Source organism: Meriones unguiculatus, chromosome 8, assembly GCF_030254825.1.
Source record: "Meriones unguiculatus strain TT.TT164.6M chromosome 8, Bangor_MerUng_6.1, whole genome shotgun sequence".
Classification (NCBI taxonomy): Eukaryota; Metazoa; Chordata; class Mammalia; order Rodentia; family Muridae; genus Meriones; species Meriones unguiculatus.
Window position 1 is genome coordinate 119,526 of NC_083356.1, and position 122,605 is coordinate 242,130.

Genomic DNA, 122,605 nt, shown 5'->3' on the forward strand with positions numbered 1-122,605 from the left:
CAGTGTCTAGTTTGAATGTCTTACTACGTCATCTTATACAATGTTTTAAGAATTCCTGAGAATCCTGCCACCCCTGTAGCTGTTTAAGTGAAAACTGCTTCCTCACTTAACTGCTGAATAGCATTGGGCCCGAAGTCGAGAAGGGGTGTTTGCTCTTCTCCCACTGCTGCTTTAAACCACACCTTCCTCCTTCAAAGTCTCTCTTCCACGAAGTCTGGACCACAGCTTCTCCATCTGCTAATGATCTCGGTGCTAGTCTTCTTTCCTTTGTTCATGTCATTCTGACAGCCTTCACCATTTGTGCAGAAGACTTTTCCAATCCCAGGCTGCTTGAGTGTTATACCTGTGCTGTGGCCATAACCTTCAGAACTTTAAATTCAAAGATCTTTTATTTTGTCCACAGACTCATGCCCTTCCATCACCTTTACTCTAAGAGTCAAGCCACAATGAGTCTGACCTGGTCCTGACCTCCAATTCACTTACCTTGCCATTTTTCCCATATAGCTGATAACTATATTTCCCCATCTTCCTTGCAGCTTACTGTTGCCATGTAACTAGGTGTTACACTATAGAAGATGAGCATATTATTAGGACAATCTAATGAATGTAAAATATTCCCTGTCAGCTCATGTGTTTAAATAGTTGGTTCCCAGATGGTAGTGCTGTTTTGAAAGATTTGCAGAGCTTTTAAGAAGTGGATCCTTTATAATCCACTTACCAAAGCTGAATCAAGACCAGGTAAATCAATTAAATAGTCCTATATCCCCTAAGGAATAGAAGAGGTCATCAAAAGTCTTCCATCCAAAAAAAGCCCAGGACCTGATGGTTTCAGCGCAGAATTCTACCAGACCTTCAAAGAAGAGCTAACTCCAATTCTCTCCAAACTATTCCACAAAATAGAAACAGAAGGAACACTACCAAGCTCATTCCATGAAGCCACAGTCACCTTGATACCTAAACCTCACAAAGACCCAACAAAAAAAGAGAACTTCAGACCTATCTCTCTTATGAACATTGATGCAAAAATACTCAATAAAATACTTGCAAATCGAATCCAAGAACACATCAAAGATATCATCCACCACGACCAAGTAGGCTTCATCTCAGGCATGCAAGGGTGGTTCAACATACGGAAACCCATCAACGTAATCCATCACATAAACAAACTGAAGGAGAAAAACCACGTGATCATCTCCTTAGATGCTGAAAAAGCATTTGACAAAGTCCAACACCCATTCTTGTGTAAAGTCTTGGAGAGATCAGGGATACAAGGCACATACCTAAACATAGTAAAGGCAATATACAGCAAGCCTATAGCCAACATCAAACTAAATGGAGAGAAACTTAAATCAATCCCACTGAAATCAGGGACAAGACAAGGCTGCCCACTCTCTCCATATCTCTTCAACATAGTTCTGGAAGTCCTTGCTAGAGCAATAAGACAATTGAAGGAAATCAAGGGGATACAAATCGGAAAGGAAGAAGTCAAAGTATCACTATTTGCAGATGATATGATAGTATACTTAAGTGACCCCAAAAATTCTACCAGGGAACTTCTACGGTTGATAAACACCTTCAGCAAAATGGCTGGATACAAAATTAACTCAAAAAAAAAAAAAAGAGTTGCCCTCCTGTATACAAAAGACAAAAGGGCCGAGAAAGAAATTAGAGAAACAGCACCCTTCACAATAGCCACAAAAGACATAAAGTACCTTGGTGTGACCCTAACCAAGCAAGTCAAAGACTTGTATGAAAAAAATTTCAAGTCTCTGAAGAAAGAATTAGAAGAAGATATCAGAAGATGGAAAGATCTCCCATGCTCATGGCTTGGCAGGATTAACATAGTAAAAATGGCTACCTTACCAAAAGCAATCTATGGATTCAATGCAATTCCCATCAAAATACCAACACAATTCTTTACAGGCCTTGAAAGAAAAATTCTCAACTTCATATGGAATAACAAGAAACCAGAATTGCTAAAACAATCCTCTACAATAAAAGATCTTCTGGAAGTATCTCCATCCCTGATCTCAAGCTGTACTATATAGAGCAACAGTAATAAAAACTGCATGGTACTGGCATAGAAACAGAATGGTGGATCAATGGAATTGAACAGAGGACCCAGAAATAAACCCACACACTTATGGACACCTGATCTTTAACAAAGATGCCAAAACCATACAATGGAAAAAAGATAGCATCTTCAACAAATGGTGCTGGTCTAACTGGATGTCTACATGTAGAAAAATGCAAATAGATCCATACTTATCACCCGGCACAAAACTAGAAATTTTGCTATCTTTCTTTATGTCTGCTTTCACCAAAGTAGAGAACCTTATTCCTTTCTCACCACTAGTGAGCTAGTGGACACTCAAAGTCTCTTTTTAATCCTTGCTTGCTGGGAAAGGATCAGCTGATTCATCATCCATCCATTTACTTATTCATTTCATTTAAGAATTCAATTAATGGGCCCAGGGAGGCCTGCAGAGACAGATACTCCAAGGACCATGCATGGAGAGGACCTAGATCCCATTGGCTGCTCAATTTCCAAGTGGGTTCCCTAGTAAGGAGTACAGGGGCTGTCTCTGACATGAACTCAATGGCTGGCTCTTTGATCACCTTCCCTGGGAGATGCAGCCTTGCCAGGCCACAGAGGAAGGCAATGCAGCCAGTCCAGATGAGACCTGATAGGCTAGGGTCAGATAGAAGAGGAGGAGGTTCTCCCCTATCAGGGAACTAGGGAAAGGGCATAGGGGAAGAAGTGGGAGGGTGGGTGGCACAGGGAGGAGATAAAGGAGGGGGCTGCAGTGGGGATACAAAGGGAATAAATTATAATAAATAAATATGTAAATAAAATTAAATTAAAAAAAGAATTCCATTAGAATTAATCCACTGAACTCCATCTGTGTCATATAACCACTATTCACTACAGAAAAAGTAGTGAGTAGGAATAATAAGTTAGTTACCAGGTTCCATGGAACAAAGATATCTATGTGGAAAGAAGTATACAAACTAGTAGACAAATATACAAATGAGATGACTTCAAAGCATAGCAAGTTCAGTGGTGTTAGATAAGCATGCAATGACAAAGCAACAGGTGAGTCGGTGAAGAATAAGGTAGCCAGGGAGGCTTTCTTCAAGAGCATAGAATTTGAGCTGAGGCCTGAAAGATGAGAGGGAAACAGCTATGCAAACAACAGCAAGATTGTTTCAGAGGGCAGCTATGCTCACCATCATACCATCAACATCACTTATGGGGCTGAAGAGAATCTTAATCGCTTAGCAATTAAGAGCATTGGTAGCTCTTCCATAGGATCTGAGTTCAAATCCCAGCACCCACATGGTAGTTCACAACTATCTGTAACTCTAGTCCCAGGGTATTCAATGCCCTCTTCTGGCCTCCAAGGGTACTGAACGCACGTGGTACACAGGCATACACATATATATGTCAGGGAACACCCATACACATATAGTAAAAACTAATTAAAAAAGAATTACATGGACAGGAGACTTGAGCTGAAAAGATGCTGATGTGTCCAAGGATCACAAAGAATGCTGTAATGGGCAGAACATATTTCTAAGAAGAGAGGAAACAGAGGAGGCTGAAGGACAGACCATGCTTGACAAAGAGTTTACATTTTATCTGAACTGCAAGTGGACACCACTTTTTTAATCAGCAACCTGGCCAATTAAATATATATATGAGCTTATATGTACTTTGAAAAGATTGCTTGTCTAATATTGACTGGAGGATGGATTAGAATAGAAAAAGTGGAAGTACAGGTGTTAGGTTAGGTAAGAAACACTGGTTTGGAACTGGGGGACAGGCAGAAATCATGGTTGATTCCTCAGTGTGTAGCCTGGGATGGAGTGGTGATACTTAGTAAAATAGGAAGATGAGGTGCACAGGATATGAAGTTCAGATGTAGTAGTGAAGTCATGACACCATAGCATACGACTAGAAGTTAAACAGGGGTGGCTCAGAAGAAAATGACACTGGGAAGGACTGGGAAGGCCTCTTTACTCCATTTCTGGCTTCTGAAGGGTTAGAGGAAGGGTTAAGGCTTCTGTCTTTCTCCTTCCACCTTCCTTACTGCATTTCATTTTCCTCATCTCCCAAAACTTTTTCATTCTACTTCCCTCTTATTCTCACATTCTTCTTCCCCAAAATTCATTCTAAAGGGAGAGGGAGAGGGGCAGGGGGAGGGGGAGGGGAGGGGGAGAGGGAGGGGAGGGGAGGGGAGGGAAGGGAAGGGAAGGGAAGGGAAGGGAAGGGAAGGGAAGGGAAGGGAAGGGAAGGGAAGGGAAGGGAAGGGAAGGGAATTTGTTCTCCTTTGCAAACTTAGGCAGTTTCTCCAGCTGTGTTTTCAGACCTTCTATTTATTTTTTACTCTGTCACAGCAGTCACTGCTACAATTCTCATTGTCTCTTCTCAGGGTTCCCTCCCCAGACTGGCTTCACCAGGGCTACAAGGGCAGCTTCCACCTCTGCACCCCTCACAATATGTGTTATTAGTAAGTGGCAGTCAGTGTTAGACATGGACTGATTCACTTTAATACTTCAAGTGGAAGAAATGTGGTTAGACTCAGAAATCCAGGAAGCAATACCAGGGAATCTGCTGAGACTCCAAAAGAGTTGATTCCCAACCCACCCCTGGGGGCACTTAGTCTGCTGAGACTGGATAAAACAATATAATTCCCCCACTCAACAACAGGGAAATCATTCCTGGCACTGGAAATCTAGCCAGTTACCCAGAGCTAGGGAAGTTGTGGCTTTTAGAGGAGAACCTACAGCCATCACTTTATTAAACCAGCATAATTTATAATTACATTTTAATTATATATCTTTATACCATGGAACAAGTATAGTTTTCATCCCTCATCAGTGAAACTTCTCTCTACAATAGACCATTATAGAAAATCACAACTGATCAAAATGCAGAGTGTGGAGCCAAGCCATAACTGATACAACACATCTCCTACACCTGAGATTCAGGGGACATTTTGGAAAGGAGGGGACACAGAAAGATTGTAGGAGCCTGAGGAATGAAAATTTGCTTTGAGACTGTGTCTCCCTAAAATGTCAGGGAAGCTACACTCATGAAGTCTCACTGACATGGGTGTCTAAACAAGACCTGAACAAGGATGACACCAATAGACAAGCTAACAAGGAAAAGGGAAAGCTCCCAAGACTTCAGCCTTATACAAAGATCTACAGGTAACTAAGGAATACTGATAGTGAAAGAAATAGTCTTCCCTAGGGAAGAGTACACCAATTGGTTATCCAAGACAAATGGTCAGCTCTAAAAACATATACATACAGGTAACATTATAAAGACTGAGAAGAATGTATTTATGTAATTACTACATATATTTATAAAATACATGTATATATATGTATATATGTAATAACAATTTTTTTAAAGACCATGAATTTAAATGATAGCAAGGGGGTACATGGGAGGCACTGGAGGAAGAAAAGGGAAGAGGAAATTATATAATTATAGTCACAGAAAATTAATTATTTTTTAAACATATAATTCAAATGATTTCTATGAAGGAAACTGGATTTGAAACAAGATATGCTGTCCTCTGCCACTCCATCTCTGGGCTGTTTTTCTCTTTGTCAGAGGGTTGCTAGTATAGACTTTGAACCTGACAGCCCTCTCCCCAGACATGATGGGATCAACCTTGGGTGCTTTGTAAAATTAAATTTTCAACTCATCACGGTATTAGGCAGACTTTGTATAACTGTAACAAAATGCTTGTCAGAAATAATTTAAGGGATTTTTCCCCGGTATGGTTTCAAAGGCCTCATTGCTTCTGGGCCTTCACTGATGCAGAGCACATTAGCAGGGACATATGGGCAGAAAACAGAGGGAAGCTGTAATAGATGGGGCCAGAGCAAAATGTAGCTCCCAAGGGCATGTCACAAGGACCTACCCTGACCAGGCTCCGCCTTCCAAGCTTCATCACATCCCAAGAATACATTCATATATTTTAGACTTGTTTATTTTTATTTTATGTGTATAGGTATTCACCTGCATGTATGTCTGTACACCACACACATGCCTTAAACCCACAGAGACCAGAAGACAGCAGCACATCCCTTGGAACTGAAGTTACAGATGGCAGTATGCTGCTATTTGGATGCTGGGAATCAAATCCAGGTCCTCTACAAGAACAACAGTTTCTCTTAACTGCTGAGCCACCTCTCTACAGCCTCTATACACATTTTAAACACATCAGTAGATCAAACCATTGATTAATTCAGAGACTCCTTACAGACACATCCTGACGTGTTCACAACCCAGGAAAGTGACAATCAAGATCAGTTATCACAGGCAGCAAAGTGCTATAGGTGAGATGTCAAAGAAAGGGGCCAAATCACTTGGAGAGTTAAAAGGAATTCAGAAACCTAGTCACAGGCACCTTGGCCAGATCAAGACCATTGAGGTAGAGGCCATCACAGCAAGAGGAGAGGAGCATTTGTGAGGAAGAAAGAATAGCATTCCCAGCCCCATCCCTTTCCTCACCTCTCACCCTAAATCTCATGGGATAGTGGTACCCATTTTTCCCCAGAGCTAACTAAGCAAGTGGCCTCTGGGAGGGGCATGTTCAGGAGTCTGGGCTCCTGAAAGAGGAACTGTTCATAGGTCTGTCTCAGGCCCACTGCAATAGGGCTGCCTCAAGGGATCCTGTCCACTGAAGCATCTTTTTTAAGACCTGAGACCTAGCCCAACCCCACCAGGGTCCTAAGCACTTCTGGGGACAGGAGACAGATCCATAGTCACGAGCCTCCTGGGCCATCCTGAGCACAGCCACAGTATCTAGGATGGCTGTCCACATACTGGCCAGCCCCTATCCTGTCAGGCCTTCTCACTGGCTGCTACAGGCTGAAAATGCATGTTTCCCTAGAACCTCAGAAAGAGAACTAAGTTGCTGATGCTGTCATTGGTCAAGAGTGCCCATGTGAAATTGCCTTGGATTTGGGATGGCTTACATCCCTATAAGAGGTCACAGAGAGACACACAAGATAGAAGCCACATGAAGATAGTTGCAGTAATTGAAGTTGTGCTGTCACAAGCCAATAAACACCTGGAAGAAGCTGGAAAAGATAGGAGGCGCTTCTGCCCAGCACCAAGTTCTGACACATTTACCTAAAACCTCCAGACTCCAGAACTGAGGATGACTTCCCACTGTTGTAAGCCCCACTAGTAGTTGTACTTTGTCACACATTCTCTAGGAAACTGTGAAACCAGGCTCCTCCACCCACAGCAGTGATGGCTGGCTCACCCTGGAAAAAAGAATGCAGAGCTGGGCTGCCCCTCAGAGCTATCTGACAAGCTATAACTTTCAAATGACCCCTCCTACAGTCAACCTCCCCTGCTGAGAGCCCCAGGAGGAAAGCTGGCATCTGCTCTCCTAGCCACCTGTAACAACACACCAGAACCTGGGGGGGGGACGCTTGGTCTCCCCACTCCTGGTAACCTGCCCTTATCCTGTCCTATGGCTAGAGAATTTTCCATCTTCCCACCTCCAAGTCAAAGTCATTAGATTTAATCATTAACAGAGTGTGTGTTAATTAGTAGGACAGGATGATCACCCATGCTGATGAGGACACAGCTGGACTCTAAGAATGGCTGATCTGGCAAGCATGGGGAGAAGCAGGACCTGACTGAAAATAGGCAGGAATGTTCTCCAGGCACCCTCCCTCTGAATTCTGAAGGCATCCAGAGCCCCTTCCTCTATTCTGCTTTGGCAAGCACTAAAGGAGAAAACATTTGCAAGCATGTAACGGATGTAACCCATTTTGGGATTACATCAACCCAATCCTCTATAACTCAGGATTGCCTGTTAAGCCAGTTTAAAGGCTGAGGAAACTGAGCATTTAAGAAGCTAAAGAATTTGTCTAAGGTCACAGACACTACAGGATGGAACTATCATTTGAGCCCAGGTAGACCTTAAAGCTGAAGGGGCCTAAGTGTGGGAAAAGCACAGTGGCTATGAGAAACCCAAGGTCATACTGATCTCTCTCTCTCTCCCCCCCCCCCCATCTGTCTCCTGCTGTCCTGGGAGTTACAGCACCTTGTCCCTCTGCTTCCGTGACGCTCCAGACTACTAGTATAAGCCACCCATCCTCAGCTGGCGCTGAGGAGCTGGCACTGAGGAGCTGGCACTGAGGAGCTGGCACTGAGGCTGAAAGAGGTCTAGAGTCAGACCCTGGATCTGCTTTGAACTCCTCTGTACCCGCAGCACTTAGCATAGTGCCTGGATGTGTAAATGTTTGGATCAATTCAACCGGTAAGAGGGTTATGGTTAGAAGCTACCGTGGGATGGTCTTCTGCTAAATACCCTCTGGGCACCCATGTATTTCAAAAGGTCATCTAGACCATGATCTGCCATTGGCCTCTAACTTGATGCAGCCACAGCTTGCGCTGGCAGTCAGCCCCTAAATCAAGTGCTTCTGGTCCCGTTTTGAATGGCTGTTCCTAAATCTCTTCTACCTCAACCAGTGGCCACCATGGTTGGTGGGACAGTAAAGCACTTTGGAAGCATGCCAGACCCATTCCAAAGAGCACCAGCTACACAGCTGCCACCAGTCCCTGGCGGAATTGTAGTGTGTGGCTTTTTCACGGGCAAAACAGGCCTTCACAAGCTCCCTTTCCAGCTCATCATAGAGACCGCGCACCTATGCCAATGGGGCTTTTGGGCCTTCAACAGGTTCTAGAAATATCTACACTGGAGAGGCCTTCTAGACAGGCTTTGGAAGCTTGCAGAATCAGTCCTGGAAACAATACCCACTACTCTCTCCAGCCTCCCTGCTTCACAGGACTAGATCCCTAAGAACTTTGGAATTTTTTTTGAAAGAGCAAAAACACTCCATAGGTCAGCAGCCACAGTGAGGATATTCAGAGTATATGCCACAAGCTCTGAAGTGGTTCCAAAAGATGTTCTAGAAAGGCTTAAGAAATGGCAGCACCTAGGATGAGCATGCAGCTTCCCAAAGAACCATGCAAATGGGCTTAAAAAGCAGCTACTAGCCTTTACTCTGCAGACTCTGCAAGCAAGTATGTACAAACAACTGTGTGGACAAGCACGTCAGCACCATGGACTCCACACCCAGGAGTACACTCTGCTACCTGACCAGGCCAGGGTGTCTGGAAGCTGGAGGCAAGGTCCTCTCTGCTGTCACCTTAGACCTATGACTTCCTGGTTGTGGCTTGCTCACCTTGGACTCTCCATAGAACATTAAAACAGAGACATCTGCAGCCTTCCTTGACTCCCACTGGGTAGCAGGGTGATCCCAGAGCCACCCAGGCTATTAGTAGCAGAGGGAGGTTTTGAACCTTACCTCCCAAATCCCAGCCTAGGTGGGATTTCTCTACAGCACCCTGGTTGCCTACCCTCCAGCTTAATTGTGGGATTGGTGAAATTTAACACTGAGGTTAATGGAGCAAGAAGGGTAGATCAGCAAAAACAAGGTGCAGTCCATTAACCTGGAAGGTAACACAGGCAGCAGGGATGCTATTAGGTATTGACATCGCCAAGTTTCATCCCTATAACCTTAAATAGTCATAAGCCAGAAGTATGCCCTGGAGTAGCTATGACTCTGCCACCTGGGAAGCAGCAGGGGCGGGCGCTCCCCACATAGACACATGTGAGCGGGGAAATGGACAGACTCACTCTTCCTCAGCTTGGAGCCCTCTCCAGGCAGGTGCAGGCCCTCTGCACCTTCCCAGCCCTTTGTGTGCAATCCTCTCTGCTTCCCACGTGCCTAGCAAGTGCTCACAGCTACTCACTCAGCTCGGGGCACAAATAAAGGTTTGCATACACCTTCACAGTCACCACTCCACTTGGTCTGCAGAGGCTGTGCTGTGATTCACTCCATCTCCCTCCTGCCAATCAGCCCTTCGTCCTTATAGTGGTCAAAAAGCTCGATCTTCCCTCTGGCTCTCTTCTCTGACCACCACTTCCCCTGAGCCTCTGTACTCCACCACCCCTGCTCCCCAGCTGCTCCCAGCACCCCTCTTCTCATCTCTCCCCACCTAGCCTGGAGCTTTTGGAACAAGAATCTGAAGTCAGAATCTAGGGGTTGAGAAGGGAACACTGAGGACAGGCAAGGCCCCTGAGGACTAAAATTTGAGAGAAAGAAACATGGAAGAAATCTAAACAAACTGGACTACCCCATGAGAGTGGAACCTCATAAGAGCCCAAATAGAGAAACTGGCACTCTGGAATTCTGCACAGAAACAAGCCAGGAATGAACCCTCACCCCCTACATTAGATGTCGCCTGCCTCCATGCCAGGCCCCTTACTCCATGGTTCCACAGCTCTGAGACATGGGGGTTCTGGCACTGCAAAAGAGATGAGGGCTGAGCTCCAGAGCCGGGTGTGGGGATTGTGCCTTCAGGTCATCCAGTGTAGGCTGAGAGGACAGACAACGGCCCTCTTTAGAGGACCCAATGCCCTTAAATGTATTTATCGGAGGAAGAAGCAAAGAGAAAAGAAAACAGTGGCCTGGCCCTAAGGAACCCTGTGCCCTATCTCCCAGGGTTTGTGGCTTCATCATATCTTCCTGCATTCCCCCCTATCAAGTGGGTTACAGACATCGCGCTCCAGGGACCCTGAACACTTGCCCCACTACCCAAACAGAGCAAAAGGCTTTAAGAGGGGCAGGGAGAAGAGAAGCATTCTCAGAGTCCCATTACTACAACTAACAACAGCAAATGGATGCCCAGTGGCCAGAACCTTCAGAGCTGCTGAGTGGCTGCAACCTGGCCTTGCCCTGGAGAAAGCTGAGCCTGCCTGCTGTGTAAAGAGATCCCTAGGGAAGGAAGGGGGGTGAGGGGGGCTATTTTTGGAGGGTAGAGGGGAAGGGGCCATGGAAAGCAGACCAGAGGATCCAAGGCTGAGGCTTAAAGCTGCCCCCTTGAGTGGGGGATGATCAAGGTCCTTTCTGGGTTCAGTTTAAGAGTATAAAGAAACTGACCTCCTGGCCTTGCCAGGCACCTCCTCCAGCACTGCAGGCTTTCTCCAGCTCTAGCTCAGCCCCTGGTGCCTCCTAAATTCATCAGGGCCCCTCCCCAGCGCCCAGCATCCACCTCCCTCTGTCCGGTGACAGCACTCCAGCTCCTATGAATACCCTGTGGCTCTCACTGGTTAGTATTGGCTGGTATGTTAATCCTGTATCAACCCAGTAAGTTCTTCTAGTAGTCTAACTTCCATGTCTACAGTCACAGCAGAGCATTTTCATTGTTCTGCCAACAGTGGAAGTGAACACTAGCCATCTGTAAAGAGGCCACTTTGCCAGAGCGGCATCTTCATCCCCCAACACATCCCTGCAATCCCCTTGCAGCCTTTCACCTACTTTGCAGCCCCACAATGTAGCAAGCAGAAAGTGAAATCTAATTCACAAGCAGTGTTGGGTTTCACCCCCATGGTTCCTTTTTGACCCTAAATGGCCCTCTCTCCCCAAGCCTAGAGACCTTCTGAGGCCATCCCTTTCCTCTCCGTTCTTGGAGTGCTCCCTAGAGCCAAAGCCTGCACCTGCTCTTTAAATTTTCACCTCCACTCTAGTATTTGCTTCAAGGGAAAGTTCTTTCCTAGTCTAACCTTAATCCCCCATGCTGTATACCTAAATTTCCTTTCCATATTTTTCCTTTGTGAAATCTCCTTTAGATCACAAATAATCTCTACAATGTACCTCTTAGGCTGCGCCCAGCCCCTAAAATCTGCCCCCAGCTTGGAGAAGCCCATTTCCACACCCACCCCCTGCCCAGAATCTAGGATACCGGGACGATTGTCTAGGACAGCGACCCGCCCGAGCCTGGCTAGCTAGCCCAAGGTGCGGCGACCCGCACAGCTTCCAGCGCAGCTACTACGGGGTTAAGGCTCAGGACTTGGGGAGGAGGGGGCCGGGAGGGGCGGTGACGAGCCAATCCGCAACACAGTTCGGGAGCAGAGCGGGGTGCCGAGCCGGGAGCTGCGAGCCGAGAGCCGGGCTGGGGCCCGGGCCGGAGCGCAGCGGAGAGGAAGCGCGCCCGCCCCAGCCCGAGTACCGCCGTTGTTGCCGCCGCCGCCAGGCCCGGAGCCATGGAGCCCGACAACAGCCCACGGAAGATCCAGTTTACGGTCCCGCTGCTGGAGCCGCACCTGGACCCAGAGGCGGCTGAGCAGGTACAAGCAGGGCGGGGCAGCCGGACTCGGCGAAGGAATAGGTAACGGGCGGTGACTCCCGAATCCCTGCCTCGCCCACTAACCCGGCACAGCACCTCTTCCGGGACGCATCAGCCCAGTTTATGGGGGTCTCCATCCCCACTCCCATCGGCCGAACCACGGTGTCTCCCCTTCACCGGTCCCGGTGCCGGGTATCTCCGGAGCGTCGGTCACTCCCTGCCTAGTCCTTGGGACACGACCCCTCCCCCGCTGGCGACCTAACATCCCCTCACACTCAGTCAACCCTCAGAGTTTCTCGGCTAGGTGGCGGCGCTGAGCTAAAGGGTACCGCCGGGAGGGAGCACAGGGCGTGGGGCTGGGGGGCGAGTGAGAAGAAACAGCTCTCCTCCCCTCCAAGAGTCATCCGCGCCTGGGCTCATCAACCCAAAGGAATGACGGCAGCTATGGAGAAGCTCTGGGGCGAGCGAGGGCGGGGGTCTGCAAGCTGCTGTTCCCTTCTGCAAATCGGAGCACGTGGGCCCTGTGTCTACTCCTACCCTTTGGAGTAGGGAGTGGGGGTGGAATGCGGGGCGTAGCTCGGCGGACTGGAGCGTCTAGGGCTGGGGTCCAAGCTTAGCCCGGAGCAAGCCACCAGGAGAGCTTGGCTCACGGGGTGGGAGTGCAGGGCCCTGGCCCAGCCTCCTGGCCTGGCCTATTTTTAGCTCCGAGCAGCTTGGCAGAAGGCAGTGTGTGAGTGAGCAGTGTGTGTCAGCGTCAGTGAGCGTATGGAAGGGCTACTATCTGCGGCACCCCCAGGCCATGTGGTGACCAACTCCTCCCCAAGAGCATCCAGCTCTCTCCAGGCCAAGGCTCCTGCCCCAAGCCACTCACTGTTAAGCTCACCATCTGAAAGGCTCATACCTCTGGGAATGGACAGGAGGGAGGTTTCCAGGTTGCTCAAGCAACAGAATTGGGTGCGGATGAAAAAGGACTCAGCAGGTGTGCTCTTTGAAACTTCTGCTTCTCAGATCCAGGGAGGGGACCCTGGCCTCCTTCTCTACCGGGGGACTAAGGGGCATCGCCAGAGCTGTAAGGTGTGGCTGAAGAGGGTGTGTTGAGATGTCACACACCTGAGAAGGGGAGAATGAGAAGTGTTTCTATGGGCTCAAGGAATATGCCTATGCCCAGAGATAGGAGATTGGCTAAGATGACTTTCAACTCAAGAAAGGAGGCCCAGGAGGGGGGACTGTAGGAGCCAGAGGTTCTGAGAGCTTCTTCCCACTGGCAGACAGGACCTGACACCTGCTTCTGTTTGGTCTTGAAGGGGGAAGGGAGGAAGGCAGGCCAGCTGGCCCAGAGAGCACATATGGGGGCACATGGCAGTGTGAGGGAGCCAAAGTGGGCAAAGAGCTGGGACTCTGCCTGCTGTTTTTTAGCTCTTCAGAAATCTGTCTTTTGGGCTTGAAAGTTTGCCGCCTCCCCCGTCCCCAAGGCCTTCCTGCTGTCTTACTAAGTGTAGAGGCAAAAGCTCCAAGCATAGCAGGGGCTCCTACCCCCAACCTTCACGGAATGGTGGTAGGGGTGGGGTGAAGAAAGAGTGGAAAGCCAAGTGTACAGCAGAGTGAGGAATGGGGCTGACCTCCACCACAACCTTCATGTGTCCTTGAGAACTAAAAGAGGTTAGGGCGAAAACAGGAAAGAGACCTCTTTGTTGGGACCCAGGGAGTCTGGCTTTCCTTCCTCCTGCCAATATCACAGTTCTCAAGGACTCAGGGTGCTTCAAATCCCTGTCCAGCCTCAGAGCCCTGCTGACTTTTTGGTCATGGGTTTCTTGGGCTCCCAATACAGGTGCTATGTCAAGCCACTAATCCTCCTTCCACCCAGTCTCAGTCACTTCCACTCCTCTCTAGTGACTACCCCCATATCCACCACTACCACAGCCCCACCCAGACAGAAGGAAAGGGGTCAGACTCTAGCAAGAAGGTGGTCCCACTCCCACGTATATGAAGCATCTTGTACCAGAAATAGACAGAAACAATCCACATTTAGTATTTATACACACACACACCCACAAACACATCTGGCTCTACTGGGACCTTAAAATGTCACTAAAAACAGATGCCACTGATTTCCCCTGAAGAAAGAAGTCACTCGTAGCCCCATTCCATACATGCTGTTTCTTTCTTTGGAAAGAGACCCTCTCTGGCTCAAACAGTCCCCCCTACTATTCCCACTTTCTAGACATCTTATAACCTCCAGCCACCACTACCAGGGGTACCAAGGGACAGATGTGAGTAGATCTAAATCTGGTCATTTGGGTCCTCAGTGGACCCTGCTTCCTCAGGGATGTTAGCTGTACATCCCCATAGTTGAGAGAGCTGCAGGAGCTCCACCCCTGTGTTGCCACTCTCTTTCAAACCTTCCCCAGAAAGGGAAAAACTACACACCCCAAGAGTCTGTGGAATTCAGCAACAATCAACTTAAGAAACAGCAAGACAAAAAAAAAAAAAAAAAAACAGCAGCAGAAGGGGGTTCAGTTGGAACTCTAGCCACCAATCAGCTTTATATGCTAATTTCTCCTGGAGCTGGTCAGGGTTCTACCCAGGACCTTCCTCATGTCATAGTCACTACTGGGACCACTTCCCCTATTCTCTGACCAATTAAAAAGCCAGTATGTCCAAGGCTAGTGAAACCTGCAAGTATTGAGGGGCTGTGGTGGCCAGGGGAGAAGTGCACTCAACCCTTCATGGCAGGTGAGCCTGAGAGAGGCCTTCTGCAGATAGATATGAGCCCACAAAAGGTTAAGATGTCTGCTTAGCGGGTAGACTGGAGGCTGAGGGAAAGCCCTCTGGCCTCTCATGTTATTTCTGACCATTGATCCAGGATGGACAGGAGGACAAAGGCCACAAATCGATGCACAGAATGGACAGAGATTCTGAGGAGAGCTGGATAGGACAAGGGCAGAGTGAGGAGGCAGTGCAGGGAAGGGAACATGTAGATGGCTGAGGTGGTTTCTTGTGTCCCCAAGAACAGCTCATCCCAGAAGAAGGAAATGGGCCAAAAGTACTCCAGAGTGATGAGACACTTTTTGAGGAATGTGCAAAATCAAACTGGGTTGTGTTCCTGGTGAACTTGACCTCTTCTTCCTCATCCCCTAACCCAGATTCGGAGGCGCCGCCCCACCCCTGCCACACTTGTGCTGACCAGTGACCAGTCATCCCCAGGTAACCCAAAGGACAAGTGCCTGAGAAAGGGGTCCCTGTAAGAGGGGATGGGTGCTAGAGAGGAAGGGTAAACCTCAGTTGTAAAGATCCCCCCATGCTGGCTCAGTAAGATTTATCTTGCTTTTAGAAAGATGTAGCTGTGCTAGGAAGGGAGAGGACAACCTGATTCCTAAGCGCCCCAGAAACTGGATGGTCAACTTAGTTCAGGTTGCTGTGACAACAGCCTTGTAGCAACTGAGATGTTAATACCCCCACTCACTCCCAAATGCAATGACAGCTGTGAGGGGGAGAGACCGCCTCCATCGTCAGTGCCCCGAGGGTAAGGTTAGAACCAGCTCAGAGAGCAGCTGCGACTCTGCTCACTGGAGTCCCCACCAAGGTCTTGGAGAATGTCAGAGGAGCTTGCTAGGAGAGAAGGGACCAGATGCCCAAATCTCCAGCTTCCCCCCAACCTCCATAAGGACGCACACCTGTGGGCCCTGACTAGCACAAGTTTACTATTCTCTCAGGGAGCCCTGCTCTTGCCTGGGAGCAAAAGAAAAACAGGAAGGAAAAAGAGACATGGATGCTACCAAGGAGAAAAAAGAGCAGAAGGACCACAAATCTGCCTTCACAGACCTCAAGGATGAGGCCAGGATACAGGCTTAGGCTGGTCACAAGATCCAAGTCTTGACAAGGTCAAGCAGCAGTACAGGGACCCAGAGAGAAAGGCTCCTGGGACAGCTCAGGGCAGAGGTGACCACAGAGTCCCTTCTTAAGAACTCAGGTCTTTGGGAGCCCCCTGGGTTACCTGCTCTTACCACTGTTTTCCCCCCTATTTTCCCCAGAGATAGATGAAGACCGGATCCCCAACCCACTTCTCAAGGTGAGCTGGCCCCTCCTACTCAGCCCAGCCTTCAAAAGCCAACCCCTGGTCCTCCAGATCTGGGGTGTGGCTAAATGAGAGAGAGAGCACCCATTTACTATATAGGTTCCGAGTTAGCTCTGCAGAACCCAAAGCAAAAACCTTGTTCCCCACCTGTAGGGCTTTGATGCCCTCTTCCATGCACTTCTAAAAGGTGTGTGGGATGCCCTACCTGCCACTCACACAGTCTCCCTTCTCAGCCTGGTGGGAAAAGCTAAGAAACAAGAATCTCACTCCTGAAACCCACCTGCCCCAATCTCTAATCCAAAAGCATGCCAAGGCAGAGGAGGAGGGTGGGAAGGACTGGCATCCATCCAGGCTCTGTGTCCTTCACAGTCCACTTTGTCAATGTCTCCACGGCAGCGGAAGAAGATGACAAGAACCACACCCACCATGAAAGGTTTGGCACCCCTTCCCAATTTCCCCTCTGCCTGAAGCTGGCTGGGGGGAGGGAGGGGTTAGATCTAGTAACCCTTTACAGGGAGTGCCCTTGAGAGGTCACTGGATCTGTGTTTGAATGAAGCTATTGCTATGTGAAGGAGGCTCCTGTAGCCTTGGTGAAACTGATCCACAAACCAAGCCTGAATGCCACCTCCTCACTATGGCAGATAAATAGCACACGTGACCTCATCAGCACAGCACACAGAAGGTACTATATTCCCTGAGTCCAGACTGAGGCTTCTCTCCTGCCCCTAGGGAGACAACAGGTCCTGGTACATTAATTAGGAGTGTCTTCTGTACTTAAATGTTCTTCCCCTCTACTACTTGCCTTTAAAATGGCATTTATTCTCCTTCTTTCATCTCTCTTTATTGACTAGCAAATGTTTCTCCCTGTTCAGAGCTCAGTGTGTGGAAAATCCAAGCACCCAGCAACATGCACAGACCCTTTGGTGGGGCTACTGATTTGAAAGACCTCCCCCAAGGGAGATTTTAGGCAGCTCTATCCAATGTTTCCTTCCTTTCTCTATGCCCCCAGAGCTCCAGACGATGGTTGAGCATCACCTAGGGCAACAGAAGCAAGGAGAGGAACCTGAGGGAGCCTCTGAGAGCACAGGGAACCAGGAGTCCTGCCCACCTGGGATCCCAGACATAGGCTCAGCATCAAGGCCAGATACCTCTGGGAAAGCACAAAGTATGTACAAGCCTGGGAAGGCACCACAACACAGTTCCCTAGCCTTGCAGGAAGACAGCTTCACCCACTGGGGTAAGGGAAGGAACCGCAGTCTGGGAGAGATGGAACAGCAGCCAAAAGCCCATCAAGGACATGTATTCTACACGTCACATGTTTGAATCACATGTCTTACTTTTAGCCCCCAGAAATCCTGTTGTGACTGGAAAAGGAGGGAAAACCCACCTCACTTGGAACAGTACTCTACCCTGCAACAGAGCCAGGGCTAGAGTCCTGCCTCCACCACTGGCCACTTTACCAGCAGAGCTGGTGTCTTGTTTCACTGGGGTTGCCTTGGAGTCTTCCACTGAGCATGGCTCAACACCTGACACATACAAAGGCTGCAATACAGAAACTGTAGTGCTGGTGGTATTAGTCCACAGCCATGGTCCCTTCTCCCACATGTATTCCAGGATTCAGACCATTTCCAATTGTGTGAAAGTGATACGCACAGACTGCGTGTTACCTAACACCCAGCAAAGCATCTTGTAATCACATTCTTTTTCTACAGTCCAGTGAGCAGTCACACTAGGTGGGATAAGGAACAGTTAGCCTTGTCAGTTCTTATCACGCTTAGCCTCACTTGAGTTTATACTCAATTTTTTTTTAACTTTTAGAAGATTTTGGAGATTTTGTTTTGTTTTATTTTTATTTTCAATCTCTGGTTACAGGGAAAAAATAGTGAAGCTATCATAGTAACAGAGAAACCCCAGATGGCAAGGTAGATCTGCTCCCAATGGGTCTTGGGCCCCTTCTCAGCAGCTGTGCACCTTTATAAAGGCTGGCTCTTCCTCCACCACCCGCTCTCCCTCCCCAGAGCCTGCAGAATCCACCCCCAAGACTCAGGAGCAGTGTGGTGTGGAGCCCAGTACAGAGGACCCCTCAGCCCACATGCCACCACTGGATTCCCATGGAGCCAGCTTGGTAAGCCCCGTGGGCTGGGCTTTGGGGCCTTTAGGAGAGCAGGCTGTAGGGGCTAGTATTTGGAATCAAAAGTGTAGACAAAGGAGCAGCTTTATTTAGTCACTGAAAAGTTAGCCTCTGTGCGGAGGCCACACATCTCCTCTGACAAAGAGAGTGGGGAGTAAGTGACTGCGGGAAGGATCAGATTGAGTTTGTTGTATACACATTCTGGAACAGGTGATGGAAGTAGGCTATAGATTTAATTTTATTTTTGTAATAAAGGGCAGTTGGAACCAAAGTATTGTGGGCTGAGAGCAGAGATACTCCCTAACCCCTACCTAAAAGAGAGGATGCTCAGACTGAGATCCATAGCAGGACTGCCTCAGAAGGTAGATAGCTGAGCTGACTAAAAAGGATGAGCCTGTGGTCCTTCAGTCACCTTCCCTTTCCTCCCCCGCAACAGGTCTGACAGGAGTTGGCACCCTGGGAGAGCCACTGCAGTGTGGAACCTCATGGACACTGGATGTTTCTTAATCTCTTGTTTTTAAAAGTGATAAATTTGGTGTTAGGTCCTTGGTGCTTTTCTTCTTTCCAGCCTGGGGATCCCTTCCTTCCTCAGCTCCTGTCTGCACTCCACAGCCCCCACCCTCAGGACCAACTAGGGGAGGAAATAGGAAACAGATAGAAACCTAGCCTCTACTTGCATAAAGAGAAATGGAAGTCATGTCAGGGTTTTCCTTTCTTGCTGTGGAAAGCTCTGCCCTCATTGCAGGGCTGCAGGGCTGCAGGGCTGCAGGGCTGCAGACTCTGGGAGACTGCCGCTGGAAAACAGATTCCCAGACCAGCAAAGACTTGCTGTAGCGCCATCTGCTGGAAATGGTTGGGAAGTGTACCTTGTCCCTAGACCCCTGAGAATGGCAGTACTTGGAATTGTCTGGCCTCCAAATGTGCAGCCACTGTTCCTTGTTCTATTCTGATACAAAGATTGTCAAAGAGCACAGTGGCTAGAAATTCAAAGGACCACCTCACCCCTTTTCCTACCTGCTGAGGTCAGGGCAAAACTAACACTATGCACGAACAGAAATGGTCTCTGATCCTAGCCGGGCTTCTCCTGCTGTTGATTCTGATTAACCCAAAGAATTAAAGAGAGGGAGAGAAGGCAAGATTCTTTCACCCCCTTTGTTGCAGCAGTGCACAGCCAAAAAGAGGATAGCCTGGGCAGTGAAGGGCTATATGCCCCCCAGATAGGTTTCCCCTGGGTTGCCCTCCAACGCTCAGGGAGAATACCACAGCAGAGTTCTATCTAACTTAGCAGATCACTATAAAGACATGTGAGAGGACTTCTACCTCATGAACACCACACACATCCAGCCAGTCTCCCTTCTTTATTGATCTCTGCCTACAGCAGGGGCCTGGAAGACCAAGAGCATGGGGGAGTTACATGCGGTTCAGAGTGGCAGGTCTAATGACCATGGAGGTGGACTTCACAAGAACAGGGCCCACTGTACAAATGCACGACTGGTATTTACAAGAAAGGAGGAGGCAGTCACCTGGACTCAGCCTCATCTGGGGCGAGGTGGGGCAAGGAGCCTGAGGACAGGAAAAGGCTCTGCCTGGCTGTACTTGCTCTGAGTGCTCCAGGTTACAACAGCCCTGAACCCCTTCCCATCTACCTTGCACCCACCAGGGTCCCATGGGAAGGGCATCTCTTCATAGGCCAATTCTGGGAGAAGGGAAGCAGGAAGGCCCTGCTCTGTGAGAACATGGGTTGCTGGGTAACAATCTCACCCTGCTTGCACTGGGGCTAGCTGTACTCTCCTTCCTTTGCTTATAAGATAATCCTGAAGGAAGACCTCAAAACATTTACAGACATTGGTCGGATGAGAGCCTCCTAATCCCCAGGGACAGGAAAGGAGGCAAAGGGCCAGAGACTCAGCTAGGGCAAGTAACAAGTCCCTCAAACCCAGACCAGCCCCAAGTTCTTGAGGACCCCAGGAAAGGCTTCCTTCAGACAATCCCAATGGCTTCTCTCCTCTCCCAGCCACTGCCTGGGCACAGAAGAGGGAGTTTAAAAGGGAGTGGGGTTGAAGAAGCACAAGTGTGGGGGCAAGAGGATGTCCCCGGCCTCATCCTAGAAAGGTACCTGAAGGGACACCTACCCTTCCCATGCAAGGCTTTGAAAGCTGCCAGCTTCCTATGCTATTCTGGCCTTTTCCTGGGGAAGAGAAGGAAAAACCCAGACCTGCCAGCTAAGATCTGGGGTGGGGGGTTGAGGAACCCCCAAAATGTATTGCTTAGAAACTTGGAGGCAAGAAAGATGGGGAGGGCCCAGGGGGCTGGCATCTCTGACCCTCCCCTCTAAGCTGTAGGAAGCCCACAGGAAGCTCACCTCCCAAGTAGCCACCTGGCCAGGCAAGGGGTGGACACAGTGACCCCTGGGGCCTGTGGTTCCCAAGGCTTGTGCCCCAGTGAGTGTTGGGTGGAGAGGGGCACTTCCCCCACCCCACCAGCTCCAACATTTGGCTCTTAGGTGGGCTGTCTCTCCCATGACCAAAACAATCCCTTGGAGCAGATGGGGGAACCAGTCCTGATGGATAGTGCTAATGACATCGAAGACTTTGGGCTCAGTGAGGACCTAGGGAAAGAAGGAGACACTTCAGTGCTCTGTTCTAGAACTCTATCTCTAGCCACCTTCCTTCTCCAGATTCCATCCAGTCCTCCCTTGGTCCCTAGTTGGGTGCTAATGTCTTTCAGAAGACAAAATGGCAGTCAATGGTATGAGCTGGGCTAAAATAGATGTCATATTAATTCACCTGCTTACACTAAGCCTTGTGCCCAGACTGGTACCTGTTCTCTAATCTCAAAAGGCTGGCACATGTGTCACCCTGCCTGGGATGTTCTGTCCTTTCTTCCTTCAAGGAAAGACTGCGGAACCAAAGAAAATGGCAGAGGTCCCCTGCTTCCCACCCATAGTCTTATGCCTCCAATTCTCTGCGTTAGTGCCTGGAAAGAGAAGAACCTCATGCCCAGCAGAGCCCAGGGATGAGGCACCTGAAGCCAAGCTGGCTTGGCTACCCTCCTGCTTTCCAACTCACCTGGCCAGCCCCCAGTTCCCTAATCCAGATTTCCATTCTGGTTGTGCTCATCTTCTGCAGGGGAGGGTGGGGCCTCTTCCTCACAGGGGGACAGTTCATCGATGGACATCTGGTTGGTGATGCCTACAGAGGGTTCCAAGGATGCTGATGTTAGACTATGAGGTAGTTTCTCCAGAACCAAGATGTATGTGAAGAAAATAAGAGGACTGAAACTCATCTACCACCTTCCTCCAAACTGAGCTACTTACACCCATTCCACATGAAAAACTCATAGGCCCTGCTCACAGTATTGTCAGAGCCACCAAGCTACCCAGATCTCCAGGGGCACTATTTGGAGACAGCCACAGTGTAAGAGGAGTCCCACCACATGCACAGGGTCCCAGGACTTAGAATACTGTGGCTGTCCCTATCCTCTCTCCAGCTCTCATTCTAGAACATCCCATGCCATTCAACTAGTCAGCCTTTCCTGTGGCCTCCTATTTTAGCCTGACTGGCTCCATTCCCAGCTCTAGGAGTCAAAGAGTTTCCTGGGGCTTAACAAAAAGGGGACTGCTATTGCTCCACCAGCCAGCTCTAGAATGTTCACACACACATGCATACATAACAGCACCTACCACTAGCTGCTCGTTCCTTCCACTTCTGTTTGTTCTCTTGAATGTACTTGGTCCAGGTGGAGCGGAAACTGACCACATCAGGGTTGGGGTCTCCTACATCCACATCCAAAGAAGGCTGGCGCCACTGGAAGCTAGAAACAAGACCCCATACACACACCCAATTCCAGACGTAAGACCCAGCCCTCTTCAGAACCTAATTCTTAGCCCTCAGCATAGAGAAGATGAAAGAGAAGGAAGAAGCTGAGGGGCTGGAATCCTCCTCTTTTCCCTCTTCTAGATACCCCAAATCCTTGTCTCTCTTCCCACAGTTGCACCCCTCCCTCTCCACACTTTGTCTCCTCAAAGGAAGAAAATACTATAGGGGGCTGGAGAGGTGGCTCAGCAGTTAAGAGCGCTGGCTGTTCTTCCAGAGGTCCTGAGTTCAATTTCCAGCAACCACATGGTAGTTCACAACCATCTATACTGGGATCTAATGCTCTATTCTGTCATGCACATGTACATGCAGATAAAGCTCTCATATTCATAAGTAAATACATATTTTTTAAATGTAGGAAGCCTAGGTGTAAGCCACACCCTTTTGTGGCACACAGAGGGGCTCTCAGACCTGAAACAGCCCACCTCCCTCCCACCTCCTTCTAGGCTTTGCCTCTTCTTGTGAGGGAATTCTCTCTGCATCCAATGAACCAGGACACATGGTTTCCCCAGCCAGTCACCTGGGCTGACTTTTAGACTTGGAATCATCGTCTGACAAGGGCTGGACACTCTTCTCTGCCACATCAGTCAGCACAGAGAAAGTAGGCTCCACAATGAAGTCAATGAAACCTGCAGGAAGTGGTCAATCAGCAAAGATGTCTCACTTGGAGGGCTAGGCAGAGATGAGAGGGAGCATGGCTGTGAGCCTCAGCTGAAAGTAACAAAGCCTAGAGAAGCGAATTGGCACCAGAGCTTTTCCACTGGGGACAACCTGGAGAGGATCTCTTTGTGAGCCCAAAGAAGTCCTTCTAATATGTCACAGACCCCCATATCCAGCCCATCATCCTTGCCTCAGCAACAAGAGCAGTTTAGGCACTTGGAGGTTTGGAACAAGCCTGGCCAGACCCAGACATCTCCCTTCCTCTCCTCCTCATACTCACCTATCTGGGACTGGGCCACCAATGTGGAGGTGCGATCACAGAGTGGAGAGAAAGGCAGGCCCAGCTCTGCCTCCTTGTCACCCTGGGAAAAGAGGATGGACGCCTCAGGAAGGCTGGGAAGATGAGTGGCTACAATGGGAGAAAAGGATGCTGCCCCTTTGACCTGGAAATGAGGGGTGTGTAGAAACAACCAGTTCTGCCGATAGAGACTTGACCTCACAGGCTTAGGATCAATTCGGGAGTGAAAGGTAGATAGAGCGGAAGCTTGCAGAGAAGGGGGTAGGAAGGCTCCACTGACAAAGTTACCTGGCGGAAGAACTCTTCCATTAGGGCCTTGGTCCAGCGGCTGTGAACTGACCACTGCTTGGTTGGGTGGCTGATGTCAGCAGCATGAAGCAGAAGAGATAGAGCCTTGGATTTGTCAATCCTGGTTAGGGCAAGTATTAAAGAAAGAGAAACTGATCCTCTAGCAAAAGGAAACCTTGGCCATTCTGCCAGTCACACACACACAACCCTTTCCACGTAACTAAACGGTCTACACATACGCATACTCATCTGTATGTATAGATGTAGAAGCACAGATAAGTAGCTGAGAACCCAAGCTTTTAGAATCAATGGACATAAATTTGACTGTCTCTTATATCTCTACCACCCATTAGATGTATGATACTAAGCAAGTTACTGAAAATGTTGTAATTCATTTTCTTCAAGCCAAAAGTAAAAATAATAATCCTACCACATACTGAGTTGTTCTGCGAATTAAATGACTTATAACAAGTATTTCAAAGCGTCTATCACACAATGTGTACCCAGTGATGTTATTTACATGATTCTTGCTATTAACCCACCCCAACAGTGTTCCATGGTGACCCTACAGTCTGTATCCAGACACCACACACACAGGTCAACACAAACCTCCCAAACACCAAGTCCATTCTCGCTTATGCACACTTATCCATTCCCAACCCCTTCTAAACAGCATTCAACAGCATTATAACACTTGTTCTGTCTTCATTTTGTTCTTTTTTAACCTCACACAAGTCTCCCAGTGGCCTTTTAGAATAGGAGGTAGTATAGAGGGAGACACTTCACTGTAAGCATTTCAGACAGGGACACATGTCCAGAAAGATCGAATGTACTTCCCAACATTCCAGAGAAATCCTGTCCTGCAGTAACAATAAAGGCCCCCATCAGACCTGTTAGATACAAATCAAAGGCCACATTCACAAATAACGCAAAGACTCACCCACACACTCAGATGAGTGCCTGGAGCCAGGAGAGTCTCTGAACCCAGGTAAGAACCACTGCCCAGTGTACTTTGACTTATAAGGCCCTCTGTCTGGCCTGGCCTGCCCTACACCCCTCCATGTGCTACCTTTCCAGCTGCTGCAGGGCTGTCTTCATGGACTTCACTTGCTGAAAATGGCAGGACATGTCTGTGGCCAACACCATTTCAATGACCAGGGCCCGCAGCTCTCTAAGTGAACAAACAGAAAAGAGTTCAGTCTTCTCAGCACTGGTAGGACTAAGGGATATGGGGAAAAGGCGCCTGGAATGAGGGTTTCAGGGATGCCACATGCTGGCCTGTGCTCACACAAACTCATCCTTGGTGAGATTGATAAAAATGTTCATCTCATCATCCTGCATCAGACGAAAAACAGAGCTGATGTGGTGATTCTCCAGCACCGAGCGATCATTGTACAAGATGGCACATTCTGACCTGTGAAAATGTATGTCATGCCCAGCCCCCTATAAAGGGCTCCATTGGCAACCTTGGCCCCTCCTGCTCCTGTCATGCCCCACTGCTCACTTGGTCTGGATGTGGAAGCTGTTGGTTGTGCCTGTGTGCTCATAGTCATGGATGGCTGCAGCAAAGATGATGGCCAAGATCTCAATTTCTGACAGGCAGTGCTAGGGGAAGAAGAAGATTAACTTGAGTCAACTCTGCCAGTCACTCCCAGACACCTTCCTCACAACTATGGCACTCTACCCATCATCAAAGCTAGCCACGTGTTTCAACTCTCAGAATGGTGAGGGAGCTTCCTCTGTTCCCACCAGTCATATGCCCACTATACCCCATCATGTGTCCCCAGCATTGCCCAGGAAGTGTTGGTACACGTGGAAATTCTCTGGAGGAAGTTAATGCAACTTGATTCTGAAGGTGTTAGAATGGCAGGAAGCAAAGGACACTGAAAAAGCAGCCAGAGCTTCCTACTTCTGAATTCATAGGCCCTGAACAGCAGGAACATGGCCATGCACCTACCACCATGCCTGTGCGGAGCAGGAAGCAATGTACAGTCTGGGTCACATCGGCTGCATGAATCTGGTTGTGGTAAGGGTTCTTATATTTCCCATAGCCTGTCTCCAAGGCTTCCAGAAAACTCATCAGAAATACAGTGGGAATCTGCAGGAGAAATGGAGACATCACGGACCTACAGAAGTGATGAGACAATACCAGCATTCTTTACAAGGTAGTCAGATGTCATGATGCTCACCTGTAATCCCAGCACTTGCCTGAGGCAAAAGATTTCCAAGCTCCAGGCTAGGATGTGCTATATAGGGAGACCTTCTCCACTCCACTTCACCCATCAACCCTCCCAAAAAGAATTGGGTGTATACCAGAGAACTAGCACTGGCTCTGCTAGGTCAGCTGCTAGATTGAATTCAGGCTCTGTACCATCTGCAGCCTTTGTGACTTTGAGTAATACACATGCCTCCCTGTGCCTTTCTAATTGCAAAATAAAGATACTGCTACCAACCTAGGATTTAATGAGAAAAAATACAAGGCAGTTAGTAAATACTCTCTGAAGAGTATCTATAATTATTATTATGTCTCTGAAGATTTCTAAGAAAAGGAAAAAAAAAAGCCTCCCACCTACCTTCCAAACACCTGCATCATCCCCAAATCTAATACCATAGAGAAGGACTCAGAAACAAACAAACAAACCAAAAAAAAAAAAAAAAAGAGTAAGATGAGCTGCAGGACACCCTTGCAGCAGTTATAGAGAACTGCTCCTCTTGGAAGCACTCCCTGACCACCTCCACTCCACATATGCCAATGGGCAGCTCACCAGGCCCACAGCATTTACACAGATGTGCACACGCCCCAAGAGCCATGGCTCTATCCAGGCACCCTCAATTCTGTCCTTGACTGTCTTTGTCCTTGGGGTATCTCTGCCTCCTTCAAGAAGCTCAAGGCTCCTAGAGGACAAGGCTAGTCTTCACCTGAGGCCAGGAAGGGATCCAGGGCTCAGGACTTGGGGGAGGCATGTGCAGATGAACTTCAGAGTTACAATGGACACATAAGTCATGCCACTAGTCAGACCCAAGCATTCCCCTGCCACTACTCCTGGAGGGCTGTGCCCCAAATTCAGGAAATTTTAAAAGACTGTTTCCATGACAACTGCCCTTGCTTTTGCGTTGCCATGGTGTCCCTAGAGAAAAAGAGCGGGGGGGGGGGCAGGAAGGGAAGAGACCATGGAGCTTGGGAAGGAAGCCTGACCAGGACTCAGTGGAGATACCTCTCTCTAACTATCGTTAAGCAGTCAGGCAGGCTAGCTGAAGTCAACTCGGTGCAGCCGCTCTTGGGCCCCCCTAAGCCCAGTCCTTTCACATAGAGAGGGAGTTTGGAAGAAGCTGGTGTCTGTACCTCTGAGAACCACATAGCAAAACAGGAACTGAGAAAGAAACCCTGCAATTCTTAGACTGAGGAGAGGAGGCTGGAGTAGTCGAGGAAAGTTTAGGGGCCATGCCTCATGAAGGCCCAGAAGAGAACCTAGCTGAGCAGCTCAGGACCCGGGACTTTCAAAGGAGGAAGAGTCAAGGGTCAGGAAGAGGCTGCATGGACGTTACAGTGAAGTAAGACAGGGCCACGAGGACAGCCCCACCTTTACTACTCAGCCCATGCCCTTCCAGGTCTGCTACTTTGCCTTCAACATCTATTGCCACCTCGGGTGCCACTCCATCCCTAGGGCCACTTGTCAACCCCTCATACTTCTCTTCCAGAGGTGGGTTCTGTGTTTGTTCCTGGCTCAATTCCCTCCCAGTGCTGCTCCCTCCAGATTCATGGTCTGGAGCAGCCTTCTGTCCAGGTTTTCTTCCTCTCTGCCAAGCACACAGGCCTTCCTAGGTCTGCCCAGAGCTAGTTCCCTTCAGAAAATCCCCAGCACAGACCAGAGCTGGAAAAAGTAGTCAAGTGTGCACTGACTCCTCCTTTCCCCCAGAGAACAAATAGAGAGATTCTAATCCCAAATGACGACAACACTGGGCTCTATACCTCCAGAGTCCACAGACAAGTGCAGAAGGGGAGGCAGATAGCAGATAGCTTGAAGGGATAGGCTGGGAAGGAAAGGGAGGAACATCCCAAGATGCTCACAGGCTGGGACCTCAGGAAGCAGTGGAGGCAAAGCTGGATTACAGCAGTTTCGGGAAAGGCAAGAATGGGGTGGGCAAGGGTTCATCCCTGACACTGGAACAGGATGAGGGAGCTATGGAGTCTACTCATTGGCAATCTTTTAGAACTGGACAGTGAGGAGTGGAGGGGCCCTGCGTGGAAGTAGAGGTAGGATGCTGCCCAACCTTGAAGCGACTGATGAGGCTATGCCGAGTCAGCAATTCGAAAACAATGGTCCTCAGTGCGTGGTCATCAGCTGCCCGATTCAAGGAAAAGACATCAAAGCACCAGAGGTCCAGGTTCTGTGGAGAAGCAACAGACTAGGTAGGAAGCTCCCTTCCAAATCTTCCCTGCCATGGCAAGATCAGTTGGACTTCTAGGCATACTTCCCAATGAAGAATGAAAGCAAAGGTGGTTAAGTGGGTCTCTTTCAACCCAGGTATCTCTCAGCACCAGAGAGACAAGAAGACATGCATTTGTCTCGTGGCTGGCAAAAAGTTGTCCAGAAGAACATGGAAATAGTAATTAAAAGGGAAATAAACATCACACCACAAACAGATTCTAGAAGTCCCAATGGTTATTTCAAACCCCAACCTTTTCCTCTTTCCCAAAAACCCACGGGTCACCTTGAGACAGTTGTGGACTGCAGTAGAATACGTGGGGCCCACAGAGGTATACGTTCTCCGAAACATCCTAAGAAAGAACAGAGAAATCAAGAACACAGTCTAGGGAGCAACAATTTGGCCAATTGGGCTGTAGGGCTAAGTCTCAGGGTAGGTAGGGTCATAAAAGATCAGGCTGGCTGGGACAGAGGGTACAACAGAAGCAAAGGAGGTTGAGTATGGGCAAACCTCACCGCTCCACGAAGATCCCAGCCTGCACAGCATGCACGATGCTGCGGAACTTGGGTTTTTCTTCTGCCCTGCGACCTTTGGCTCGAGTCTGCTGGGTGAAGGTGGAGGCCAGCCAGTCCCGCACCTCTGAAGGCACAGCATCTGAACGAAGCTCCCGAAGCTCATCCTCAGTGTCCAGGATTTGCCTGTGGAAAGTCACAGCTAGAGACCATACACCTAGTCACGCCCACTTAGCGACTCTTTCCCTGGAGCTTCACCTTTGCTTTGTTTTATCACAGCTCTTGTGTCTATCTTCCTATAGAACATCTCTAAAAGTGAAACACTCATTGTATGAGGCATGAGATCACTATGGACATGGCTTAGCAAACAATGAAACACCACCTGCCAGGGATGCTCTAGGATAACACAGTCCATCAGAAATAAACTTCAAGGTTCACATATAAAATTTAATTTTTTTTCCAGATGTGGTAGAGGCAAAAGGACCCAGAGTTCAAGGCTAACCTTAGCTACATAGCAATGTCAATGCCAACCTGGGTTACATGAGGCCTTGTCTCAAACAAATAAAATAAAATAATTTTTTAATTATGCTAGTAGCTACATTAAAATGGTAAAATAAAACTGTCAAGGGGCTTGAGAGATGGCTCCATGTTTAAAAACACTTGCTATTCTTTCAGAGGAATAGGGTTCAGTTCCCAGAACTCACATCAGGAGTATACAACTGCCTGTCACACTAGTTCCAGAAGATCTCACACCCTCTCTGGCTTCCACATTGGCATCAAGCATGCATGTGGTATACATACATACATACATGCAGGCCCTCACACAGACAAGCAAAATTAAAATAAATAAATCATTTTAAAATTAAAGAAAAGAATGTCTTGAAAACTGGTGCAATGTTTAATGATAAGTTTTATTTAAGCTAATTCCTTTCTAAAATATTATTTCAAGAAAAAATCAACATTTAATAAGTAAATGACATTTTGTGTTATTTTTTTGTGTTAATTTACAGACACATTTCAATTCATCCTTGCACATTATAAGTACTCAGTAGCCAAATGGAATCAGAGTCATCCTCCCCCCTGGCCAACACAGGTCTAGAGAGGTATTCCATGTGGGCAAGGTTAGGACTAGATGGTCTCTAGGAGCCCTTGTATCCCTGAAGCCATCACTGTTTTTCCTTTTGTCTTTCCCAGTACTGGGGATCAGGCCAGGGTGTCAGGGGCGTGAGGCAGTCACTCCACCACTGAGCTCCACCCCAGACCTTTCCAGGCAGTCTATCTCTACATCCCTCCACCCTTTATCTCTGCCCCATCCTTTGTCTGTCCCTGTCACAAACCCTCATTCCAGCTCTGCCCTCCTCCCTCTCTGGAGCTCTGCCTATCTAACATCTTCCTTCTCTGTCTGCATGCCTCTCTCACCGTGTCTCATCAATGTAGACAGCTTCCAGCAGGGAAGCTGTGTATTCCAGGTTTTTCTTCAGCTCCTCGATGTTAACCTCCCCATTCTCCAACTGCTTCACCATGTAGCGCAGCCTGCAGATGTGAGTACAGAGGTCCTGCTTAGACACTATGGCTCATTCAAGGGGTTCTCCAATAGGGGGCACTTCCCAGAAATACCTCCAATCTTCTGAGATGTTAATAGTTCTAACATTAATGACAACAGCAGTCAGTTTTTTTCACACCAGCTATGGCTTCTGCCTATAGTAAGTTAATATCCCCCACAGTTTTAGCCTAGGCAGATAGCAGCCTCAGGAGTGATGTTCCTGCTTCACAGTCTCAATACTTCCCCAAGAGAAAGGCTTTGGGATCAACACCAATCCAAACAGTCCCCAGAATCCTTTCATTGTCTTGGTTAAGACAGGGAGGGAGACATGTCCACAGCTCCTCAACCCCGGCAAGGATGGCAAAGGCACAGAACAAAGACTTTCGCCTGGCCTCACTCCACACAGGCAGAGCTAATGGATTATGATTCCAGAATCCATCAACCAGAACAAAGCAAGTTAACCCCTGGCTGCCCAGGCTCATGTCCCAGATAACTTCTGGCAGAGTCACTATGCCCATGCCCTGTCTCTGGCCCAGACAAAAATTTACCCTTGCAAAATAGTGGGGTGAATCCAGGTTCTCATTCACCTGATACCTTCCCCCAAGGGGACAGTCTTTCACACTTTGCAGCTTTGAATCTGGGGGTCACTAACTGAGAGGTTTCTTGAAAGCCTAGCAAAAGCAGCTCAGAGTTGCAAATAAAACTCTGGCTCTATACAGTAATTTTGAAGAAAGCAACTCACCACCATCCCAACACTCCCCATCACCATACCCAGGCTCTCCCATCCAGGTGGGGTGAGATAGTAGCTAAGATAGTTTCTCACTGAGAGAGATTTCAAAACCCAAGGTCACTCTGTGATTCAGGGAGGAGAAGAGAATGAGTCAGGAACTAGAGGCTGAAATTAGCATCAATTCCCAGAGATGCTGGGGAGGAAGAACAATGGTATTCCTGAACAAAATCAGCTCTAGAATCTTGGGGTCTCAGCAACTTTGGAATAGGGGTGCTCAAAATAGCCAGCCCCAGGAAGTCTCACCTCAGAGCCCAGCAGTCATGGCCCACATGTCTGAGAGTAAATGGGGCAGAAGGGAAAGGGGCCAATCTGGGGGTAGGGAGTTAGAGGGAGGAGCCACATGCCTCATGAGTGGGTACCTCATCATGTGGAAACAGTCAGTTGTCTGACAAGGAGAGTAGGTTTAGGAAAGCTCAGCCCACTCCTGCTTCACAAAGGAAGAGGAACAGAAAAGGGACTAGAGATATTGGAAGGCTTTCCCAGCCAAATAAGCAAGAAAGGGATCTGCCAGGATATCACAGAACAAAAAGATGGACTCTTTGAGCCTAGACAGGGGTTCCCTCTACTTAGTCCTGATAACAGAGGGCTTTGGAATAAGCACACACAAAACAGAAAGAAAGGCCTCTTCTACTGCCCGTGATTAACTTCTCCTCATAGTCCTGCCCTTACCCTAATCTGCTACTTCACTGAGCCACCCTTTTTATTTTTTTATTTTAATTTTTATTAATTATACTTTATTCACTTTGTATCCCCTCATAACTTCCCCCTCCTAATTCCACCTTCCCTCCCCCTTCTCCATGCATGCCCCTCCCCAAGTCCACTGATAGGGGAGGTCTTCTTCTCCTTCCTTCTGATCCTAGTCTATCAGATCTCATCAGGAGTGGCTACATTGTCTTCTTCTGCGGCCTGGTAAAGGCTGCTCCCCACTCAGGGGGAGGTGATCAAAGAGCAGGCCAATCAGTTCATGTCAGAGACAGTCCCTGTTCCCATTATTATGGAACCCACTTGGACACTGAACTGCCATGGGCTACATCTGTGCAGGGGTTCTAGGTTACCCCATGCATGGTACTTGGTTGGAGTATGAGTCTCTGGAAAGACCCCTGTGTTCAAATTTTTTTGTTTTGTTGCTCTCCTTGTGGAGCTGTTGTCGCCTCCAGATCTTACTATTTTTAACGAGGTCTCCAGAAATCAATGCCCACCATTGTCTTTCCCAACCAACCTAGAGGAAAACAAGTGCTGCCTCTCAAGTGAACAGCCACACCCACGGCCTTACATTTGCATTTATTTGCATAACTGCTAAGAATGCAGCCAGTTCTGCACTTTGAAAGTGTTTTCTCCTATTTTATCTTATTTTATCATCACAATGGGCCAATGGCAAGGAAGGTGGAAAAATAATTCCAAACCACATTTCCAAAGCATAAACCCAACTCCTTGACATTTTTACCACTCTGTATAGTCTTTGAGGCTGAAATCCTAGGTTCAAAGCTCACTTCCTGAGATGCACCCATTGTGCAAGTCACTAATTTTTAATCAATATGTATTAAAATGTGCCATGGAAATAAAAACGTGCCATGAACAGACTAGAGAGATGGCTCAGCATTTGAGTGCATGGTACTCTTCTAGAGGACCTGAGTTCAATTCCTAGCAACCCTGTTCCTCTAGCTCCAGGGGATCTAACACCCTCTGCTGGCCTCCACAGTCACCCACACATATGTGCTATACACTTGTCATGCACAAAAACATACACACATACACATAAAAATAAAATATATATATTTTAAAAGCAGTCTTAGCCAGACAGTGATAGTGCACTCCTTAACTTCCAGCACTCAGGAGGCAGAGACAGGTGGATCTCTGAGTTCAAGGGGTATATAGAGTAAGTTCTAAGACAGCCAGAGCTACAAAAAAAAAAAAAAGCCTGTCTCAACTACCCTTCAAGGAGAAAGAGAGACAGAGAGAATAAATAAAAGTGCTTTGGAGACTGCAGATACTAGCATCTCCTTGGATCATAATTTTAAACTGATAAATTATAACCCTCACAGCACATTTGCTAAACCAGAGGAAGGAATGCCTTTTTAAAATTTATTACTTGTGTGTGTGTGTGTGTGTGTAGATGTAGGTGTGCCATGGCACTTGTGTGGAGGGTAGAGGGAATTTGTGTATTCCATTCTCTCCTTTGACCTTCAGAAGAGTTCTGGGGATTGAACTCAGGTCATGAGGTTTGCTTCAGAAGCTCTTTACTCCCTGAGCCATCTCCCTGTCCTAGAAACATGGCTCTTTAATGAATACCCTAAGTGATTCATAAACACTCAGCTTTTTACTCTAGAGCCTCAGTTTCTTCAGCTGTAAAACGGTGAAGCACTCCCACAAAGCTATTAAGAAAACTAAAGGAAATAAAATATGCAACAAGCCTGACACAGACAAGAGGTCCCCACAACCCAAATAGGAATTAACTGCCAGCATCACTGGCTCCCATTCTGCCCCCACCACAGTCCTTCAAACCCAGCAAGCACCTGCCTGTTCAATCCCAGACCAGGAAAAGAAACTCAGTTAAAATGGAGATGACAGAAAATGGTAGTGACTGGTGTCTCTCCTATATAATTTTAAATCTCATTTGAATCTCACAAGCATCTTAGGGAAGAAGAAAGTGCCTTTGTCCAAAGTCACAGGACTTGTTACTCTCAGGTTGGCAAGGCCAACTCACACTAAAATTAAGGAGACCACCCTATCTCCCTACACATTGATGGTGTTTGGGCAACACAAGTCTGACAGTGTAATCCGCTTAAGAGACATAGGGCATTGCACCCTTGCCTCAGAGTCCCACCGTGAGTGCTCTGTTGCCCAGAACTGTCAGTGAATTCAAAGGACATGGCAACCATCAATGTGGTACAAACATGCCTGGTTTTCCTGGTTCTCTATACTCAGAGCACACAGCATGTGCTCAATAAAAGCTTATCAAGTAGAGGAGACATGGAAAGACTAATCAGGTGAACGGCCACCTGCCAGAGCCTATGAAATGACACACATAGCCAGGCTTCTGAAAGACTAGTGGTGAGCCCTAGGACAAGAAAGAAGCCTTATGCTGACTTTAAACAACCATTCAAGTTCCATCTTCTCTGGCTAGATCTCGCCCAGGAACTTCCTTGGAAGTCTGAATGAAACACAATCCAGACAGCAGAAAGAGGCAAGAAAGGAAAGAGAAAAGACTGAAGAATAAATTTGATAAACAAGGAATTCAAGAAAAGGAGCTGGACTCGGGCAGCTGAGGGGATCCTGGTGCTGAATTGCAGCCAATTAAAGTCAAAGAAATGAACCACATGTGGGTTCTTGTGCACACACACACACACACACTGTAAGCAGCAAGGCCTCTTTTATCTCAAAGTCCTTCAGAGTGAAGACCCCTATGCCTCCCTAGCTACAGAAAGTCCTTTTCTTCCCCCTCTTCTAGTCCATCCCTCTGTTTCAGACCTGAGAGAACCTGGCCCATGAAAAGCACTTTCCTGGAAAACAAGAAGTTCAACACTGTCCAGCTCTTATCAAACCTCCAAGAAAACTGAAGTTTCCCAGAATTCCTTCTACTCCCATCCATACCCATTTCAGCATCACACTCCTTCCTTCACTTTTAGTGCCCTCCAATCTTGACCCTTGGCAAGTCCCAGTCTCCCCTGGCTCTATGTGGAAGAGAAGACTCTGAAAATAATAACACTAACACACAGAAGACCGCAGCCCCCACCAGGCCATTTCTATGGATCACAATATGAAAGGCCATCTGGGGATTTCCAAAGCTGTCTGCCTCTACTTCCAGTATGAACACTACCACAAAGATCTCTGTAGGTAGGGGGCTTAGAAAAAGATGGCCTCAACCCAGAGAACTAGGAGAAAAAGAAGATAAAGAAACAAATGGAGTATAGTAGGTCAGTGGTAAAGCTCTTGCCCTCCAGCACTGGGGGTTAAAAAAACAAAACAAACAAACAAACAAACAAAAAAAAAAAAAAACAGTCCTGGTATGGTAGTTCATACCTGTAATCTCAGCACTTGGGAAGTAGAAACAGAAAGAGTTTAAAGCCAGTCTGGGCTACAGAGGGGAGAGAAAGAGATGAGGGCTGGTGGGGGTGAGGGGTCAGTACAGGCATATGAGGTCTTAAGGATAACAGGGATCATGAAGGAAAGAGAGAAGGAAACCATGTGAAAATACCTATCATAGTTAAGCAGAAATAGCAAAGAAATACAGAAATAGAAGAATTCACAAACAAGCTGTCCTCTCTTTGGCCTCCCCTCTCCTCTTGGCCGCCTCCTCCTGCCCCCCTCTCCCTTCCTCATTCCCTCTCCTCCTGGCTTCCTCTCCTCTTTCCTCCCCTCTCCTCCTGCCCTCTTCTCTTTCCCCTCTTCTTTCTTCTACTCCCTTCTCCTTCTGCCTTTTTTCTCCTCCCCAATCCCTGGCACCTACCTGAGGATGGGGCCCTGGAGATGACCCCTATGAACAGGAGCAGGATTTGCCATGGAAATCAAAGTTCCCTACTTCAAAGTATCAAAACGCTGACCCCAGGGCCCAAGGGCTCCCTACTGCAGACCAACTCCCTCTTGAACCCCCCAACTTCCTCTTCCAGGTCCCAGCAGAACTGAGCAAATAACCAGAGAGCTCTTTTGGACAGGGAACTGGGAAAGCCTAACTAGAGGGGTGATGAGACAGACCTAGCCCACAGGAACTGGGTGAGAGGCCGCGGGAAAAGTTTCACGTCTGAATCAGCCAGAAAACAAGAATCTGCTGTCAGAAGAGTCCCAGAAAGGCCAGAAATAGCACAGGCCAGCCCCTTGTTCTAAGGAGGTGGGGCTCTTCTTTGGGAAAAGGGATTAGCAGGCAATGTCCAGAGACAGGGACAGGGAACCATCCTGAATCTGTCACAAAGAACTCTATGGTAGGAGTGGAAAGGGCCCGGCCAGACACCAGAGGGGCTAAGCAGATCCACTTCTGCAAATCTGGGCTTCTCCTAGGGTCATTCTCCCAGGAGCCTTGGCCCACTTGAGACAATCCACAAGGCAGGACAATGAGCTCCTACAAAATTATTAGCATTTGGGAAGGTGCTTGCAGAAACTAGAGGCCAGAGAAAGCTCACAGGTAGAGAAGTACACAACACCACTCCACAGTGAATAAAAAGTCTGGGACACTTGTTCAAAGAGAATGGAGGGTGATGGGCGGGGACTGGCAGAAAACAAACAAACAAAAACACGAGACTGGCCAAATTACTTCTAGCCCTGATCTTCTCACTTTACTTATGGGAACTGGAGAAAACCGTGAATTAACCAGAATAAGGTCTACACAGCTCAGAAGTGGAGGAGAGATGATAGAGCCCAGGAAGGGCGAAATGAGGCTTCCAGGAGAGCTTGAGGACAAAAACCCCTCTTCCACCTCCGGGCGCCCTGCAGGAAAGGGCCCGGCCTCTGCATCGCCAAGTGGACTGCGCACAAAGCCCCAGCAGCTTCCGGATTGGCTGCAAGATGACATCACCAATACAAGCGCATTGGGGCCACTATTGGCCCACTGGGGATGGGGCGGAGCTAAGGAGGAGGTACCAGGGTTGAAGCAAAAAAGTATCCTCAGATCTAGGGTCGCTCAGTGGGAGGCGTGGAATGAAATGTGGCTGAAGTAAGAGAATAGAAAAGGAGCAGACCCAGAACTTGAGTGTTGTGAAGGGACGTCTTTTTCCTCCTTCCTTACCGCTCAGAAGCAGAGAAATTAAAATACTGTCACTGTGCCAAGCCCTTAAAGGAATATAAACAAACGAAGTTTAGCGACCTGCTGTTTCTCAGCAGCTCTGAGCGCTGGGACAAGTGAAAGAGACAAGTGACAGGATTAAAGACCCTCGGATGGCTCTCTAGAGGACTAGTGGCCAAGAAGGGGGAGGCAGGAGGCCCACCCTCTGTGCCCCACCGTCTTCACCCTACCTACCATGGCCACCAGCTGCTCAGTGCTCCCAGAAAGGATTAGACCCCGTATCAGGGTCGCAGGCCAAGCCATTTGGCTTGTTTTTCATGCTGACTACGAAGGATGGTGAGAGAGGAGGCAGGTGACAGCCAGCTGCACTCAGTCCCAAACAGCAGCATCCTCCAAGCTGTGTTTGCTTCCCTTCCTGCAAGTGCCCTGCTCTGCTAATCTCAGCTCTCCCACTGAGAGGTAGACATTAATTTAAACTGGAAATCCTTGAAAAAGACAAGTCATTCTTCTGCTCTCTTGCCCAACAGCACCAAAGGTGGCTGGACAGATACTGCTCACCGCACACCGTATGGTGTGTCTCCTATTTCGATCTACTATAGACAGTCCTAGTAAGGACAGATTCAGGGGCAACCCACCGCCCCTTTCCTGGAAGGGTTCATACATTTGTCCACACCCTGTATTCTCCCTCTGACTGAGCTATGTTACCTAGAAAGGATGGAGATATGAAGACCCCACAAGAAGTCCAACGTCAATTTCCCTTCAGCTCTTAAGTCCCTTCGGATATTTTAATATATTAATGTTTATGTTAACATAAAAAGTTACAGGTTTCATTATGGCAATTCCATAATCTATGTCATTATGCTTTGTTTTTATTTTGTTTTTTGGATGGTTGACTGGGATTATTTTGTTGTTTTTGCTGCTGTTGGGGTTTTATTAGGTTTTCTTTTGTTGTGGTTGTTTGTTTGTTTGTTTGAGACAGGGTCTCTCTCTGATAGCCCTAGAACTCATGATGTAGAGCTGGCTGGCCTTGAATTCACAAGGATTCATCTTCCTTTGCCTTCCAAGTGCTAGGATTAAACATGTGTGCTCTCACACGTGGCTTTATGCTTTGTTCTTATTCACCCCTCTCCTCAAATGCCCTCTCCCACCCTTCCTAACCCCTTCTTGCTGGGCACTCTTCCCCTCCAAATTGTCTCTCCATTTGCTTTCATGTCACATGCATTTCATCGCTTTCTTCCCCTCCCTCCTTTAAGGTCTCTTCTTACCCTCTTACACTGCCCATTTCTACTTTCATTAACCCTTGAATTTGGAGGTAGAAAAAGCTCAAGGACATGGCCTCCCTGTCCTGTCCACACCCAACTTTCTTCACCCTGTACTAAGGACTAATCATTGGCATAGAGGACAAAAGTGGAAGGAGAGGAGTGGGAACAGGGGTAGTGTTGGGAAAGAGATTATCTAGCTGATCTCAAAGTTTCAAAATCTCAGAAACTGGAAAGAAACAAGGAAATCAGCTAAGTCTCATTTTAAAACGACTTGAGTAAAACTCAGGAGAATTTGCCTTGATTTTCTCACTGTGTAGAACCATGGGGAAATCTCTCTGAGTTCTGGTTTCTATGCTTAAATCTAGTAAATAGCACCTGCTTCCCAGAAGTCTAGCAAGGACCTGAGGAGAGTGTTATGAGAGCACTTTGAACTATACAGTAGCACATCCATGCAGAAGATTATTGCTTTAGTCCAATCCTTTTGTTAGTTTCCAAATATTTATTGAGAGACTTTCATAAAGAAAGTTCCAATGCCCACTAGTACCCAGGACCCAATTTTCTCACACAGTCTTCAAATGGAACCTGAGCTATGTGTGAAAAAGCTCCAATCGCTCTAACCATCTAGGGCTTTTCTCTCCTCTGTAGGAGCTGGGAGGCAGCCGAAGCAGAGCCAGGGACCACACAGAGTATGGAGCTGCAGAACCCAAGAGCAGCCAGAACTTTGCCTCATGCTCTGCTCACACCCTGGCTCCCATTGCTATCTGAGCAGCACTCTTCCTGGCAGCTGGCTGGGCAGAGTGGCGGGGGTGGCTCCAGGGATAAAAATAGCCCCCCCCCCCTAGTTGCAGAACTCGGATGCCATTCTGGAAGATGGCAGACATCAGATTGGCATAGTAGTCATGGAAGCCACGGGAGATCTTTAGGCACTGGACAGAGAAGGGGGTGGGGGAAGGGGCAGAGGTATGTCAATATTCTTCCATCCTGGTAGGTGGTACTGTTGGTGAGGTAGACAGAAGTCCAAAAGAGCGAAAGATGAGATAAAAGTGTAGAAGGTCCTGAAAGGCAAATAGAGAAAGAAAGAAATTTGGGGGGTGCTCCAGGAGACGGCCAGGAGAAATACCAAGCCAAGAGTGAAGAAGTCTGCTTCTACCTCACCTGTGTATAAGTGCAGCTCCCAGTCCCCCAACTAGAAGCCATTCTAACTGGCATTCCTAGCAACAGCACAATACAATTCAGACTGTGCTGTGGAAATAATTTAAGTAGTTTGAGCCTTAGATCAGAATAATAAGAACTCAGGTGTCCAAGTGCCTGGCCCAATACTGCACACAAATATATCACCTCTCCCTCAGACTTCAGCCCTTAAGAAAGAGAGTAATTGGGAAAGGTTGGCACTAACATATGGTGAAGGCAGATGGGAGAGAAGGTGCCAGAACCCCATCTAAAAGAATGCTCTCCAGCTCTTGTCCATTGATCCCTCTCTGCACTGTGGAGTTCTGCTTACTAACCACCTCCACAAACCACCCCACTAGTCCACTAAACCACATCCCAGCAGACGTCCTGTTTCCAGGGCCCTGACCAAATGTTTAAAGCAATCTAAGATGGGTAAGAGCTGGCAGTTTGACAGGGATGACTGCAGGCACGTGGGGCAGCATAGAGCTGGGGCGGCAGGATTGCAGTATGGTCCCAGTCTCATCCCTACCAACTAGTTCTGGGCATCAGTTGCTTCCTCTGTAGCTTTGTGTAGCTCTTGCATTCAGAGCCCAGCATTGGAGACACTGAGGAAGAAGGGTATCTGGGCCTTGATTTCTAGATCTAAAGTTCTTCCTATCTGACTAACTCACTGCTTCCCCCAAATCAGCATTTACCAGGTCTTAAAGGAAGATGATAGCATCTTTTTTTTTAAATCATAGAATGGCCACTTTCTAGGTCTGTGAATTTCCCAGGAAGTTCTCCTGGATATCTACCCTCAATACATTCTGCAGCAATCAAAACAACAGCCAACTCTGTTGACATTTCAAAGGCAAGCAGAGGAGATGTGTTACACATCTTCCACATTGGAATTCCTAAAGCTCCAGCTTGGTGCAGAGATTCTCCAGGCTATGAAACTTGGCAAGTGTGCTCACTCAGCCCAGGCTGAAGGGAGTTTCCAAATAAGATGGACATAGAGAACAGAACTAGGGAGAAGATGCCAGGCTAGATGTCGGATGGCTGATAAACAAGGGCACAGGAAGCTGAGGATGTGAAAGGAAAGAAAAAACTTCCTAGGCCCCAGATCCTGTCTGTTAAAAGTTCCCCAGGCACCTGAACCAGAAGCTCTACACCTTTCTCAACCTAAACAATGCCAATACCAGCTGGCAGCCTCATGGCCCACTGCAGCCACCATAATTATTTGCTGATCTGACTTCTCACCTGACCTGAGAGACCAGCTCAGCAAAGAGCAACACTAAAATACTCCTGACTCTTCTCTCAGCCTGATTCCCAAATATCCCTGGATATACCTTGGCCTTCCTCTCTGTCAAACTCCAACACAGTCCCCTCTGGGGATTGCTAAGGTCCTCCATTCTGAAGCAGAATCCTAAGCTGATGTTTTCTTCCCACCACAGATAGAGGAGGAGCTGCAGGTGAGAGTGCAAAAACCACTGCAACAACAGGGTGGGTAGCTGACAAACACCTCTGGGGAGGGCCTGCCGTGAATGCTTAGCAACCACCTTTCTTCTAAACCCAGTACAGGAACTCCTCTCCCTGTCCATCCCATCTCAGCCCCTCTAAGAACTCCCTCCCAGCATTCTTGGACTAGCTGTCTTCTCCCCTTAGGGGACAACCTCTGTATCTAACAACTTTCAGCCTCCCCAGTGTCTCACCTCCACTCCACCTACTGCCCTCATCTTATGCCTCTTTCTCTGAAGCTGTTCTGAAGAGAATTGGAAAATAGCTGCTCGACGTTGACACCTGAGAAAACCAGCCCCTAAGACTCAAAGGCAGTTACTTGCCTTCTTCCCTAGAGGGGCTAAGAGGGCGAGGTCTCTAGTCAGGCAAAAGAGGGGCCTGCAGAGAGCAGGGTGAGGTCTCTAATCAGGCAAAAGAGGGGCCTGCAGAGAGCAGGAGTGAGGTCCCTAGTCAGGCAAAAGAGGGGCCTGCAGAGAGCAGGCGTGAGGCTGAGCTCTGAAGAGGGCTCCAAAGGGCACCTTGCAGCCAACTTACCCTACTGTCACCTCAGCAACACCTAGATGGTAGAAGCTCTCAGCCAGGAATGAGAGGTATTAGGAAGATAAAGGCAAGAAAGGGTAAGTAAAGCAACAGGGACAGAGAGGGACACAGAAAAAGGAAGAAAAATGAATATAAGAAAGATGGCAAACCCAAGAAGGATGGGGCTAATGAGGAAAAGGGAGAGATTATGGGAAGGGTCAAGGGAAAGAAAGGGAGAGAACAGCGGCCTTAGAGATTTCCTCAACCATTCCTTTGCAGTCTCAACAACAGGCAAGACCTCTTGAAAGGGTTCGGTGGAGGCTGGCTAGTTGGTCCTTTTGTTATAGAGACAGAGTCTCGTGTATCCCAAGTTGGTCATAAACTCTCCCGAGTGCTTAGATTATGGGTATGCACAACAACACCTGCTTTCAAGGTTTTCTTGTCCTCCATTTTAATCTGAGAGAGAATGAAAGGGAAAAGGTCTAGAGAGGTCCAGGCTTTTCTCTGACTGAATCTCACCTGGCCTTCCAGGCCTATTGTATGCCCAACCCCTTCACCTTCCTCTGGGCAAAAAAAAAAACGACAGGTGCAACCTCATATGTAGAACCATCTTGCCTCCCCAACCTGCCTCCTGGAGCTCTTGGGCAAGCATAATAGTACCAGGGTTCCAAAGGATTTATAGAGTCCTTCTAAAATAAGAAGTAGAGGAAATACAAAAATTAAAGTAACATAGAGAGGTAAGACATGGAGTGGAAAAGGGAGACTATGAAAACCAGGGAGAAGTTCCCTGGGCCATAGCTGAGAACGAAGAAGAGCTGACCCAGGTGTGAGAAAAATGCACTCAGGGTTCTCTTTTCTCCGCAGGTCCAGGTAGCTGAGAGACATGATCTGCTTGATGATATTACACCAGGCCAAGTATTTAGGATGAATACAAAGGGGGGTTCCCCAACATAGAGAACCCCATGGAGTAGGGGCTGCTTCTCATGCCCTCAGCATTGCTCAGAACTACAATTGTTCCATCTTTGTCTAGTCCAGTCATTAGGACTACGTAATAAAGAGTCCTGTTCTCTTTTTACAGTAACCCACAACCTTCACTGTGTAGCCCACTTCCAGCCCCATTAGCCTCTAATTAACTGCACTCAGACATGTCCTCACCCTCACACGTAATAATTCATCAGCAAGACTCTTCTAAATCATGCCCCAAATACTGGGTTCCAGCTTACTTGATAATTCATGTTCCTGTCTCCTGAAACTTTATCTTTTTCTCTCATCCAGTCATTAGTCCCCCATTCATTCCTTCACAAAGCAAGCTTCCCCATGCTAAAAGATCTCCAGATTTTATCATTTGAAGCCACTTTCATATGGATAATATCAAAAAATCAGAGATGCTGAGAGACCGTATGAGTTCAAGATCACATGGCACAAAATTGGCAGAGGGAGAATTTGGGCCTAAACACATCTCCTGATACTCTCTGTCCTGCCATGAGCAAGCTCCGTGATTCCTCCAGCACATGTTCTAAACTAGGCGTGTGGGGAGCTCTTTCTTTTATCGGAATTTGAGTTGGCCTGTATCTGGGTCTTTCCCCAGCTTACTGCAGGAATTCCCTCCCTCTATATCCCAGATGCTACACAGTTCTCATTCATGCAGTTCTGTAAAGGAAATAGAGATGGTAAATGTCTGGTGAGAAAGGGGCTATAAAAACCAAGGAGAAGAGAATCCCTGGGCCACAGCTAGAAATGAAGGGGAGAAGGCTTGTTCAGAGAAGATAGGAAAAAATAACAACAAAAACAAACAAACAAACAAAAAAAAAAAGCAAAAACTCCCACTGAGGTCTGAGAGGCCTGCTGCTCCTGTTCTCCAGAAGTATAAGGAGCCACAGTTCGTCCTTCAGTCTTCACAGCAGCTCCACAGCTATGTGCAGAAAATGGGTAAATGACATCAGGATTTTCAATGCCAGTAAGAGCAACATAAGATTACTAGATGGGGTATATAAAACATTCGAACCAACAGTAAAATTAATCAGTAAGAATCTGGCCCAGTCCCAGCTTCCTCTTGCTGTCTTCTGGATCTCCTCAAGGATTACCAAGATATTTGAATGTGTCACAAATACATATAAAAGATCACATATACCTCATATCACACTACCAGCATGCTCATTCATCCCATAGATGCATATAGAACCACTTGAGGCAATCAGGTAAGAGCATACCTTCTAGCATATTAACTGTCAAACACACCATTCATAACCATAAAAAAAGACACACCACCGTGGAGCTGTGCTTCCAACATGCGTCACCCTCTACCTAGACTTATGGGTATATATGTCTGGCATTCACAGTTTCAGTCTCTCATTCACACACAGCCTTTGTGTCTTCTCTGTTACTCATTCAGTTCCTGGCTCTATCCTAGGGTCCCACACCTCAGCACGCAGCAAGCATACCATCTCCCTTTCTTCTGCCTCCATTTCCTGCACACCCCTCTCTCCTGTGTGGAGGTATGCACGCATTAAAGAGTCAGAGACAGAACTAGATCCCATGACTTTACATACACATATTCATTCGTTTCTTTCTTCATTCCCTTATAATAATATTTCTTGAAAGCCTGTGTTGTATAAGGTACCACATGAGACTCTGATGAAATAAAGATAAGCAAAAATCACTTCAAATGGGTTCTTGTTCTAGACTCAGCTGTTATGACCTTGAACCCAAGAATGAAGCAGGGGAGAAACAAGAAAAGAAGATTGTGCCTATACTATCCCACACACAAGAGGAATAGCTACCTAGAAAATTTAAAGTTCTGAAAGAAACTAGGGCAGAGATGAAGTTGATGCTTGTACGCCCTGGGAGACAGAACTCACATCTGTGTTTCCATTTGTGCTTAACCCCCAAAAGAAAGACCCAGAAACCTAGAGTGGCAGAATTTCCCCTCCTGTAATAGTGTAGGCAGATGAGAAAAGGCGAGCCTCCCCGGTTCTTCAGGAGCACAGGAAGCATGTTTACTTCATCCAACATTACAACCCCAACTCCCAGTATGCTGCCCGGTATGATAGACACCCACACTGTTCATGAATGAATGAATGAATGAATGAGCCAAGGCAGCAAACCAATCAGGGTTTTTCTTGATTCAAAAAAAAAAAAAAAAAAAAAAAGACCCTGAGAATTCCTTCTACATCCAGTATCTCTTCCTCCATTCCCCAATGTCCTCTGGTCTTAGATAAGGGTGGACAGCCAAGTCAAATCACCAGCTGGAGATGTTGAAATCAACATGACCAGCTCCTCATTTTTAGGCTGTATTTCTCAGCTTCTTTTTTTAGGAATCTCCTGAGTTAGAAAATTTTTCCTGCTAGCCAGAAGTAAAACCCCACTGTTGGAGACTTCCTACCCATATAGCCCATATTCTCAGCTGGTCCTAGTGTGAGAAATGGTATTGCTGGATGTTCTTTTCAACAAGAAACTCCCTGAACAATTTCATTAGTGGAGGCTTTGCGTCCAGAGGCAAAAGCACCCTAAGAGTCTGTACGCCCTAGATTAGAACTTTAAAGGGAGGGGGAGGAGGAGGAGTTGTGTTTGGGAACCAAGATACATAAAGAGACAGATATGTAGAAATCCCATCTGTTTTCATTTCCATTTAGTGCCTAGTCCTGAGACAGTCATGTCTATCTCCCTGTTTCCAGACTAAGCAAACTCTTTTACTCTCTCACCCATGAGAAAGAGGGAATTTCCATTTCAGGGAATTCCTCTCTTCTCACTCCTTTAGAAACAATGACTAGAGGGCTGGCAAACTCCTCCCACCCAGAAAGAAAGAAAATGAAAGCCTGAAATCCTTCTTCAGGTTGTCAAAGCCTTCTTAATATTCAAACCAAACCCAATCCAAAAAGCCATCAACCTGGGTTCTACCTTTAACTCTTTCTCTGCTTCGAGAAAATGAGACTGAGAATCCACTTGGGGGTGGTGAATAATCAGCTAGCTAGCATTCCTTAGGACCAGCTTTCTGAAGTCAGATAGACCAAAGTCATCTAGTCAGTGACATCACTGATTATTGCCCACCATTTAAGGCCATCTCAACTAAGACGCTGTGCAAACCTCTACTGCTTGCTCTCTCCAGAGTTTAGCACCAAATTAAAGAGGGAAATGGCCATTCATTTTCAGAAAGATGTTTGTTTGGCTAGAAAAGTGTGGAGGGTGATGAAAATGGGGAAACCCATTCTACTACATGGCCCTGCTCCCTGGAATGAGAGCCAGGTGAATGCATGATCAACCACTAGTGCCATCCCGAGACACTGGAATTCTGTCTGTAGCCCTGATACCTCTTTCCTCTCAGCCATTTCTTCACTTGCACTCTCCTCAGCTTAGCTATCATTGGCAGAGCATCCATCTCTATCTACCAAGACCCACTCAGCAAAAATCAACTCAATCTGGTTTTCCATTTCTTCATCCTAGAATTCATTCCAAGGCTGTGCTTCATAGAATCCAGCAAATTGCGTTGGCCAGAGGCAGCAAAGGAGGGGACAAAGGAGCACATCTGGATTCCAAGCCTTGTTGTCCACTGTGCCTCATTCTTCCTAAGGCCTCTGTATATCAGCCTCACCTGCCCAATCTAAAGCTGTCAATTCCTCAGCATTGGTAAATAAAGAACAACACAAGGCATCTGTCTGTCTCCTACCTCCATCCTTCCCTTGATCACAACACAGAAAGAGAAGGCTCAGTGCTTACTGCTGAGGGAACCGGAGAAGAACAGGGGTCAGGCATGGTTACCATTTTGTTTCCTATCTTTCCCCTCTTTTCTTAGGAATCTCTCAGGGAGATGTACTTCTTCTCTTATCTTTTGATTAAGAACCAACAGACTGCAGAGATTATGCCCAGTGGCGCCTTCCTGGGAGGTAAACATGGCTTGTCTCTGACCCAATCCTGTTCTGCTTTGAAGGGCAGAAAGAAAACTTCCTTTTCTCCCTCAGAACGATGCATGAAACACCTGAGTGTTTCCTCCCCTTTTCATTACTCTCATGTGCTCTGGTCCCACAGTAAGGAATGAAGCCTACATGTGCTTGGAGATCCTGGGAGATCCTCTATAAATAAAAAGGCTTCGATTAAACCAATTATGTTGTTCCTGCCAATCAATCTTCTTCACTACAACACCCTCCTCTACCTGCCAGGTGAAGGTTCATCCACTCCTCCAAATTCCAGGTGGACACCAAAGCAGATGGTCCCCTCAAGAACAGGGCACCCTCATCCTGCTCCCTGTAGGATGCGGGAGGCAGAACTACTGGTCCCAAAGAAAATACATAGAACCCACAGGTTGGCACAAGTATCTCCATGCACTAGATCTGCAAGCACTCTTCACACCTTTATGACCCATGAACACTCGTGCACATGCATGTGATGTGTCTCCATCTGTACAACCTGAATGCACATGGATATGTGTGAGTCAGCCTGGCACCTCCTGAATGCTGCCTGTCCGCAGCCCTGTCGCACGGCGCATACTGTGTGCTGCTTCTTCGTGCTGCTGCGTGTGTCACCCTGACACAAAAGCACAAGCTTTGCAACTCCTAAATCCACTCTAACCAACAGGCTTGTTCTGCAGATGCCTCGCATATGTGGCCTGGACACGGGTGTCAGGACCATGTTTCCTCACACCTGCCAACATGTGTGCCCAATAAAATCTATCTGCCCAGCTTGCAGATACACACACACACACACACACAAAATCATACACGCACACACGCGCGTGCACACACACTCAAACAGAGTCCAGGCTCCCCCCTTTCCACATTCCTCTGCCAGAGACTCACAGAGACCGTAGCTTAATCCACATCTTCTTGCTGGGGGCTGACTTCAGCTCCAGAGGTGACGGGCAATCCGACTCCAGCATCTCTGGAGGACTGCGGGGGGACAGCTCCATGCTCAGCCACTGTCTGGGGAATAGAAGAAGAGAGCCCCTCTGCTCAGCTTCGGGCCCTAGCCGAGAGACCCTCGACCCTCATCCTAGCTAGACCCTTCCCACCTGCGGCTGGCGTGGACCAGCCAGGCTAGTGTAACGGGGCTCGGCCCAAGCTAGCAAGGTTGCAGTTCCTGCGGCTGCTCCTCTCGCGCTGCCGGGCCAAGCTCTGGGCTCCAGCTTCCAGCTCTCCGCGCCGCCACCGCCGCCGCCGCTGCCGCCGCCGCCGCCGCCGCCGCCGCCGCCGCGCGCTGCCACAGCCGCCCCCTCGCCTCTCTTCCTCCGCGGGCCAGGGCCCCCTCCCTCCTCCCCCCTCCCTGCTCCTCCGCCCGCCGGTCTAGCGCGAGGCGCAGCCAGCCACTCCTCCCCCTCGCCCAGGAGTGCAGGGGAGCCGAGGGGTGCACACACTCAGGAGCGCCCAAGGGCGAGCGCGCGCCCCGGCGCCCCGCACGAGTGGCTGCTGCGTGTACCTTGCGCGCGGGGGGGCGGGGAGGGAGGGTAGTGCGTGTTGACAGCACGCGCGGGCGACCCGCAGGACTTCGTGAGGATGGTGGGGTGGTTCCTCCTGGGTGTGTTTGGAGTTTCTGTGGATGCGCACTTGTGGTCCCAAGATTCCACGCGTGGCTAGTTGCCCGCGTGTCCTCTGTGGTTCTTATCGCTCCCTGGGGCACCCAGACGTGGATGGAGTGAAGCCGCAAGCCTCAGAACCTAACTAGGCCAAATCCCACACGCACTCCTGTCTTTGAAATGAAAAGTTCTGGTGGGTCTGAGTGATGCTGGCATCCCACAGCTGGTTTCAGCTCCCATAGTGGGGTCTTCCAGATCTACCTCTGTCGCCCTATTCATGGTGTCTCCAGCAACCCGCCCGGAGGGAATTTCTTCTACCTGTTTTAAAGCTTTGCAGAGCAAGCAGCCACCATGCCTTCCTTAACTACCCAGTAACTACACAGAACCAGGAAATAAAGCCTGATAGCTAGCTTGGCCTGCAGGCCTGTAGCCTATCCAGCTCGTTTCATTTTATTCTGCCTTCAGAGGAAGAAATTTAAGGGCTGAAGGCTCAGTGCAGGACAGCCTCTCTGCTGAATAAACATTTTGTGAAACAAGCAGATGGAATTCAAACTCAAGACTGTGTGCCAGGGCAAAACCTATTCCAGCCAACCGTGTGACATCATGGGAACCAGTTCTATTTCTTTGTTCTCTGAATGCACACCTACTTTGTGTGGCACTGTAGAAACTCACGCAATCTGCAAATAGAAATAGAGTCATTGACTGCTGGTTTTCTAACAGACCACTAATCCAGGGTTCCTGAATGAGAATTTTCACTTTAAGAATTCTGGAGTTTGGAAGGAGGGGTGATCGGGAGAAGATATGTATTCTAAACTATAGAGTGTAGGCTCCTCTTTTCTCAGTCAAAGAAGAAAAAAGGAACAGAAGTGCTAGACTCCTATTGTAAAAGAACTGCCAACTCAGGTCAGGGCTTCTTTCTGCATCTGAGAAGCAGCCACCACCAGGAAGTTCAAAGGCAGAAGGCTAAAGCAGAGCTGAAGATAGAGCCAAAAGTGACAATCATCTTGGGCCCTTGCCCTCTGTCAATCTAACTTCAGCACACATCCCTGTATCCTCCTCTCCAGAGGAACAGTCACAGCCAATAGACCTCCACATCTGAGAGCCTATCGCTCTTGCACAATACAGTTTACAAAATTTATGAACCATCTCCTTTATCAACTGAAAAAGGGATTGGCTAAAAACTACAGAAGAGTTAACTATGAATTAGGATTAGAGTTAAAAAGCTTTAACTCAAAATTTTCATTAGAACTAAGGTGTTTCCGATATAGACACTGTTCAACTAGAAGAGTTGAAAGGGGAAGGGTTCCAGGGCATACTTTCAACATTTCTTGTCAACACAATGGCATGCCCAGCATTCCTAAGCTGCCAACTTCTAACCCTTAAAAAAAGGAGGGGGAGATTTCTAGAACTAACCACTTCCCTTTCCATTTAATAAGAAAAGTGCCCAGAAAAAATAATACAGTCCCACAGAGTTACCCTCAAAGTCAAAGCTGAATCTCCCAACCTTCTTTCATGTTCTTTAGTCACGAGTTCTGGTGTTCAGCTTCACCTCCATTCCTCTAGCAAAAAAGCAGTGATTCTCTCTGTCTTTTCTGCCTCTCCTCCCTTCCTAGACCTTTCCTAGGCTCTTTCTGCCCAGCCTCATTCCCCTTCTTCCTGTTCAGCTTCTGCTAAACAGCCCTGCCCTTACCCCTTGGAAAGTCTGCCTCCTCACACACGGTGCCCCACAATCCCTTCCAACAAGCTCACAGTTTGATAAAGACCAAAAGTGATGCTTTGGCAGCAGGTGACGGATGGATGTGATCTGCCTCCTACAGGAATGCTATTTAAAAAGACAGCCCCACAATCCTCTCTTCCCAAAGTGACAAGAGAAAAGACTGCTCTTCAGTCTCTACCATGCTGCAAACTCAGCTCAAGTTAACTTCTGACTTCCCCAACCTGCAACCTGACCTGCAGTTCCAGCTTCCTATTCAGGTGGGAGGGAGAATTCTTGACAACTCACTGAGGTGTGGGGGCTGAGGGGGACTCATCTTCACCTCCTTTGATGACAGGTACTTGGGAGAAGCAAGAGACCTTGTGGGGAGGAGGGCTGAAAGAACATTCTTCCCCCAACAACGTGAGCACATTTCAGCCATGTGCCAGCAGCATCGTCTAAAAGTCTAACTTTGAGAGAGAAGATTTAACTAACTAATCCAGGCAGTAGAGTCTTAGACTAAGAAAGTTGGTCCTTAGCTGAGACCAGCCTTGCTTCAGGATCTCAATCCACATTTGTTTCCTCCTTGTAAAGTGACAGCGGGAACCGCTACTTTCCTTGGCCAGACCTCAGGCTGTACCTTGAGGCTGCCGTCTTTACCTGCCTTCTGGATAGAACAACATAGCAGAAGAGGCAGCATCCCTGCTGCCCAAACCAAAGACAACACCTAAGCAAGCATCCCCCTCCAGGCCTGGTGGGAGGAATAGTTCCATCTCACTACTGCAAGGAAGTTAGTGGAGATTTAATAAAAAAGCTGCACTAATAAAAATACTGAGGCTAGAAACAACTCTCCCTGCAAGTCAGAGTAACTGGGGTCAGCATCCCTCCTGAAAATCACTCTTTAGTTCTTTTGGGACCTAAGTTAAACAAACTGAGGGGCCTCAGGACAACAATCCATAGGTGATTGTGTCCTGGGCTGTAAGAAGTCCGAGATCCTCCTCACTGAAAAGCAAACACCTGAAATGCTGACGCCTCCTGTTTTTTCCATGCACCCTTCCCTCTAGTCATTCACCTTTCGTTCCTGCTGATAAACATAGCTGCATCCTCACCTCTCCTCTTTGTTGCTTCTACAGTTTTTTGGGTTCTATAGAGGCAGTCTGTCAGGCAGAAAGTCCAGCACCAAGCATCAGACTTGGATTCCAATTCCAATCCATCACATGACCTGATTCATTAAGTCATTTATTGTTGCTGGATGTTTCCTGACCTGTAATATGGAAGCCTTCACTGCCTACTTTGCAAAATTGTTCTAAGTATAGAAAAATGATTTGAAAAGCTATAGGTAGTAGATAAATGTGTGAGCATAATTACACATCTGTGAAGAGAGATTATGTCAAAATGCAAAATTTTAGAACTGGAAAACAAATCTGTTGATGTGGGAGTGGGTAGGTTGCAAGAAGGAAATGGAGGTGGTTACAAAATCTGTGTGGTAATAGAGTTAGCTACTCTGTGCCTTGACTGTCACAGAGAAATAAACCTGCACGTGATAGGGCTGCATGTACATATGAAGAACCCAGTGTAAGTAAAACTGGAACACCTGAATTAGATCAGTGAGTTATACTAATTCCCCATACTCTGGTTGTGGCTATGAATTGTGACACTGTGTGAGGGTAAACTGGATCTTTCCGTATTATTTCTTACAAGTACATGTAGAGCAAGTACCTCGTTTTTTTTTAATTAACAAAAGAACATTAATTCTACCTCCATTGCCTACCTCTCTAGCTATCCTCTGGGAGGTTCTTTGTAAATGATTCTCCATGCAGATGGAGAAGGGGAGCTCTATGATCCCTCAAGCAGAAGAACAAAGTGGAGATACAACAGTATAGGGTCAGCAGGGTACAATGATATAAACCTAGAATCCCACCATTTGCGAGGCTGTTGCAGGAGAATTGTGAATTTGAGGCTAGCCTGAACTACATAACAAGAGAAAAGAAAGGAGGTGTCATTCGTCAGACCCCTTGAGCCTTTCTCTCCTTATCAGTTTGTCTGACACTGAATCACCCCTTTCCACATAATAAAAAGTAAGAAGTAAGGACAATGAGCAGAAGCATGAAACAAGTGTCTCTATGGCATCTACCCTATAGAGCAGAGAGTTCTTACTAACCAAAATGTGTGTTGATTATGGGTGTCAAGTGAAGGAAGTATTGACTAAGAAATAAAAAAGCAAACATTCATAAACAATCCCAAAACAGCTATCAAATTGGTTTAATGAAGCTGGATGGTTTTGTTGAAAGCCAACAACAATTACTTTCTTTTCATAGTGGAAGTATGGACATGACCCTAATTAATCAACTGACTAATTATATTTTCCCATTCCAACTATTCTAGACCTGTGACACATATGATCTGCTATGCCAGCCCTCCCTGGCAATGACTGTGTGAGTGAAGGGTGGAGCTACTGTTTTCTGTCATGGAGTTACTAAACCTAGTTAGTGCTATATTAAATGCCCCAGGCTCTGTGACACTTGAAATTCTAATTACTGCAGAAAAAGGACTAAGTTGAAACAGCTTGTACTCCCTCAAGGATCCCTACTCTTGGGCCCTAATGAGGCTTGTGAAAATTAAGATCTACAAGAGAAGCCCTTTCCTGGAGCAACAGCTGTGCTCAGGATGACAAGGGGATTTGGGGTTAAGTTAGTCCTACTCATTAGAAGGTAGAGTACCCCCAAATAGTGTAGGAGGGAAAACCCGTCAGGTGATCTGGATTGCCCCTCTCTGTTCTGGATTGTGGAGACACAATGGCACAAAGCGGACAAGGTAAGAACAGGGGAGATACACTCTTTACCCACAGCAGACAGGAGAGTAAGCTGGCATAAACCTTCTGGAGGACACGTTCTCCTTGCCCCGGTGGGGAAGGCAGTCAAGCAAGGGTAGAAGAGCCCTTGGAAGAGAAGTGGGTCCCTGTGCTGCTCTGCTGCAGCAGAACAGGCTGGACGTTTGCTGAACACATTTGGAAGAGGAAGAGAGGAGATAATCATCCTAATGAATGTGCAGGAGACAATAGCAGCTCCGGCGGGAGGATTATAAGCTCATTATGGTTTAATACGATGATTGATCATCTCTGCCCGCCAGCATTATCCTAGAATAGTGATGAAGGTCGGAGAGACCTGTGCCTGTCAAAGCTCAAACTGGAGTCACCACAAGATACACAAGATGCTTACAGGTCACTGTTTTGTTTGTTTGTTTTCATGGTTAAGAATTTATACATGTGGTTCCACACACCTTTATCTATAATTTTTTTTCATGGGCCCAGCCTGTCCAACATCTCCATGACCCCTCAGCCGTGGATATTCCTCCATATGCCTTCCAGCTGCGGGACCTGACCTGTCTTTCCCTTGGGCACCCTCCCACTCTTCTCCCCTTTTGAAGAAATGGCTTCAGCTTTCACTGTGGTATGGCTCTTGGCACCTCCAAAAAGCCCTTCAGTGGGAACTGGATGGCAGACGGTTCAGGTAGAAGGCCCGGGAAACCTCCCGATAGGCATTGCGTAGCAGGACATAAGGAAAACAGGACTCCAACATGTCCAGAGTCAGGAAGGGTGACTCCTCCACCACCTGAAACAGATAGCCAAGAAGGTGAGAACTCCCAGAAGGCATCTGTGATGTTTTTTCCTCATAAAGGTCCTAGGCCCTTTGCAGCTCTGAGAGTTCAAAGTTCTGGTTCACTCTTTCCCATCTCCCTCCCTTGATTCGGCCCCCAAAAGCAATGTGTTCTCCTGAGCTCCATTTCAATGGCCTGTCTCCACTACAGGTACAATATGAAGGGCACAGAAACAAATGGCAAGGAAAAAGAAAAACAAACAAACCATTTTTCTAGAATCAGGACAGCTCCTTCTCTCCTGTTCTGGATACTAAATCACATGTGGACAGCACAGGCATGAGTAAAGATGGATTATAGTGGTCATTCATCTCAAACCAGAGAAACAATCTTTTTACAGCCAGAGAAACAATCATCACTGCAAGCTAAGAGGAAGGACCTAAAACCACAGGGGTCCTCTTATTCTAGGCTTCCTCCCAGTATAAGAGGAGAGGCTTCTCCCTCTCCCAGCACAGTACCTGGGGAGCAGTAGGATGCTACATAAAGGACACAGCATGATTAATTAGTTTAATTAGAGGCTTTCATGCTGTGGCAATTCCAGCAGTCCCCATAGCTAAACAGAAGATAGACTGGATGCCTAGATAAAATTAAGGGTAAAAGTAAGGGTGTGATAATGGGCAGAGAGGCCATATGCCCAAAACGGCAGCACAACCTGCCAGTTGAGCTAGGTTTCCATCTGGGCAGGAGAGACAGGGTGTATTTCCTAGTATCTTCTTCACTCAAGAAATCATGAGCCCGGGCTGGAGAGATGGCTCAGAGATTAAGAACACTGGTTGTTCTTCCGAAAGTCCTAAGTTCAATTCCCAACAACCACATGGTGGCTCTTGACCATCTATAGTGAGATCTGGTGCCCTCTTCTGGTATGCAGGCAGAATGCTGTATAATAAATAAATCTTTAAAAAAGAATGAAAAAGAAATCATGAGTCTAAGCCCATGCTCCAGAGAGGACCCCCCCCCTTCTCTGGCAATTCACACAGTAGACCCTCCCCAGTATATCTAGTATTTCAAGTTCTGCAGATATACTAAGGAAAGAGAATCTATCATGTCTAGTGTCCTGTGTTTCGCCAAAATTCCTTCAAGTTTTACATTGGTAAGATTTTGCTATTTGCAAACACACAAAGAACATACAATGGCCTCAAAAGAGCAGCAACACAGCCTGAAGGAAAGAAGATCCGCTGTCAAAACCACAGCCCCAGTCAGATGTGGTGACTCATACTTGCCATCCTAACACTCAAGGCTGAGGTAGAGCATGAGATTGAGGCCAGCATGGGCCACATACTGAATATCAGGCTAGCCAGGGCTATATAGCAAAACTTTGTCTAAAAACAAACAAACAAAAACCCATCAAAAACTCTGAAGTCCCAAGCCAAAGTCCAGTAACAAGAGTTCCTTGCTTACTGAAATTTCCAACCCTCAGCCAACATATGGGAGCAGGTGCAGAGAAATGAGTGACAGCTTCAAAAAGGAGCCACTAGCCCATGACTTCCTATTCCCCTCCAGGAGACTAACAGGAGTCTGTGGCACTGGAAACAGTCCTAAAGTGGAGGCCCAGAGATTGGGTTCTAGTCCCAAGTCCCATATATTTTGGATCTCAGTCTGCTCTTCCACCATTTTTCTATCAACTTTTAAGTCTCAAATAATGCCCAGGATCTAATGTGGCTCTGACATCAAAGTTCTTGATTCTGAAGTGCCATCTCTTTCCCCAGGAAAACCATGCCAGGAACAGGCTGTCAACCCTGGGCTGGACAGTAAGAATGCAAAGACCCTAGGGACAGAAGTGCTGGCCAGATTGTGGGATTACACAAATAGCCTTTTAACTCGGAACACAGTGCCTTCCTTCCAATCATCTCCAATTTCTCTGTGGAAACATTTGCATTTAAATTGCTTTGCAGCAGCTAGTCTGTCCAGTCTTCACTTCAGCAAAATGTGTCTGGTCCTGGCTCTACCCCTGCCAGTGCTACCCAGGGCAGGAATCTCCCCACCTTTTGGAGCAGGCATGGAGGTGGGTATCACAACAGAGGAGATGGGGCCAAAAGGCAATTCATAACACAGTCACCTCCCACCTCCCAAAAGAAATAGAGGCATGCTTAAGTCATCCAGAAACTAACATGAGCAGCAAGCATATAGTGCTCCATTTATTGAGCACTTAATGTCTACAATGCACTTTCTCAAATATCTCCTGATTCTAATCAACCCATCATGAGGATCATTACCCACTGTGCAGATAATGTATCATGCTGTTGCTGGGCATGAAGACATACAACTGTAATCCCAGCACTCAGAAGCGGAGGCAGGGGCATTTTGAGTTGGAGGTCATACTGAGCAACACAGTAAAAATGTCTCAGAAAGAGAAAGAGAGAGGAAGGAAGGAAGGAAGGAAGGAAGGAAGGAAGGAAGGAAGGGAGGGAGGGAGGGAGGGAGGGAGGGAGGGAGGGAGGGAGGGAGGGAGGGAGGGAGGGGTGCGGAGAGCTCCAAATGCAGTGCTTACCTATTGTATTTGCAGCAACCCCCTTCCAGGAGACCTCACACACCCTACATGCATGCACACAGCTCAGGTTCATTCTTCTCCAATCACAATAAAGACAGGTAGGTCTTTTTCTGACTGAGACATAGATACCACTCAGGGCCTAAGTCTTTTTTTATTTTTTTGAGATTTTTTTCTTTTTCTTTTTTATATTAATTATAGGTTATTCACTTTGTATCCCAGCTGTAGGCCCCTCCCTCATTCCCTCCCAATCCCACCCTCCCTCCCTCATCTCCTCCCATGCTCCTCTGAGTGGCTGCTCCCCACTCAGGGGAAGGTGATCAAAGAGCCAGCCACTGAATTCATGTCAGAGACAGTCCCTGTTCTCCTTACTAGAAAACCAACTTGGAGACTGAGCTGCCATGGGCTACATCTGAGCAGGGGTTCTAGGTTATCTCTATGCATGGTCCTTGTTTGGAGTATTAGTCTCAGAAAAGACCCCTGTGCCCAGATTTTTTGGTTCTGTTGCTCTCCTTGTGAAGCTCTAGTCCCCTCCAGGTCTTTCTATCTCCCCCTTCTTTCATAAGATTCAATGCACTCTGCCCAAAATTTGGCTATGAGTCTCAGCATCTGCTTTGATACCCTGCTGGTTAGAGTCTTTCAGAGGCCCTTTGCGGTAGGCTCCTGTCCTGTTCCCTGTTTTCTCCCTCTTCCTATGTCCATCCTGTTTGCCTTTCTGAATGAGGATTGATCTTCTTACCCAGGGTCCTCCTTCTTGCTTAGCTTATTTAGGTGTACAGATTTTAGTATGTTTATCCTATATTTTATGTCTAATATCCACTTATAAGTGAGTATATACCATTCGTGTCTTTCTGTTTCTGGGATACCTCACTCAGGATGATCTTTTCTAGATCCCACCATTTGCCTGCAAATTTCTTGATTGCCTTGTTTTCAATTGCTGAGTGGTATTCCATTGTGTAAATGTACCACAATTTCTGTATCCCTTCCTCAGTTGAGGGACATCTGGGTTTTTTCCAGGTTCTGGCTATTATGAATAAAGCAGCTACAAACATGGTTGAGCAAATGTTCTTGTTGTATACTTGAGCATATTTTGGATATTTGCCTAGGCTAAGTCTTTAAAGAAGGGAGCCTGAGAGGGCTGGTCCCAGGAATGCTTGTGCCTACATTTCTAGGCCCATATACACATGACTAAAAAAATATAAATAATTTGGGTATGGTGATATATGCTTATAGTAATAACATGCCAGAGACAGAGGAGAACCAGAAAGTCAAGGTTATCCTTGGTTATATGTTGAGTTGGAAACCAGCCTAGGGCACATGAGAGCCTCTCCCTAAATAAACAAATAAGTCTATTATGTCATACTTTTAATATATATCTTTGTAATTTCATTAAAGTCTAAGATTGAATTAAGAATGCTTAGAGTGGGACTGGAGAGATGGCTTAGTGATTAAGGGCACTGAATATTCTTCCAGAGGACCTGGGTTCAACTGCCAGAACCCACATGGCCTCTTACATCTGTCTGTAAGTCCAAGATCTGACACCCTCACAGACATACATACAGGCAAAACACTAATGCACATATAATATTTTTTTTAAAAAAGAATAATTTAAAAAGGGATGCTTAGACTAGGGCCAGAGAGCTAGCTCAGCTGGTAAAGGCACTTGCTACCAAGCCTGAAGACCTGAGTTGATCCCAAGGAGGGATGAAGGAGAGAATGAACTCCTGCAAGTTGTCCTCTGGGCACACGTACACACATGTACATATGCACACAGGCATGTACATATACATACACAAATAAGCGTAAAAATATTTTTAACTCATAGACTCATCAGAATTCTGAGTTCTGTATCTTAACAAAACTAAGGAGAAATTCAGTTTTAGTCCAGTCCCCCTTCTCTTCTCAGCTCATTTGAGGAGTTATATACACATGGACTTTCCTACCTGAATATCTCAGCTGCAGCCATCTATCTTTGGGTAGCAGAGGTTCATCACTGAACACCCCAGTAGGTGGTCTTGGAAAAGGAGTTATATGGGTGGGATGGAAAGCTCTAATACCATAGATAACTTGAGTGTGTGCTATGAGTCGGGGTACATCCTCTCCCACTAGGCCAGAGGAGGGCAAGGGAGGAGTTAGAGGAGTGTAAGGGCAGACCTCTAGGCAGCCCCAGGAGCCCCCTCTGCCCAGCCTGGAGAATCGACTATCAGATGAAAACAGTGACTAAACATGCTGAAGAGAGAAATAGGGTCATAAGGAAGCACTTTAAAAGGTCAGCTGAGAGCTCCTGGAACTTTCTGCCAAATCAGAGGCAAGCACACAGCTTGAGAAGCAAGGAAACAAGAGAGCATGTAAGCTCCCCTACCTTATAACCTTACTCCCTGCCTGTGAGCCCCGTGCCCAAACCTCCTCAAGTCCCCTCTGTACTATCCAGTATTCTCTTCATAGTATCCTTGAAGACAAGAACTACACTGGTAGAAAGTTGTCACAGAAAGCCAAAAGCATACTGAATAGCACAACGCTGCCCTCCTCTGGGTCAGACTCAGGAACATTGCAAGACAAGGGACCCATGAACTGGGGGCGAGAGAGGTCCCAATCTGCCTAGAAGCCCTTGAATGCTCTGCTCTGGGATCACAAGACAAGTCTAAAATGTTCATCAAAATATGAGGTTAGATCCAGAGGAACCAGGCAGACTTAAATTCTTAGTTAATATTTTTGGTTGGTGACATGACAGGGACCCAAAGACCCTAAAAAGGAATCTCCTGTTGGCACTTCCTCTTCATTCCCAGACCAACTTAAACAATATACATACCAAGCGCATGAGCAGAGAAATGGATTCACGATTTCTGGTTTTGAGTTTGTCAGTCTCCTGGCCCAGCTGCAAGAGGCTGACAGAGGCCACCTGCAGAGGAAGCATTTGTAAAGAAACAGATTTTTATGGAGGTCAGAATAGGACAGCCTCAGGCTACAGGAATTTAAGAAAAGATCAAGGAGGAGGATTGAGAAGTGCTAAACTGTCCTTGAAAGCTCATGGTGGGAAAGTGTCAGGTCCCTAGGTCTGAGAGACACACATTGCCTGAAAAACAAAATGAATCCCAATGGCTTAGCCTGTCAGTGCAGACAGAAGGAACTCATCAAATGCCAGGAAAGAGGGCTCAAGGGGCAGGGAAGAACCTAGAACAAAGGCTAGGAAAGCTGTGCACCAAGAAATTAACAACCTTTTTTCCTCAGAAGCCTCGAGACACCTCTGTCATCAGAATGTTTACAGCTGCCTATGTACCCTAATGCCAGAGGTGAATTTCTGACTCAATCAATGGTCTTAGTATTCTCCTCCTATCACCTCCCAAGAGGCCTCATACCAGGCCTCTACCTACAGGTCAAGAATGTAGGTAGAAGCATGAGTCACACAGCCTGGGCCCAGGTTATTTGAATAGAGCAAACAAACAAGGTAAAGGGAGGAAAGACTGGGGTGGAGGACCTCTCTTCTCAAGAGATCTGGTGGGAACCCCCTTTACTTTGAAGGTGGCTAGAGCCCATCAGTCTAGTTGGTTGTCCCAGCTTAAGCTCTAACCTATCTGCTGTCCCTGGTGTGTACTTCTTAGAATAAGGGTATAATTCCTGAAAAAAATAATGTGATCTGCTGTTTCCTCCTGAAAAGAGAAAGATAAGGACTTAATCATTAACTCAAGACCATGTTTCACAAAGGAAGAAGTTCTCCATTGCTGAGAATGCTCAGGCAGGGTGAAGGTAATTGACCATGAGTCAGAGTGTATGGACAGAAATCCTCCATAGGGATCCAGAATGGAAAACTCTAGGGTCTCTTTGAACTATGGAAGGAGGTTATTTATTCTAAGGCAAAACTAAGATCAATGGTAACCCCGGAAGTCAAACTTTGACTAAAAAATATTGTCAACAAATTTCAAACAAAATGGACCTCACTTATACAGAATCTACTGCCTGGTTGTAAACTCTAGCCCATGGAAACCCAGTCCAGATATTCTCAAAGTAAGGTCCTAAGACCAAGCCCACTTGTTGGGAATGGTAATACTTCATGATTTAAAACCAAGCTTGAAAACTGGCTGGTGAATGACAGTACAGAGTAGGGTAGGAATGGCCTTAGGGAGTATGAAACTCAGCGTCACTATAACGTTACTGTATCTCTGATATCCTGGAAACCAAATTAAAAACATGAGGCTGGGCCTCACCTGTATTCTAATCAGGAGGTCTGGGGTAGAGATTGGGAATCTATTTTAACAAACTCTTTAGGATATTCTGATATACACCAATGTGATGAATTACGAATCAGTTTAATCTCTCTAGTTTATAAATGAGAAAACTGAGGCCTCAAAAGTTTGTCTGTCCAGAGGCCACAGGACTTCATAGTGGCAAAACTCAGATTTTCTCATTGTCCATTGATCTCCCCAAATATCTGGACAGAAGCTGAAGTTCCAACTGTAAGGAAAGTTAGAAAAGCTCCTGCCTTTTGCAAGTAGCCTCCACTCCTTTTGCATGAATGACATGGGGGGAGTCTAGCAGACTCAGTCAGTCCACTTCCACTTACCACCAGAAACTCCTTAAGGTGGGTTTCAATGTTCTTGTTATACAGAGTGAAGAGAGCAGCAGACACCTGGATGATGGCTTTGGTCAAACAGTGGATGTTGTTGTTGTAGCCTAGGTTAGCATGGAGGGAGGGAGGACAAAGAGAATGACAAAATGAGCATCCCAGCCTGGCCCTAACTGAAATCGCTGTCCTTCTTCTCTTCCCTCTCCCTCCTCTCTCTTTCTCCCTCTCCAGACTGGACCACCCTAATTGATATCAAAATAACTAGCATTTGGGGACTAGAAGAAGTATATTCCTATGGCATTGTATTGGAAAAGAATTTTATATAAACATCATTCTCAAGTGCTTTTTGATACAGAAACCACACTGCTAGAAAAGGCTGTATGATCCAGGTAATTTATCTTTATTCTACTTCCCTCTCCAGCAGAGCCCTGAATAGCATTGGTCCTTCAAATCTACATCTTACTTACCATCTTTCTCAATGCTATAGAAGGAAGAAGGGTCAGTGGCCAGGAGTGGGAGGGAAACAGCAAGGAAGATCAAGAGTAGACATGCGACCTTATACTCTTCTTCAGGGGATGAGTTATCTGGAAAGAAAGAAAAGGACATGAGGAAAAGTAAGGTCAGAAAGCTGGAATTATCTCCTACAGGGTCCTACTTTACAGAGTCACAGTCACACAAGAAAATATCTCTAACATGCTTTAGCATATATTGTATATTAGCAAGTTAGAAGTGACAAAAGGAGATAAGAGAAGTATCCAAATCCTAGAGCCCCACCCCTGCCCATGTCAGAGCAAACCTCTCATCAAAAGCTCTGCTGATAGTATCCTAAATTCTCATTGACCAACAGAGAAGAAAATGGATGAATCTGGCAAATCTGAAGAGCTTACTACCAATTCCTAGGTTCAGTTTTCTTTGATGTATATATAACAATAAATGGGCCAATCAGAGAAATGTATAGTGAAACCTGTAAGAGTGGCCTGAAAAAGGACTAGATGATGCACAGTGTGGGGAACTTGGATGCCGTCCCACACAATTTAGTGTAAGATCATTTGCTATCTACAGTTGTTCTTTCATTGATTCATTTGAATCTTATTTCCCCAACCACACCATAAATTCCCTGAGATCTTGCTCAACAAGGGACTCTCACTCAGAAATATTCTTCAGCTTGATCAACAAAAACTAAATCACCTCTGTGAGCATCTTCTGAAAGTTAGGAGTTATACTTTTTGTCTTGCCTTCCAGCTTATATTTTCTGAATTTACAACCCCAAATAAAGACTTCTTTAATTCTGACATTCCACCTGCCCAAAAGTGGGGTACAAGCCCTTCCTTGCTCATTCTTCCATCTTACCAGCTTTTAGATTGGCAATGGCAGCTACCAGGGCTGGGTCGATGTCACAGCTCACCCCTGCAGCAGATGCCAGCTCAAAAACGCTCAGGGTGACCTGATAGAGAGCAAAACAACATCCTACAGAGAAATTCTAGCTTCAGAGAGGTACTTGGCCAAAGCAAGGATTCCTAGGTCACCACATTTTAACTTATGATGTATTATTATTTTTCCAGATAGTCTTTCCATAGATTTCTGTAGCCTGCAAAGGGGGAAAATGCTTTGTGGAGCTGTGGGGCTGGCTGTTAATAAAGTAATTATTGCACAAGCATGAGGACCTGAGTTTGAATCCCACATTTAAAAAAAAAAAACTGTGCATGATAATGTACTTTTATAACCCTAGCTGAGTCCAGAGCAGAGACACAGGCAGATCCTGGAGTTCCTTGGCCAGTTGGCCTAACCATATCAATGAGCTACCAATTCAATGAAAGATGTCTCAAAAAATAAGGTGGAGAAAAATTGAGGACACCTGGTCAACCTTTGGTTTCCATAAGTACATGCACATGCATGCACATGCACAGATGCACAAATGCACGAACCCACACGAATACAAACGCGCCGGTTGGTATTCATTCCTAAGTGTGATTTTAATCAACGCAGCAAAGGTTATTTATTCACTTGTCCCCAAATACCTTTCTTTTTCTCTCTCTTTCGTTCTTTCTTTCTTTCTTTCTTTCTTTCTTTCTTTCTTTCTTTCATGCTGTGGTCCAGGTCCTTCATCTCCTCTTCTCTTTATATCTAAGTCATGTGCACCCCTCAAGCTCAGTTCAAGTCTTATAGGCTTCCCTGATTCAGCCCAAACCCACCTCTTCTTCCTTTTTTGTCCCTGACCAAGCACAGACCACACGCAGCACCTGGTATTAGCACCTTTTCAACGTGGAAGCAAGACTAACGGCTTCTCCCCAGCACATTCTGTTTTAAAGATTCTGTGGTAAAGGGAGAAGGCATTTGGGGAATGAGATAGATCTCAGCTCAAATCTTACCACCACCACTTAGTCACTGTGTCTAAAAGGTTTTAACTTCTTTGAGCCTCGGGAGTCTCATCTGTAGAAATGGGGCAATGATATTTATAATAAACTATATGTGTAAAACATCAACCTTAGTGACTAACAGAATTATGCTTTTGCTCTTCTTCCTTTTACTATAACCAGATCTTTGTACTTTTCTTCATCTTCCTACTATTTCACCAAGAGCTGAACATATACAAACATTCAATAAAGATGGACAGATGGATTCCTGGAACTTAGAATTGAGTTCTCAGGATAGAACTCAAATCCTGATTCCCATTCCAAGCACCTCTTTTGAACATTTGGGTTTTTGTTTTTTGGGTTTTTATAGGCACATCTAAATTGCAAAGGCCCCACAAATGTTATAGCAACACACTTTGTATGTAATACCAATCCAGAAGCCACCTTCTGCTCAGCCCTTTATTTAAATCCCTTACACCCACCTGCCTGTGGCCACAAGGCCAAGCAGATCAGAGACATAGTATGAATGACCTGTGGTGCTGAAGGAAGAAGGTGGTTGACAGCTCTTGTTTTCCCTTTTTCTACTCCAGCCCTTTCCTTCAGGTCAGCCCTTTCTCTACCTGCCTGCCTATATTCCCAAACAAGCTGAGCCTAAAGTCAGAACTGTCCAGATGATGTGAGCTAGACAAGCTCCTGACAGGATGGAGCACTGGGCCTTGACATCAGCAACTGCTGGAAACCCAGGCTATGCATCAAATCAAAATCTTCTAACAGGGGTGGCCAACCCAGTCAAGCTTCACCCATTGTCTGACTCTCAGGTGATTTGGGGCAGAAAAAGGAGGAAATTTCATAAATATTTTGATTCCCAAGTAAGGACGCTCTTAGCATTCTCCTTTAATTCTTTCTGCTCACCACTTCAGACCTCTTTCCTTTAAAGGAATCAATCATAAGAGAAATAGCCTGTTCACTGTACCAGAAGGAACTTGTCCCAGGCTTTGGCTGTATTTCCTGCATAACACATTTGTTAGTACTAGAGGGTTCAAAAGCCAAGCTAAAGCCAAGGGTGAAGGGAATAGGCAGTTAACTCCATTTGCCTGCAGAAGCTCTTCTCCCTCCCCCTCTCTTTAACTATCTTTTCTTCTCTCCCACTCTTTCTCCCCTATGCCCATGAGTGCCTGAGACAGATAAGAGGAGGACTGAAAATGTAAAGACTAAGAGGAGAAAAGGCTGAGGTAGGGGGAACTCTTAGGTAAGTAAGTTGGGTAGGAAAGGAAAGAACAAATCTTATAACAAGTACTCCTAAGGAGGGGACCTGTTTGCAAGGAACTTGGCATCTACTTTGCATATTGCTCATTTCAAACGATTACCTACAGATACTACTCCAGATCTCACCTGTCCCCCCTGAGAGATGTTTCTTCAAGCCTCTCAGGGCTTTCACTTCCCTCTGTACCCCATACAGCTCCCAGCTCTGCCCTGTCTCTCTCCCTCTCAAGGTCTGCCTGACCTGTTTCCCTACTCTTGTCCCAACTCTTGTTCCTGTAGAGTTCTTCAGAGCCCTATCTCCTCACAAGGTCTTGCAGACAGCCTTTGTCCTCAGCAAGTCATCTAACTGGATCCCAAATTGCACTCCTACCTTGATGTCCGTGTCTGGAGTGACAAACTCCTTCAGACACTCAATGGGCCCCATGAGAAAGGGGCAATGGGAAGAAAAAACCTGGAGAAAGAAAAGATGAGTGAGTCCAAAACCAGACAGAAACTGACAGAAAGGGGGCCTTGACTTAAGTCAGTTTTCCAACTCCAATCAGCCACCTCCCTTCCGTGGTCACCATGTTTCATGCAAGCTTCACCCACACAGAGGCCTAGGGTGCTGCAACAGCCTTCCCCACTCACCTCCTGAAGTCCCTCTTGGGCCATGGCCCTAAAACTGAGGATCACCCCAATGATGGTCATTCGTTTCAGCACATTTTCGGCCCCTGAAGAAAAAGTAGGTTGTTAGAAAAGAGAACAAGGGAAAACTGTGGTGACTTTTGCTTTTCAGGCCTAGCCTAAACCCCAGTTCCTCAAAGCCCCTGACTTTCACAATGCCTCCCTCGTGGTTCCTTTAGGAAGGTGTTTACCTGTCAGCTGGGGCAGGAGAGATGCCATCAAGTCTGGCTTGCTGAAGTTGGATCTGATCTGAACTAGTATATCCATGTTTTCCACCACTAGCTTCTGCAGTTGAAGAAAACAGGGACATACAGAAGGGAAAGAAGATATCAATGCTCTATCCTCCAGCAACCACCCTCAGGCAAGACCTTTTTCCAGGCCCCTTCCTTACTACCTTGAGCTCCACGATCTGAGAGGTCACATGCCACATCAGGTTTTCACTCAGAAACTTCATGCCATAGGGGCCAAGAATTTCAGCCAAGGCTCGCATCTCTGAAACAGAATTTCAAAAGGAATACAAGTCTCTGGATATTTAAAATATTGTCCAGGAAGGAAAGAATGTGGGCAGAGAAGGAGGAAGCAGAAGCGGAGGAGGAGGAGAGCTCTCCAGTCCTACTTACAGGCGGCAGGTCTGGCTGCCCATGGAACAATTTCCCCACTTCCTGCTGGTACCTATAGCATGACTCACCTCAAATGATGATAACTATTTACTTCTTTTAAAAAAAATGTATGCATGCCTGCATACATGTGCACAATGAGCATGCAGTCCACACTCCAGGGGCATCAGATCCCCTGGAGCCAGAGCCATAGACTGTTGTGAGCAGTCTATAACTCCCAGTTCCTTTTTCTGGGTTTTGCTACTGTTGTACCAGGTAAACTTGCTTTACTGGATACATGGCCTCAAAGAAGTCACTAAACCTCTCAGAGCCTCTTTGCTCCTCTGTAACATGAAATAATGAGTTCTTCAGAGCTGATGTGAGCATAAAAAAACTACAATGATAAATACCATAGGAAACTAGATACAGATGAAAAGGGGTATCTTAAATGGTAGCTACCAAAATCTCTGTGAGGTGTGGGACAGAGACACTCCACGATGGCTTTACAGATAAGGAGATTAGGTGCTTGGCAAAGGTCACTTAATCACATCAGAGGCATGTCCAGAAATGCAGTGCAAAGCCCTCCATCTCTGCAGAGACAATGCTTGTGCATCTGGGATCTCATTTCTTAGACTTCTGGTGTTTAATATCTCACTGGCCCAGTTTCCCCTTGAGCTGCCTTTTCTTTTTTCATAATCAGCACACATTCCTTAGAGTCTCAGTTCTTTCTGCTTTAAATTATTTATTCTTCCAAACCTAGTCTTGCCCCTAAGGCTTTATGACTCTCACCCAGCCTGCTTTTGCCCTTTCTGAGTTAAATCAAACTTGCCTGGGGGAATCCAGGTTAGAAATCCTAGGAGTGAGCGTAGATGGAATAGGCTCTGGCTGTGATCTTTGGCCATGGGCCATTCCAGCAAGGGAATCCATAAAAGACCAGAAGTAACAGGAGAACAGCATAAGAAAGACAAGTTCAACATCATTAATCAGAATTCAGAAAGGAAAGGACACTGGGGTTCCTGGCTGTAGTCTTTGAAAGCAGGAACAATTGATGCCATCCACCACTATTAACTACAAAGGAAACAGTTTTGGTCACTGCAGCTAATGCAAGGCTTGGTCCAAAATAAATACTAGACATTTGTGGAGTCACTAATTTACAATCACAGGACTAAGCTGAGAATTGTAAAAGGATTTTACAATTAATTAGCCACCTCAGAAAGCTAACACTGCTGCCTGAGGGGAAAAGGGTCAAAACTGCCCTCTCTGAAACTAATGAAGAGGCAGTATAGGCTGGTTTACTGGATGGATTTGCAAAACTCTCTACTCCAGCCATCTCTACCCCCATTAGTAACCCTATGGCATCCTTTTCTTCCTATCTATTTTTGAAATAGCATTGCCCCATCACCATGGCAACCCAGAGAAATTGGGCTGGGGGTGGCAGAAGGGTGAATATGCACTGCCTCCTGCTGCTTGTCAGTTGTCAGAAAGACCTAAAGCAAGTTTTAGAGGCTGCCTACAGCTTGTGGGTAGAGCTGATGAAAGGGGCATCTAAAACCTCCAGCAGGCAAATTATAGGCGGCTATAGATACAATGCATGGGATAGTAACAATGCAAAACTGGAAAACAGAGATGTGTACTTTGACTTCCTTGCCATCCCCAGAAAAGGAGAACAAAGAAGTCTGGGTCATGGAACACCTCTGTCTGAGGTCCCAAGCAAAATCCATTATTTACTTGGACGTGAGAAAAAAAAGAGATAAAATAGGATCCTTCATAAATTCTCAGTTGGTAACAGAAATGTTAAGAAGAAATTATATGGCTTCAAGCCCTCTTTAAAAAGAGAATGGCTTTCCAACTCACTATATCTCCCTTATCTGTACACAAACAAACACATACACACTATATATATATAGATAGATATAGATATAGATATAGATATAGATATAGATATAGATATATATTGCTGTATACTAGGAAGCAGGAAAGGAGTCCCCACTGTTCTGGAGTTTGACTGTCTGAGTTGAAGTTCCACCATTTGTAGGTGTGTGACCTCAGCACCTCCCAACTTCTTAGTGTCTCAGTGTATTCATCTGAAAAATGGGGACAGCAAAAGGAGGCTGTTGCATGGATTGAATCTATGCACAAGCACTTAGAATTTGGTTCACACTAATGTCTTACACCATCTCATCAGCATTGGCCAAAGGTTTGAACATCGTCTTGAAGGAAGAAGATCCTAGGACATCAGATCACCACTTACTACGTCCTCCCAAATGTCCTCCTCAGATTTAAATCTGTCATTATATGTGCTGCTCCTGCATTATGTGTGGAAAAGGAGAATAAATACTTACAGCCCCAGAAGAATAAATCTTTTCAATGACCTGTGAGCCTGCCTAGCTCATAAACCTCTCTCCTTCCTCTCTTCACCTTCATCCCACAAGTTACTTCTCAATCCTGAGCCTTGCTTTAGACTCTCTTTCTATGTGTTCCTAAAGTTGAGCAGAGTTCAGCAGAGATACTGAGAGCACTTAATGGGCCTTTGGGAAAGCAGGAGGATTTAGGTCAAGATATTGTTGAAGAAGAAAGCTCAGCTCTATGGCAAGGAGACCAGGCCCTGGGCTTACCAGAAATGTCTGAGAACTCCTCAGCACTGAAGTTCTGCTCCCCATCTCGGGGAAGGCTGATGAAGGCCTGCATGGCTGGAGAGAGAACGATGGTGCCGCTGCTTGCCTGTCTAAGTAGACTTTCTAGGTACCTATGAGGAAGGGGCGTCAGGGAAGTCCAGGTTAGCATCCAGTCATTTCTGCCACCATCACACTGGATTCAGAGAGAAACCCTGCTAGTGGCTTAGATTCAGGAGAAAGACTGAAAGAAGGCAATGCAGAAATCTATTTAACACCCTAAAGCTGTTGGATCAGAAGCAGAGATGTGATTCCACTTGGCCTCCAATCCATAGGTATTTTGCCATACCTTAAATGCAGTGTCATGCACGCCTAGCCTTCAGTCCTCTGTGCCAAGAACTGTATTTTTCTGTACTACTTTCTGTTGGGTAAGACAGTGGCATTTTTAAAGTATTGACTAGACTCCTGTGAAATATACTTAAGCCATATCCTCTCCAGTAAAAAGGCTAGACCAAGGACCCAGAATTCCAGAAGCCAGTCTCAAATCAAACACCTGGCTAACAGGAGCACCTATCACCCAGTCTCCAAATCCCCCCCCCCCACGACTTCTGGACAAGTCAGAGAAGCTGACTTCAGCAGTGTCTGCAGAAGCAGGCCCACCAACTACAGCACTCACCCAGACACCAGCTCTGAGTTTGTCTTTTACAGCATCATGGGCTAAGCACCAGTGGATCAAACTCAGTTTCCAACAAGTTTTTCCCCGTTAGTTACAATTAGTTGTCAAAATTTTTAAACTGAGAATTTACATTAAAAATAACTCAGTGCCGGGTGGGATACAAAGTGAATAAACTGTAATTAGCAATAAAAATAAAAATAAAGAAAAAAATAACTCAGTGTAGGCAAAATTCAGTGGGTACTAAAAGGTAGCTATCTCTGTGAGAAGGGAAATCCTACAATAAATGCTCAAAATCCTAGCAGAGCTGGTGAAATATACCTACCTTACTAGGCTGGACCCTTCCCAGGATCCTAAGCTGATAGTAGATTTAAAGCGCCACCCAGTGGCTTGAGGAGGAAGAAATCTGCCTCTTCAAAACTGTCAAAGAAAATAGTACTTTCTCTATTTGGAGAGAAGACCCCTTTCCCTATTCAGAACAATCTAATGGACTTGACACAGGCTTGGCTGAGAATGAGGAAATAGTATGCAAGAGAGATGGGTAGACAGCACCATTCTCAGAGGGAGAAGCTAAAGCAAAAGGAGAAATAAGAATGTCAGAAAGAAGTAACAGAATCCTTTTCAACAGAAACAGTAAAGGAAAGTTAAGCATTAGACATTAAGAGGAATACGGTCAAAGGTCCACAAGGAGGGTGCATGAAGAGCAATGCGAAGGCTAGAACAGAAGAATGTCCAGGTGTGCCCTTCTTACTGCTCCCATCTATGAGCAGAAACAAACCTCTTTTGCAGGTTCAGTGAGATGCTGAAGGTTAAAATGCTTGGTCATGCGAGCCTACTATGTAAAGAAAAAAATGCTATCAGAGATGAGACCATGGAAAGAAGGAACACTGACCAGTTTGTGTAGAGAGTGGTGACAGTCTGCTCGCCACATGAGTCCAAGGGCTGCGTCTGCTGCAGGAGGGCATTGCGAATGACTCTGGAAGCGTCTGCACCCAAAAACTGTGCCAGTGACTGAATGAAACTGATGTATGCTTTGACTCCTGCCAACAGCTCAGAAGGTCTAAGGATCTCCTGGGTTGTGGCATTGTAGCCAGCCAAAGTCACGATGGCTCTAAGTGACAAAAGCCTTAATAATTACAAATATATTAACAACCACAGAAACAACCCTACATTGCTGGTTCTAAACATATTATCTCATTTAAACACCATGGCAACCCAGTAAGGTAGGCACTATTACCTCTATTTTGTGAATAATAAAACTGAGTAAGCAAATCACTTGCTGAAGATGACACAGCTAGCCAGTTGCAGCTTGGACTTGAGTCCATTGACATTTTATTCCTAACCACTTCTTTCTCTGGAGGTCAGCTGGTTAAAGAACTGAGCTTCCAAATGCCATCTAACTCTAAGGAAATAAGTAGTCCCAACTTCTGCCAAGAATGGAATCCATCCTGATAAATCCTTGGAAACACAGTGCAGTCCCAGGCTGTCATGGATTCTAGATCAAATAGAGCAGTGCAGCCTGCACTCTAGAGAAGACAGAATAAAGGTCTGCTACATACAGCCATGGCTGCCCAGTGTGCTCCTTCCCCGGGGGCTGAGATTTTCTGTATACCCAGTCCTTTGACTTGCAGCTTTTTTTCTTTATTTAAAAAAAGGTAAAAGGCCAGGCTAGAACATATTCTTCAAGGTGTGTCACTCATTTGCACTTTACTATAAATAAATCCCTTAAGCTCTTCCTAAGATGTGAGATATTTGAGGTTCTTTGTTCAGTTGGTATTTTGGCAAAATGTTTATGGCAAGGGGTTCAGGAAGGTCTGATCCCACAAATTAAAAGGAAATTTTTAGAACCCTGGGTACCATTTAAAGAAAAATGGCATAAAGGAGACAGTGAGGGATAGACCTAATCAATATTAGAAATTTTAGGCAGCTGTGGTGGCACATACCTGTGATACCAGCACTCAGGGAGCTAAAGCAGGAGAATTACAAACTAAAGTCTATCCTGGGCTACATACTACTTAGGGAAGCTCTGTCTCAAAAGGGGGTGGGCTTGAATGGGGAGATTGCTATATAAAAAGCACTGTCTGCTCTTCCAAAAGACTAGAGTTCTGTTTACAGCACCCACAGGGAAGCTGACAACCATCTGTATCCGGTTCCAGAGAATTCAACATCCTCTCTGGCATCCAAGGTCACAACGATGTGTGTTGTACACACGAAGCAAAATACCCGCACACACAAAAAATAAAATAAAATTTCCATTAAATGTTTTAAAAAGCTAAAACCTCTAGACAAACCCTGGAGCTTTTGGAATAATGATCCTGTGAAGCAAGAATCAGAGATTCCAGGAAACTAGGTGACCACACCCTTACTGCTTCAGGGCCTGGAAACCACCATGACTACTGAAGGTGTGCTTGGGCAATTATCACACTGTCATCTTGACACTACATAACTGAAGCACTCCCTCCCCTAGAGCTAATGTGTACAGAACAAAAACAAGCTAATTTTACTTCACTCAGGCAAAACCCTAATAGAAAAATATATCCACATCTCTCACAGTCAAAACACAGCTTGTAGCTGATCTTCCTGCTTCTGCTCTCATTCATGCTGATAAAGCAGAACAAACTGTGGACACAAATCTTATTACAGCTTTGCTCCAGACCATGCAAGGCTGCACACCTAGACACAGCCCAGTCTTCCTACAGTGTACTAGGCACATGCTCAGTGGCTTCCCCTGCTGTCTAATTTCATGTGCCCTCCAGCTCACCCAGTTCTCTCTCTCTGCCACCACTCTGCCTCCTTGTCCCTTGAACAGAGCAACATGTCTCCATCTCAGCTTTGCCTCATCCTCAGCCTACAATGACTGTTCCAAGACAGTCACACACCATACCTGGCCTCATAGTTCCTTCAGGGGTTCCCTCAAATGTCATTCCAAGGTAGACAGCAAGAACACAGTGTCTAACTCCTCACCATACACACACTTCCTGGGGTGTCTCCCTTCCCTGCTTTATCTTTCTGTTTAGCATTTATCACTGACCTGCCATATTTGACATTCTCTTGTTAGTCTGTCTCCCCTAGTACAAGTTAAACTTCACAGGACAGGGCTGTTTTGCATGCTACTTTATCAACAGCCTCTAGAACAGTAGGTGACACATAGTAGGTATTCAATAAATACTTGTAAAATTAATTGCTAATATACCAAGACAAAACACAAAAAGATAATGAATTATTGCTACTCACTCCTCTCCATCTCCTAACTAACTACTGTGCCTCTGATATAAGTAAATCCTTCCTTCTTCAGAGAACAATGGAATGAGAGGCAAAGTAGAGGAAGGGAATTTACTTAACTAAGGTTTATTATATAGCAGGAACTTTGCACTCACAGTAATCTGTATTTGTCTACTAATCCTCATTTTCAGGTAATTGTCAATGATCTATAAGGTGAAGATCATTATCCTGGACTTAATAGTAGAAAACTGACTCAGATAAATTAGATAATCTTCCATTGTTATACCTAATGGCCAGGATGGGGGCACAGTGCTGCAGGCTGCAAAGACTGCACATTTCCCTGCCCCTTTTAGGGTCCTGGGTAGTCAGGCTGGCCTAGAATTCTCTAGGTAAGCAAGAAAGACCTTAAACCCCTATCATTTCTGCCTCTATCTCCCAATTTCTGGTCTCCCTCTGCTCACTCTACCAAGCAAGGAGAGTGGACCAGTTGCTCATCAAATCTATAGAAATGGGGCTCTTTTTCTTTTCTTTTCTTTATTTTTCTTTTCTTTTCTTGTCTTTTCTTTTCTTTTCTTTTCTTTTCTTTTCTTTTCTTTTCTTTTCTTTTCTTTTCACAGAGGTGCTTGGAACCTATGCCAGACTGTACCAGTCTCCAAGCTGCGAATTGACCACCAGGATGAATCTAACAGAACCACACTGAAGACTGACAAAGAATACAAACATGGGCCAATAAGAGGGACACCTGCTGAGCCTGCCCTCCAGGTGGCTGCTGAGGTACTCAGATGGGAAGATGGTGTGTTCAAAGACAGAGAAACTGGGTACATGATTCATTGCCAGTGCCAGTTCAGTCAAGTTTTGATGTAGTTTGTCCATGCTGAAAAGAAAAACAGAACTTGATTATGGGTCTGGCACTGTCTACTGGTATCTGGGAAGGAAACGCCAGGCCCTGTTCCTCAGACCCATGTCATTCTTGAGGGACACTTAGCCTAAAATAGACACACTGATGTCCTTCAAAAGCAAAGTGGAAAATTCACTTAGGTGCTTTTCTGTATCTGTCAAGTCCCACCACCTCCTCTGCTTTTTCCCCTTGTATCACATCCTCTCTTTCCTTTTCTCCCTCCTCTGATGCAGCACCATTTGGCCCTTGAGAGCCAGGTCCTCACTTAGTGACAAGGCTGCGGTTCTTCCGGTGACTCTCTGCGCCTGGCTTGTCCCTTTCAGGCTCTCCTTTCCTGGGAGCCTGCCTCTGCTTCATGGACTTCTTGTTCTTCGCTTTGCTGATGGTGGTGGCACAGTGCTTAGGTAGAAGCTTTGGAACAGACAACAGTGGGGGGAGAGACAAGGGTCATTGCTAACAGCTGTATGAAGGCTCCTCCATCATTATCTGTTCCTCTCCCCACCTAACTTCTCTTTCTTTAGTAGGGACCTTTTTAGAATGTGCTCACCTCTTCCAGTGTCATAAATATCTCCCCATGTACAGACTCAAGTTCTAAGATAACATTGTCTTTCAAGGATGAAAGCACTGCTCCCCCACCCTTTCCTAACAGACAAATCCAAGGGAAAAGAATCAGAACCAAGAGCTCCACTTACCTTGTTTGTAGGGGCCTAAAGTGAGGAAACAATACTTTTTGCTAGATAAAACCATTATCTCATAGGCTGTACCCTTCTCATTCTATCTCACGAAGAGAATTGCCCAGACTACCATGGCCCTCCAAATTCTCAAAGTTCACATGTTTTCAATATTCTTTCCTTGTTTTTTTCTTTTTCTTAAATATGTGTATATTTCTTGTTAGCTAGCTCACACATCAGTCCTGCATCTCTCCTTCCTCTGTATAGCTCTACAGAGAATACAACCCATCACTTGATATTCAGGTTGCCTTAGGAAATCACTTTGGAACTACTTTTTTGAACAGATAAGATCCATACAAGAAAATCCATTTTGTTACTTTGTAATCCTACTTCATATTCTTAAACTCAAACACAGTTGGTTCAAAAATTAAATTAAATTAAATCCACCTTGATAGACAAAGATACATTAATATAAAAGTGTTTATGGTTGATTCAAAAATCAGTACTCAAAGATGTAACCCTATTAGTAATGGCATCAATAATTATTTACTCAAAATGTTAACTCTGAAGGGCCAACATTCACTTGCTTACAACAGTGTGAGGCGCAAACAATTATTCACACAAGACTTAGTCATTCCTGATACAGCACTGAGTAAGCCTGTTAACCATGCGCATAGCAGACACTGAGTTAGTGATGAATACAGCTTTCAGTGTCCTCATTTGCATTTGCATATCTTCTGTGCATCAGGCTCAGCAGTAACATGCACATACTGTTCCTACAGAGTGGCTCACAACTGCCCATAACTCCAGCTCCTTTCAGTGATGTATTTCCCTTCCTCTTACACTGGAACATTCCCAAAGACAGGGATCATGTGCCTTCCTTATTGATCTTCATCAAAAACTGTTAGCCCGAGATTAGTGTTCATTAAGATTCACATAACACAAGAGCTAATGTTTATTGACTGTTATCTACACCAAATAGTTCGTGTACTCTATTTCATCTAATCCATATTATACCTCCGTAAATATATATATATATATGTATACATATATATATATATATATATATATATCCTCACCTGACATATTAGAAAATGAAAAGGCTGAGTAATACAATATATGTTTCTCTGAACTCACACATATTACACATGTACAAACACACACACACACCTTATTTCCTCTTCTCCTACCAAAGTTGCTACTATTCTGACTCAAATCCAGGAAGGGTGGGTAGTCTGGGAAATTCAAGACTCCAGGGACAAGAGTAAAACTGACTTCTTATTCCTGATTTTCTGAAATGTAGGGGTTGATGTAATCATGACAAGGTGTTGTGATTCAATCAAAAGAGGAAAAAAAAAAAAAAAGAAGAAGCCAGAAGACAAGAGAGTGACCCTCAGCACTAGAGTCCTTGAACATGTCCAGTTAGTTGTAGACTGGGATGCTGATAAACAGAAAGACTAGACAAGACAGATCTGGGGCTATTGTCCCAAACATGAAAGCATCAAGCAAAGAAGACAAAGTTCATCTCCCAAAACTCTTCAAGCAGACCACAGATTTTAATGGAATCTAATTACCCAAGTGAGAGTGGCTTTAGTTGCTTCTATCCACTGAGCATGTCCAACCTACTACCATAAATCATGTGCAACCATGGATAACACAAAAATCACAAACTTACTTAAACCAGTGTGTGTGTGTGTGTGTGTGTGTGTGTGTTTGCCATTTTGTAACTCAGTTGAAGAGTTCTCCAACATGAACTCTGCAAATGGCTACCCTATGTCACTATGTCAGAAGGTTGTACACTGTGATTCTAATTCCAAGAGAGTTCGTGGAGTGACTATATTGATGAAGGAATATGTCATAAACCAAAGTCCACAAAATCCCAAACCCTGCTCAAGGAACAGAGAATTTGGCCTGTGAAAGAAAAACAAGTATAGCCAGAGGAAAAGGCGCTGGAGGTGAGGAGACTGGACTGGATGAAGGGCCACCTGTTCACTCAGGTTCCGCTGTTCAGCACAGATCTCAAGCACACAGTTGCTGGTCTGTTTGGCCAGCTCTTCCAGGAAGGAGTTGCAGTGGTGAAGACCATGGCTCTTCAGGTGAGGGTACTGTGGAAGAGGACCAGGGAGGAAACACCTCGTGTAAAGGACCCCCCCACTGTTCTCATTCCTTGCCTCAACCACCCTTACCTAAGGAAAAAGAAGCAAACCCAGAAAGAGAGGAAACATTCTATATCAAACTGAGATGTTTTATACTTTTCACACTCTTATGCCCATCCCCTTCCCATCAAAACCAACCCCTAGAACTATATATTGATAAATAGAGAATAGACATGACTAAAGATATGGTAGAGCTTGAAAGTCAGGATATCTACCTCCTCTGGGCACATTTCATGAATGCAGTGGACAAAATGAGCACAAATCAGGGGGAATGCAATGGTATATCGAAGCATAGTTGGTTCCTCCAGGGTCATAGCAAACATCTTCTCAAAGGTACGAAGATGAAAGCTGCAGAAAAAGAAGGCAGAAAACCGGGGTTTATAACCAGACCCTTTCAACAATTTTCTTCTTTCTATTTGCCACTCCCTCCTCTGTCCTAGAGGTAGAAGGGAACCATAGACTCTTAACCTTTGCAGGCAATGGCTTCTGCAAAATAATAACCTTCCCTTTCCTGAACAAAATTCACAGCTCCTCCCTAGCAATCATCACCTGATTCAGGCTATCCCCTCTAATTCAGTAGTTCCATATCACATTCCCTCAAAATACGACACTCAGGCTCCAGAAAACCTGCTTAAATTAAGTACATGAGACTCACCTTTCTTTCATAAGTATTATGTTTATGTGTATTTAGCATGTGCATGGTACAATTCTACATTTCTGGAGATGGCAAAGAATAGACATGACAATTGTGTTTTGGTTTCTCTATTGTTTTGTGTTTTATGGGGTATCTTGTTTTAGTAGTTTTTTTGTTTTTTGTTTTTGTTTTTGTTTTTTGATCCTTCAAGGAGTAGAGTTAGATATCATAGTGATTAACTAATTATTGCCAAGTGTCATCTGTTGAAGACAGTTAAGTATTCATTCTCCAACAGCCCTATTCTCCAGCCCTCTCAATTATTTCTTACTTTCCCAACATTAAACTTCCACAACATTCATGTTTATTTTACTTTATTATTTTATTTTATTTTGGTTTTTGAGACGGGGTCTTGAAGCTTGGGACTCACTAGAGTCTAGGCTGGCCTAAAGCTCACAGTATTACTGCAGGCTCCCAACTTTCCTTGTTTTTTAGGACAGTTTCTTTGAGGCTCATTCTTTCCTTTTGCTCAGCAAGTAGCCAAGGATGACCTTCAATTCCTGATCCTCCTGTCCCTGCTTTGTAAGTGCTAAGATTACAGCTGTGTATCACCACATCCGGTTTCATAGTTTTAAATCTGAATGTCATGGTGGAGAGCAGTAGTTAAGAACACTTACTGCTCTTTGAGCAGACCCAGGGTTAGTTCTCAGTGCTCCTATAGGTGGCTCACAACCACCGAGAGCTCCAGTGCCAAGGGACCTTTGCCCTTTGTGGGTACCCGCACACAAGCGGCATACACACAGAGAGACGTACATTCATCACCATAAAGGAAAATAAATCTTTACATTATAGTGGCCTGAGAACTTAAAGTAACACAATCAACTAAAGGAGTTTACAAGAGAACATGGAGCACATGTCTTTCATCTTAGCACTTAGGAGGCAGAGGCAGGAAAATCACCATAAGCCAGCAAGTTCTAGGACAGCCAAAGCTACACAGAGAAACCCTTTCTCAAAAACCTGAGAGAGACACAGAGACAGAAACATCAACTGGACTGATAATGAGGTCAGAACCAGGACACACCAGAAAGTAGAAAGGTCAGAGGTTTCCACCAACATTTTCTCTACTGAGTCCAACATCTGGGAGTGAAAGATGATGAGGTTCATGACCTTGGCTAAGTCAGGGTTCTCATGCAGGTGCAAAGGTGCCTTCGCCACACTGGTATATGCCTGTGGTTAGAGTTGGGAAGAGGAGAGAAAAAAAGACAAATGGGATGAAGCCAAGCCATGAGGCTATAATTTGATCTGCCTGTGTTGTGGCCTGTGTAATCAGCAATTCTCAAGGATTACTTATTCTCTGAAGCAGAGCTTAAGAAATTAAAAATGGAAGAGAGACTTGTAGAAGATGAAGAACTTTTGGATGGGGACCTTACCTGTAGGCGGAACCAATCCAGCCTTAATCCAGAAAAGTCAAATTTCTCTTCATTATCAACTATAAAAAACAGAAGCAAATGTAAAAGAAAATGACACGACAGCACCTGGCACTTGACTGCATAGAATGTACCTCCTCAAAGTTGTCTTATCCGGTGCTCTAGCTGACAGACCAATATTTCCAGAAAAAACTGTGTCAGCCCGCAAGTGCTCTGCCTTCCTCCAGTTACCTTGCTTGAGACTCAGAGAGGACAGCGTACTAACAAATGAGGACATGATGACAGACTCCTCCTCCGGACACACAGACAGGTTCTAGAAGAAAAGTGGAAGGTGCTGCCAGTGCTCACAGGTTCCATAGGATGGAAAATGCACACACAGGGTCAGTCAGAGTGTGAAGGGGGAATGAATTGCTGATTGCCCAAAACAGAAAACCCAAGCAAGGACAGTGTGTGCTGCCTAGGATCCTTGCCATGTGGCCTCCCATTTTCTCTCCTCTTGCTTAGGGGGAAAAAAATCTGCTGAGATTAATACATCTTTAGTGTATACTAGTTTTTTTGACACCCAAATTACAGACATTCAGCCAGAGTAGCTCCAGAGGAAAAATTATCAGGGATTGTGCTTGAATCTCCAAAGTCTCATCAGTGGAACACACCTGAATGATGTCACTAAGCACAAGGACATCGAATCTGGCCAGGTACTGGAGGTGGTACTGCTGAATCACTTTGATGTGTCGCCGGACCAGACCCCTCATTTCCTCCAACAGGAACAGAAGCTCTGCAATGCTCCTGTAAAGATGAGGACAAGGACAGAGACAGACATCGACAAAACCATGAGTGAAGACAACACAGCCATACAAGGCAAGATCCCCCTAGATCATTTGATGGAGATCCCCCTAGATCATTTGATGTGTCCTTGCCCGCTTCTCCCAGTCTAAGGACAAGGTTCTTGAGCAAATACTAACGAGTCAGCATAGTCTTCAGGTGTCTTAATCTTGGTGACATTTTCTGTATGGCGAATCAGCCAAGTGACCTCATCACGAATGAAAGACAGGGCCATGAAAGCAAAAAGGGCCTAAGAGAGGACAAAGTCCATTAGAATTTTCTACTTGAAAGGATTTTCTACTCACAAATTTTTTTTTAATTTTAGTGTGGGGTTACAGCTCAGTTAGGAGAGTGCTTACCTCTCAGGTACAAAACTCTGGGTTATATTCTCAAAACAGGGGAGGGGAGTAAACACAGAAAACTATTGAAATAATCTGATATAATTGTATAGCCACACCCAGAGCATCTAGAAACAGGCGCACAGAAAGCTGAACCATGTGACATAGAATCACACACACATATGTTGGTCCTGGCTCACAGTCAATACCCTTCCCTCTCAACAAAATTAAATTTTAGACATACTTAATGGGTATTTATATGATTTAAAACAGAAAGCAAGCTCTGTCATCAATTAGTTTACACTCAAACAGAAGATAGGCCAAGTATACAAATAGCTGTTAGATGGCATGCTATGATGAAGCCAAGAGAAAACATGAAACATTTGGGTACTTTGAGAGTCACAGATTCAGCACACATATAAATTGATCATAAGAAACTCAGAAAAGGGCATAAGAGATGGCTTTATTGGTAAAGTGCTATGCATAAAGACCTGTGTTCAGCCACCATAACCCATGCACAAAGAAGCCATGCATGATGGCACCCACTTGTAATCTCAGCACTCGGGAGGCAGAGATTTTCAGATCCCTGAACTCACTGGGCAATCTGAGCCTCAGGCCAGGGAAAGACTCTGTCTCAAAAAAACCAAGATGGACAGCCTCTGAAGAACAGCACCTGAGGTTGCCCTCTGACCTCCACACTCACATACTAGCATGCATGTGCTGTCTCATGAATACTAAGTCTCCACCCACATAGCCATTGGTCATAATTCCTCTCCCAACATTTCTCTTGCCTTAGGACCCAGCAGGCCTGGTTCATCATTTAACACAGTCTCCAACTCCTTCACAGCTGTCCGCAGAAACTGCCGGCGTTGACAGTGAAACTGGCCACTGAGGAAGGAAAGTGGAAAGTAGAGAATTTTGTCTTTTCCTCCTTCACAAGTTCCCCAGAAGTAGTGCAAAAGAGAGCTGCACTTTGGGAGGGGTGTCAGGCAGGAGGAAGGCTCAGTGCTAAACTTACAACCAGCTGTGGGGCTGCAGGGAGTTCTTAGGGTAAGACCACAAGTCTGTATAAAACTAGTGTGCTGAAGTGGAAAGTCTGGAGAAATTCCTATCCCAGCCCCTCCAGGCCCACATCCCACCTTTACCTGTTTGCAATGGCATGTTCCTTGCTCTCCTTGATGTCTGCCACTCGCTTACTGTACCTGAGGATTGACATATCAAGTGTCATGCCATTAGTTAGTAAGTACAGGCTCCCTAACTAACAGGATTTTCACCCATTCTTCTCACCCTATGCAAACAAGAGTCTCAGCTTGGAGACCATCTTGTTCTATGCTTAATTCTGCAAAGACAATCACTATCGGAGCCAAGCTATGCCTGTCATCCCAGCATTCAGGAGGCAGAGCAGGGGGATCCCAAGGCCAACCAGGCATATATACAGAGAATCTGTCAAAAGAACAAAAGGCAGGCAAGGGAATTAGGAGAGAGAGAGAAAAATGGGTAAAGGAGGAAAAGAAAAGAGATGAGGAAAAAGAAAAGGAAACAATATGCCACTGTGGGAAGGAAATGACTTGCAGTTGTCAGTTGGGCTCCAATGGTGAGGGTCAGGTGGACCCCTTTCTCACACTGTGCTCCCACTGGATACCTTCCAGATTTGATCGGGGTGAAGAAGGGACTCACAAACACCACACCACCCATTTGCAAGTAGAAATTTCATCACCACCTCCCTACTCCAGCCCTGATTACTACAGGTCCCATCCCCATCCACTGTGTCTTGGTATTTAGCTCACCAGTTATCTATTACTTTTTATTCCTGTGTATGTGTGTTGGCTTATTTTCCATGCTCAACAAGCAAGTTTAAAGCCTCCCTTATTCTGGAAACCCTCATTTGACCCCAACACCCTGAACTTCACCCATTCTCACACACCACCAACTCCTCACCTCTCACTGATGCTTCCAATCTCACAAGACCTCCAACACTGAACAATCCATTTTCCTGAGGTCAATGTGAACGTTTGGATCACCAAACTAAATAACCTTTTTATTGCTGTGGTTCATTTGCAATGTTTGATCATGTCTTTTTTTTTTTTTTTTTCTAATAGAGACCTGCAGAATTCCACACTAAGTGGCTCCTGCTCTCTGAGTTCTTACTGTCTTCATTCATTCTCTGGCAGCTGCTGCCACAGCTAGTGGCAGAGACTTTATAACTTCTCATAACTTCCCTTCTCAAGCCTCTCCTTTACCGAACTTAGCATGAAAATTAAAGGCATTTGGAATTGAGAATTATCTTATTAAATCAGTATTCAACTCTATAGCACTGCTAATAGATAATTATTTCAACTTCCATCCAGTAGGGCAGACGGATACAAGATTAAGAGTCAAAAAAAAAAAAAAAAAAAACCAACTCTAGAATTAGTCCATATTTCCACCTCTCATTAACTGGAGGACATTCAGACTGTGCCTCCTGTCTTCTCTCTCTCTCTCTCTCTCTCTTTCTCTCCCTCTCTCTCTCTCTTACACACACACAAACATATATATACCTAAGTTATCATAAAGATCAAATCACATTATTTATGTCAAAGAACTTCTTGAACTATAAATCATATGTATTAGCTGCTGTCCTTGGAGACAGGAACCGAGCAGCTTTTCCCCTCACTAGAACACTTAATATATACCCATTTCTATTTCCTGTACCTTCTGTTTAAAGACTAAGTTCTCTCAACTCTAGAAATTAATTCTCTTTACTATGTTCTTGTTTCTTTGTTCTTTTGTTTTGTTCTTTTAAATGTTTCTTTTTTTTTCTTGTTGGTGGTTTTTAAAATTATTTATCTATGTATTTATTTGTGGGGTTGAAGAGTGTGTGTGCCATGGCATATACATAAAGTTCAGAAAACAATGTTTAAAAGAAGGTTTTTCTCCTTGAACCATGTAGTTTCCAGGGACGGAACTCATCAGGCTTGGTGGTAAATGCCTTCACCTGCTAAGCCATCTTGTCACCCCTTTGGCAATTTTTTTTTTTTTAAATAATACTCCTCGGTTGTTGAGGGACCAATATTCTCATTACTGTATTTTGTTTTGTTTTGTTTTCTGTTTTGTTTTAGAGAAGGGTATTGTTTTGTTTCTTTCCGATGCAGAGGATTAAACCCCAAGGTTTTATACATGCTAGCAAACATTCTGCCTCTAAGCCATAGTCCTAACCCTTAATATATTGTGAATAAGACAATCAGGAGGGGAGAAGAATTTTGTAAAAAGCTATTACTAAAATACAGGCTATATACAGGGAGAAATATATAGGCTAGGGATGTACCTTCCTAGAATGTACAAAGCTCTGTTTAATCCCTAGCTTGGGGAACAGGGGAGAAAATAGAAAATTTAAAGTGTGTTACTGATCCTACAGAAACATTTGAATATGTTCACAAAAACATGTCAAAGAATATTCTCTAAAGCATCTGTTTAACTTAGGAGGCAGAGGCAGGGAATCTCCCTGTGTTTGAGACAGAAAATTCCAAAATAGCTTGAACTACATAGAGACTTCCATTTCCAAAAAAAAAGAAAAAGAAAGAAAAAGAAAAGAAAGAAAGAGAGAGAGAGAGAGAGAGAGAAAGAAAGAAAGAAAGAAAGAAAGAAAGAAAGAAAAGCATTTGTTTAAAATTTAAAATTTTCTTTTCAAATAGAAACAGTTCAAATGTCAAATGTTCATCAACAATACATTAGGGAGCTGCACAAGACTATTTTCCAAGCTTGGTGACCTCTGACCCATCCCTGGAACACAGGTAAAGGTGGAAGGAGAGACTCCACAAAGTTGTCTCTGACCTCTCCTGCACAAGCCCCTTTACACACACATATATGAACACATGCACACACATACACACATATGTACATACATACACATACATCATATACACATATACATCATATGTACACACATGCATGCACACACATACACACATATGTACATATATATACATATCATATGCACATACATACAATAAAAATGTTTAATAAAAAAGTTATAGAAAATTCAAGTCCTATATGGCACACACCTTTTTTTATTATTTAGAGAGAAATTTCTATTTCTAGGGCATAAGCGGACTTTCCAAGAACAAAGCAAAACTTGCAGAACTTCAGGGAATACATTGAATAGTAGTTTGCCACACGGCTTGTATTTGCTGTGCTGCTTATTTTTAGGTAAAGCTCCTATGCACAGTCTCTAAGAAGAGCAGAACCTCATATGTCCTGAATAGTTTTAAAGAGTCCAGTACCAGTAACTCACGTTGGAGATGGGCAAAGAAGATCGTCTATGTTTATGGTATCATTTCTGGTGAGTGGGAATTCACACTCTTAATATTTAATACTTTCTACTGTAGTACATCTTTTCCTCCAGGACTTTATCCCTCTTGGAGAAAACCCCATGTCTTCAAATGCTCCATTGCTCAAAACAAAAAGTGTTCTTTCATATAAACCACTTATCACCTTGGATCCACAGAAGCCAAATGATGGCCAACCAGAGATTCATCACAAGGTCATAAACTTCATCTATTGTACTAAGTGAAAAGCAGCCATGGTCTTGAATGTTTCCCCTGCCTAGATTATTTTCCAAACTTCTGGCAGTTCTCTACCTGTCCTGTACAGTAACTCTCCACACTCAGAAGTGCTTTCACAACATGATGGGAGAAACTCGCTTGTGAAAGTAACACAGAAGTTAGAATGGCCTGAATCAGGAGGTTTTCTGTAAGATTTTTTTCTCCTAGTAATGTCAAAACCTACACTCATAAAGTCTTGCCAACATGACTGCTTACACACAAGCTGACAACAATAGGCATGCCAAAATAGAGAGAGGAAAGATCACAGGGTTTCAATCCTGCACAAAGCACTGGAGGCAACGAAGGAATAATGAGAGTGGGAGAAATAGTCTTCTCCAGGAAAAAGCACACCAATTGGTTGCCTAATACCAAATGGTCAGCCCTGAAAACATAAATACAATTAACATTATATAGATTGAGCCAGTTACATTTAAGAATATATATGCATATACATATATATACATGTACCAACAATGAAAAACAGATGCTGTGAATTTGAAAGAGAACAAGGAAAGATATATAGGAGTGCTATGAGGGAAGAAATGGGGAAATTATACAATTACATTATAATATCAGAATAAATAAGTTTTAAAAGCAACAAGAGAATATCAGAGCTGTATAAATTTCCCACCTTATACACTTCAAGTTCAGAGGAACTTTTAGAAATGGAACAGAAGTGTATAGCACACACCTTTAATCCCAGCATTTAGGAAACAAAGGCAGGCAGATATCTTCAAGTTCAAGACCAGCTTGATCTACACAGGGAGTTTCAGGCCAGCCAGAGCTTCATAATGAGACTCTGTGTGTGTATGTGTGTATATGTGGGAGTGTGTGTGTGTGTGTGTGTGTGTGTGTGTGTGTGTGTGTGTGTAAGAGAGAGAGAGAGAGAGAGAGAGAGAGAGAGAGAAATGTTGTAAATACATAATGTTATAAACATAATGAAATTTTGTTCAAAATATGTGGGTGCTTTGCCTGCATGTACATCTACACTCTACATGTGTACACGGTGCCCAGGGGACCAGAGAGGAGCCATATGCCACAGAAGTGGGGTTACAGATGATTTTAAGCTACCATGTGGGTGCTGAGAATTGACCCAGATCCTTCGGTAGAGCAGCCAGTGCCTCTTAACCACTAAGCCATCTTTCCAACCCCTCAAGTGTTAAAAAAAAGGTAAGTCTTAGCCAGAGCCATGGTTCATGCCTAAATCCTAGCATTCAAGGGCTGAGGCAGAAGAAATGCAACACATTTGAGGCTAGCCTGATCTATAAAGTCAGACCTGTCTCAAACAAACAACAAAAAAAGAAAAAGTTTCTATAAACTGATATTCAAAGATATCTAAAATGCAGTGATAAATAACTACATAGATATAATGTAGAATGTAGAACCAAATGCTTTTCCATAACTTTTTATATAAAGTTAAAAACACAAGCATACTTCTGTATATGTGCACACACACACCTGGAGCACACACATTAAATAATTCTGGGAGGTGAGGCTTCATTTCTTTTGCATTTACAGATGTTATATTTGTCACCAGAAATAAATGTAGATAATCTGACCTCTCCCTCAATTCCATGCCTTCCTCCTCTTTTTTTAAGCCCATTCTCCCTTCACAGTGACACTGAGTTAATTCCTTATCCCCCACTCACCCCTAAAACCACTGAAACCAGCTTTCAACCTCACCACACAATTGAGGTTGTTCACAGAACACAAAGATGACCTCTGTAGCCAAATCCAATGGACTTCTACAACCCCCATTTTGTTCATTCTCTTCACACTCTCTTGCATATGGTAACAGGTCCTTCCTTCTTGCCATGCTTTCTTCCACTGGCTTGATTTTTTTCTCCTCAGTGTCTATCATGGACTTTCCTGCCTCTGCTTCATTCTTAAATATTGATGTTCTCAAAAGGTGTGTCCTTGTTCTTCTTCTTGAACAATTAAAACTATTCTCAGGGCTTTGAAAAACATGCCACCAGTTGTCATCTGGTCCAGATAACATGCTTAGTTACTAAGTCACACAGCAAGAGGCCTGACATACTTAGCCTGTATGTCCTACAGACATTTCCAGTTCAGCGTGCTCAAAATTAAATACACAGGGATCAGCAGTTAAGAGAAGTTGCTACTCTTGCAGAGGATCTGGGATGGGGCTCCTGCCCCCATAGGAAGCTCACAACCATCTCCAACTCCAGTTCCAGAGGATCCAACACACTCTTCTAGCCTCTATGGGCACTGCACACACATGGTTCAGAGACACGTATACAAGAAAAATATTCATGCACATAAAAATAAACTAAAAACCTAAAAATAAAAATTGAATCATAGTCTTTCCCCACACTTACTATAGTTCTCATGTCTCTACCCTAAGGAATACCAGATGCCCATCTCAGAGTTCTTGACATCCTCAATTCTTCTTAATTTACTAAATTAATCCCTGCCTCTAGCTTTGCCCATCTAATCTTTCTCCCCTGGAGCAGTAATAGCAGTAATCTTCTCTAAAATGCAAATCTGATCCTTTCAACTGCTTCATTTGAATTCATTCAATGACTCCTGACCCTCTTGAGTACAGATTCAAACTCTAAGACAGAGATATGATATTGCAACTCACTGTTCCAAAACCAACTTTCATAGCCCCACCTTTGTAACCCAAGCTGTCCAACTTGAACCTCTAAGCACATTTTCTTTTGCATTAAAAGCTATGAACTTCAAGCTAGGTTTGGGGTAAACACCTTTTAAACCCAGCATTCAAGAGGCAGGCAAATTTCTGTGAGTTTGAGGCCAACTTGCTCTATGCAGTGAGTTCTAGGACATCCAGGGCTACAGAGAAACCCTGTCTTTTAAAAAGGGCTGAAGAGTTGAGTCAGCTGATTAGAGAGAGCACTGTCTGCTCTTCCACAGGTACTGAATTCAATTCCCAGCAACTACATAATGGCTCATAACCATCTATACTTGAAGTTGATGCCCTCTTCTGGTGTGCAGGCATACACGCAGAAAGAGCACTCATACATAAAATAAATAAAATATTTTCTTAAGAAAGAAAGAAAGAAAGAAAGAAAGAAAGAAAGAAAGAAAGAAAGAAAGAAAGAAAGAAAGAAAAAAGAAAGAAAGAGGGTTGGGAGGAACTGAGGTATTTCTCTTGCTGCAACTGTTTAACTCATGTCTGTCTGTCCCCCATTCTCTTCAGAACCTCCGAAGCCAGTGCAAATATCCTTAATGCCCCTCCTGCTTACACCGCACTTTGTGTCCCAAACCCCTGTTCTGTCACAACTATTTGACTATTTTCCAACAATTTGTAAATTTTTCTTTTTAAGCTTAAAAACAATTTTACTAGATTTTAAGAGAAGAATTTGGGGTAGGGGTGGGGACAAGGCAGGCAAGTAGCAATTCTCAGAAGCTACAGGAGGAAGGCAAGAGGAAGAGAGAGAACCACGCCATTTGAGTTAGAACATAACTCAGACACATGGTAGAAAAGCAATCACATGGAAAAAAGGAGTGAGAGTAAACTGCAGGGAAAGAGTAAGAAAGCCCAAAGTGTTAGGGAAAGCACATATAAAACAAAAAAGGTTAAGCTTTCCTGAGTAATTCAGCAACTGCCATATTTTTTAATAAGGTCTCACATGTAGCCCATGTTGCATTAAATGCTGAATGCTGTCATTACTACTGTGTGCCACCAAACTCAGCTTGATACGTTAAAAAAAAAAGTTCATGATGTACTATACCAGATCTTTTTCCACATACTTTACATACATGAACTCTTCAGAAAACTACAAAGTCATAGAGAGATACATCTTCATTTTGTTGTGGTTCTGTGTTTTCTTTGTGCCTACTTGATTTTGTTTAGATCTTGAGATAGGGTCTTGTATACCCTAGACTGGTCTGGAACTCACTGTGAAGCAAGCCCAGTCCTCCTGCTGCCACCTCCCCAAGTGCTGAGACTATAGGGGTATACCATGACAACTGAATGAGAGGCAACACTTTTACAGATGAGGAAACTGAGCTAATGGTATGGAGAAGTTAAGTGACCTACCCAGGTCACACAGCTAGTGAGTGGCTCAGCTTGAATTCAAATCAGGCAGCCTGGCCTCACAGTATCTTAGTAATCTCTCTATACCTAAAATCAAGTGAGGCACCAACATAGAGTAAGTGTTTGCTAAATATTTAAAAGTTAAAATTAATCCCTACCACCTATACTTTGGGAAAATGGATGTTGTTGAGTCTATACCTTCCAAAGATCATCTTCTAACTTACTCACCCTTTCAAACTGCTGAACAGGTCCTCAGTGACCTTGTGCACCTGGAGCACATCCTCCCGGATGAGGGTGATGTACAGGGAGCCCTCCAGACACAGCTTCCACAGCTTCTGACACTGGCTATTGGAGTTGAGGCACCCGTGGCAAAGAAGAAACCCAACTGCAGGTGGGCAAGAAGCAAAGAAGGCTTTCAGTATGCTTCTGGGAGTACTGCATGCCCTAACCCATTTGCTCCGACAACTTACTTATGATCCATCGCTCCATCACTTCCACAGACAGATATTCGCAGGCCATCTATGAGAAGACAGGTAGAGAGGGTCAAGCGGCTGCCTAGGACTTCTAAGGAAAGGACAGAGCCAGAAAGATGGTTCAACCGGTAAAGGAGCCTGCTGCCAACCTGAGTGAAGAAACAGAGCTGATTCCTGAAGGTTGTTCTCTTACTCCTGTACTTGTGCTCCACCCACTTATGATACAAAATAAATCAATAAAAGTGTAATTAATTGTTTTTAATAGAAGTTAGGGGAGAATTCATGCCTCGCATGCACAAAGGCCAGAGTGAAATCCCCAGCACTAAAAACAAACAAAAATAACTTCTTTTACCAAACTGGATTAAAGCGCTTTAATGAGACAACATCTAGGAAAGCTGCCACCAAAGAAACAAGGTACCGAAAAGGGACTGAGGGGCAAAGGACATAGATGAGGAAAAGAACAAGGTTAGGCTGGAAGTAAGAACAAATAAAATTTGTATAGCATAACATCTCCTCAACACTGAGATACTTTCAAAAAGCTTCAACTTAAAATCTCATAATTTCATCTTCCATTATGTTCTTTAATCATACTTGAAATGTAAACACTCATTTGGAACTTATCAACGACCTCTCACCATTAGTTGTAAATGTGTGTGTGTGTGTGTGTGTGTGTGTGTGTGTGTGTGCGCGCACTCATGCATATTCTTGTAGAGACTAGAGTATGTCATCACCTGTATTCCTCACTCTCCACCTTATATTTCTGAGACAGAGTCTCTCACTGACCCCAGAGCTCATGGCTGATCAGCTTGGCTCTGAAGATCTGCCTGCCTCCATGTCCCAGTGCGGAGAGTACAGACCCACAGCACTGCGTCCAGCCTTTATTCAGTTGCCAGCAATCTAAAATCAGGTTCTCACAGCGGCAGAGCGATCATACCCTGCCCTCTACCTCACCCCCACATAGTTTTATTATTTTTGATCATTTGAGACAAGTTCTTGCTATATAGTCCTTCCTGGCCTCAAACTGTGGCAGTCCTCGCGCTTCTATCTGCCAACTGCTGAAATTACAGAAATATGCCATCAATTGCATTTCTATGGCATATCTTCCTTTCAATCCTCTAAATTCTTTGAGGGAAAGTATAAAGCCTGTCATGTCTGAATACCAACATTTATTAGTTAACAGACTCCTGATACAACTTCCTGCTTAAGCCTAACGACTCCATTTCTTTTTTGGTGGGTTCTGAGTCAAGGTCTTACTCTAGCCTCGCCTGGCCTGACACTTGCTATGTAAGCAGGGCTAGCTGTGTACACATGGCAATCCTCTTGCCTCACTCTCCCAAGAGCTAGAGGCATAAATATAATATGCCACCACACCCTCCTGACTCGGCTCCATCCATGTGTTAATTCAGGCACATACTAACCCTCATCCAATCAGAAACTCAACATCAGTCATGACTTTTTTAGCTTCTTAAGAAGAGACCAACCTAGAGGTAGGCCCTAGAAGAATGCTAAAAAAGCCTGGGGGCTAATGTCTCCCAATAAAAGCACCTTCCAGAGAGAGGGCCTTGGCAGAGAGTAACTCTTGTAACAGAAGGAAGAGGGAACTCACTGTGTCTGAATTGGCGGGGTTAATCATAGCCGGGGGACTGCTGATGAGACTTAGAAGCTGGGCACTACGCCACTGCTCAGCACCCTGGCTCCTCCGAACAAAGAGGAAGTGCAGAGAGAGGAGGGCTCCACTCACAGCCTGTGGAAAGAGGCAAATAAACCCTTAATGTCAAGGATGAATGTGAATGCTTCTGCCTGGATGATTCTCCTCTCTCTCAGGGAGCTCGCCTTTGTGTGAGGTCCAAATTCTTCTGTCAGCTTCTTCAGAGGATGGTCATACTCTAATACCATCTGGCCCAGTCGAGCAAAACTGGGGTCACTGGAGGAAAGCAGAAGAGAAAAGAGTTATGGGCTATTCTCAGCATATGTTACATAGAGGATAATGCAGATATGTGCACAGGCTGCCATTTCCTACTCCCTCCAAATACAGATATGCTAGCCTGTGAATTACATATACTGATGTCCAACTATAGGTGTACCAAGTTATGGTTAGAAATAACCACACAGTTTTGAACAGGTCCATGAAAGTTTCTTTCTTGTAGGCTCCCCAGACAGGGCTGGATGCATAACAGCTATCCTATAAATTTGCACTCACTCATCTATATCAAATATGCCTGCACTTAAATCTCTGAAAATCCCAAAGGGGAGACAAAGATTCTAAGCTCATCTCTTAAAGCTTGTGCCAAGATAACCCATATAGACATGGGGGAATGCACATCACACATAGAAAACCATGCTGTGTCTCACTCTCATCTTTCCATGTTTCATTTTTTCACCCTTTAAATATTTATACTGCATTAATGAATGGAGGACAGAATTGCAAATAATCCAACATCCATTTCTATTTGGCTTCCAATTATCTTTAATGTGTATTATCTTACATTACTTACCTCTAATGGCTTAACCTTACTGGTATTAATTCTGAATACTAAAATGAATTGTCTGTGCCTTTAATAACCTGAAAAGCAAAGTGGAAGCCAGTCCAGGATTATAAATAGATCAGAGATAATACTGAGTGGATAATCCATTGGCAGAGATTTAATAGTTAACTGTATGTGAAAACGTATCTTATTTTGCCTGGGACACCATGTGGACTATAGGTTCTCATAGGAGAAATCATGACAACAAGTCCCTTTGTCTCCATGCAGCAGCACTTTACCTCCTTCTAACTCACCTATGCCCGTGCAGCATCTCGTGGGCACAGTTGTACATGCCAATGAGTATCCGGCGGTCCTCAATCCGTGACAGGAGTAAAATGACTGAGGTGTAAGTCACAATCAAGTCCAGGTAGCTCCGAGTGAAGTCAAAGTTGAGATTCTACAGTGAAAATAAATAATAATCTCAAGATCAATGTGGCCAATTAGTCTGGCCATGCAGCTTCTCCATTACAGTAATAAACAGATTCAATGCCTATTAGAAGTAAAAGTTTTCAAAAGAAAATTGAAACAAAGGTCAGGTGCTAAACATGAGCTCAAGATACAGGAGAGCCTGATACCTTGACACTAGCCATAATCACAGCTGCTCTGGATACTGAGGCAGGAGAATTACAAGTTCAAGGCCAGCTCAGACTACAGAGTAAGTTTAAGGCCAACTTGGACAACTTAGTGAGATCCTGTCACAAAATAAGAAAATTTGGCCAGGCATGGTAGTGCACATAGGCAAAGGCAGTGGATCTCTGAATTTGAGGCCAGTCTGGACTACAGATGGAGTTCCAGGATAGCCAGGGCTACATAGAGAAACCCTAGAGAAACTTTATCTTAAAAAACCAAAAGAAGAAGAAGGAGCAGGAATTGAAAAATGAAGGAGAGAGAGAGTTAAAAATAGAACTAGGAGGGGCTGGAGAGATGGCTCAGTGGTTAAGAGCACTGTCTGCACTTCTTAAGGACTGAGTTCAATTTCCAGCACCCACCCACATGGCAGCTCACAAGTGTCTGTAATTCCAGGCCTGACACCCTTACACCAATGCACATAAAGTAAAGAAAATTTAAAAAAAATTGAACTAGGAATCTAAGTCAGTAATAGAGCTCTTCCTAGAATACACAAGGCCCTAGCTTCAAAGAGCCCGGTAGCAAGCCCAGTAGCAAAAAAAAAAAAAAAAAAATACAAAGAAACTAGGAAATAAGGTACTACTGGAGGATTAAAAGATGTGAAATAAAAATGCTAGTGTATAACTTTGTGTTATTTATTTAAAACACACTGATGTTCTGCTTACTATTTAAGAGCATTTAACCTTATGTTTTTAAAAAGAATTACAGTGTCAGACCATCAAAATGGCAGTGGGTAAAAAGCACTTGTTGCCAAGCCTAACTATCTAAGTCTGGAACCCACATGGTAGAAAGAGAAAACTGACTCCCACAAAGGTTCTTCTGACTTCCATACATGTGCTATGGTACGTGAACACATAAACCTTCCCGCCCACAAACACACAATAAATAAGTATTTTAATTAAAAATAAATGAGAACTACAGTCCTGAGAAAGAACAAATGAAACAGTCATTTATCTGATTCTGTCCCACCCTCCCCTGTCTCAGTTTACACCTCAGTTTACAGTTTTAATTCTCCTCTACAATAGAAAAACATTACAAAGACTCTTACGATATCAAAATGACACTGGCAGGCATCAATGGTGTTGAGAAGTTCATATACATGATCCTGGTGGTAGAAGTGAAGAAGAAAATGAGTGAGTGATGTGTGCTACCAAGACATAGAATGAAGGAATGACTTTCCTAGAGGCCCTGGGGATCCTCCTTAAGGAAGAGCATTGCTCAAAAGAGGAGACATTCCTTCTCACAAGCCCTCAGGGGCCCCTGTCAGAGGTCTGCTGGTGTCACATGCCCCAGGCACAAGGCACCGGTGTTATTCACATAGTACTTACTCACATAGTTCCTGGGTCCCATTTCCCCACAAAGTGATATGAAACAACTTTTTAAAATTTGGCATTTTTTAAAAAAATAAAATTGACACTCTTTTCTAAAGAACAAAAAGAGAGGCATTTGAAAGTTCTTCATGCAAAGACATGTTAGTGTTTAGAACACGGAAATGCTAATTATCCTAATGTGACTATAACACATTGTATTTGTAGATCAAATAATCACACTATATCCCAGACATGTACATAATGTACCAATTATTTTTTAAAATTGGAAAATCAACATTAAATATATTCTTATTATATGTTTCAGCAACCCTAGTGAAATGAAAAACACACCTCTAGAAAGATTTTACTTGGTCTTTAGTTGCAATTTATACTAACTGGCTCAAATCCAGAAGCAACCCACCAAACAGGAAATAAATAAACCCTTTGTATTCATACAATGGAATAGTTCTCAGCAAAAATAAGTAGTGAATCATTGACACATAAAACGTTATAGGCAAATCTCAAAACACAAAAGAATACATGCTAATCAGATTCCATTTACCTGAACCTTTAGAAAAGAAACACCATTCTAGACACCAGTTTAGCAATTGCTTGGGACCAGGAGTGCAGGATAAGAATTGTCAAGGAAAAAAAAAAAAAAAAACTCCCAGGTACCTTTGGGCTGTGGAAATTTTCTGTGCTTTGATTGTAGTGGTGATACACATAAAGATATGCCTATCAAAGCTTATTAAAATGTGTGGGAAAGGTAGGCACTGTAGCTCCTGCTATGCCCAGGGGAAAATTCAGGAGAGGAAAATGAAACTGAGCCAGGCTCCCTTCTACCACTCCCTCAAGTGACTGTCTTCTTCCTAATGGCTACTCTCGAGTTAACACTCTCATCTGACCCTTCTTCGAACCTCATAACCTCCATGTTCCTGCTTCTCACTTCACCATACAATGTAAGAGATTCTCTAGATTAGCTCCCTGCGGTTGGCACAGGATTTCCAAGGCAGGGTTTACAGTGTTGTGTCACAAAAAAAAAAAAAAAACTAATAAAGGGCCAGAAAGATAGTTCAGCAGTTAACAGCACTGGTTGCTCTTCAAGAGGACCTGAATTCAATTGCCAGCACTCACATGACAGCTCACAACTGTCTGTAACTCCCATTCCAGAAAAGCCAACACCCTCACACAGACACACATGCAGACAAAACACCAATGCCCATAAAAATAAAAATAATTTTTAAAAAACCTTAATAATAGCACCACAAACTTGGATTGCTCAATGGGATAAAATATGCATTATTTCTCATATATATAAAGAGCACATGTCCAGACCAGGCATAGTGGCACACACCTTTAATCCTGTTACTCAGGAAGCAGAGGCAGGTAGATCTCTGTGAATCTGAGGCCAGCCTGGTTTACAGAGTTCCAGGACAGTAAGGGCTATGCGAGCAAGGGGTTGGGCACAATGGCACAGGTCTTTAATCCCAGCAGAGGCAGAGACAGGCAAATCTGAGTTTGAGGCCAGCCTGGTCCACAGAGTGGGTTCCAGGACAGTCAAGGCTACACAGACAAACTCTTGTCTTAAAAAAAAAAAAAAAAAAGTTCAATAAATAAAAATTAGAAAACATAGAAAAGCTTAATTTTAATTAGGGTGCTGTTGCTGTTGCGAGAGTCTCATGTAACAAAGGCTGACCTCAAACTCCTTAAATAGCCTTGACCTACCAAGTGCTAGGGTTAGAGACATCTGCTACCACATTAGTCAACTAGTTTTGTATTTTTGGTTTGGTTTTTTTTTGGGGGGGTGGGGCAGTTAGACTTTTGAGACTTTTTAAGCCCTAGCTTAAATATACAATAATCTTCTTATCCCTGTCTCTTCAATGCTAGGATTAGAGGCATAAACCACCATGCCCAGCAATTATTTTTTTGAAATCTGTATTCACATGCATGCATATGTATGTGTGTACGTGTGAGTATTCTAACATATATACTAACTTGTGTATGAGTACACTAACATACACGTGCTACAGAAGTAATATGGAGATCAGAGGACAACTTTGTTCTTGGTTCTCAACTTCCACCTTGTTTGGGACTGCCTCTTGGTTTTTTGAAGTTTTGCTTGCTTGCTTGCTTGCTTGCTTGTTGTGGAGTTTTGTTTTGTTGTTGCTGTTGTTTTGAGACAGGGTCTCACCACTAGCTCCTACTCGGCTGGAACTCAATATGTAGACCAGGCTGGCCTCAAACTTACAGAGATTTTCCTGTGCTAGGATTAAAGGCAAAAACCACCACACCTGGCTGGGACCGCCTTTTGTTTGCTGATATGTACACCAAGTTTCCAGGCATTATCCTGTCCCTGTCTCCAGCTCATCACAGGAGTGTTGCAGGATTTTTGATTCCATTAAGACTATGAACTGTAAAACCCTGTTTATTGTTTTGTTTGGTTGCGCGCTATCACACACTTTTAATCTTAGAACTTTCTGTTTATTGTAAACAGGTGATTATGGTGTGGTCCAGCATTCTCTGCCTCTCTGAGCTAACAGATTTTCACCACAGCATCTGGATCCTGAGTCTATTGGTAAAATAGAACGGTTGAGATTTTAAATTTTTTTGTAATTTTATTTATTTATTTATTTATTTATTTATTTATTTATTTATTTAAATTCCTTATTAATTACACTTTATTCACTTTGTATCCCCCCTATGATTCCTCCCTCCTCCCATCCCAATCCCTCCCTTCCTCCACCCTCTGAATGCATGCCGCTCCCCAAGTCCACTGATAGGGGAGGTCTTCTTTTCCTTCCTTCTGATCCTAGTCAATTAGGACTCATCAGGACCACAGAAGAAGACAATGCAGCCACTCCTGATGAGATTTTAATTTTTAAAACATTTCAGGTCTCTCAAAGATGGCGGCAACCAGTGTGCACCGTTTCTGAAGGGCAGAAGATCCAAAACTCCAAAACTGATAAGTGGATGAGTGGCTGAAGACAGAGCATCAACTTTGAGGCTTCCTGGGCTAGAGGGGACAATCCTTGAGCTGGGACAGATTGGATCCAGACCCAGCCCCAACCCCTGCCCCAGTGGATGCCTCCAGGGCCTGAAAGTGCTGAACTATCAGCTGCACCTTTGCGCTGTGGCAAGGAGCGCATAACCCCAGCCTCCTTACTCTAATGGCCAAACAGGGGACCCAAATCTGAGAGTAGAAAACTGTGGGTTCTCTGAGACTACCACTTATGCCTGCGAGTGTGTTTGTGGGCCCTCTGCACTTTGCACAGCCACCTGCGAGTGAGTGTGTGTGGGCCCTCCATACAATACAAGCCTGCGAGTGAGTTCGCTTGCTTCACACACCCTTGAATGAGTGCTTCTGCAACAAAGTGTGAACAGAGCCCAGGTCCGGGTTCCTCTACCCTAGCAGCCACACATTGGATCCCTCCCACCCACACCCCTACTGTAGGCAAAAAGGGATCTCTGGGACAGCTTTCTCAACATTGAAACCCCAGTTCTGTAGTACTCTCAGCAGAGTTCAGGCAAACAATTCCTGGAGCCAAGATGGTGCAGCTCAGGCAGATCTGAGCGCGTGGAGCACAATACAGGAGACAGGCCTGTGAGTCACTGAGCCATTCAGACACCTGCCCACGCCCTCGCAAACAATGCCTGCACCACAACCTACACTTGTCCTTGCTTCTCCTTTCACTCCACCCTTCCAGACAGGCACACCTCCACGCACACTGTTGAGCTTCTGCACTTGCGCCTGCAGCCTTCCTCCCTGAGCTGCATCTGAAACACCAAAACCCACTCTCAAACCAGGGGACCTCTCTCATCTTCCTGAAGCATACTCCAGACTCCAGAGACAGACGGACCCAGTCTGTAGTAATAAATAGCAAAAGCTACTGACCATCAGCTGGCTAGAGGCAGGCATAAGAACATATCCAACAAAAATCAGGACATCATGGCTTCACCAACAACCCCCAAAATCAATGGATAATTTAATTCATTGAAAACACAGGATAATGATTTTAAAGCTACACCTACTGAGTTACTAGAGGGATATAAAGAGGAAACAAACAAAATTCTCAAAGATATAGCCACACAAATAAAGGTACATAAAGAGGAAATGAACAGAGCTCTTAAAGAAATACAGGCAACTATAGCCACACAAATCGAGGCACTTGAAGTGAAAAATGAATAAAAAAATAGATGCCATCATGGAAAGACAGGAATCCACATTCAAACAGATGAAAGAAATGGTTCAAGACATGAAAACAGAATTAGAATCAATAAAGAAAACATAAACAGAGAAAAACCTGGAGCTGGAGAACTTAGAGAAAAGGTCAGAAACCACAAGGATAAGCATCACCAACAGAATACAAGAGATGGAAGAGAGAATCTCAGGCACTGAAGATACAATTGCAGAAACTGACACATCTCTCAAAGAAAAAATAAAATTGGAAAAGTCCCAAACACAAAACATCCAAGAAATCAAGGATGCCATGAAAAGACGAAATCTTAGAATAATAGAAATAGACGAAAAAGAAGATTCCAGGCTCCAAGGTCCAGAAAATATTTTCAAGAAAATCATAGAAGAAAAATTTCCAAACTTAAAGATACAAGAGGCTGAAACATACAAGAGGCTTACAGAACACCAAAGAGACTAGACTAGAAAAGAAACTTCTCACGTCACATAATAGTCAAAACACTTAATCTAAAGAACAAAGAAAAAATATTAAAAGCATCAAGGGAAAAAGGCCAAGTAACATACAATGGTAGACCTATCAGAATCACACCAGACTTTTCAACAGAAACCATGAAAGCCAGAAGGGCCTGGAAAGATGTCATGCAGACTCTAAGAGAACACATATGTCAAATCAGACTACTATACTCAGCAAAGCTTTCAATCAACATACATGGAGAAAACAAAATATTTCATGACAAAACTAACTTAAAAAATACCTACACAGCAACACAGCCCTACAGAAGATAGTAGAAGGAAAACTCCAATCTAATGAAATCAACTACAGCCAAGAAAACACACTACATAGATAACCTCACAACAAAAGATCAAAAGAAAACAAGCACACAAACACACTATCACCACCAACTCCACAATAAAAGGAACTAACACACGTTGGTCACTATTATCTATCAACATCAATGGACTCAGTTCTCCAATAAAAAGATACAGACTAACAGAATGCTGAAACAGGATCCAACATCCTGCAGCACCCAAGAAATCACCTCTGCAACAAAGATAAACACTACCTCAGAGTAAAGGGCTGGGAAAAGGTTTTTTAAGAAAATGGACCCAGAAAACAAGCTGGGGTAGCTATCCTAATATCTAATAAAATAGACTTTCAACCAAAATTAATCAAGAAAGATGAGTAGGGACACTTCATTCTCATCAAAGAAAAAATCTACCACGAAGAAATCACAATCCAGAACATTTATGCCCCAAATACCAGAGCACCTGCATTTATAAATGAAACATTATTAAAGCTCAAATCACACATCACTCCCAACACCTTAATAGTGGGAGATTTCAATATTCCCACTCTCACCAAGGGACAGGTCATCTAGACAGAAGCTAAGTAGGGGAAATAAAGACACTTAAAGAGGTCCTAAATCAAATGGACTTAACAGATTTCTACAGCACCTTTCACCCAAACCCAAAAGAGTATATGTTCTTCTCAGCATCCCATGGAACCTTCTCAAAATTGACCATATAGTCAGACACAAATCTAGCCTCAACAGATACAAAAAGATTGAAATAACCCCTTATATCCTAAAACTAGAGCTCAACAACAACATAAATAACAAAAAGCCTACACATGCATGGAAACTAAACAACTCTCTACTTAACAACAGCTGGATCAGGGAAGAAATAAAAAAAAGAAATTAAAGATTTCCTAAAATTCAATGAAAATGAAGGCACAACTTACCCAAATTTATGGGACACAATGAGAGCAGGGCTAAGAGGAAAGTTCATAGCACTAAGTACCTTCAGAAAGAAGTTTGAGACATCTCATACAATCAACTTAACAGCACACCTGAAAGCCCTAGAAAAAAAGAAGCAGACACACTCAAGAGGAACAGAGAGTTGGAAACTCAGGGCTGAAATCAATAAATTAGAAAGAAGTAAAACAATTCAAAGAATCAATGAAACCAAGAGCTGATCCTTTGAGAAAAATCAACAAAATAGACAAACCCTTAGCCAAACTAACTAAAAGGCAGAGAGAAACTATCTAAATCAGCAAAATCAAAAACAAAAAGCGGGACATAACAACAGACACTAAGGAAATCCAAACAATCATTAGGTCTTAATACAAAAGCCTACATGCCACAAAATTTGAAAATCTAAAGGAAATGGACAATTTTCTTGCTAGATTCCATTTACCAAAGGTAAACCAAGATCAGGTAAATAGATTAAACAGTCCTATATCCCCCAAGGAAATAGAAGCAGTCATCAAAAGTATCGCTGCCAAAAAAATGCCCAGGGCCAGATGGTTTCAGCGCAGAATTCTACCAGACCTTCAAAGAGGAGCTGATGGCAATACTCTTCAAACTATTCCATGAAATAGAGACAGAAGGAACATTGCCAAACTCATTCAATGAGGCCACAGTAACCTTGATACCTAAATCACACAAAGACCCAACAAAAAAGGGGAATTTCAGACCTATCTCTCTTATGAACATTGACTCAAAAATACTCAATAAAATACTCACAAACCAAATCCAAGAACACATGAAAGATATCATCCACCACAACCAATTAGGTTTTAACCCAGGCATGTAGGGGTGGTTCAATATATGGAAATCCATCAATGTAATCCACCACACAAACAAACATAAGGAGAAAAAAAAAAAAAAACAAAAAAACACATGATCATCTCCTTAGATGTCAAAAAAGCATTTGACAAAATCCCACACCCATTCATATTTAAAGTTTTGGAGAGATCGGTATACAAGGCACATACCTAAACATAGTAAAGGCATATACAGAAAGCCCATAGCCAACATCAAACTAAACAGAGAGAAACTTAAATCAATCCCACTGAAATCAGGGACAAGGCAAGGCTGCCCACTCTCTCCATATCTCTTCAATATAGTACTTGAAGTCCTAGCTAGAGCAATAAGATAACTAAAGGAGATCAAGGGAATACACATTGGAAAAGAAGAAGTCAAAGTATCACTGTTAGCAGATAATATGATAGTATACATGAGTGACCCAAAAACTTCTACCAGAGAACTCCTACAGCTGATAAATGCCTTCAGCAACTTGGCTGAACACAAAATTAACTCAAAAAAATCAGTAGCCCTCCTGTATACAAAAGACAAAAGGGCTGAGAAAGAAATTAGGGAAACAATACCCTTTACAATAGCCACAAATAATATAAAGTACCTTGGTGTGACTCTAACCGAGCATGTAAAAGACCTGTATTAAAAAAAAAAGTCTCTGAAGAAAGAAATTGAAGAAGATATCAGAAGATAGAAAGATCTCCCATGCTCATGGATCAGCAGGATTAATATAGTGAAAATGGCCATCCTGCCAAAAGAAATCTATAGATTCAATGCAACTCCCATCAAAATACCAACAAAATTCTTTACAGAACTTGAAAGAACAATTCTCAATTTCATATGGAAAAATAAAAACCCAGAATTGCTAAAATAATCCTGTACAATAACATATCTTCTGGAGGTATCTCCATCCCTGATCTCAAGCTGTATTATAGAGCAACAGTAATAAAACTGCATGGCACTGATATAGAAACAGAACAGTGGACAATGGAATTGAATAGAAGACCCAGAAATAAACCCACACACCTATGGATACTTGATTTTTGACAAAGAAGCCAAAACAATACAATGGAAAAAAGATAGCCTCTTCAAAAATGGTGCTGGTCTAACTGGATGTCTCCATGTAGAAAAATACAAATAGATCCATATTTATCACCCTGCACAAAACTAAATTCTAAGTGGATCAAAGACCTCAACATAAAACCAGACACACGGGGGCTGGAGAGGTGTTTCAGAGGTTAAGAACACTCGCTGTTCTTCCAAACATCCTGGGTTCAATTCCTGGCAACCACATAATGGCTCATAACCATCTATACTAAGATCTGGTGTGCAGACAGAATGTTGTATAAATAATAAATTAATCTTTTTTTAAAAAAGACAGTTAAAAAAAAAAACAGACACACTAAATCTGTTAGAAGAAAAAGTAGGGAAGAGCCTTGAACTCATTGGCACAGGAGACAACTTCCTGAACAGAACACCAACAGCACAGTCTCTAAGAGCAACGATCAATAAATAGGACCTCATGAAACTGAAAAGCTTCTGTAAAGCAAAGGACACTGATGTCAGAACAAAACAACAGCCTATAGATTGGGAAGGGATCTTCACCAACCATATATCTGACAGACAGCTAATATCCAGAATATATATAAAGAATTTGAGAAGTTAAAAACCAACAAACCAAATAATCCAATTAAAAATGGGGTACAGAGCTAAACAGAGAATTCTCAATAGAGGAATATCAAATGGCAGAGAAACACTTAAAGAAATGCTCAACATCCTTAGTTATCAGGGAGATGCAAATCAAAACAACCCTGAGATTTCACCTTACACCCATCAGAATGGCCAAGACCAAAAACTCAAGTGACAACACATGCTAGAGAGGATGTGGAGAAAGGGGAACCCTCCTCCATTGCTGGTGGGAATATAAACTTGTACAACCACTTTGAAAATCAATCTGGCACTTTCTCAGACAGTTAGGAATAGCGCTTCCTCAAGATCCAGCTATACCACTCCTAGGCATAAATCCAAAATATGCTCAAGTACACAACAAAGACATTTGTTCAACCATGTTAGTAGCAGCTTTATTCATAATAGCCAGAACCTGGAAAAAAACCCAGATGTCCCTCAACTGAGAAATGGATACAGAATTGTGGTACTCTTACACATGGAATACTACTCCGCTATTAAAAACAAGGAAATTATGAAATTTGCAGGCAAATGGTGGGAACTAGAAAAGATCATCCTGAAGGAGGTATCCCAGAAGCAGAAAGACACACACGGTATATACTCTTATAAGTGGATACTAGACCTAGAATATAGGATAAACATACCAAATCTGTACACCTAAAGAAGCTAAGCAAGAAGAAGGTCCCTGGGGAGGATGATCAGTCTTCATTCAGAAAGACAAACAGGGTGGACTTTGGAAGGAGAAAACAGGAAACAGGACAGGAGCCTACCACAGAGGGTCTCTGAAAGACTCTACCCAGCAGTGTATCAAGGCAGATGCTGAGACTCTTAATCAATCTTTGGGCAGAGTGCAAGGAATCCGATGAAAGAAGAAGGAGATAGTGGGACCTGGAGCAGACAGGAGCTCCACAAGGAGAGCAACAGAACCAAAAAATCTGGGCACAGGGGTCTTTCCTGAGACTGATACTCCAACCAAGGATGATTCATGGCTATAACCTAGAACCTCTGCTTAGATATAGCCCATGGCAGCTCAGTATCCAAGTGATTTGAGGGGTATTTAAGACAGCAGGGAGAAAAGAAGGGCCTCTCTCTGCTGGGGTTAAAGGCATGGGCTACCACTTCCCCTTCAAACTCTTCTGCCTCCAGCTCTTAGAAAACAAGTTGGACCTGTAGTAACCCTTTGAATTTACTTAAAACAGTTTAAATCTCATAACTGTGATTTTAGTAACAAACAACAAAAATATTCTTTTTACTATTTTTTTAAAAATTTATTTATTATGTATAGAGTGTTCTACCTTCTCGCCAGAAGAGGGCATCAGATTTCCCCATAGATGATTGTGAGCTACCATGTGGTTGCCGGGAATTGAACTTAGGGCCTTTGGAAGATCAGCCAGTACTCTTAACCTCTGAGCCATTTCTCCAGCCCTATTCTTTTTATTTAAGAAGAAAACTCAAAAACTGATTCCAAGGTGGCATGGGCCATGTGGCAATCTACAGTCTAACATTCTAATATGATTTAAATCATGTGGTTTAAGAAAACACATTTTTCATTTCATGCCAGTAAGGCAAGTGTGCCTTTGTTAAATATTATTTGAAAAATTTTTTATTTTTATATTTTATGCCTGATTAGCCATTTTACAGGTAGGGCAGTTGTACTTTTGAAAGACCAATACCTGTTATGTCCTGCTTATGGACAACCTAGACAGTCTGTGACTGTTCTCAATAATACCTTTCAATATTTTTAGCATTCTTTACTTTACAGTTTGTTTCTGAGGCTGGAGGAATGTTAATCTGTGTTTTACACTGCTGTATCAAATTACATTCCTATAAATTTATGGCTGTATTAGCCATAATCACCTGTTTACAACAGAAAATTTTAGGAGTAAAGGTATTTATTATTAGGGCTCAACAAACCCAAACAATAAACAGGGTTTTACAGTTCACAGTCTCAGGGTTCACAATGAGATCAAATATCCTGCAACATAGGAGCATCAGGAGTAAAGGCACACTATGAGCTGGGCACAGTGGTGCACACCTGTGATCCCAGCACTTAAGGAGGCAGAGGCAGGTGGATTTTGAGTTTGAGGCCTAGACTACAAAGTAAGTCCAGGGCAGCCAATGCTACAACAGAGAAACCCTGTGTACAGGCTTTACCTGGGTTCTGGGAATCTGAACTCATATCCTCACACTTGTATGCTAAGTAATTACCCACTGAGCCATCCCCTTTCCCCCAATTAAAAAAAAAATCATTTTATAAGTATATGTGTGTGCCTGAGTGTATGCATGTGCGCTATGTGTGCACAGGTGCAGGTGCCTGTGGAGGCCATGACGGTGTTAGACCCCTGTAACTGAAGTTATAGATACTCTGAACCAAACCCAGGGCCTCTGAAAGAGCAACAAGTGCTCTTAACCACTAAGCCATCTCTCTAGCCCCTTCTACCTTCATGTTTTTAAAATACTCATAATCCCATGATTCAGAAATTCCAATCTTCTGTATATGCATATTTATCTATGTAAATATACACGTTAGAGACGATTACATCTTAAGCTATATTGTCATTTTCTCTTCACATTAAACAATATGTGAAGGATGTTTTTGCATGCCCACTAATGCAAACATGTTATCATCTTTAACAATTGCATAATTATTTGTTTATAGTCATATATCCTGAGCTTCTAACTGAATCTGTGTTTATATTGGCTATATCAATTATCAACTTGACACTATTACAAACAATGCAACAGAGTATATTCTTGTACATGTATCTTTAGGGACTTTTGTTTCCTTAAGACAAGTTCTAGAAATATAATTATTTCATTAATTTTTCAGTTTTGAAAGGCATTATCAATTTGCAACTTAGAATGTTGTATGAATGATTTTTAATGTTTCCTTAATTCCTAAAATCAGTAAATGATTATCCTTTAATATCCAAACAAAATATCATTTATATGTTACAGCTACTGAAAGCTTTTATCAACAAGCCAAATACAAACTGAGACATATTCTGAACAACTTTCAAAAGATCAGGTCATAAAAGACAAAAGAAAGAATTATAACAAAACAAGTGAAAATATGGTCCCTGTATTAGCCAATAGTATTGTGGAATATTATATTTCTTCAGTACAATAATTATAGCAGGATTATGTAAGAAAATATTCCTGTCCTTAGCAGATGTATGCTAAAATATTTTGGAAAGAAAATGTCCTGATGTCTGCAAATAAGTAAAGTGGTTTGGAGGAAAAGTGAGTGACAAGCAATATGGTGAAATATTAGCAATTAAAAGATCCAGAAGAAAAGCAGCATTTATTATGCAAGTTAACATCTCTGATCCAAAACGCTTAGGACCAAAAGTGTCTCATACTTTGTCTATCTCAGATTTTTTGCAAATGTTTTCATATATATATAAAATATCTTGGAGATGGAACCCAAATCTAAACACATTTATGTTTCATGAATACCTCATGTTCATGGCCTGTATGGCTCTGAGTGGAATTACTATTAACAATGTGATCTCTCCCATTGCTCCTTCCTCCCAATTCCCATGCCTCCTTTGCTGTAATGGACTCTTCCTCTGCAACAGTATCTTCTATACATTGCCTGGGTCATGGCGTCTTATCAGAAAAGTAACACATAACCTAAAGATAATTTTATGTATTTTTTTTTATTTTGACTATAACTGGTCACATATGTCAGACTTACAGCAGTCATGTCAATTATCAAGAAATTCATATTTTACAATATTCTAAAGTTCAGATTTTCAGATTAGAGATGAACCAGCACTGCATTGACTTTTGGGAGGAGAGTAGTTCAAACAGGTTCTTACTATGTAGACCAGGCTGGCCTCAAACTTGGAGATCTGTCTGCCTCTGCCTCTGCCTCTGCCTCTGCCTCTGCCTCTGCCTCTGCCTCTGCCTCTGCCTCTGCCTCTGCCTCTGCCTCTGCCTCTGCCTCTGCCTCAAGAGTGATTAAGGGTGTGTATCACCATGCCAGACATATCTTCGGAAATTTTTAATATGTTTATAATAAAATATGGGAGGAAATACTAATGCAAAAGGGTGTGGCCCATGTAGAAAACTCCTAACACTCAACAACAAAAACTAAACAAAACCGATTCAAAAATGTATAAAGAAGTTGAAGGAGATATTTCTCAAAAAAGATATATAAATGTCCAATAAAAACAATAAAAGATACTCTACATCACACATTAACAGGACATAAATTACAAAAACAATGAAGCAAGGGTGTGGCTAAGTAGTAGAACTGTGCCTGGTATTCATGAAACTTTAGGCTTGACACTCACTATACAAAAAACAAAAGGCAACAGTTGTTGATCAGAATATCAGAATACTAAGAAATTGTATCCTTGTGTACTGTTAGTAGTCAATTAAAAGGTACAGCCACTACAGAAAACAAAACAAAACAAAACAAAACGAGATAGCAACCAACTCTAAAGTTGTACTCTGACCTCCATGTACATGGACACTCACGTTCACACACACCATACAGACGTGATAATAATAAAGAAGTTTCAAAAAGAACTTCCCATAATCGCCAGGTGCAGTGGTGCACACCTATAATCCTAGCAGAGGCTGAGGCAGGCAAATCTCTAAGAATTTTTTTTTTTTTGAGGCCAGCCTGGTCTACAGAATGAGTTATAGGATAGCCAGGGCTACACAGAGAGACCCTGTCTCAAAAAAAAATCTAACAGCTTCACAAATGAATATATAAAGAAGAATTAAAGTTAAGATCTGAAAGGCAGTTGGACAGCCAGTTCATAGAAGTATTAGTCAAAACAGCTAAAACATGGAGGCAACAGAGTGTTCACTGATGGATAAATAGGGAAGCAAAGTCGAGGATACCCACAGAATAGAATATTGTTCTGCCTTGAAAAGGAGAAATTCAGGGCTAGAGAGATAGCTCAAAGGTTAAGAGCACTGTCTGCTCTTCCAGAGGACCTGAGTTTAATTCCCAGCAATCATATAGTGGCTCAACCGTGTATAATGAGATCTGGTGCCTTCTTCTGGTGTTCATGCAGAACACTGTATATGGGATAAATGAATAATTTTTTTAAAAAAGAAGGAAATTCTTCAATATTCTAACACATGAATGAACTTAGCATATCCTACTAAGTTATATAAACCAATCACAAAAGAAAAAAAGGGACCATTTATACAAAACAGCATACTTAAAGTCATAAAAACAAACAGAATGTTTGTTCAAGCACCATGAAACAGGAAAAATGAGAAACTGTTGTTTAAAGCATTGAAAATGTCAATTTTACATGAAAAACAGTAGTGCATTATGAATACATTTAATATCACTGAATTGTACACTTAGAATGGTTAAGACAGTAAATTTTATGGTACGTGTAACAAAATAAAAACTGAAAGGGGGACCAGAGAAACGGCTCAAAAGGGCAGAAACAGAATCAACTCCCGCACACACATGTCATGACACATACACATTCACACTCCTACACACACATACAATATACACAGTTTACACTAGTGGGTAAAGGCACTAGTCTTACAAGTCTGATGACCCAGGGTCTATCTCTTAAACCCACAGATGTAGTGGCACACATCTGTAATTACAGAACTCCACAGCTGGCCTGGTTTATAAAGCACAGTAGCAGAAACAAATAGGACCTGCAAGGAGAGAACCAATCTCCGGAAGTTGTCCTCTGACCTTCACTCCCACTTCCTGCCACACACATGCCTGCAAGTGCACACATAACACACATACAGAAATAAGTATGTTTTAAAAATTGGGAAAACTATGGCTCAGGAAACTGAACCCAGCCATAGTCCATCACCAAATGTATTTAATTTTGGTATCTGACGCATAATATTCTAAATACTTAGTGTGAATATATTAATAGTATTTGATGTAAGTTTATATTTTGTTTTGTTTTGTTGTTTTTGAAACAGGGTTACACAGGCTAGCCTAGACCTCAATAGGCAGCTGAAGATGACTTTGACCTTCTGAGTCTCCCAGCCCTCTACCTAAGTTCCGGGGCTCTAGGTGTGTGCCACTGACCACATCCACCTTCTGTGTCTCTTGAAGTAAAAAATACAGCATTTCATGTATCATTCATTAACAATATAGCTTAGACAGCATTGCGTATCAGTGCCTTCACCCTTTTTGCTTTCAAGAATTTGCATCAATCAACACAAATGAACACCTACTAAAAAGTCTCAGCCACTGACCAACCCTGGCTACAGAGGACTCACCCGAAATTCCATGACATCCACAAATGATTGGTAATAGTTGGTGAGGAATCTAATTATCTCAGCTTTTTCACGATGCACTGGTCCTAAATGTTGCTGAAACACAAATCAAACAAGACATGTAAATAAAAAATAAACATGTAAAATAAAAAAAGTGATTTTAGTTACTTGGATAACTAATACAAGTAACTAAAAACTAGGAGTACAACCCAAATATTCTTAACCACTGAGCCATCCCTCCAGCCTATTACCCAGTCATTATTCTATGGGTGAACATGCGGGAGAGGAACCAGAGGCTCACCAGCGTTCTCTAGTCTCTAAAGAGAAATTTCCTATCTGGATTGGGTGGCTGCGTGTGATTCTTACTACAATCAAAAGGTTAGTTGAAAGGATATTTTCAGTTTCCTTACAGTTGAAGAGGTTTGCCATATAAATCAATGGGAAAAGAAGCAGAGTATAAAGATACTCTGTGTATAAATTGTAAGAAATCTAGAACTAGCATTGCACTACATGCAGGATATACCACTGAATGCATAGCATCCAGCAGCAAAGCAACATGGTACCAAGAACTATGGTAAAAGATGTCCTGCAAGGCTGGTGGAGCTGCTTCTCTGTACCAGTGTCCTCATGGACTTGGCTGCAAGGCTGTGCTCCAACTCATCATGGGAGACCATCATCAGAGCTTATAATCCTCAATACCTGAAGCCTAGGAAAACTATGAAATGGCCACACTTACATATAAGTAGCCAAAAGTAGAGAATCTTCAAGAATCTGCCGTGTAAGAATCATGTTACAGAAAAGGGGAAAACAGGCCCACGTTCTCACCGTGCCGTTTCGGACATCTATGTTGGGGAATTTCTTGTTGATGTACTTGAGACATGATTCCATGGACTTTTCCAGTAAGAAAGGTGGCTTGGATTTTGGATCTGAACAGGTCTGCACAGACAAAAATAAAATAAAACCACCATACTGTATTTCCACTCAGATACCGGACTCTGCCTGCATCTTTCACTCCCACTATCTCTCTTGGGAATGGCAGTCTGAGATTTCATTATAAAAGCATGACAGGAGATTAGAAGCCAGTTCATTCCAGACAGTGAACCAGCACCCTTCAGAGCTAACAACCTGGCATCCTGTCTTAGCAAAGGCGTGGCTCTAACACAGAGAGGAAGCTGCTTCCCAGCCCCTCCTCTGAAGCCGGAAGTAGTGAAAAGTGACTGATCAGAACTTGGACTTTATATAAAGCTCAGTGTCACCGTTCCATCCAGTATGTGAGGATCACATCCCAAGAGGCTTTTACAAATGACGTGAGTACCCAGAAACAATATTCCTGCTGCTTTACTACAAAATACACTTATGTTTCTTCCCATAAGTCCTTCTTTCTCTCCCAGGATAGTCTCACAATTACCCACCTTTATCTTTGCCTCCTTATCAGGCCCTGGCTTACCTCTTGGCATCAGCTTTGCCCAATTTCATAGTTACTCTCCTAAGCACATAACACAGAAAATTCACATCCCAAAGTACTTTAGAAGACACCTCCTTTAAAACAAAATTTCCCTTTTAGGGAAATGATTACACACACAAACACACACACAAACACACAAAATTTTTGCCATGACCCAACTTGAAATCTCAAAAAGTAGAGGAATTAGCAATAAATAAACTCCAAACTCTAGATCTCAGACCCTTATCCAAATCACTCAGAACACAAATATTCTCACCCTGTTCCCACCCCTACCCCTCAGTCCTAGCGAAAAGATAATGCCCTCAGAAAGGCAAGAATCATACCTAGAAAGGGCAAGCCTTGAAAAGAAGCCTCCCTCTCCCTCCTTTTGGGACCTATATTGTCTGAGTGGCTGAAAGCAGCAGAGAAAAAGAGGGAGCTTGACTACTGGGCCTGCAAGCCTCCAGACTCCTGTCCTGACCTGCTAGAATGACCCGTGCTTACCTTCTTGATGTTGTACATTCGGATAAGAACTCCCTGGCCCCTGTCATTCAGGATAGTGAGTTTCTCTGCTAATTTATGCTGGTAGGCAGAGGTCAAAGACATGATGGCCACCGAGAGAGAGGAGCATCCGGAGAGCAAAACCAACCGCCCCAAATATTCTCGGCCTGGGTGGCAACACCCTCTGTGTAAAAGGACCCAGCCTGGTTGGTGCAGCAGTCTTCCGGTTGCTTCTGCAATTGGCTCATGGGGGATAGCAGTCATGATGGTCACAGGCCTTCAGAGTCCTCTGTGCTTCCTCCTGCACCCTCAGCACAGGAGACTTCCTCTTTCTGGTGTGCAGCCCTTTGTTAAGAAGTGGGTGGAAGCTGAGGAAAGAAACAGGCTTTCAAGGCTCCTCACAATGCAGCACCAACCGTTTTGGCCTTACCCAAGTTCCCAGACAAAGAATATACCAAACAAGTATCTACTACCAGCCCCATACACCTCTATACTATATCCCCACCACGAATGCCTGTTTTCCACTGACCCTTAGGCCCGAGAACCCTCTACAACCCCGGTGAGCCCACCTCCTTCTAACTAGTCCAGTCGACGCCATGTTCTTTTCTACCCTGTGTATAAACGGTTGGGAGGGTTGAGAAAAAGTCTTGTGAGCCGGATGGCCTTGGACCTCTGATCTCCTGCTTCCACCTCCAGTGTACTGGGATTAGCTTCCTTGTTATATTTTTAAGCATATGCCTTCTCTCCCCACCCACATCATGTGTTCCTCCCTAATGACAGGTATAATACCTCATATTCATATCCTTTGCAGTATCTAGTGCAGTGTTTCTGTGTGATCCAGCAGTAGCAGCAGTACCTGGAAACTTGTTAGATACTACAAAAAAATAAAATGAAATATTTTAAAAGACACTTATTTAGACATGCAAATTCTTTGACTTCACTCAAGACCTACTAAGCCCAAAATCTTTAGGTAGGTTGAGCATACTTTGTTTTGTTGTTGTTGTTCTTGTTGTTGTTTTAAAGATTTATTTTTATTTGTGTGTGTGTATATATACACTCAAATACATAACAAAGGAGGCCAGAGGAGGGCATCTGATCCCCTGGAGCTAAAGTTACAGGTGGGTGGGTGCTAGAACCTAACTCACAGCCCCTGAGCCCCTAACACATCTATAACAAGTTCTCTGGGTGACTCCAATGCGCCCTCAAGTCTGAGAACAATGGCATTTAAAGGTGTAAAGAAATAGCGTTGTGTAACAAAACTTGCCCCGGGGGAGATGCAACACACGTCTGCTCGCCGCAGATAGGGAACACACAATAAACCAAAGTCCAGCTTGATGAGCCAATGGGCTCTACTGAGGTTGCTCACAGGACTATGGGTGACGGGTTACTTACAGAAGCAGAAATAACTCAGGCAGCTACATCACCAGAACCCAACCCACCATGGGTGACACTCACAAAACTGGGAACCTGGAGCACGCTGCACAACCTCAGGGAGTTCAACTGGGTAGAGAGTACCTTTTCCAGATACCTCAGCAGTTCTAAACCAGGCAATTCTGCTGGCTTCTGCTTCAGCCAGACAACCAGTCTAGTCTCAGAGTCTTCTTTGCAGCTGGGCTCTCTCTTCTTAGGGGGGACTCGTTCAGGTTTTATTGCTTATTCTGGGGAGGGGACCTAGTAAATTTAGTCAGTTTCAGAGACTTCCTGGGGCTCTTTTGAATAGTTTACCTTCCTGCTTAAAGAGCTTCTCTACAAGGTGGAATGTAAAAATCTAAAAGCTTTTACATAACAAACTGAGATCAGTCCTTGTCCTCAGGTATTTGGATTGGTAAACCTGTAGTAGGAACCCGAATTTCTAGTTACCTAAGGAGGTCTTGGAACAAACGTCCCAGGGAACACATCTGAGAAACACCCATCCACAACACCTCTTAGACACAGCATCCATTCAGCAAATATCCTGGTTATAAAACTTACTAAAGGCTAGGGTTGTGACTTGATTGATAGAATGTTGTCCCAGCATATATGAAGTCCTAGGTTTGATCCCCAGCACCACATAAAACCAGGCATGGTAATTAACCAGCACTCAGGAGGTAGAGGCAGAAGAATCAGAAGTTCAAGGTCATCTTTGACACAGCCTAACCAACATGAGAACCTATCTTGAAAATCAAAGACATAATACTAATAACTTACTGAATTATTAAGACTAATAATTTGCCTCTTTTTTAGAGGCAAATTAATTAGCAAGAGAAAATTAGTAATGATTCTTGAATCTTAGTTGTTTGAATGAGATGATTCTTATATTCCAACCAAGCCTCAGCCCTCTACCTAAAGAAGCTTTCAACTTCAAGTTTCTTTCAACACAGAAAGGAAAAGCTCCAGGGGAAGTGCTAATCTGCAATGTCTTTGCAGCTACTTCCTTCCCACAGTCTTTTCCTCTACTGTTTAATAATCCCATTTTTTTTTCCATATCCAGAGGTTCCACATGAGTTCAAAATCCTGGGTTGGGGTGAAAGAAAAGAGTCCCATTTCATATTATATTCCCACCCACCTCCAATAAAAGAGCTGGAGCCTGGCAACAACCAGCCTGCAGCTGATATAGAGGAAACCACAGTTTGCTATCAGTCAGAATTAAACTCTTGATTAATGTAACTCAGTACAGTGAGCTGAGTCTCATGATTTAGTGGCTAAGAGCACAGGTGCTGGTCCCAGGTGGTTTGAATTATATCTCAACTCTCACCATTTATCAGTTGATCCAGTTTATGTACCTTTAAGAGGGGAATATATTGACAGTAATTTCTATCTCATGGGGCTTTTGTATTACCCTGATTAATTTATGGAAAGTGATAACCTACTTGTTTGCTGCACATCAGATATTTTAGTGTTCCACATGTATTACTTCAAACAATATTAATAATGCTACTGAAACATGTGCAAGCCTTGTAGCTGTAGGCTATCCTCACTGAGTTGGTTTTCCTAATCTATTAAATGGTAATTCCTTATACAACTAGGGAGTGATTAAATGATTTATTACACATGACTGCTTAGCTCAGCACCTGCTATATTGGATTAGGTATACCAAAAAAACAAAAACAAAACAAAACAAAAAAAAAAAAAAACACCTAAAAAATAGACTTTTAAATGTGTAGTGAGTTTATCCTATCACTTTCTATGGAATTCTATATTTGACTCCCCATAAAGAAAAGGGGCAGGCTGAAAGATGGGATTTATTGTGGCAACATGCAGTCTTTATGGATTCATTAAAAAGATTGTACCATAGTTTCCTCTGTGAACTTGAAGAGCCCTTCGAAAAACAATTAACCCATAGCAAGGCCTAGCAAGGGTACAGTAACCTAGTAACTACCACCCAGAATCCCCTGCGGAACTCTTAAAGTCACACTCAGCCAGCCTGCTCTCTTAAGACCTGATCCAATAGTTCTGGAGCAGCACTAAAGGATCCGTCACTTTAAAACTTTCTGGTGATTCCCACGTGCAACCAGGCTTAAACAATCACTTCTCTAAGACTTCACTATGACATCAAAACTTTCCAAACCTCTGAGAGACGTAGAACCTATGGTGGGAGGAGAGGAACTGAACAGAAAGCTTGGGCGGCAAGCTAAGTCACTTTGTTAACTAGACGGCGCTGTGCTTTTTGTCTTCTCAAACTTCTTTCATTGACACTTCCCTTTGAGGAACAGTGTTTTGAGAATAAGGTGAGTCTTGGGGCCCTATGCTAGCTTAGAGTGTGAAGGTGACTTTAAGGGGTCTGGCGTACTACACCAAATGGCCTCTATCATAGTCATAGCCTCCCTCTGTAGGAAATGTAGTTATTTGATTAATGAACAAACCAATATCATTTTTGTCCAAAATCTTTGTTTTTTTAAGACCAGACTTAAAAATAATCAAAATTCATGCTTTCCTTGGCCATGGGTTAAAATAACAGGTTTTCTGAACACGACATACAGATATTAAAACACCTTCTCTATTAGCTTTTTTTTTTTTAAATCTAAAGATAATCGTATATAGTAGTGGCTTTTACAAGCTTTAATTTTCCAGAAAGTCAATTCACTTTATTAAGTATCCATGGCTTTAATATATTCCTTAATATGCAGTGAAAGCCATAAAGAATCAACCTGGCACCAGGTATGGTGGCACATGCCTGTAACCCCAGCACTCAGGAAGGCAGAGGCAGGCGGATCTCTCTGAATTTGACCAGCCTGGTCTACAAGGCGAGTTCAGGAAAGCCAAGGCTACACAGAGAAACCCTGTCTCAAAAAACCAAAAACCAACCTCCCCATTCCCCACAGAAGAAAATCACAAAAGCTACCTGAGTCTAAATCCCTGTATTTAATCACCAAAATGCCCTCAGGAAAATCTGACATTTAACAGTCTACGTTTTTTGTCTATGCCCTAGGCATAGTGCACAGCCAAATTTAAATGCGCTATTATAAGGCACTTTTCTTTCCCTATTGCTTCTGCCTTGATCTTTTCTGACACACACACACACACACACACACACCACCACCACCACCACCACCACCACCACCACCACTACCAAACTATACATCACTGCTTTGCAGAAATCTCAGTTCTAGCTGTTGCCTGGAAACTTGGAAGTCTTTAAAATGAATGTCTGCTTGGATAGGTAAAGACAGCTAGCCATTGGGGAAAGTGGGCCTTCTACTGGCAGAAAATGCAGCAGCTTTGAGATGGTTTATTTTTAGCTGACTTCTAGGAGTCTTCATATGTTAATACCCACAAGTTTAGAGATTTCAGGCTAGTATTCTTAGGTAAATGAAACTCAGACTTTCTATTGTGGTTCTTCTGATTTCTTCTCAGTGGTTACCTTGACTTATCTGACAATTAGTAGCTCAGTTTTAGAAAAGTTAAGAGATGAAGTACAGTAATGAACGCTAAAGTAACCTTGCTTTCTCTAGTGCATAAATGTTGAATTTAATCATATCCAGGTCTGAGAAATTTCCAGACCTGGAAAAATATTGCCTGCTTAATATTGCCTGCTTAATATTGCCTGCTTAATATTGCCTGCTTAATGTTGCCTGCTTAATATTGCCTGCTTAATATTGCCTGCTTAATGTTGCCTGCTTAATATTGCCTGCTTAATGTTGCCTGCTATTTGGGAAGTAAGCACTCTATTAAAAGCAACCCATGAGTTTGTATAATGTTAAATTTTGGCTTCCCAAAACAAAGAAGCAGGCTTTCCCTGATGGTCTAACTAGCTAAGCTATTGCTTTTGTTATTCAAATATGTCTGTGTGGGTGATGTGTGTTCTGAGTATCCCCAGATGATAAGAAGAAGGCGTGGGCATTCCTTGCATTTGTCAGTCACCCAGTGTGCTGGGATCTGTACTCCAGGCTTCAAGATTGATCAGAAACCATTCTTAACAGCTGAGCCATCTTTCTCCAGCTGCAGCACCACATTGCTTTTAAGAATAGAAAACAGGCCTATGTCAAGACAACCTGATCTTAAGTAGTAACCTTTTCTTTTCCAACCTGCCTTTCAGGACTAATGGAGTTAGAATCCATAGAACTCTGTCCGTATGATCCAAACCACAGGATACCAGCCAGCAGGCTACAATACCATCTGGCATCCTGCAAAAAGGTAAGTTTCCCCAACAGTAACTATAAATTACAAGACGGGAAAATGTTTTCAGACTATAAAAAGATAGTTTCAGTTTTGCTTTATGCTTCCAATCTAGAAACTAGTTGTTCTTAAAGTTGAGACATAACATCTCTTCAGCATTTTCAGAAATGAGTGAAGGATGGAAAACAGGCAAAACCTAACAAATTTTTTTTTCTTCTAGAAAAATCCAAAGATAGCTAAAAAGATGGCTAACTGCAAATATAATGCTTGTCATGTGGTCCCAATCAAAAGGCTCAAGGAACATGAGGCCAACTGTGTCAACAGGACCGCAGTGGATGACGGTAAGCTTTTCATTTGAGGACAGGTAGGTAGCACCAAGTTCCACGCTTCCTACATCCCCACATCTCATAGCAACGTAGAAGCCTTGTCCAAATAGAATACAGCAGATAACTTTTTAATTGTTATTCTACTCTAAGACCTTCTTTTCTACTTTGTTTTAGAGCCACTTAATCTTCAAAAGATCACTCACCCAAGTTTTGAAGGAAATGAAAACGTCTGCAGTGCTGGCAGTCAGATTCCTGACCCTGATGTCTGGAACGTGGGTGAGCAAGGCTGAAACTGAACCCTTGAAGAGAAGCCTTAGAACTAGCACATAGTAATAAAGCTTCATGCTCCTCTCACAGAAACATTTCACTACATCACATTTCTAAGTCTAAGAATATCACCTGTCTCTAGAGGGTGGCCTCGTTAAAAACAGCTTTCTAACTGAGTTACAAGCCAGCATCCCATGGCCCCAGCCTTTGGCCAGGACTGAACCTTGTTCAGCCAGGGCACTCATACTTTTTGCATGGCAGAGATTATGCAACTGAAAATTTAGACTAAGCAGCTCACGCTAAGGTCCTAGTAACACACACTGGCACATCTGAACTGTTTTTATTCACATGGTACAAATTACACTCTAGGAAACTATTGAAAATTGGCCCAAACCAAACAAGTACATTCTCTCAGCTGGAGATAAACTCACCCACATCTCCATGTACCCCATAGCCTTGTTCTACAGGGGTACTGTTGTTACTGTCCAGCCTCTATGTACTTTAATAATGTACTCAATAAACAATTATTCCTTAAGCAATAGTGTATTCAATAAACTATTGATTCTTTTTTCTAAAGTCATCTAGCTAAAATCTAAATTCACATATAAGAGTCTTCCATCTTGCCAGGCATTGTGGCTTACCTGTAATCTCAACACTTAGGAGGCAGAGGCAGGAGGATTTCAGTGAGTTCTAGGCCAGCCTGTTCTACATAGAAAGCTCCAGGACTACATAAAGAAACTCTGTCTTAAAAATAAATAAAACCAAAATAAATAAGACCTCACCTGCTTTCAGTCTGAACTAGGAAGAATCAGCTACTAAGGAAGTTATTTCTTAAATACAGCTTTAAAATGCTTATCTATAATCAAACTTAGTATTGAATATTGAAAAGAGTTGTGGCCCAGGGGCATAGCACTTGCCTTGCATGTGCAAGGTCCTAGGTTCTAACTCCAGCACTACAAAACAATAAAAATAATATGTGTGTCAGAACAATAATTCTTCCCATCATATAAGCTGTAAATTACATTAATGTCATAATTTAAAATCTCAGTACAAGCATTGTGTTGACTAGTTTTATGTCAACTTGGCACAAGCTGGAGTCATCCAAAAGGCAGGAATGTCAATTGAAACAAAAGCCTCCCTAAGATCAAAGTGTAGGTAAGCATGGAAGGGTATTTTCTTGATTAGTGATTTATGTTGGAGGATCCAGCCTATTGCGGGTGGTTCCATCCTAGGCTGGTGGTTCTGTGTTCCAAGGAAGTAGGCTGAGCAAGCCAGCAAGCAACACTTCTCCATGGCCTCTGTTTTAAGTCTTCAGGATCCTGTCCTGACTTCCATTAATGGTAGATTGTTACCTGGAAGTATAAGCAAAATACACCCTTTCCTTCTCAAGTTACTTTTGTCATTGTCATTGTCACAGTAATAAAAACCGTAAGACAGAAATTCAATGATAACAGAATGAGGATACAAGCTTGTTTAATCTTGTAGCTGCCAACCTTCTACATTAAGCTTCCAAAGATGACACAAAAGGAGAGTGGTGCCTTTAACCACCTGATTTGAAAAGATACTTACATTCACATTCCCCTGGTAGAATATCACATATTTATGCCTAAATGTAAGGCGGTGGACTGAATGCAGAACAGTCACTTCCCAGCAATTGCAATAGAAGGAAGACTAAAGAAAGGCTCTCCACCAGCTAGCTTTCTCTGCAACAACCTGAAAATGCTCAGCAATTGTTTCTTCTTTTTCTTTGTTTACTTTCTAGATCATATGCATCATTTTCCTTCATTTGTTCTTGAGACTTTTGCTCCAAAAATGCTGGTTTGTGAAAGGTAAGATAAATTATATGCTCTTCACCATCATTCAAGTTAGTAAGTTTGACTCTTTGTTTTTTATTTTGTTTTGTTTTGTTTTGTTTTTGCTTGTTTAGCATATGTGGGCAGGTCAGAGGACAACCTGCTGTCACCAGTTTTCTCCTTCCATCCCATGGATCCTGGGTTTCAAACTCAGGTTGCAAGGCTTAGCAGTATGTACTTTTGCTCACTCAGCCAGCTCACCATCCCTAAAGTTGGACTTTCAAAGGGAAGATGGCACTAGGCCATAGGCTCACATGCCTGAGTTTCAGTCACTAACTTAAAAGATTTGTGGTCAGATCTGTGGAGTAGCTCAGTTGGCAAATTCTTGCTGCATAAAAATAAGGCCCTGAATTCAGATTCCAGGCCAACAAAAGCAGTCAGGTATGTTGGTGTTTGCCTATAATCCTAGCACTGAGGAAGCAGACACAGGAGGTCCCCTAGAATTTGGTAGCCAGGTAGTCTAACCAAATCAGTAAGCTCTAGGTTCAGTAGGATACTTCATATCAAATAATATAACTAACAATAACATAATGATAATAATGTGGAAGTCTGCAGAGATGTTTCAGTGGGTAAAGAGTGCCAAGACTGGGAGCCTGAGTTTGATCCACAAGACCCATTTGGTGTTTGAAATACTCCCATAAATTGACTTCTGACCTACACACATACACAATTAAAAGTTTAAAACAAGGGGAGGAAGAGGTAGCTTAGCAGTTATCACCTGCTGCTTTTCCCGAGGACTCAGATTTGATTGCTAGCACCCACAGCAGATCACAGCCACCTGTAACTCTAATTCCAGGAATCCAACATCATCATCTGGCCTCCATGGTCATGAAGCACACATGTGATGCACAAACATATATGCAGACAAAACACCAACATACATAAAATTTTACATTTTTTAAATAAGGTGGAAAACAATTGAAGAAACACCAAACACTGACCTCTCACACACAGACATACACACATACACACACACACAATGGGTGTGGCTCTGTGTACTTTCCTTCTCAATAGTTCACTTGGGACTGTATTCCATCAAGGCCTTGTATATACAACATTCATAATTCTATAAAGAACAAAAACCCAACTTCTCAGACTTAAGGGGTCCATCTATAAACAGCTCAGGGTCCCTATCCAAACAAGCTTGGGGAGCACATACAAGCATTACAGAGACCACTGATGGAGTCACATACCACAGGAGAAGGGAAAGCATAAAGGAACCATATAAAACAAAAGACAAATCAAATTATTTCTACTATAACCCTTAGTAATTAATTTAAATTGTGTTGGATACTGTAATTCTGTCTGCCTGGAACTGAGTATATCAACCAATTCCCCATTCCTGCTTCCCTATTAACTTTCTTTTTGTGGTTCTCTCCTATAGTGACTCAAGAGACCTACAAGAGGCTGTGGCTGATAAACATCCTAACAGCTACAAATCCTGGGGAAGAGGTGAAGTAATCTTGGTTAGGTTAACATCAAAGTTTTAACATGGTGATCTAAACTTGAAAAGATTCGTGGTGGTGCTAATCCCCCAAACTGAAAAGGCAGAGGCAGACAGGTCTCTGTGTGTTCAAGTCCCACCTGGTCTACATAGACAGTTTAGGCCAGTCAGAATAAGACCTCATCTCAAAAACTAATTAATTAAAATATTAAAACATTGGTCTGGAAATTCAGCTCAGTGATAATACCCTTTCCTCGTATATACACAGTCCTGGTTCAATGTCCAGAAAAAAAAATTAATATTATTCTGTTCCTCCTCAACCCACAGTAGGATACAGGGAAAGTCCTGGGGACTTCGGATCAGACTGGAGAAAAGGCTGTTTTTAAATGCTACTGGAACACCTCAAGCTATGAAAATGATACTACTTCAATCTTTTTTCCCCCTTCAGGTCAGAAAAACTGATGGAGACATTGAGAATTAAAGTACCAACAGAAGTCATTTTTAAATCTTAGGAAAATCTCAGCTTTTAGTAACTCTTGTCATCTTAACATGTTTTTATTTAAATAAAGAATATTTTCCTTCAACAAATTTAGTTGCCTATTTTTATTATTAGAAGGGAAATCACCATCAGTCTGTGAACTGTGAAACTATTCTATAATTAGATTATTTATTCCCCGAGTTTTTCCTCACTTACTGTCACTTATTTGCGGGACCCTCCAATCACCCTTTTTCAATCTGCTCTATAAATCTTCCATGCTTTTAAAGAATATAGTTTTTATGACAAGCTGAGTTTAGAACATAACTCTAAATCTACCTTCCTAACTCTGTCAGCCCAATCTTCTTCCATCAGATTACACCTTATTTTTCACTCTGTACATTTTTAAATGTCATCCTTCACCCTTCGGCCATTTAAATCACTGTTCTAGCTTTTTTAAGCCAACTCTTTTGCCATACTAAAATCTTTCCTGTCTCTTTTAGTGATTTCTAACATAGAGGTTAAATATAGACAATTTTCTCCCTCCCACCATCTCAAGAAAAGTCAGAATTGTGTGTTTCTTTGAAAACAAAATAGCCAACCCAGCACTGTGTGTGTAAGGCATATGCAAATGCTGGATACTTTCTGTTGAGACAGGGTCTTACTGTAATCCAAGTTGGCAGATCAACACCAACGTCTCTTTATTGAATGTACCTATCCTTTCTAAATAATGACACCAGGAGCGTTTTTGTCTTGTTTTCTTTAGTTTTTCTAGTTTGTTGAGTAATTCAGATCTAGTTAGACTTACTTAAAAATATATTATCATAGTCAAATGAATATTTTCTGTCTTTTTGAAGTTCTTCCCTGCACAAGTTTAGTAGAGTCTTTTCAAATATTCTTTTTTTTCCAATTAACAGCAGAAACAAAAGGAAACTGAACTAGCTATTCAATATCCCATATGTCCTACTACATGCATTGTACAAAGGAGACCTACTGACATTGTTTTTTTTTTATTTATGTCTATGAGCACTCTATCTGCATATATGCATGTACATACCTGCATGCCAGAAGAGGGCACCAGATCCGATTTTAGATGGTTGGGAGCTACCATGTGTTTGCCAGAAATTGAACTCAGGACCTCTGGAAGAGCAGCCAGTGCTCTTAACCTCTGAGCCATCTCTCCAGCCTTGATATTCTTTCTTAAATTTATAAAAGCTTTTTTTGTTTGTTTTTGAGAGTGCATAGTCCAGGCTAGCCTCAAACTCAAAATCCTCCTGCCTTGGCTTCCTGAGTTTACCACTCTGCTTTTTTTTGTTTTGTTACCCAAGCTTATATTGAACTACTGGACTGAAGAGAGCCTCCTCACTTCCTCCAAGTCACCTGGGACTACAGACATTTCCAGTTGTACTCAGTTTGCTTTCATTTCCTAACAAAGGCATTACACTTTTCATTGTGTTGTAGTTTGGGGTTTTTAAAGACAGGATCTGGATGGAGACTAGCATATAGTTCAGTTGGTAAACTGTTGAAGGATATTTGCTCCCATTGTGAACCCCAACATTGTGAAATGTAAAAACCTGTTTCTTGTTTGGTGTGCTCAGCCTTAACACACACCTTTAACCTAAGAAGTTTTATTTTTTTTTAATGTAAATAGGTGTGGTGTAGCTCATCCCTAGCACACACCTTTGATCCAAGAGTTTTCTGTAAACAGGATAAAATAAGGTCAAGAGGCAGAGCATGAAAGCAGCTGACAAGGATTAATAGACAGGATGGATATTGAGAGAAGATTTTTTTAAGAAGGAGTTTTTGGCTTTTTCTTTCTGGGATGTGAGCTGGGTGGAAGGTCAGCTGGGTACTTTCTTTGCTTCTCTGAGCTAGCAGGTTTTCACCCCAACATCTGGCTCCTGAGTCTTCATTGCTGAAATCGAACAACTGGGATTTTAATTTTTTAAAACAATAGCAAAGTGCTTTCCACACAAACATATGATCTGCATTCACATCACCCACATACAAATCCAGACATGCTTGCATACACTAATCCTAGAACTGGAGACAGGATTTCTGGATCTTACCAGCCAGCTAATCTCGCCAAGTCAGTAAGCTCCAGGTTCAGTGAGAGACCCTGTCTAAAAATAACGTGAAGTGGCTTTGCTTGCAAGGGAGCTTGCCACCAGGGCTGACAGCCTACGTTCATCCCTAGAATCTACAAAGGAAAGGACAAACTCCTGCAAGTTGTCCTCTAACCTTCTCACATGCACTGTAGCTTGCATGTAACAAACACGCACTAAATAAATGTAAATTTTTTAATAAAAAGGGCCAAAAAGATGGTTCAGTGGATAAGGGTGCTTGCTGCCAAGGCTTACTATCTCAGTTCAATTACCAAGACCTATATGGCAGAAGGAGAGGCCTAACTCTGAAAGTGCATCCATCCATGTGTGGTGGCAGGCACACACCCATACAGAAACACACATTAAATAAATAAATGTAAAGTCAAAGTTAAATAAATAGAGAATGATAAAAACACCTGACATTAATCTCTGGCCTCCACAATTGTCCACACATGTCCATATTCATCCCTACACACGTGCATATGCATGAACGTGTGCACACATATAACACACACACACACACACACACACAGGATCTCATGTAGCTCACTCAGGCTAGCCTCAAATTCACTATATAACTAAGAATGGCCTTTAATTCCTAATCTTCCTGCCTCCACCTTCCCAGTCCTGGAATTGCAGGCATTATCCCACCATACCTGGCTCGACATTCTGGTTCTTAAAATATGATTTTTAATAGACTTTAAAGATAAAAGAATGTTCCCTAGGAATATGACCAAATATCATCAACTTAGACTTTTATTTTTTATATATGTTTTTATATTTTATATATTTTTATACATTTACCTAATAGGCAGGTAAATTTAAATTCAAGGTCATTCTCGTCTACACAGTGTGTTCCAAGCTACAGAGTGAGACCCTGTCTTGGAGGGTGGGGTATTTGGGCTCTTTGAGAGAGTGCAACAGAAGTTAAGACATTATTTTTTAGCTGCTGCTGTTGCTTCTACTACTACTACTTTTGTTTTTTTGAGACAGGGTTTCCCTGTGTAGCCCTGGCTGTCCTGGAACTCACTCTGTAGAACAGGCTGGCCTTGAACTCAAAGATCTGCCTCCCTCTGCCTTCCTACTGCTGGAATTAAAGGCATATGCCACCACTGCCTGGCTATTTTTTAGCCTCTAACATATCATTGTGTCAAAGCTTTAATAAAACCCAACAAACGTATGGAGGTGAGTATTCTGAAGAAAAAGTAATGAATTTTAAATTCCTTTTAAGATTTAGTTATTTTATGTGTGTGAGTGTTTTGCCTGCCTGTGCATGTATGCTGCCCACAGAGGTAAGAAGAGGACATCAGGCTTATGAAGTCATAGACTGTTGTGAACTGCCATGTGTGTGCTGGAAACCATACTCAGGTTCTCTTCAAAAGCAAAATGTACTCTTCAGCATTGAACCATCTCTCCAGCCCAATAGCAGTTTTAATGTAATTACTTCAAGCTAGGAATGGAGGCACACAACTTTAATCCCAACATTCAAGAAGGAGAGGCAACATTTAGTAGAGGTCTAAGCCAGCCTGGTCTACATGGTAAGTCCCAGGCCAGCCAGTACTGCTGGTATGATGTTCTTTCGGAATGTATGCACCTTACCCTTGTTCATTCAAATGCTGATTTCTCTCTCCCATATCTGGTTTTAATCTGGACATTGCATTGTGATATTTATTCTAAGCATTACCTGTCTCAAGTTTGTGTAAACATGCCACCATTTGTTCTCTAAAATATCAATTAAAACACCCAGCCACAATGTTGATCAATGGAGAGAATAGAGCAGGAGATACTGGTTCAGAGTGGAAGGAAAGGAAGGAAGAGGTGGACAGGAAAAAGTGGGAGGCAGAGGAGAAGGAGAAGCAGCAGGAGAGAAGCTGGGAGAGCAGAGGCTGGAGGAGAGGTCTTGGGAAATGAACCAAACCTAAGATATCACTAAAAGCAAGTATAATGTGGGAAATCTGAATGGTAGGAAACTATGCAGGTTTGGAGGTTTAGAATGGAGTAACTATTGCCCAGTATTGTGTTCTAGGTTAGCTAAATAAATCCTAGTCTCTGTGTGGTGATTTGGTTATACAGCTGTTTAAGATTAACCGCAGCTTTACTAAAAGATATATCAATAGTAAATATTAATAACCACATACAATACAGTACTATACAGAGAGATCTGACTCAAAATTAAATAAAAAATAAGATGAA

General features: G+C 43.9%; 4 protein-coding genes across 8 annotated transcripts; 2 read left to right on the forward strand and 2 right to left on the reverse strand.

Moving 5' to 3' along the window:
• The first annotated feature begins 11,939 nt into the window (after positions 1-11,939).
• Ppp1r1a (protein phosphatase 1 regulatory inhibitor subunit 1A) lies at positions 11,940-18,929 on the forward strand. 3 transcript variants are annotated; one of them, XM_021652082.2, is made up of 7 exons: positions 11,947-12,179; positions 15,322-15,382; positions 16,210-16,247; positions 16,623-16,686; positions 17,263-17,418; positions 18,272-18,378; positions 18,821-18,929. In XM_021652082.2, exons 1-7 carry the CDS (start codon positions 12,096-12,098, stop codon positions 18,824-18,826), a joined length of 516 nt encoding a protein of 171 aa, XP_021507757.1. In that variant the 5' UTR covers positions 11,947-12,095; the 3' UTR covers positions 18,827-18,929. The 3 variants fall into 3 exon arrangements, with proteins under 3 accessions (XP_021507758.1, XP_021507756.1, XP_021507757.1); XM_021652081.2 differs by having other exon boundaries at positions 11,945-12,179; positions 18,272-18,929; XM_021652083.2 differs by lacking the exon at positions 17,263-17,418 and having other exon boundaries at positions 11,940-12,179; positions 18,272-18,929.
• Pde1b (phosphodiesterase 1B) lies at positions 18,451-47,191 on the reverse strand. Of its 2 annotated transcripts, XM_021652079.2 has the most exons (16): positions 46,941-47,191; positions 46,729-46,851; positions 29,865-29,978; positions 28,449-28,631; positions 28,219-28,285; positions 27,778-27,894; positions 25,463-25,603; positions 25,010-25,110; positions 24,794-24,919; positions 24,575-24,676; positions 23,506-23,626; positions 23,200-23,281; positions 22,780-22,888; positions 22,067-22,197; positions 21,453-21,575; positions 18,451-20,992 (listed from the first exon to the last, which is right to left on the reverse strand). In XM_021652079.2, the coding sequence occupies exons 2-15, from the start codon at positions 46,836-46,838 to the stop codon at positions 21,472-21,474; spliced, it is 1,608 nt and encodes a 535-aa protein (XP_021507754.1). In that variant the 5' UTR covers positions 46,839-46,851; positions 46,941-47,191; the 3' UTR covers positions 18,451-20,992; positions 21,453-21,471. The 2 variants fall into 2 exon arrangements, with proteins under 2 accessions (XP_021507754.1, XP_021507755.1); XM_021652080.2 differs by lacking the exons at positions 46,729-46,851; positions 46,941-47,191 and adding an exon at positions 35,226-35,354.
• A 5,157-nt stretch (positions 47,192-52,348) lies between these two features.
• Positions 52,349-108,519, reverse strand: Nckap1l (NCK associated protein 1 like). The gene is made up of 31 exons (XM_021652085.2): positions 108,351-108,519; positions 107,228-107,338; positions 106,406-106,498; positions 91,435-91,491; positions 90,014-90,156; positions 89,068-89,158; positions 88,841-88,978; positions 87,232-87,280; positions 86,990-87,146; positions 79,306-79,362; positions 78,952-79,048; positions 77,963-78,072; positions 77,654-77,786; positions 77,232-77,313; positions 77,004-77,062; positions 76,655-76,800; positions 75,158-75,290; positions 74,772-74,891; positions 72,381-72,526; positions 71,960-72,091; positions 68,888-69,106; positions 67,326-67,456; positions 64,509-64,606; positions 64,306-64,399; positions 64,079-64,161; positions 63,822-63,902; positions 61,185-61,278; positions 60,302-60,418; positions 59,832-59,941; positions 58,083-58,172; positions 52,349-52,745 (listed from the first exon to the last, which is right to left on the reverse strand). Exons 1-31 carry the CDS (start codon positions 108,450-108,452, stop codon positions 52,614-52,616), a joined length of 3,405 nt encoding a protein of 1,134 aa, XP_021507760.1. The 5' UTR covers positions 108,453-108,519; the 3' UTR covers positions 52,349-52,613.
• Positions 107,609-118,420, forward strand: LOC110557598 (gametocyte-specific factor 1-like). Of its 2 annotated transcripts, none has more exons than XM_021652088.2 (7): positions 107,609-107,709; positions 113,863-113,960; positions 114,163-114,283; positions 114,443-114,544; positions 116,298-116,364; positions 117,773-117,840; positions 118,281-118,420. In XM_021652088.2, exons 2-7 carry the CDS (start codon positions 113,868-113,870, stop codon positions 118,292-118,294), a joined length of 465 nt encoding a protein of 154 aa, XP_021507763.1. In that variant the 5' UTR covers positions 107,609-107,709; positions 113,863-113,867; the 3' UTR covers positions 118,295-118,420. The 2 variants fall into 2 exon arrangements, with proteins under 2 accessions (XP_021507763.1, XP_060244457.1); XM_060388474.1 differs by lacking the exon at positions 107,609-107,709 and adding an exon at positions 111,886-112,054 and having other exon boundaries at positions 118,281-118,392.
• Positions 118,421-122,605: the final 4,185 nt, after the last annotated feature.

What these genes read in the sequence shown, in the direction of transcription:
- Ppp1r1a (XM_021652081.2), top strand. Translation starts at nt 12,096, where the DNA reads ATGGAGCCCGACAACAGCCCACGGAAGATCCAGTTTACGGTCCCGCTG. An exon ending in TCCCCAACCCACTTCTCAAG is followed by an intron (nt 16,248 to 16,622) that starts GTGAGCTGGCCC and finishes TGTCCTTCACAG; the next exon opens with TCCACTTTGTCAATGTCTCC. An exon ending in AACCACACCCACCATGAAAG is followed by an intron (nt 16,687 to 17,262) that starts GTTTGGCACCCC and finishes CTATGCCCCCAG; the next exon opens with AGCTCCAGACGATGGTTGAG.
- Pde1b (XM_021652079.2), bottom strand. Translation starts at nt 46,838, where the DNA reads ATGGAGCTGTCCCCCCGCAGTCCTCCAGAGATGCTGGAGTCGGATTGC. An exon ending in GCCTCATCAGTCGCTTCAAG is followed by an intron (nt 25,604 to 27,777) that starts GTTGGGCAGCAT and finishes TTTCTCCTGCAG; the next exon opens with ATTCCCACTGTATTTCTGAT. An exon ending in GAAGGAACGAGCAGCTAGTG is followed by an intron (nt 21,576 to 22,066) that starts GTAGGTGCTGTT and finishes AACCCTCTGTAG; the next exon opens with GCATCACCAACCAGATGTCC.
- Nckap1l (XM_021652085.2), bottom strand. Translation starts at nt 108,452, where the DNA reads ATGTCTTTGACCTCTGCCTACCAGCATAAATTAGCAGAGAAACTCACT. An exon ending in CTCTCTGAGTCTCAAGCAAG is followed by an intron (nt 77,063 to 77,231) that starts GTAACTGGAGGA and finishes TGTTTTTTATAG; the next exon opens with TTGATAATGAAGAGAAATTT. An exon ending in CCCAAGAGGGACTTCAGGAG is followed by an intron (nt 63,903 to 64,078) that starts GTGAGTGGGGAA and finishes TTCTTTCTCCAG; the next exon opens with GTTTTTTCTTCCCATTGCCC.
- LOC110557598 (XM_021652088.2), top strand. Translation starts at nt 113,868, where the DNA reads ATGGAGTTAGAATCCATAGAACTCTGTCCGTATGATCCAAACCACAGG. An exon ending in CAGGACCGCAGTGGATGACG is followed by an intron (nt 114,284 to 114,442) that starts GTAAGCTTTTCA and finishes ACTTTGTTTTAG; the next exon opens with AGCCACTTAATCTTCAAAAG. An exon ending in CCCTGATGTCTGGAACGTGG is followed by an intron (nt 114,545 to 116,297) that starts GTGAGCAAGGCT and finishes TTTACTTTCTAG; the next exon opens with ATCATATGCATCATTTTCCT.